The 143561-nt window shown below is 45.9% G+C and overlaps 3 protein-coding genes, 1 long non-coding RNA gene and 1 other non-coding gene across 5 annotated transcripts; 2 read left to right on the top strand and 3 right to left on the bottom strand.

The window, feature by feature from the left end:
* Positions 1-211: 211 nt before the first annotated feature.
* Positions 212-10180, top strand: KCNK18 (potassium two pore domain channel subfamily K member 18). Its single transcript, XM_036337368.1, has 3 exons — positions 212-431; positions 3246-3374; positions 9399-10180. The coding sequence occupies exons 1-3, from the start codon at positions 212-214 to the stop codon at positions 10178-10180; spliced, it is 1131 nt and encodes a 376-aa protein (XP_036193261.1).
* A 14580-nt stretch (positions 10181-24760) lies between these two features.
* Positions 24761-53185, top strand: SLC18A2 (solute carrier family 18 member A2). Its single transcript, XM_036335847.1, has 16 exons — positions 24761-24976; positions 25338-25471; positions 26866-27217; positions 35466-35524; positions 35778-35861; positions 36157-36249; positions 36930-37019; positions 37103-37146; positions 37216-37276; positions 39797-39892; positions 41855-41933; positions 42107-42158; positions 42808-42871; positions 45202-45321; positions 45455-45588; positions 50888-53185. Exons 2-16 carry the CDS (start codon positions 25351-25353, stop codon positions 50987-50989), a joined length of 1551 nt encoding a protein of 516 aa, XP_036191740.1. The 5' UTR covers positions 24761-24976; positions 25338-25350; the 3' UTR covers positions 50990-53185.
* A 1048-nt stretch (positions 53186-54233) lies between these two features.
* On the bottom strand, positions 54234-117423 carry PDZD8 (PDZ domain containing 8). Its single transcript, XM_036335846.1, has 5 exons — positions 116298-117423; positions 96887-97012; positions 88615-88717; positions 62480-62642; positions 54234-58884 (listed from the first exon to the last, which is right to left on the bottom strand). Exons 1-5 carry the CDS (start codon positions 117167-117169, stop codon positions 56687-56689), a joined length of 3462 nt encoding a protein of 1153 aa, XP_036191739.1. The 5' UTR covers positions 117170-117423; the 3' UTR covers positions 54234-56686.
* Positions 97156-113456, bottom strand: LOC118669706. The gene is made up of 4 exons (XR_004972100.1): positions 113009-113456; positions 102735-102831; positions 99903-100034; positions 97156-97240 (listed from the first exon to the last, which is right to left on the bottom strand). It is a non-coding gene; the product is annotated as an uncharacterized LOC118669706 (long non-coding RNA).
* A 10415-nt stretch (positions 117424-127838) lies between the features above and the next one.
* On the bottom strand, positions 127839-128003 carry LOC118670415. The gene has a single exon (XR_004972314.1). It is a non-coding gene; the product is annotated as a U1 spliceosomal RNA (small nuclear RNA).
* Between the last annotated feature and the right edge of the window lie 15558 nt (positions 128004-143561).

Below are 143561 nucleotides of genomic sequence, written 5' to 3'. Positions count from 1 at the left end.
TGGGGAGAAGCGCATGCACCATCCACTTAGCGCTGGAGCCTGGCCATTCCCGGGCACTGCCGCTCCTCCTCCTCCTCCTCCTCCTCCTCCTCCTCCTCCTCCTCCTCCTCCTCCTCCTCCTCCTCCTCCTTCTCCTCCTTCTCCTCTCGGCGGGGCCTGGGTGATCCTGCCTCTTCCTCCCGTACCTCCTGTCCTGTGAGCTCCTGGGAGGATGGAGGCTGCAGGGCCGCCCCAGGCCAGGAGGTGCTGCCAGGAGGCCCTGGAGAAACTCCTCCCTCGCCTCTGCTTTCTCTGCTCCCTGGTGACCTACGCGATGCTGGGCGCCCTGCTCTTCTCAGCCATTGAGGGTGGCCGGGACCTGGGGGCAGGTGACCCAGAGTTTGAGGATTTCTTGGAGCAGCTCTGTGGCCTCTTAAAATGCAACAGAACTGGTAGGTGGCTCACCAGGGCAGGGTGGGCCTTTTCTCTGTGGGTAGAGGGGCTGGGACCCTCTGCATGGAGCCTGGGTGACCTTAGGCCAGTGGCTTCCCTTTCTGAGCCTCAGTTTTCTCCTCTGTCAATAGGGAGAATAATGGCCTCTTAGGGTTGCCGTGAAGAATGTCAAAGAAGCACTGAGCACCCAGTACCTGCTCTGAAAAGACGCCCCCTTCCCGCTGCCTCAGCCCCAGCCCCACACAGGCCAGCAGGCTCTGGGGAGGGTGGGCTGCTAGAGATACGGTGAGGCTGGGCGGGGAGGTGACGAAGCCGGGGCTAGGAGTTCCTAGGCTGGTCCTCAGAAGGATGCCTGCCCCACCCATGATTCCATTTACAGGGATTAGAAGTCAAGGAACAATCCAAATTGGGCACCAGATAGAGAGCAGCCTGCCCCCTACTCTCCTGCTTTCTATTTCAAGCAGCCTTTTCTGTTGTTGGACTGAGGGGAGGAGGAGAGACTGTAGGAAGACCTTGGGGCCTGGTTCTAGTCCTCCTCGCCAGTCTCCCAGCTTGCTGTGTGGCCCCAGGCAGAGCCGCTGCCCTCTCTGGGTGTAGAGTGCTGGACAGAGGGGGGCCCACAATCCCAAGGACCCATGGGAAGCAGACGGGATGATAAACGAGATGGAAGGCACAAAGCGCTGTGTCTATGTCCTGATCGGGTTTCACTTGTATTTCGCCACTGGTTTCCACTGGAGGCCGGTCCTCTGGGCTGGGGCTGACTAGAGGTTGGTTGCAGGGGCAGGGTCTCCCCTCTGTGGAGGGGCCTCCCCACCCCTCCTCTCTGCACCTGTACCAGACAGACACGCACCTGCTCAGCCAACTGGGAGGTGACTTCTGCCAGCGCTGCTGCTGGGACATTGAGCCATCGCCGGCTCTGGACTGTCCACAAGGGCAGGGCTTTCCGCACCTGGCCACGACTGGCACCACCCAGGGGGCTTGTCTAAAATGCGCATGCCCAGCGCTTCCCCAAGCCAACTTAATCATGACCTCTGGGGCCGAGCTAGAATCTTATTTTTTTAAATATTTTTTATTGATTTTAGAGAGAGGAAGGGAAAGGGAGAGGGAGAGAGAAACAGCGATGAGAGAGAAACATTGACTGGCTGCCTCCTGCACTTCCCTACGGGGGATCGAGCCTGCAACCCAGGCATGTGCCCTGACCAGGAACTGAACCATGACCTCCTAGTTCATGGGCCGACACTCAAACACTAAGCCATACCAGCCGGGGGGAATCCAATGTTTAAGAAGTTTCCCAGGTGATTCTGATGCACGGAATGGTGTGGGAACACGGGGCTGGTCCAGACACATTTTGTACCGATTTTCAATGGAGGTTAAACTCCTCAGTACGGGCTAGCTAAGAGCAGACGCCATGCCAAAGGCTTTCCATGCAATAGCACACTCAGTCCTTACACCACCCCCATGAGGTGGGCATCAATTGTCCCCTTTCTCAGATGAAGCAACTGAGGCACTGGGAGGTAAGCGGCTTGCCCAAGGTCGCACACTAGGAAATGGGGCCGGGGATTCAGCCCCAGGCATTTGGGTTCCGGTGCCAGAGCTTCCCCCACGCCCCCATGTCCTGCTGCCTCCCTGCTGGGGAAACGGAGGCCGAGAAGCAGGCTTCCTGTCCGCAGCTATAGGAGCTGGTCAGGGTCAGAGCTGGGCCGGGAATGCAGGTGTCTGGACTCCCAGGCTGGTGCCCAGTCGAGTGAGTGTGACTTCCTGCTGTGGGCCAGGCTCTGTGACATACTCTTCCCACCACCCAGAGTCTGGCACGTGGCTTCTAGGGTCCCCCAAACCCACTGGCTGCCAGGCCAAAGGGACCTCTGAAAACCCCCCTGAAGAACCAGGGCTCCCCAACCTGCTTCAATATGTATATTGATTTCAGGGAGAGGGAGAGAGAGAGAAACATCAATGATGAGAGAGAATCATTGATCAGCCGCCTCCTGCACACCCCACACGGGGGATCGAGCCCACAACCTGGGCATGTGCCCTGACCAGGAATCGAACCGTGACCTCCTGTTTCATTGAGCCATGCCAGCCGGGCCCAAACCTGCTTCTGCCACGCATCCCAGACACCCTCGGGTGGCTGGTGCCCACAGATCCCAGTACAACCACCAAACTCCATCGGCTCAGTGACCTCCAGGAGGCAGTGCAGGTTGCGACCACAGCACAGCTTGCATTTCATAAAAGCCTTTTGCTTTCAATTTACAAGATCCCGTGACAGACAGAGCAGAAGTGTGTGTGCCCCTTTGCACGGTGGAAGACAGAGGCCTGGAGAACCCAGAAAGCCCTCCACGGCTGCACAGCATCCCGTGGCTGAGCTCGGGCGTGAGCCTGGGCTGCTCCCTGCAGGCACCCGAGCAGGACCTAACGGCAGAGACACTGACAAGCAGGGCCCCGAGAGCCAAGTGTTGGTGTTGATGGGGCCTCAAGGCTGGGTTGGAGGGGAGCAGCCAGCATGGCTCAGTGGTTGAGAGTCGACCTATGAACCAGGAGGTCACGGTTCGATTCGGGGCACATGCCCGGGTTGCAGGCTCGATCCCTGGTAGAGGGTCGTGCAGGAGGCATCTGATCAATGACTCTCTCATCATTGATGTTTCTATCTCCCTCTCCCTTCCTCTCTGAAGTCAATGAAAAAATATATATATTTTAAAATGACAGGGGCGGGGGAGGTGGGGCGCTACTGGTCCCTGGGGAAGACTCCCCTTCACCTCGGGGGTCCCTGTCTTGGAGGGCGGAGCTCTCTCCCTCACCCTGGCCCTCTCTTTCTCCAGGGATGGAAGACAGGAAGCTGGACCTCCGGCAGCTGCTGTCCAAGGTGAAGCCCCAGTGGTCCAGCAGGTCCGCAGACTGGTCCTTCCTGAGCTCGCTCTTCTTCTGTTGCTCGGTGATCAGCACCGTGGGTAAGTTCAAGGGCAAGGCTGGGCCTGGCAGAAAGGCCTGGGGAGAGGATGGGGCAGGGAGATGCTGAGGGCCCTTGGTGAGGATGCTGGGACGTTCAATTCATGTCGTGTGGAGGGCCTACCCTTTGCCAGGCCTCCTGCGCGCGGGCAGGCACTGGTCCCAGCTCAGGACACAGCAGGCCCTGCCACTGGCCCACAAGGTGCCTTCATGGGAATTAGAAAAGAGCGCCCTTTCTCAGGTGGGTGCAGCCCAGGTCTGTCCGCAGCTACAGGAATAATCAGGTCAGGGTCAGGGTCGGAGCTGGGTCTAGACGGGGCGTAGCCCCCAGTGAGCAAGGTGTTGGGCTGGGATCCAGCCCCTTCTCGCCCCGCAGTTGAGTGCCCTTGTCCCAAACACCATCGGCCCGGTAGTACCTGCCAGCCCAGCTCCTGGGCAGGACAGAGGAACTCGGGACAGCCCCGTGGTCAGCACAGGATGTGCTCAGGGCTTTGTGGGAGCGCCGACTTGGGGCAGCGGCCCCAGGCTTAAGGGAGGTCCAAGAGGCAGGACTGGAAGTTGCAGCTCCGGTGGCGCCTCCCAGTGGAGACACTCAGCACTGGGGCTCCCCGTGAGGGGCGGGGAGGGGAGGTGGGTTTCAGGATCACCAGCGCCCACAGCTGGTTTCTTCCAGAAGGCTGACATTGCCAGGGTGATGAGTGACAAGAACAGCGATACCCCTGAGCACCCAGCAGGGCCTCACATGCGTCATCCTATTGCATTCTCACGGCAACCCCATGAGGTAGATGCTGTTTCTGTCCCACTCGGCAGTGAGCTGGGAACACTTTGTGGGGACAACCGTTACGGGGAGCAGTGTCTACAAGGAAGATCCTGGTGATGAGCAAGGGGGCTGAGAGCATGGGGTTTAGTTTGTTTTTAGTGTGTGTGTGTTTTCTTCTCAAGAACTTCAGGGGATTGGTCTAACTGATCTTATCATTTCTAAGCCTGGGCACTACGGACAATATGACGGCTGGACCAGATGACTTTGCTGTGGGGGCTGCCCTGGGCACTGTGGGAAGTATAGCAGCGTCCCTGGCCCTTATCCGCCAGCAGCTCTTACCTCTACCTCTTCCTCCGCTGTACCCACCAGTTTCACCAACCAAAAGTGTCTCCAGGCTTTGACAAACGTCTTTGGGGGGCAAGACTGCCCCCCGTTGAGACCCACTGAGCTAATACAATGGTTACCAAGGTGCAGTCTCTGGACCAGTAAGTAGCACATGTATCACCCAAGAACATGTTAGAAATTCAAGGTAATTCTCGGGCCCATCCTAGACCTTCTGAGTCAGAAACTATGGCTGTGGGGCCCAGCAAAGTGTGTTTAACCAGTTCTCATGGCGATTCGGATGCGTGCTAACGTGGGGAGGCACTGACCTGACGCCAGCCCTGGCTATCACCTGGCCGTCTTCCACAAGCTCCGAGCCTGGACCCTGCCCCACGCCAATCAAGTCAGAATCTCTAGGGACGGGCCCAGGCGTCAGCCTTTCTCAGAGCCCTTGGGTGATTCTAACCGGACTCCGGGCTGGGAACCACTGATGTGATGGAAATGCATTAGCTTGGTTTAAATCCCCAGGAAGCGATGCTATCACCCACGATGTAAGTCAATTAGGACATCGGGCCGTCCAGCAATGACAACTGGAAGAGGATGTTGGGGAAAGTTCTGCACTACCCAGAATCGATAACGGTGTTTGAAGGCCCTGCTGGCATTGCCGCTGCCGGCCCTGGGTCTCTGGGTCACCTGCCATGCACCTGGCCTTGATGCTGGGAAAGGGACACCTGACAGGTGTGAGGCTGGCCAACCCCCCGCCATTGCCAATTGGGTCAGCCCCCTTGGGTTAGAAAGTTAAGTGGACGAGCTATTAAATACTCCCAGGCTAAGTGGAGGGGACTGATCCTAGTGGAACATATAAATGCATTAGAAGAAATGATCTGATTTTCCATTATGCAGCTCAGCGTCCGGTAATTGGGGCAGTCAATATAGGCCCTTCGTTGGGGCTGGGCGCTCTCTGAGACTTGTTTCTGTGGAGTATTTTCTATAACATGGCATATATTCTGGGTTATAAACATGTCCCACCCAAGGCAGCCACAGACTTTATTTACAAGGTGCGAAGCCCACCTTTGCCGAGGAGAGCAGGTTGGGTGTGTGTGGGGGGGGAGGGGGGTGGGTGAGATCTTAGGGAGAGGGGTACACACCCTTGTGGGCTGTAGGCTGTTTGACCCTGGCCAGGTCACCTGACTTCCCTGTTCCATGTCCATTAACTGTGGTAATAATGGTGGTTTTGTATTGCAAGGAATTTTGACTCCAAAAGGCACTTGACTCTATAAATCTTGTAAGAAATGAGCATTTTTTCCTTTTAAAGGGAAAAAAAATCTGACCCTGGGTCTCCATACTTGCGGATGGGGAATTTTAACTCCTCACTTTCCTCGGGGTGCCTGGGAACTGGGGGCTCTGTGCTGCCTGGAAAACAGAGGGGAGAGGCCTGTCGATGGGCCCCCAGGCTGCTGCTGGCGTCCTTCTGGGCTGATGGCTCTGTGGGTCCCATGACACCCAGGGCCTGGGCTCCTCTGGCCGGTAGCCATGGCTGGGCCTCTCTGAGCTCCTGCCCCCATAGGAGAGGCTCGGCTCCCTCCCCCACCCCCTTCCTCTCTCCTCCTCCCTGCTCAGGAGTCTCTCCCCGCCCTCCTCCATGGCCTCCTTTGCCCTGGCTGCATTGGTTTTAGCACCAGAAGTCCCATGTTCTGGGACACCCCTCAGTCCTGAGCAAACGGGGCAGTTGGCCATTCTACCCATGACCTACCTCTGTCGCCCGTCCTCCCTCTCCCTTAGACCCCACCCACCACGGTCTCCTCAGTGGTCCTGGGCTTTCACCAAGGCCTGGAGGGGAGGCTGTCCTGAGGCCACTTCTGCAACCCCTGTCCCTCAGGGGAGGGCGGGAGCTGCTGGAGTGGAGGCAGTGGGAACCCTCAGTACCCTCCCAGCAAGTCCTGCCACACGGAGCAAACCCGGGACCCGGTGGGAGGTGGAACCAATGCACTCCCCAGTCCCGAGCCCGGTACACACTCCTGGCCGCGTCCTGCTGGAATGGAGGAGAGCCAAGCTCCAGGCCAAGCTTTCCTCTCAACCAGGAGCCCCCATAGGGCGTGACCCCTGCCTGTTCCTTGTATATCCCCCAAGCTTGGGCACAAGAGCCTGGCATGTGGTAGGTGCTCCATAAATGTGGAATCCAGGCAGGGTGCCTTTGTTTTAATTGCTCACCCATCAGCCTGCTCTTTTAAAAAAAAAAATTATCATTGTGTTACATATGTCCCCTCTTTTCCCTCATTGACCCCCTCCAGCCGGCCCCAACCCCCAGCCCAGGCCACCACCCTATTGTCTGTGTCCATGGGTGATGCATATATGCATTCAAGGTCTTGGGTTGATCTCTTTCCATCCCCCCCCCCACCCTCCCCCGCCTTCCCTCCGAGATTCCCCACTCTGTTCCATGCTTCCAAGTCTCTGGATCCACTCTGTTCATCAGTTTATTTTGTTAATTAGATTCCACATATGAGTGAGGTCACGCAACAGCCTGCTCTTGTACATCCTGTCCTGGATCCCCACCTGGAATCCCATACCTGCTGAGTGGGGAATGGCATTCGATGCACAGCTGTCTCCTCCACTAAACCAGAAGCTCAGCGGGGTTCGGTTCCCTATTGACTCCGCTCGCTGTGTGCCCGGCGCCTGCCGTCAGCACTCCATGTGCACACACACTAGGAAGACACACACAGAGCGAATCGCCCTGCTATCACACGGAACCTCTGGAACCAGCTAGGGTGGCCCGGAATGCCCCGGAACAGGCACACACTGCTGAGACCCATCGTGGGCCACGGCCCTCCCCCAGGACCCTGGCGCAGTGGGCAACTGATCATTCCCACAGGGCAGAGCCTGGCCCAGAGCCGGCCACAGGAGCTGCGGCCCCGGAGGAGCTGGGGCTCAGCCAGCCTAGCAATTACCTTCACATTAATTTACATAATTGGGCTGGGTTTCCTGTATTAATCTTCCTTTAAGGCATCAAAAATTAAACACAGGCATTAAAGACGAAAGCGTTCCCTGTGTGTCGAGGTCACTGAGCTTGCCCATCCAGAAGGTCTGACTACCTGTGCTGTGAGGTTTGGCGGCTCCCTCTCCTGGCCTGCTGGGGGTGAGGGTGGGAGAAGGAGGGGGTCCCAGAGAGCATGGAGGCCTCAGCCCACCTGCCCCTTTGCTTGGAGAACCTGTTCTCACTGGTTGAAGGTTCCACCCCCTTGGTGCCCCTGACCCAGTGGAGACTGAGCCCTGGCAGCCCTGGGGTGTGACACCCACCTCCCCTCTCTCTCACACGCCACATTGCTTCCGGTCTCTGGCCACATTGCTTCCGGTCTCTGGCCTCCGTTTCCCCATCTGTGAATGGTGATAACAACGCCCACCTAGGAAGGTGGGCTGATGCCAGCCCAGTGGCTGCTCAGTAGGCAGCTACGTTAGCTCCTGGAGGTGAGGACGCCAGCCTTCTCCAGTCGCCCACTATGTGTCAGGCACTGGCCCCATGAAGTCCTGCCTGCTAGTTGATAGACAAAGCAGGGATAGTCGTCCTCATCCTATATAATAAAACCCTAATATGCAAATCGGCCGAACGGCGGAAAGACCAGTCACTATGATGCGCACTGACCATCACGGGGCAGATGCTCAATGCCTCAGAGCTGCCCCCTGGTGGTCAGTGCGATCCGAGTAGCCGGGCTCACAGCTGGCGAGCACAGAGGAGGTGGCAGGAGCCTCTCCTGCCTCCACTGCAGGCGGGGTGGGGGCGGGGGGGTGTGAGGAGCGAGGGGTCCCAGACTGCGAGAGGGTGCAGGCCGGGCTGAGGGACCCCCCTCCAGTGCACGAAATTTCGTGCACCGAGCCTCTAGTTTACAGATAAGAAACCTTAAAATGTGAGCAGGCAAGTCACTTTCTAGTAAATGGCAGAGCTGGGATTCGAACTGAGATTGGTAAGATTCTAGATCAGCGGTTCTCAACCTGTGGGTCGCAACCCTTTCACAGGGGTCGTCTAAGACCATCGGAAAACACATATATAATTACATATTGTTTTTGTGATGAATCACTATGCTTTAATTATGTTCAATTTGTAACAATGAAAATACATCCTGCATATCAGATATTTACATGACGATTCATAACAGTAGCAAAATTACAGTTATGAAGTAGCAACGAAAATAATTTTATGGTTGGGGGTCACCACAACATGAGGACCTGTATTAAAGGGTTGCGGCCTTAGGAAGGTTGAGAACCACTGCTCCAGATGCTGGGATCCTAACCGCTCCCCCATCATTTGTGAACATGTCTAGCGCACTAAACCACGGTGGCTCTGAGAGCAGCAATTGCATTTTATTCACTTTCCAACTTCCTACTGTCCTGAACGCTATGCACACTGCTGTACACATGGAAGGCACATAATAATCACCTAATACACAGACACAAACAAACCAAGAGGCCCAGACCTTCCAGCGAGGACAAGGGTGGCTCCTTAAAAACCCAGTGCCTGCCTTCATGGAGGAGGAAGGGGTGGTGGGTATGATTGCAAGGCCATCCACGCCCCCTTACCTGCGCTCTTCCTGTCCTTCCAGGTGAGCTGGTCCATCTCACGCAGATGCTCAGGAATGGCCAGGCAGGGTGAAAGGCGGTCAGCTCACTCCCAATCACGTGCTTGGCCCCTGCCAAGGACACTCCAGGTCAATCATCTGGACACGACCTGCTCTGTCTCCTAAAGAGAAGCTGGGTGTCACCCCTTATACCCCGCCCCCCCCCAAAGCAGGCCTAACGGTAGACAAGAGGATGAGTGTTTTAAGATGCATATTTGCAAACACATTGTGTCAAAGGTCACGCCAAGGAGGGGAAAGGGCAGAGGTCTCTTTAACGCCTTTTGGGGGGGGAAGGGGCAGGGGGGCCAGGTGACCAGCCCGGCTGTGTCCTCTTGCAGGTTACAGCCACGTCTACCCCGTCACCAGGCTCGGCAAGTACCTGGTCATGCTCTACGCGCTCTTCGGCATCCCCCTGATGGTCCTGGTGCTCACGGACACAGGCGACATCCTAGCAACCATCCTGTCCAGGTCCTACAATCGGTTCCAAGGGCTCCTCCCGCTCCGCCCTCCGCTCTCCAGATGGTGCTCCCGACTGCTCTGCCGGAGAAGGCCTGCCGCCAAGCCCATGGACCCAGCCATCCCCAGGATCATCATCAGTGCTCAGGAGCCCCCGGGCCCCAAACCCGGCATGTGTCCCTCCGCCCCCAGCAACAGCATGGAGCTGCTCGAGGGGCTCCTGGCGGGAGACACACAGAACACGCTGCAACCGCCCCCGCGGGCTGTGCCCAGGAGTAACTCCTGCCCCGAGCTGGTGTCGGGGAGACTCTCCTACTCCGTCATCAGCAACCTGGACGAGGTGGGCCGGCAGGTGGAGCGGCTGGACGTGCCCCTGCCCGTCATCGCCCTCCTGGTGTTCGCCTACATCTCCTGCGCAGCTGCCATCCTCCCCGCCTGGGAGCAGCACCTCGACTTCCAGGACGCCTTCTACTTCTGCTTCGTCACGCTGACCACCATCGGGTTTGGGGACACCGCCTTGGAACACCCCCACTTCTTCTTGTTTTTCTCCCTCTACATCATCGTCGGGATGGAGATCGTGTGCATCGCTTTTAAGCTGGTGCAGAACAGGCTGATTCGCATGTACAAACAGCTCATGCTGCTCTTCGCCAAAGGGAAGTGTTAGGACCCCGCTAAACCGGGAAGGCGCCCCCGTCCCCGATGTGGCACATGTGGGCCGAGCTGGGTTGCTTGCCTGGGCTTTTGGGGCTAGTGTAGTTAAAGCGTGGCCCTGCGGCCTGTCATCTGAGACCTTGGGGCCCTGATTTTAGCCTCCAGGCCCTGCAGAAAGGTGGCCAGTGCCCTATGTAACAGGACAGTAGACAAAAACGATCACCAGGCCCTAATGTCCAATTTATTTCCCTGTCTTCATTTTTTTTTTTTATTTTAGAGGCTGCTTATTCACGCTGGGGACAGTGAAATAAGAAAGGACTGGGGAAATGATCCCAGGCTGACCTGCTTTGGCTCACTAAGAAGTTAGAGAAATGGGGTCTGGGGTTTGCCCCAGATGAACTATATCACTGCCCATTGCTGCCCTGGTTGCAAGCCTCGCGGGGTCTCTTAGAGCTTAGGAGATGCATGTCTATGGGGGAAGGAGAGAGGGGGAAGGGGACAGGAAAGGCATGGGCATGCTCCCAAGAGGGAGTGTGTCCCCTGTCTCCCTTTTTTTTTTTAAAAAAAAACAAACAAACAAAACAACCATCACCATATGTAGATGAAACCAGCTAACAGAAGTCACCAGTTTTCTTGCACCATGAGGAAAAAATCGCCTTTGTTCTTGCACGTTGCACTGTGGGCTGAATTAAACCTTCCTGAGCCGCTCCCCGTGTGCCCTTGATGCAACAGAGCCCCTCTGAGCAGCCTCTTTTCTTACGTGACTGTGCGAATGCCGGCCAGACCAGCGGATTCCAGCCCGCGTAAAATACGCCCATCCGCTGAGAGGTGCTGTCGCCCATGTTCACAGGGGCCCGGGAGAGTTCCTGATTGTCAGGGTCTGTGCAGACCAGTGTTCTCACTCAGCGGGATGCGATTGGCATCTCCTGAATGAGTTGGCATGTGGAAGTGTTGATGCTTAAGCAAATGGCTGGGCACACAAGAGGTCTGGCACTCGTTGGCACTCACCCTGTGCCAATTCATGAATGAGCTGGTCTGTGGGGCAGATGCTGTAGGTGGCCCTCCCAGCTGCCCTGGCTCTCCGGCTCCCTTTGCATGAGGACTTTCTCTGGCCCCTAAAGCTGGGCATTCACAGGGCAGGTTAGAAGTGCCAAGGAGTCAGGGCTCTTGGGAGCAGCCATCAATCCATGACTGATGGCACCCAGCTTCTTGCCTCTCCCCTGGGGTAACCCTGGGTCATGTCCCTGAGTTCCCAGCTGCCTGGAGCCTCTGCTGCTCATGAGAACACCCTGTATTGGCCCCCTTCACCTCCCCATCTCATCTCCTCACTGCTCTGAGATCACCCCTAAATAACCCACATGCACACAGTCCTTGTCTCAGAGTCACTCCTGGGGACCCGGGCCCTGGGAGAGGATGTGACAGGTCAGGGTATAATGGTGTCTGGCAGCGAGGACCGCACTTCCCCGAGTGGCCACCAGGGGGAGCCGCCAGACCGCACGGACCCCGCGCTCCCGGCCAGCCGCTGGCCCGTCTGCTTTCAGTGCCTGGGGGGCTCCGCCACCAACCCTCTAGGAGCGGATATCTCCCGCCGTGGCCCTCTGAGAGGGGACACCTCCGACTTATGTCCTCACTGCGGTCCTAGAGGAGGGCTCCTCGGACCTCTGCTCCCACTGGGACATGGCGGGGCAGCCGCACCTGGGGCCCAAGTCCTCCGAGCAGCTTTCACCAGGGCGCTTCCTACTCTTATTCCTTGTCCTTCAAATCGCCTGCCCTGCCAAGCTAAGGCCGTGTGGCCACTGGAGTCCCAGCCACTGCACAGTGTCGCCCTTCACCCGGGTCCCTTCCTTCTCTGACCCACCGGCCTCCCGCTGGGGGTAGACCGGCTGAAGCTTGCAAGACACACCTAGAACCTTCTGCAGAGCACGGACGCCCTGTCCCACGGGGATGTGCTGCTGGAGGCTCTGGGAGTGGCGGTGGTGCTGGGCTTGGATGCTGTGTCTAAAGCTGCCTGGTGACTCTCACCTGGTTCTCAGGGGAGGCCAGGGACAGGCAGGCTCTCCCAGGAAGGGGTGGGGGTGCCCCCTGCTCCTGGGAGGGCTGTGGGGACAGACCTGGCTGGTGCCGGCCTTCGGGGCCCTGCTCTGCAGGTGACCCGGACAGTGGAGGCCTGCTTCTGGGCCTCTCAGGGAGGACAGGATTGGCCTGGGCAGCGCCCCCTGGCCCTGCTGACCTCGGGGTTCGGGTGCCCTGCCGGCTGCTTTGGTGGGTGGTGACTGGGGGGGACCTGGTCCCCCAGGGCCCTGGCGCCCGTGTGGGCTGCTGGGTGCACTGTCTGAGGGGGCCCCAGTGCCGACCGGGGCTGGCCGTGAGGCTCCGTGTGAAGGCCTCTGCCTGGGGGACAGGCCGCCTGGAGCCTTGGCAGGTTTCTCTGTCAGATGAGAGTCAAGAAGAGGGTACCTACCTCCACGCGTCCTGTGCGGGTCCCAGAGAGTGCTGCCCAGCGCCCGGCTCTGTGCGCGCTTTAAAGTCCTAGCGGTTCCAGGAGGGGATGAGGTGTCTCTCAGCTCCCCCTGGCACCCCTCCCGCCTGCAGGGGGCAGAAAGGGCGAGACCGGGAGGGAAGGCCTGGACGCCTGCAAGGAGCCCAGCTGATCTGGAGCGTCTCCATCACGGGGCCCAGGGAGCATGCGCAGTCCCCGCCCAGGTGGGGCACCTCCAGCAGCGGAGGCCCAGCGCACCTGGACTGGAGGTGGGAAGCATTCTTTCCAGTTCCCCCCTTTACTGCCCTGGGGACCCCTCCCCAGCCTGCAGTGGTCACCTCCTCTTGGTTTCCAAAGCAGCCCTTTGCCTGATGGGCTCGCGCGCGCTCTCTCTCTCTCTCTCTCTCTCTCTCTCTCTCTCTCTCTCCAGGGCTTCCACCTGCGGCCCATTGTTTCCTCCTGTCTCCACTCCCTCCCGTTGGTCTCACCCACTCAGGTGCAAATTAGCACGATGCCCAGGACTCCACACTTAAGACTGAGTCCTGGCTCCTCTGACTGACGTGTCCAAGACGAGCTCTGACCTTGACCCTGGTCTTGCTCCTCCCCTTGGCCCTGGTCCGTCCCCGCCCAGGTGGGGCGCCTTCGGCAGCAGCTGCCCAGCCTTCCAGTGGCTCAAGCCAGACGCCAGGGAGGCTGCTGACTGGGCTTTCATCTCCCTCCTGCTCTGACTCGAGAGGCACATGTGCGGCTTTTAAGAAGCCCCCAGTCTTGCCCTCCCTGTTTGGCTCAGTGGATAGAGCAACGGCCTGTGGACTGAAGGCTCCTGGGTTCGATTCTGGTCAAGGGCACATGCCCGGGTTGTGGGCTTGATCCCCAGAAGGAGGTGTGCAGGAGGCAGCCAATCAATGAGTCTCTCTCATCACTGATATTTCTCTCTCTCCCTCTCCTTTCCTCTCTGAAATCAATAAAAATATATTAAAAATAAAATAATAAAAGCTTATATTAAAGAAAAAGAACCCCCCCTCCCCCCGTCTTGAGTGTGCCTCCCAGAGATCCCATTTCTCTGGGTTCAGGTGGGGCCTGTCAAGTGCCAGGTGAGCCTGGTTGCTTATTCACTCATTTATTCAGCCACAAACCACGGGTCAGCGAGCACTGTGCTGTGTGCCGGGCACTGGAGGTACAGCCCTGAGGAGAGCACTTCTAATGCCCAGGCACATAGCAGATGCTCATGCCTGTTTGCTGGGCAAAGGTGATCCAGGTGACCCGGACCCCTCTCCCCTGACAGAGAACCAACGAGACAGTTGGGTGACAGGAGCCAGGCCAAGAGGGTCGTCCCTGCATCCAGCTCCCTGGAAAGCCAGGCACACGCCATGGCTGGCGGGGGGGGGGGGGGGGGGGGCTGTCCAGGGTCGGGAGGCCTGTGTGACTGGGCCGTTGCCATGGTGACCGATGTGCACCTGGTTAGTGGAGAACTTTGAAGTGGACTTGGCTGCAGGGCAACAAAGAGCACCTCCATCTCAGATGCAAATCATGGCTCTTTTCATCCTCAGCCCTCTCCTGCTCTGCTTTTGTTCCTGCCATTAGATCAGAGAATAGACCCTTCCCCAGGCTATAAATTCAAAACACAGGCAATTAAGGGGCCTCTCGGAGGGTCAAGCCCCGCTTCAGTCCCTTCAAAAAGCAATGGCATGTGTAGAAAAAGAGATGGCCGTGCAAAGGTGGTCAGCATCGCCTGCCTGTCGCTATCCAACAGAGGCCGTGGTGGGCAACAGTAGGCTTACAGCTGTGAGCACATGGAAGCGTCCATACGCTGCTGTGAGCACATGGCCTGCCCCTCTTTTTCCATATGAACAACTGTTGGCCTACTTTTGCCCACCCCCGTGTTTACTGAGGACCTACTACATGCGAGGACCCCGGGGAGTCAGACTGGCACGAGATGGTCTCCCAGAGCTTGTGATCAGGACTACCGCTCTGTGCCTCAGTTTCCACAGTGTACAAGAGGGCTGAAGTAGCCCTGGGGCTTCCATATGGTGCTTCCTGCAGCCCAGGCACAGATTCCAGTCACTTCCCCCCATTTCAACCCGAGTCGATTTGCTTTGCTCTGTTTTATATATTCTACGTTCCTATAACATTTTGTTTGAAGAAAAAAGTCCATAAGGAGAGAGAGAAGAACCATTGGCCAGGAATTCCCTAAGGCTTTTCCTGATGGAGTGCTATGTGATGTTGACCGCTAAGGAGACCAGATTCTCAGGGCTGTTGGGCCTCATGGAGACGGATGAGCAGAAGGCAAGTTGCATTAGGACGTACACCTGCCTGGAGGGCTGACACCTGCCTGGAGGGCTGGCACCTGCCTTCATTTTAAGTAAGGAAAGGAGCTCCGCTCAGCCAGTGTTGGAAAGGGAAAATCAGGTCGTTCCTCACCGGGTTCCCCATGGCATCGCCCTGAGCCATCTGCCCTTCCCAGACTGGATGCTCCAGGCCCTCGCTGCCCTGCCCTCGCCTTCCTCACGCAGCTTGGTCTGGGCAGCAGCCTTCAGGGCCTGCACCCCCTCAGAGTCCCCTGCCAACGCTGCCTCCACACACACACACACACACACACACACACACACACTCCCCCCATGACGACTCAGGGTCTGTCCTCCCTGCCCAGCTCGAAGGCGTGGCCTCTGAGTGGATTCAACATTTCTTGTTGAAGGAATGTTATCAGGTGAGGTGCTGGGGCTGTTGTTTTGGGGGCCCCGCCCCTCACTCCGTGCCTTTCTGTGGTTTTCTCCTGAAATCGGGGCGAGCCGGGTGGGCAGTGCCCTCTGTCTCCTCCCTTTCCTCCCTGGGAACCCTCCCCGCTTCCTCCTCCACAGGTGACCCAGTGACAGCAGGCTGACCACAGAGTCCACTCCAGTCTTTCCCGAAAGCCACTCGCACTGTCTGGGCGGGGAAGCGGGGAAGCGGGGAAGCGGGAAGTGCGGCTGGGATGGGCTTTGTTTATTTATTTATTTTTGTTTTTAATCCTCACCCGAGGATATCTTTCCATTGATTTTTAGGGAGAGTGGGAGAGAGAGAGGGAAAGACAGAGAGAAACATTGATGTGAGAGAAACTCATCGATTGGTTGCCTCCTACACACGCCCTGACCAGGGCCTGGGCCCGGGAGGAGCCTGCAACCAAGGTACATGCCCTTGGCCAGAATCGAACCCGGGACCCTTTGGTCCACAGGCCGACGCTCTATCCACTGAGCCAAACCGGCTGGGGCTGGGAAGGGTTTATTGACTGTCCCCGGTCTCGAGGAGGGGCAGGAAAGCTTCATGAACTCGGCAAAGCCAGGCGAGCTCACTTAGGGGCATTGTGCTGCCTGGGCCCACGCCAGGTTCAAGCCATAGTGTTGTCCCTGGGCTGCGTCCTCTCCTGTTCACCCCTTTAGGGTGCAGTGCCCTTCTCCCTCAAGGCCACGGTGGTGCAGAGAGAGGAGGGTGTGCACTGCAGGACGGCCTCCGTCAAAACACGCGGCCTTGGCGACATCACACACCGACCTTCCTCCAGGCCTGAAAGTGAAGCTTGTTGCAATCAACATGCATTACTTTTTACAGTAAAAACTTCTTAAGACGTTATTGGGATGGTTTGCCACAAAAGCACTTGGTTACAAAATTAAACCCACTGGGCAACAGCGTGCACAGCTCAGTGTGCAAAACTTGGTGCCAAGCTCTGGGGGAGGGGGTGACTCACAACATTTAATGACACCTGGCCCTGTCCCCCCGGGGTTCACGAAGAGAGCCATGTGGGCAGGGCTCCGATAGACGGCGGGCTGCGTGAGGCCCTGAGGCAGCCTTGGCGAGGCAGCATAGCCGACTGGGGAAGGGCCAGGGTTCACGCTGGCTTGGGTTTAAGTTCTTGGGTGGAGGGAGAGCAGTGTTGCTAATAATAGCTCCAACTGAGGGATGCCCCACTGTCCATCCACGGAATGAAAAGCAATTGTGTTAGGGCCACACAATGGAATACTATGCAGCAGTGAACACGGATGGACTTCAGGTACACATGCTGTGGCTGCATCTCACCAGAGATACTGTACGAAAGGAACCAGAGAGAGAAAGAACACCTACAGAATGATCGCACTTATACAAAGATTAAAAAAAGACAAACCTCAATTTTATTTTTAGGGAAACACCGTAGGTGGTAAAATTGTAAACAAGAGCAGGAGAAGATGATCAAGAGGTCGCTCGAGGGGGACGGGGGGGGGGGGTGACTATGACTATGACTGAGGGGGGCACCCAGTGGCCCCCCGGCTTCCAGCCGGGCTTCAGATCTTGTCCTGGGGGCGCAGGGGGGTCACACTGGGGCTCCCTGAACAGCTATTCTTTCTATTGCAGGCAAAGGTCTTGTGCCCTCGTCAGTATGGATGACATATCTCATAATAAAATAGGAGGAAGCAGCAATAGAGGCTGTGGCAAATAACACTTCAAAAACATGGAAGGGCATAACATTACACGTGGAAAGGAAAAGTCTTCACCCTCCTACTCTCCCCTCCCCCACCGACACCCACCCAGAGCTGATCCGCCCGCCTGCCTCTCGCACGTGCACTTGCACACGTATGTGTAGCCTTTTAAACAGAGGTGTTTGTTTTCTTAAATTGGATCGTTGCAGATAGGCTGTCCTGGGAGCTTTTGTTTCACGCAAGAAGAATACTTCTTGGGTCTTTTTCTATGGTAAACACGGTGCTATCTCATTGACCTAAGGCAGTGGTCGGCAAACTCATTAGTCAACAGAGCCAAATATCAACAGTACAACAATTGAAATTTCTTCTGAGAGCCACATTTTTTAAACTTAAACTATATAGGTAGGCACATTGCTATTAACTTAATTAGGGTACTCCTAAGGCTTAGGAAGAGCCACACTCAAGGGGCCAAAGAGCCGCATGTGGCTCGAGAGCCGCAGTTTGCCAATCACTGACCTAAGGGGTCCCTTGGCCTTTCACTGGAAGAGTGACCCCCACTTACTTTGGGAGGCCCCTGGGTGCAGACACTCGGGAGGGTTCCAGATTCTTCCTGTTGGGATTCTGAAGTCACACAAGAAACTCGACATACAAATGTCTTAACGGCTTTTCAAAAGACTGCTCATCCTTAAGTATTTTCTCTGCTGGGGGGTGGGGGGCGGGTTGGCGAATGCCTGGGGTTGTGGCCCCTGCATGCTGCCATATGAAAGGGATTCATTCTCTGCTCTCCTCAGAGGAATGTGGGTGGCAAAGTCGGGGACTTCACAAATAAGACCCAGAAAGTCCCCTGGTAGCAGCAGCTCAGGCCACCTGTGCGAAATGGCTGAGCCAGGATACTCCCCAAAGGATCCTAGAAAAGGGAGAGCTCTCGTGTGTGTGTGTGTGTGTGTGTGTGTGTGTGTGTGTGTGTGTGTGTCCCTGAGGCCCCCAAACACTGGCTCTGCGGAGACAACATCTCCCACAAGACAACAGTCAATAGAAATCCAATTGGACGTAATGACTGGCTTTCTCTCCCCCACTCAGGGATGGTGACAGTGATTTCTCAGATGCCTTTTAGTTACAGACAAGTTTCTGAACAAAATAATTAGGTTTGGGTCTTTGCAGCCTGCCCTATTGGGCTATCGATTATCCACTAACATCTCCCCCCGGCGGGTGTCTGGGTGTGCGGTTGGCATAGCAAGTGGGCAAGGACAGCTCGGAGCAGGGGTGGGAGCCTCCAGGGAGCTGCGTTCTGAGCCTGTGGTCCCTCCCAGAGCTCTCAGCTGCTGAGGACCACCTGTGGGCACCCAGCTGTCGGCACCCCCAGTGTCCACATCAGCGGTCCCTGAACCACCAAAGTCAGGAAGTGGAGTTCCAGTCCTCACTGCCCTGACCTCACACCTGTGTGACCGTGGGCAAGGCTCTGTCCCTCTCTGGGTCAACTCAATCAATGACCTCCAGGGCCCTGACCAGCACCGATGCTCTCCCCAGCTGTGCAATAGAAATATCACATGGCCACAGATGTGAGCCACATAGGAAATAATAAACTTTCTAGCAGCCATGTAAAAAAAAAAAAAAAAGTAGCCTGGCCAGTGCAGCTCACACCGAACCAGGAGGTCACGGTTTGATTCTCAGTCAGGGCACATGTCCGGTTGCAGGCTCGATCCCCACTGTGGGCCGTGCGGGAGGCAGCTGATCAATGATTCCCTCTCATCATTGATGTTTCTATCTCTCCTTCCCCCGCCCTTCCTCTCTGAAATCAATAAAAATATATTTGAAAAATTATTAACGGAATGTTTTACTGTTTTGTTTTACTGGTTTTAAGAAGCAAAAACAATGTGGCCAATGAAGGCAGAGGCAGTGGTGGAGGCTGGACTAGACACAGCCCACTGGGCCACCGTGAAGACAGTTGACATTCTCCGAAGGGCAAGGGCACTGTGGCGTTCTAGACCAGGCATGGCAGGAGCACACTGTGTCTTTGACTCTCTCCAGCTGGTGAGGAGGGTGGACGGTGGGAAGCCTGGGGGCCGTCGGGGTGCTGTTGCAATGGTCCAGGTGAGAGCGGACAATCAGAGCATAAAACGGATGCAACGCGCTCCTCACAGCTGCCCGGCTCCCCCTTCAATTACAGCCAATGTCCTCAGACAGGTTAGTGATTCTATTAGCCTGGCCAACCTGGAGACCTGCATTTTACTGATAATGTTGCATGAAGCCAGTTAATGCAGTGATTGAATTATTAAGTTAGAGAGTCTGTGACGTGATTTCATTGGCCCTCACAGCAAGGCATCCTTCAAGCAAATTGACACTTGCGTTGCCATTCCCTCTCAAAACCAGTACAGTGGATTTGGTTATGTTCTGTACGGAAAATGTTCCTGTACAGTATACAGAACTCAGAAGAGAATGAAAGTGAAATGCATAATTTTTCCCAATCGGAGCTCATTTGTGTGTGTGTATTAAACACACACAACAGTGAATAAAAACGCTCTTACTGACGGGGGCAGGTCCTGGCTGAGCCCTCCCGGGGGCACTTGAAAAGAAGATGAAGTCTGCTCATTTTCAGGGTAAACCAGTATCAATTAGGCCAGCATGGTGGATGGTATTGTTTGATCTTCCGGGTCTGCTTTCTTGTCTAGGTGTTCCATCAGTGGTTGAGAAAGGTGTTAAATTCCCCAATTTGGACCCTGAAATTGTCTTTTCCTCCCTTTCTCTTACACATTTTGAAGCTCCATCATTGGGCGCATATACATGATTATTATTATGTGTTCCTACTGGGTTGATCACTTTCATCCTTATGAAAACTTTTTGATATCTCTGTTTAACCTTTGTTTTTAAATCTACTTTACCTGGTACTCATACAGTCACTTCAGCCTTCTAATGCTTCCAGTTTGCATGGTATATGTTCCCCATCCATTTACTTTCAACCCACCTGTGTCCTTGTATTTAAAGAGTGTCTCTTGTAGGCAGCATAGAATCTGGACTATTTTTTTTTTTAATCCACCCAATTTGTTTTAATTGTGGTCTCCATGAATGCTTCATGGGTTTCACCTCTCCTTTATTTTTGTTTTCTCCTTGAACCCTCTGACTTTTTCTGCTCATCTGCTCCTCCTTTCTGGCCTTTTGAAATGATTTGAATACTTTCTAGAAATTTAATGTTACTTTTCCTGTTAGCTGTTGACCCATTCTTTCTTGTATTATTTTTACAGTGATGGCCTGAGAGATTACAACACCCGTCCCAAACATTTTTACACTCCAACGTATAGTTATAACAATACTAGAAGCCCAGCACGTGAAATCATGCGCCCCCCCCCCGCCCCCCATACAACCCCACGTGCAGGCCCGCCCACCCGTGCTGTTGGTCGCTGTGGCATTAGGGCCACAGACCTTTTATAATATAGATACCACTTCACACAGAATATAGAAATCTGGCCACTTTACAGACCCATCACCACCCTCATCCTTTAAGGTAGAGTTGTCAGAAGTAACACATCTACACGTGTCATAAATCCCTCAAGACACAGTGTTATCATGTTAAGTAGTTAAAGCTTTATAAAGAAAATAAAGGGGGAAAGGCCAAAACAAAACATAACAAGAAAAAAACCAAACAAAAACTCAAACCAAAACACAGACCCTCAAGTCTTTTGCCTTGTGCCAGACACGTACCTTTTCCGATGCTCACCCCTTTCTGAGGCTGGGTTTCCGCCTGCTCTCGCTTCCCCCCGGTCTGCCAGCCCCGAGGAGACTTGGCCCACGTGTGGCCTCTGCTCAGTCCTGAAAGGCTTCGCCATCCACAGCCCCTTGTGGGGGGAGCCTCAGGTGCAGAGAGTGGAGGTGATCACATGCCTCAGTTCTCAGCAATAAACCATTGCTTGGGTTATTTCCACTTTCCTGCCTTGTCCCACATCCCCTCTCCGATCCCACTCTGCCCCCTGAATACGGACCCTTGAGAAGAAGGAAGCCTCCGCAAGATGGCGCTTCTAAAGGACCAACATGGGTCTCAGTGGCAGAATGGGCTCCCCTCCCGCCTCTCCTGCTCAAGACTTTACCCTCCCCTCCTCCCCCCTTCTCCCTGGGAACCACCACCTGGCTGTCTGTGTCTGAGTTTCAGTTTTATACCCCACACTAGAGGCCCGGTGCACAAGATTCATGCACTCAGGCGGGGGACCCTCAGCCCGGCCTGTGCCCTCTCACAGTCCAGGGGCCCTCAGGGGATGTCCGACTGTCAGCTTAGGGGAGCGGGCCTAAGCCGGCAGTCAGACATGCTTAGCGCTGCCGTGGAGGCGGGAGAGGCTCCCAACACTGCTGCTGCACTCGCCAGCCGTGAGCCCAGCTCAGGGCTTCTGACTGAGCGGCGCCGTCCCTGTGGGAGTGCACTCCTGCATTGGGCATCTGCCCCCTGGTGGTCAGTGTGCATCACAGCAACCGGTCATTCCACCGTTTGGTCGATTTGCATATTAGCCTTTTAGTATATAGGATATGAGTGAAATCATGTGGTTCTTGGCTTTCTTTGACTTATTTTGCATAACACAATCTTCTCAAGGTCCATCCATGCTGTTGCAAATGACAGCATTTCCATTTCTCGTGTGACTGGATAGTAACCCATTGTGTACATGTGCCACACCTTCTTTATCCAGTTGGCTACTGAAGGGCACTCGGTTTCCACGCCTTGGCCACTGTGACTAAGGCTGCCATAAACATGGGGGTGCATATATCTTTGAGAATAAATGTTTTCAAATCTTTCAGGTAATTACCTAGAAGAGAGATTGCTGGGTCATATGGTAACTCTATTCTTAATTTTTTTTTTAATCCTCACCCAAGGATCTTTTTTCCATTGATTTTTAGAGAGAGTGGAAGGGAGGGGGAGAGACAGAGGGAGTAACATGGATATGAGAGAGACCCATGGATTGGTTGCCTCCTGCAAGTGCCCCTACTGGGGCCAGGGATCGAGTGTGCAACCAAGGTATGTGCCCTTGACTGGAATTGAACCCACGACCCTTCAGTACGAGGGCCAACGCTCTAACCCAGTGATGGCGAACCTATGACATGAGTGTCAGAGTTAACACGCGAACTCATTTTTTTGGTTGATTTTTCTTTGTTAAATGGCATGTAAATATATAAAATAAATATCAAAAATATAAACCTTTGTTTTACTATGGTTGCAAATATCAAAAAATTTCTATATGTGACACAGCACCAGAGTTAAGTTAGGGTTTTTCAAAATGCTGACACGCCGAGCTCAGAAGGTTTGCCATCACTGCCCTAACCACTGAGAAAACTGGCCAAGGCTCTATTCTTAATTTTTCGAATAGAAACGGCCACTTTTTCCATAGTGGCTGTACCAGTTTACATTCCCACCAGCAGTGAATGAGGGTTCCTTTTTCTCCACGACCTCTCCAAGACTTCCTATTATTTGTCTTGTTGATAATGGCCACTCTAACAGGTGTGCAGGGTATCTCGTTGTCCTTTTGATTTGCATTTCCATAACAGCTAGTGAAGTGGAGCATCTTTTCATATATCAGTTGGCCACTTGTATGTCTTCTGGGGAGAAGTGTCTGTTCAGGTCTTGTGCCCACTTTTAAAATGGATTGTTTGTGTTGCGTTGTATGAGTTCTTTATATATTTTGGATATTAACCCCCTGTCGGAGTAGTTGTTGCAAATATCTTCTCCCATTGGGTTGGTTGGAGGCATAGATATTTTTTAAAAATTCTTTTAGAGGGGTGTGAACAGAAACGTGTGAAACGCCGTTACAGACCACAGTGCTCCCGGGGAGGGGGCAGAGGTCAGAAGGAGGGGCACAGTGACAGGCCACCTTCCTCCAGCTGCTGGGCTGGAGCCGGGTGGCTACCAGGACCTGAACACACCCTGAGGACAGGGGTTTTGTCTGTTTGGCTGCTACTGTCTCCCCAGAATTGATAGTACCTGACACCTATTAAGCCCGCAACAAATATTTATTGAATGAATGAACGGTAGGCACTTTCTGAGCTCCCACTCTCTAAGGGGTGCCTGCGCATTCCCATGTAATCCTAGACACAGCACTGCAATAGGTCCAATCAGTAGCCCCATTTCAGAGATGGGGAAACTAAGGCATGGAGAGGATACACAACCTGCCCAAGGTCACTGATCAAGGAAGGAGCAGGCTGGGACCCGGGCATCCTGATCAGAGCCCTTAACCATGATGCCTCCATGGCCCCGGGATGTGGGGGCAGGGCCTGTGTCTTTGGGTTCTGAGGCTCCAGGCACTTGGGGGCCCTCCATGACTGATCCCCTTCATAGCCATCTTAACTCCCGCCATTTGCTCTGTCCTCCTAAGTGGTTTTCTGTCTCCCCTCCCTGTTTGATAGGTAAGTTGCACACATCCCGGGATGTCCCCACGTTGTTGACCTACTTACTTACCCAACCATCTTCCTCACACATAGGGGCGGCATGTCTGGAAGGAAGCCAGGAGGTGGAGAGGGGATCGCCGACGCGGGCTGAGCAGCCTGCAGCCCACCGCAGGCAGGCATGAATAAAACACGACTCCCCTGCTCAGAGGCCGGGAGGATGGCATTTATCCTAAGTGGCTTTCCAAGAACACAGCTCCTGTCCCCCGCCCCCTAGAAGGGCCTCCAAAGCTGCCGCTGGGTCAGGAGGGTGCTGGTTTCTCTCCTCTTTGTTAAATGGAGGGACCTTATCTCTTGGCCGTGCGCATGACAGCTCCAAACGGCCCCAAACAAGCATTCTTCCTGCCAACCATCCCTCTGTTTCCCTTTTCTTTTCTTGTTCACTTAAGCCTATTGGGGTACTATTGGTTACGTCACCCGTGTATCCTGTATCCCACTTGTGCTCACCGCCTCAGGTGTAGTCTCCACCCCTCACCTTGTGTTGGACCCCCCCTTACCCTCTTCCTCCCCACCCCCCCTTCCCCTCTGGTAACCGTTCTACTGGCTGAGTTGGGTTGTGCTGTGTGAGCTGTGGTTTGTTGCTTGTTCATTTGTCGCGTTCTGCTGTGTATCCCACATGAGTGATATCATCAGATGCTTGTCCTTTTCCCACTGACTGATTTCATTTAGCTGATACTCTCAAGACCCACCCATGTTGTCGCCAAGGGCACTATTCCATCGTATTTAATGACTGAGAGTAGCATCCGTTGTAAAAATGTGCCGCATCTTCTTTAACTAACCCTCCTGCTTCCCCATCACCAGCTTGAGGGGAGGCCTCAGGCTCCAGAAGAGGGAGGGCGGGAGGGGGGGCGTGCAGGTGGCTTCCCCAGGAAAGAAAGGCTGCCCCCGGCTCCCAACACCCTAAGCCTCCTTCCCTGGCTGTCGCCCAGGAGCCTCATGACCTCGGGGCCAATTTCAGGGACTGGCGAGGGGTGGGGCTGCGGGTGTGGGGGGGTAGGGGGATCCACAGCAGCTCCAGCCTCTCTCCTCCCTACTTGGGGCCAGATGAAGCCAAGACTCCTCACTTTGGCTCCGGACCCTCACGCCCCCTCTCACCGCCCCCCGCCCCACCCTCGCCCCTTGACCCCTCCCCTGACCTCTCCCCCTGGAGCCCCTGACTGTTCCCTCGCCGGCCCGGCCTCCCCGGCCCAGGTGCTGAGGACACGCGGCCACGTGCGGGCGGAGTCGGAGCTCCCGGCGCCGTAGACAGGCAACGTCGGCGGACGCGGCGGGGGCGGGCGGCGCGGGTCTGGGCGGGGTGGCGGCCCCTCCTGCACAGCGACCGTGGCCCCTCCTGCTCCGAGCCCCCCGCCCCCGTTCCGCGCCGGCCGCTCCTGACGTCACAGCCGGACCCGCTAAACCGGGCGGCGGCGGCGGCGGCGGGGCGCTAGGGTGCAGACTGCGACCCGGAGGCGCCCGGACGGACGGAGCGCACAGCGGCCGGAGACCCGAGGTAACGCCGGCCGCGCTCCCTGCCCACGGGGCTCGGTGCTGGGGCCGGGGGCGCGGGGAGGGGCGAGGGGCGACCAGGGATGGGGGAGCCTCCAAAGCGCCGCGCGGGGCTCCGGGCGGCCAGGGCGCAGGATGCACCGGGCGCGCTGGTAGAAGCAGGACCCTCGGGGCGGCGGAGAGCGGGCTAGCACCCCCGGGACCCAGGGGCGCCCGCGGGCGACATTAACCCGGAGCACAGGTGTGGCCGAGGGGTGCGCCGGGGACCCGCCCGCGCCGCCCTTTCCGCAGCCGGGGAAGTGTGAGCTTTGAGGGCGGGGGAACCCCCATCCGCCACGGCCCCTCACCTCGCCCCCTGCCCGCAGCCCAGCCCGAGCCATGGCCCTGAGCGACTTGGCGCTGGTCCGCCGGCTGCTGGACGGCCGTCACTCCCGGAAGCTCATCCTGTTCATCGTGTTCCTCGCGCTGCTCCTGGACAACATGCTGCTCACCGTCGTGGGTACGTGCGCCGCGCCCCTCCCCTCCCGCCTCCGCCCGACACCCCTTCCCTGGGCGCGCCACTCACCGAGCGTCCAGCTGGAGCTCTGCGCGGCCTGGGAAAGTTGGAGAACGCTCTCTGCAAAAACACAAACCCCAAGACGGCCACGCCGGGGCTGCTGCGAGCCGGCTTGTGGCTTCGTCTTCCTGGTGGTCAGGTCAAAAATGTGACGGCCGATGCCGCCCAGAGCTGTGTTTCCTCCTGATAGCGTCAGCCCCCCCTGCCTGCCCACTGTCACCGGGGGAAAAAGATTTCTTTGAAGGACTAGCAATTTTCAGAGCTCACAGGAAGGTTATAAGACGACTTATGCTCCCCGAAAAGGGGGGTTAATAATGTGATGGAACATCTAGGAACGAAGTAAACACCCCTCCCTGGAGAAGGGAAGTGGCAGTTCAGTCTCTTGTACCCTTGAATGACTCAGGATGGAAACAGTCCGAGACCATTTCAAGAGCAATTTGAAAAGTGTTCCTTTCAGCCTTTTTCCTAGAATGGGTTTTTAAAAAAACCAAATAACTTAAACCCAGCTCGCATAACTAGCCTCATTAACAGCAGAGTATTTGGCTTGCCTTTCCTTTACAGTAGCCACATTTTTAATGGGTCAAAGGAAGTAGTTTTTTTATTTCGACTCCCAGGGTGGGAGTGGCATCTCCCCTCTCCATTTGCAGGTTTTCAGAGCAGCAAGTAGTCAGGCCGTTCAGATGATCAGGTGAGGTGTGAGGTGTGAGGTGGGTCAGAGTTCAGCAGCCGGGGCCTCTTGTCTCCTTTGTGTTGAATGTTCTGTTGTCACACACTTGCCCAAAGCTGCTATTACAACAAAAGGCTTCCCTTTTCCTCTATTGAAAGTCTCAGAAATTCGTGTGTGTCCGGATAGGATGCACACTTGCCGGTTCCCACCCCAGAACTAGAGAGGAGAAGTGGGCCAGTTGCAGAATTTCCAAACGATGACTTCCTGCAGGTTTATTTTTTTTCTAAGACACACAATGCAATTTAGGTTTCTATTTCCTTGATTCATTCAATTAAAGGTCTTTCGAGCCTCTTTCTGAGAAGCCCTGGTTGTTGACCCTGGGTCAGCACGGACTCAACCTCAGCCCAGATTTTGCTTTCCCAAAGTATTCCTGGGGTGGAACCCTGTACCGAGAAACCCCAGGGCGGACACGGTTCTCTAGAACTAGACTCCTGGGGCGTCACTCTCTCTAGGGAGCTAAGCAATGTCAGTAGGGGAGGGGGCATTCCTGGGATATTCATACCACCTCTCTGTGTCTCGTTGATATTTGACGTGACCATCGCTCTTCTGGCATTTGTCCCAGGGAGGGTCTCAGTGCCGTCACCACCTTCCCGTTCTGTCTTGTCCCCAGTCCCCATCATCCCAAGTTACTTGTACAGCATCCAGCACGAGAAAAATGCAACTGAAGTCCCGACTGCCCGGCCAGCACCCACAGCCTCCCCCTCGGATGGCTTCCAGAGCATCTTTTCCTACTATGACAACTCCACCATGGCCACTGGGAACACCACCGGAGACCTCCAGGGGCGGCCGCTGCCCAAGGCCACCACGCAGCCCATGGTGACCAACTCATCCGCGGGCCCTTCCGACTGCCCCAGCGAGAATAAGGACCTCCTGAATGAAAACGTGCAGGTTGGCCTGTTGTTTGCCTCCAAAGCCACGGTCCAGCTGCTCACCAACCCGTTCGTAGGACTGTTGACCAACAGGTAGGCGATAGTATTTTGGCCAGAGAGTTTATTTTTATTTATATTGTTCCGAGCTCATTTCCCCCCTGGGATTCTGTTTCTCATTCATTTTTTAGCAGAATCTGGGAACCAGTAGAGGGTGAGCTTGGGGGGAAAACAATCCAATCCCTTCTCCTTTTTGATTCTGCCCATAGTTAATTACGATTTCCCATTCGTTCTGCCTTTCATGGCTGCCTCCGTTGCTTAAAAAGTAAGAAAATATGAAAACAGAATAGAGGCCCTCCCACCGTGGGAGGACTTGGATTCTTGTCTAAATGCCGATTTCATCGTCGGGTTCTCCGTGTCATGCAGTTTTCTCTTCTCTTCCACCCCTGGGCCTGTCGCCCCGCGTAGAAAGCCAGGTGTCCTTTAGAGCTGGCGAGGTGAAGCCTCCGGAGCTGGCCAGGTGGGGGACGCGGGGGAAGATGGGTCATTCTGCTGCTGAGACGGAAGTCCGGAGGTGGAGGTCGTGGGCAGTGTGACAGGTTCATCCCCTGCCTGTTCCTGAGCTACGCCCACGTGCACACAGGGAAGGCAACGGAGGCTGTTTTCTGCATCATTCAAACTGGCAAATAATGCCCCAAATCAACCCCAAACTCGGCTTGTGTAAACCTAGATCAGCGGTTCTCAACCTGTGGGTCGCGACCCCTTTGGCGGTCGAACGACCCTTTCCCAGGGGTCGCCTAAGACCATCCTGCATATCAGATATTTACATGACGGTTCATAACAGCAGCAACATTACAGTTATGAAGTAGCAACGAAAATAATTTTATGGTTGGGTCACCACATGAGGAACTGTATGTAAAGGGCCAGAAGGTTGAGAACCACTGACCTATGTGTTCTGGACTTTTCTGGGCCCCCATTGCTTTGAATCCTTGTTCCCATTTCCATTGTTGGTGACGCCCAGCAAGTCCCTGTTCAGAAGGGGATGCAGCTCTGGCTGGCCCCTGGAGGCTCAGGGCTTGCCGTCGAGGGGAGGGGCGTCCGCTGCAAGGAGGGGGAGCTGATTCAGTGTCAGTGGTGGTGGCAGGCTGCCATGTAAACAGTGCAGCCCCGAAGGCAGAAATGCAAGACATGGCCGAGGAGGAAGTGCCCAGAGTCCTATATGTGAAGCAGGTCTAGAAGCATGAACAGAGCCCAAGACTGGAGATGGGGGAGGCAGGGGGCTGTGAACTAGGGAGGGCTGAGCAGGGGGTTGGGGTGGGCCAGTCTATAGAAGACCCCAAGTGCTAGGTGGAGAAAGGGGTTTTTATTGGAAGCCATCAGAGGCTCCAAAGCCAAGTTGAAGAGTCAGCAGGGCAGCCGGCTTTGAGCAGGTGCCCCCAGCACCCAGTGTAGGCTGGGAACGGAGGTGCTGACACCTGCCCAGGCTCTGGCCTAGGGATGGGGGCAGCCCAGCAAGGCCCTTGTTTAAATATTATTAAGCATTTCAAGAGGGCAGCAGCAGGCATGAAACGAGGCCCGGGGCCCTTCTCAGGGTGGGGCTCTGCATGACGGGGCTGGGGCCAGCTCTGGGGCTGGGGTCCATGAGAGAGGAGAGCGGGTACGGAGATCTGCCTCCCCCAGCACCAGCTGCCCTCGGACACGGAGGGTGCAGCCACTGTGCCCATGGCGAGTTGGACAGAAGCACATTGTAAACGTTGGCCATTTGGTTTTCTGGATTGAGGAGTGCCATTGGGTCGATTGGAACAATCCTAAGCTAGGCCCAGCCAGCCAGTCTGTGTGAGGCTATGGTATGCAACCGCCACGTAAAATACGCCAAGCCAGTGAACTCTGCGATGTCGGCCTGCCACTGGCTGGGCCACGGGAGGGCTCCTGCTCCTTAGGAGGACACCGGGCAGGCCTCAGTAGTGCGGGGTTTTCTTTCTTCTTCCAAGACTAAGAGCCCTTCTTACATTGCATCTGGGGGCTCTGGCTGGGTGGCTCGGTTGGAGAGTCATCCCGGGCACCAGAGGATTGGGGGTTCAATTTCTGGTCAGGGTACGTGCCCATAGTTGCAGGTTTAATTCCCGGTCGGGGCATGTGCGGTAGACAGTCCATGTTTCTCTCCCTTCCTCTCTCTAGAAGCAATAGAAATATAACCTCGGGTGAGATTAAAAAAAAAAAATGCATCTGCTATAATTACAGAAAAGGGCTCAGGGTTTTGTATTCTGAGACGGCAAAGAGCTGAAATGCTCTGTGGGAAAATTGAGGACATTACTATAATGACGCCCTGTTATTACTCTGGGTGCGATTGTCACATACAGGGTCTTATTTCAACCCCGGGCTGAAGGGATGCGAGCATTCCAGGTTTCCAGATGCAAGTGGCAAATGAAGAGCGTTGGAAAAGCCCCTTCTTGTTTTGAATCCTTTGTTTATTCCATGAGGAAGAGGCCTGTTTACCAGCAGGGAGGCCTTGCCTCCATCATCACTATCCAAAGGCTTTGACTTGCAGCCCCCAACGCTGGGAAAAAAAAAAAAAAAAGAAGTCTTCAAGAGAAACCTATTTTTGTTTTGTGACCTGTGAAATGTAGTCTATTCTTAAGGTGAATAATCCACTTTGGAATTTATCTAGAGCAAAAATTTTAAACCGTTACTGGTTCCCCCAGCTACCAAGCAAATGTCAAAATAACCTTCATCTTTCAGCACATCCTTGTAATGTGGGACATACAAGTGCCCTTGAACATTGATGCCGGCGGAATAATTGAGGGAAGTCTGACCCTCCAAAAACGATCATGATTTGTGATTTTTCCCCCCAATATTTTCCAAGCTCCACAGACCCGAGTCTGGAGACTTGCAGCATTTCTGGGCACGCCACGGTTCTGCCCAGAGAAGCGATGAACACGTCCCATTTTCCTTTACAGAAGCTTCTCTTGTGAGCCATTGCACATCGTCCTTGGTGTAATTGGTGCCAATCACATCCTCAATTACCAACAAGCTGTGTGATTCGTTTCCAGTATTGTAAACAAGTGTGCTTAAAACTGCGTTTCACCGTCGGTGACTATGTTTATGATTGAAGGGGTGTTAGAAACACAGAGCATCAGAGCTGGGAGGGAGTTTAGCCGAGGCTTTGGGCCAGTGCTGGGACTTTACAGGCAAAGAGCTGGCCGTTCGGGGGGAGGAAGTGTTTGCCCAGGACTGGAGCAGGGCCCAGCCTCGCTGTGTGGGTGTCTCCCTCCTCTCGTTCCTTCCACCTGCTTACTGTTACACAGTGTGGAAGGTCAGCTGCTAAAAGTCAGTAATGCAGGTCAAACTAACTCTCTTGCGTCCACTTAGGCCAGTGATGGCGAACCGTTTGAGCTCCGCGTGTCAGCATTTTGAAAAACCCTAACTTAACTCTGGTGCCGTGTCACATAGAGAAATTTTTTGATCTTTGCAACCATAGTAAAACAAAGATTTATGTTTTTGATATTTATTTTATATATTTAAATGCCATTTAACAAAGAAAAACCAACCAAAAAAATGAGTTCGCGTGTCACCTCTGACACGCGTGTCATAGGTTCGCCATCACTGACTTAGGCTCTCTCTGGTGGTACCAGGCTGGACTAGTAAAGGCCCAAACAGTGAGTTGTTGGTGGTTCTTTGTAACCCAAGGGCAGGGAGTCCGGGGGGGAAATCAGCCTGGTTTTCTAGACACGGACCTACCTTCCGTCACCTCCTTGGCCCTAAAAAAAAGAAATAAAAAAAAAAAATCTCTATTTCCAGCCACTGATGTGAGCTGGCCTGGCTTCCTAGCACCTCTGTAGTGCTTCTCACGGGGGAAAAAGAGGCTGCCCGAACCCCCAAAGATATAGGGGGAGCTACCCAGAGACAGGTAGCTTGAAGCCACTCCTTCCCAAAGCAGGACCCACTGTGAAATGAGGCATCACACATGTCACAGCCGACCCCCCCCCCCCCCCCCCCCCAGTGACATCCAGGACCTCGTCTCCGTGGCCGTCATGCTGCCGTGTGAGTGGCTTTTGTGGGTAAATGATGCAAGAGGCAGGCTGCCTGCCTGGATATCTGATCAGATCGCACACCAAACCCTGCAAATAAAACAGGACCATGCCTGGAAGCATTGTGTGCCCTGTGGGTTCACTGGGAGCAGTTTCTCTAGGACTTACCCTTCTGATGCCATGTTTGTACTGAAACGTGACCAGGTCGGGAGCAGAGGACCTTGAGCGTGGCAAGTGTAGCGATCACATCCAGTAACGCGGTCTGAAGCCTGCAGGCACCTCGAGTCCCATCTTTGAGGCGCGTGTGACTTATTTTGTAATTCCAAGTTGTTTATTTCAGGATCGCCTTGTGTGTAAAAGGCGGGGAAAGGACTCATACTTAGCAACACCTGTTAGCATGCAGCCCGACGAGTGGATTTCAGACACGCACACACACATAAGAGCAATGCCCCGGGCAGGTGCCGATGTGAAAACACCTGTACGTGTCTCTGTCCACACATCAGACTCGGAACATGGCCGCGGGGTCCTCGCTCGATTGGCATAAGGATTGCCTAGTAGTTTCCTCTTTGGAACTGAAAGTTATTCCCAAAACGAACAGGGTGGCGAGGGAAAGGGTTAACTCCGGGCAGCTCCGGGGCCTCCCTCCTTAGCTTGTCATTGTCTCCCTGGTCTGCTTTTTATCAAGCCGGTGACAGTGGCTTAATTTATTTCCATAGTTACCTAGTACATTTGAAAGCCAGTTATTTCCCCCGCAGATCGTAGCTAGCATCTGACCAACAGGGAGGAAGCCGCAGGGCACAGAATCGCGACGCAATCTGCTGTGGTTCACCCCCACCCCCCACCCCCCAGCGGTCGGTCTGAAGTGGGCTTTGTAGGAATAAGCGGTGACCTTTTCAGCTGCTCAGGGATGGGGAAACAGCCGCCCGGACAGGGAGCGCCTGCCCCCGACGCTGTTGGGGTGGCGTGACAGGCCTTCCCGTCTGGAATCGGAAGCAGCTGGCCGTGGAACTGGCCATTTGTCAGGGACAGGAGGGCACCTCGGAGAGTAAGAGACCCATGGCTCCCGGGACCCCCTGTGCCCATCCGGGAGCTGAGAAAGACAGACCCCCGGGCTGAACCTGAGAATCTGGTTTCATTTACAGAACGATTGACAGTAAGCTTCCCAGAGGGGCCTGTCGATTTAAATTACTCTGTTTACGGATGTGCACTCCCCGAACCCCCTTTCAGGAGGGTGTTGGGACCACTGGAAAAGGAGACGTCACCTCTTGTCTCCCCTGGTGACAGTTTGTATCCTATGCGTCCTTGCTTTTGTCTCTTTCCACGCGAGGGTGGGGGGGACCGAGGTCTCCCAAGCCTGAGATGGGAACTTGCGTGGTCTCCATGGCAAAGGTAAACTAGTTAGTAGCTTGTCAGTGATGCAGTGGGGGGTACGGGGTTCTCCACCGGCCGTCGGGTGTGGTTAAACGTCTGCACCGCTGAGTGCTCTGCCCTTTTTTCTAGGGACTCAGTCTGTGACTTTCAGTCCTATTCCGACTGGATTAACTGCTCTCAGTGCTCTGTGGAGGATGGCCTGGGGCTGGGATGACTCAGCAGGGGTGATAATGGGAGATTTGGTTAAAGGTTTGCTGCATCAGGTCTGGCTGTGCTGGGCAAGACTCTAATTGAGAAGGCGTTGCATCGAGACAGGAGGCGACTCAGATGCTGATGACTAAGGGCAGCCAGCGAGGCTCTGTGGGGAAGGAGACGGAGCATGGGCGATCTGCCCATCACTCGGACCTGGGCCGTGGCTGCCTCTCCTTCTGCGGTGGGTGCTGAGGGGGCTAGAGGGTTGAGGGTGGACCCAGGAGTGTGTCTTGGCGCTGGGCTGCAGGGCAAGGCTGCCTGGCACTTTCCCCGGGGCAGCCCCGTCAGCAGCTTGGCCAGCGTTGAAAGTGTGGGGCACGCGTGTCCGGTAATGAGACCGAAGTAGCGAGAGCCCCCTGGTGTCCGAAGCACTTGGCTTGCGCTGCGACGGTGGGTGAGCCACCCCTTCTCTGAACCTCGCTTTCTCACCCAAGACGAGGGTTTGGACTGGCCGGCCATTTGGTTATCCCTACCTGCTTCATTAAGTCCCAAAGGGATTTTAAAAGCAGTAACTGTTTTTGTTTTAAAGAAAAACAGCACCTGTGGTGCAGAGCCGTCTGGTTTTAGGTGAAACTGTGGACCTTCTGTTCCACTCACCGCCCGTGAACTTGTGCTCCTGTGACCAGGGTCCCCGCCACAGCGCACACTAGCAGGACCCGGCCCACCTTAGATGCTGGAGCTGTGCTGGTGCCCTGAATTGGGGGCAGGTTACTTCAATTCGCTAAGCCTCAGTGTGGCCATCTGGAAAATGGGAAGAGAGCCAGCGACCTCATGGAACTGCGAAGACCATCACAGGGGGCACTGCCCGCTCTTTCCCCACGGGCGGTCTCAGGGACTGCCGGGGGCTCCTGGTGACCAGGAGCCGCCCCAGCTGCGTCCTGCCAGGTGAGCTGGGCCAGTGGCCGGGCTGCAGCCTGGGCGTAAGAATCACTGGCATGTCAACAGCTTTGCACACGTGTGGAAACGGTGTTCATTCCGGGGCAGCTGCGAGGATTGTCATACGTCTGTTCTTCCTCCAGAAGCACAGTAGATGCTGAGAAATATGAACGGCCTGGAGCACCACTCTCTGAGCCTCCGGCAAGTGTCTTCATTCAGGATCCTGAGCACAGAGCGGTCAGCTCCGGGCTGATGGAGACAAGAGAGGCCGCCACGTGATGGCCATCTGAACGGCGGTTCAGAGCCCGGTGTCTCCCCTGGCTCCCCGGGCTGGCCTTGAGCCCCGCTTTGTGAATTCCAAGCCCGTCTCAGGTCACAGTGGGGAATCTGCGTGGGCCTGTGAGAGGGAATCTGTCATGATTTGAGGATGCTCTTTGCTTTCTGGATGCACACAAAGCAGTTAAAAAAGAGAGAGAGAGAGAGAGAGAGAGGAGAGGAGAGAGAGAGAGAGAGAGAGAGAGAGAGAGAGAGAGAGAGAGAGAGAAGAGAGAGAGAGAGAACGGCCAGGAGCACTGTTGGAGAGGCGCGTTGGAAGCCTTTGGCTCCCTGAGGAGGTGGGAGAGTTTGCAGGGAAAGCCCTGGCTGGACGAAGTGGCCTGGATTGAAATTAGCCAGAGGACGTTTAACCAGTCACTCATTTGTGCCCGAGTTTCCTCACCTGTGGAATGGGCAGGTGGTCGCTGTCCTTGCCCCGTCCTTGAGCTGCGGGTGTAAGTGCTTGAGAACTGAGTGAGTGATAACGGTGACTTTTATTCAAGTCCAGAGTAGAAGAGCCCTTCTGGGCTGAGTGACTGGGACTCAGGACTTTCTGGCCTAGGATCCAGGGCTGGTGGGGGCGGGGAGGGGAGGAGGGGGGAGTTGAGGCCTGGAGATGCTCAGGGCTGCTCTGGGCTGACACAAACTCCGGAGAGCAAAGGCGCAGCCAGCGTCGCACCCCTTTTCAGGGCAGGGGGACCAGGAAGCTGCCTTCACCCTCATGCCCCATGCAAATGGCAGGAACCAAGGTGTCTGCTTAATCAGAAACAGAGAGAGGAAGGGCATGAGGGAGGCGCCCTGGTAGCAGCGTACACCCACATCTCATCAGATACCCGGTTCTGGGAGGCGGGTGATGGTGAGCTGCCTGGGAGGCTGGGGTGAGACTTGCTGGGCTAAGGGCAGGGCCAGGCGTCCAGCCGGGGGCGAGATACAGAAAGGCCAAGGTCTTTGGCAGAGCCCTGGAGGGGCCCTGCTCCTACGGAGCAGTTAGGATGTAGGGTTTGTGCACAGAAAACGAGGCCTGTCTTTCTAGGCCGGCCTCCCTGGGCTCAGAGTGAAGACGGATTTGAACGTCTTGCTGCCCGATGCCTCTTAGATGCAGTGCAGCCGTCTCGCTGGCCGATCGAATCCTGGAATCATTTGATTGCCATTGTGCCTTTGGTGAAGCTCTAGCAAAGACTGCAGTGAAAGAAATAATACTTTAAAAGTGGCGGGACCAGGGGCCGTATATTTGGGCTGTTCCCTCGGCTACTTGCCAATATTGTGTTAACATTTATTCCAGAGAAATGTCTGTTCGGACTGGGAGTCCATCAATGTATTCACACTCCGAGACAGTCAAACACAGAAAGGTCACGCAGGAAGCGCCAACTGTATGAATTTTTAGGAAAGTTGACCCAGCACTTATCCGCCGGATCCCAGAGGGTCGGCGGGAGAGACTCGGTGCGAAGCCTTAGGAAAACACAAAGCAGCCGCCAGATGCCCCTCGTGGTTTTGTTTTGCAGAGTCGGGTATCCAGTTCCAATGTTTGTGGGATTCTGCATCATGTTTATCTCCACCATTAGTAAGTGCCTCGTGTTTGCCTTTGGAGCGTGGGTCACGGGAAGGGTTCTGGTGGCCGTGAGCCCGGAGTTGAGAACACAGATCCCGGGCTGGGGCGGGGAGGTTGGTAAAAACGGCAGAAAGAAATCCATAGAGGGGGGGTCTTCATGGGCAGAAACAGTGTGGTTACTATGGAAACAAACCCTCGGACTGAGGGCCTCAGAAATGCCTGCTTGACCTGGTTGCCCTGACCCTCCGGGTCCTCCTCCCCGCAGTGTTCGCCTTCTCTAGGAGCTACGCCCTCCTGCTGATCGCCAGGTCGCTGCAGGGCATTGGCTCCTCCTGCTCTTCTGTGGCTGGTAGGTGTGGGTGAGCCTGAGTAAGTCCGTGCCCGGGGGTCTGCAGTCTGTCCCAGGGGCCACCAGCATTGCCCCATCGCCAGCCCCTCACCTCGCGAGCTGCATAATTCAGGGAATCGAGGTTTCGGGGGTGGTGACTGGCGTGGGCTTGTGGAGAGGGTCCCCACCTCCTCATTAGACCCTTCTTGGTCTTACGTTTTCATGAACCTGATGGGCTTGGGCCACTCCCAGGTCTGGGTTGGGGAGGGAAGGCGAGTCACGGATAATTCATTCAGCCGTTTCTTTTCCTGGGTAGGGATGGGCATGCTTGCCAGCGTGTACACAGATGACGAGGAGAGAGGCAACGCCATGGGGATTGCCCTGGGCGGCCTGGCCCTGGGGGTCTTAGGTAGGTAACGTCCACGTGGAGGCGCCCTGGCAGCCTGTCTGCGCTGGACAGCGACAGTCCTTCCTCCCTGAGTCCCTAACTGTCCCTTTTCGTTCCCTGCTTTCGGGGAGCCTTCCTGACAGGGGAGGCCCTGGGCTCCCCCTGCCTCTACCCCCAGACTTGCTGGGGAACTTTGGGAAACCAGCCCCAGACCTCCCGGGCCCAGACGTACAGGAGGCTTGACCAGGACGGTCTGCCAGGATCCTTCCTCTTTGCTCAGATGGCTCTGGGTTAATGCTGAGAGGACCTCCCCAACTCCAAGTCTGCCCCCACCCCATTGGCCTCCCAGACCAGGGGCAGTATCTTCCCTGCCAGAGATGGGGTCCCCTCCCTTTCCTCCGTTACATTCCCCCCTTCCCCTGAGCCCGCAGTCCCTGTCCTGGTGCTTAAGGGATGAAGTCCTCGCCGACCGGGATCTTGTTCCCCTCTGACCGTCAGTTTGGGATGACCCGTCGGGTCTCTTGCCCGTGTCCCAGATGTGGAACCGCTGGGAGGAAGTAGCCAGGGCACTTCACACCACCGCCAAGAGCTTTTAGAACAAAATGAGAGCGAAGCACAAGAAACCAACAGACGGTCCTTGTGGGGTCGGGCGGGGGCCTCGGCCCCGGGCCTGCGTGACTCGCTCTGTCTCCCCCTTGCAGTGGGCCCCCCCTTCGGGAGTGTGCTCTACGAGTTTGTGGGGAAGACGGCCCCGTTCCTGGTGCTGGCTGCCCTGGTGCTCCTGGATGGAGGTGAGTCCGCGCGCGGACCGTGGCCGTGGCCTGGCACATGTGCTGACCGGGTCTCAGCCATGCCTCTTGTGTTTCTCCCGCAGCTATTCAGCTCTGTGTGCTCCAGCCGTCCCGGGTGCAGCCAGAGGTGAGCCTCGGGGGGCGGAGAGCGCTGCGCCCGCCTCGTCCCCTCTTCTAACCCCCACTTTCTCCCCAGAGCCAGAAGGGGACGCCGCTGACCACGCTGCTGAAGGACCCCTACATCCTCATCGCCGCAGGTGGGGCTCCCCCCGGCCCCCCAGTCCTTCTCAGCCCAGGGGTGGGGGCGGATGGCGAGGACCAGTGTTCACCTAGCGGCTGGAAACGGGCTGTGCAAAGGCATAAGAGGCACAGGAGGGTCTACGTCACAGAAATGGTTTCCTTCCGTCATTCGTTTTGACTCTGGGCCAGCTGCAGGTGCTGCTTTTCATTTGGGGCAAAGGTGTCTGCATCTTGGAGATACCCCGCCCCACCCCCCCGAGTTTGTTTTGGGTCACGCTTGCTCTGTGTTGGTGGCAAAGGCCATTCCTGCTTGGCCTTGAACTTCCAGAAGGAGTCGGTGGCCTCACTGCAGGCGTCTTGGCTGGGGGTCTGACTCACCTTGACCCCTGTGACCGATACCAACAGCAGAGCCCCGAGGGCAGACCCAGCGGGCGTCCTGCCCAGCAGAGACCTGGGCGGGAGACTCCCTGTGGCCAAAGGATCTCGGGCCTTTGGGCTTGGCCTCGGTGGGCTCAGAGGAGCGCTCTCAGGGAGGGTCCTGGCAGCATTCATCCATGGGACTGTCCCCTCACACCATCCCAGGGACACAGGCCTGGGGCTGCCCGACGAGGGACCAGTCTCATGCTGCCTGGCCTGGATTTGGTGGTCAGCATGATGCTTGGGGTCAGGCCGGCCGGGGGAGGGGGGGGCCGCTCTGAAGTGTGGCTTCAGACCAGCCAGGGCTCTCTGCAGCCAGCGTTAGGTTAGTGTAAGCAGGAGCCCCGAGCACGAGGGGTGCGGTAGCCAGGTGAAGTGGGTGCGGGCCCTGCCCGCGGGTATTCAAATTCAGGCTTTTCCAAAACCTCAGGCTAGTTTTGTTGGAGCCTCTGTCTGCTGCAGGGTCTGGTCAGGGGGCGCCTGTGTGACCCTGGTGTAAGTCCCATCTGTTGTCCAAAGGGACGCGAACCTGGTGGGGTGACCTCTTCACGCAGGGGACGCGCTCTGCGTCCCTGACAAGCAGTTCGTAGCCAGATGCCTGTGGAGCCCTGGCTGGCCCAGGTGGGGTGAGATGTGTGGTGAGAGATGGGGACCCAGAGGTGACTCCCTGCACCTTGGGGCAGACACCTGGGCAGGCTGAGCAGCCTGGGCCCCTCCTGCCTCTGCCTCTCTCTGACCCTCACCGTCTGGTCCCTGTTCATGAAGGGAGGTACAGGATCCACCCAGCACCGAATGTCAGCCCACCAGCAGGTCCAGGCACCTCGACTGGGGGAGTTGGGGGCCGGTGGTGTCTCATTTGTCCCAGTGGATTTCACTGTAGAGAAGTGACTGATGACACAGAGAGGTCAGTACCATTGAGAGAAGATTTTATTACTCACGGTTCCCAAGAAAGGGGGTGTTCCATGTCACTTAGAGCCACGCGGGGAAGCACCGGGTGTGGTCGGGGCAGGAAGGGGTTGGGGCGGCATCTAGGCCAGAGCCTTCCTGGCATTTCCATGGGAAGTGCAAGGCAGGGCAGGATAAAAGCAGAGCCTTGGCTGGTCTAAATCATCCCGGCAGCCTTCAGGGCCCGGGGCTGTCCAGGTTGCCCTGAGTGGATTTAGGGGAGGGGGCTTATAGTTTGGGGTATCAGCTAGATGAGGGGTTCAGGGTGTGGGCTCTGGATAGCAGGGGAGATGCAAACAGTGCCAGCAGTCAGTGGCTCTATAATGAATGTAAGTGGAATAGACAAACACAGAATCTAAGAAAACAGAGCGGGGCGTCGGGGGGAGGATCTAGTCATTTCAGCATCGCTTCTGTCTCCGCCTGTAAATGTCACAGAGACAGAAGATCTTTCTTCCTTGTGTGAGCACCTTAATCACGATTGCACAATGTTCTTTTGGTCAAGATTTTAGCAAATTAGAGGTCCATTCCCCCCCCCCCCCCCCCTGCCCCCGGCACAGCACAGGGAGCTCTCAGGGACCAGTTCTGTGTGTCTTGGTCCAGATGGTTCTGTTCCCAAAGGGTTCTGGTTAGCAGAGTGACAATGGGGCATTTGCAAAGAGACCCTCAATGCGTAGTTGATTGAAAAGAAATCCCACAACAGCACCTCTGTGCGGAATGCCCTGGATGCGGGGGCGCCCCAGGGCTTCCTTAGAAAGCTCTGTGCTCATTGCACGGTGGAATGTGGGTGCAGGGGCCTCAGGCTGCCCGCATCTGTGTGCTGCCGTGTGACCTCACCGTCGTTACTCCATTAACGATTGGCGCTCCCTTTGTTAATAAGTCAGGAAAGTTAAACCAAATGATCTTGCAAGTTGCCTCCAGTTCCAAACTTCATGACTCTGGGAATCTAGTTGTAATAATAGTAATAATAATAATAATAATAATAATTAATAATAATAATACCAACCCTCTTCACTATCCCCTTGACCCATCATTTCTTTTCCTTACAAAAGTAGGGAAAGTTCTGGGTCTCCAGGCTGCTGGCGCTGGCTGTGGGCACGGGAGGTTTCGCTGTGTTTGGAGGTGGTGAAGGGACCCTCGGGCCTCAGACGCCCACTAACCCTCTTGCTCCCTTAAAGGGTCCATCTGCTTTGCAAACATGGCCATCGCCATGCTGGAGCCGGCCCTGCCCATCTGGATGATGGAGACCATGTGTTCCCCCAAGTGGCAGCTGGGTAAGGCCTGGGACGGGCTCCTCTGAGTCTAGGACTTCGTCCCCAGGGCGGGTCCATCACGTCCCCCTGCCGAGCAGCGGGGTTCCGGGGTGACCGAGTGGCTCTCTGTGTGGCGCTTCATGGGGTCAGTGCTCAGGGGAGTGGCTTTGCCAAAGATGAGGAGCCGCTCCTCATGCCTCATTGCCAGCCCCGCTGTGTTCCAAGATTTCCTTCCTCTCTGGTCCCCGTGGTAGTTGGGGCCCCAGGTGTTTCTGGAAGGTGGCCGTGGCTGGGAGTGTCCTGCACGGGCTTGGCAGCCGCTTGGGCTGAGAGGCTGTGCTGACGTTTTGACATCTTCCCTTAATTGACTCAGGACCCTAATTGAGTGCGGCAGGCCCTGTACAGGGCACTTAAGCTGCTCTGTCCTCTCCCTCCAGACACAGCCTGGGGCTGGCTTTATAGTCTTTACAGTCAGGCAGGGGCCCCGGGCCATCGGGCTAGATCGCAGGCCTCCTCGGTTCCTCAGGAGACCTGGTGGGGCGCAGCACCAAGCCAGACGGTCCCCTCCCCACTGGTGAGGTCACCCCTTCCTCGCTCAGAGAGAGACTTGGCTGTTGAAGAGAATCACTTGGCTACACCTGCTCTGCGCCATCTGCAGTGTGCTCTCCGCAGCGTGGGGCCCGCGTCTGCCGGAGCCTCGCAGGCCCCTCTGCGCCTTGGCGGGCGGGGCAGCCTGGGTGACAAGAGCGAGGACCCAGTGCCCAGCCCTTCCCCGAGCCCCGGTCACTCAGCCCGCCCTGCTTAGGGTCCTGAGGGGGCTCACAGGAAGCCAGTCTGCCCTGAGGCCTCCCCGATCATTTCTGGAGAAAGATTGGAGATTTGAAACCAAAGCAACTTTCACTAGGTGTGCGCAAGGCTCAGAGTCAAAGCTGGTAGCCCCGATTTCAAGAAGAAACACTGGCGTTGTGAACTCTAAGCGTTGGAAAAGCCATCTTTCCGAAAGAGACTTTCCTGTTGTCTTAATAGTGAAGAGGGACGAGAGAGAGCCGACGGGGACAGATCCCCCGCAGCCGAGCCTGGGCCGCCTTGGGCCAGCCTCCTGTTCACTGCCGAGGGCACGGGCCAGGCCACCACTGCCGCCAGCAGCTGGACATCAGCCTGGGTGTGCCCCGAGGTCACGAGGTCCCTCTCCTGGGAGAGCACTCAGCCTTGGACATGACAATTTCGGTCACCTATGACTTGGCCCCCAAATCGACCACATAGACATTTATCTTTTTGGCGTGGAAAGAAGTTCATAAAGCTAAGTGAAAAAAAGGGCATAGGACAGTAGTTACAGTCCCATTTTGGGGAGAAAAAACAAACAAAATCCCGTGTGCACACATTTATGATGAACAGGTAAACTTAGCATGTTTATGGTTCAAGGGCCCTGACCAGGGATCGAACCCGCTGCCTTGGCATATCGGGATGATGCTCTAACCAGCTGAGCTACCCAGCCAGGGCGAGTACACATAAACTTACAAGGGAAAATAACGGGGGTGGGGGGGGGGAGTTATCCCAGGGATGGGTTTTGGGGTGATTTTAACCTTTTCGGGGTCCTTACCCTAATGTTCCCTAATTGCCTCCATGCCTATTGTCTGTCTTCTGTCCTGTAAAACGGGGAAGGGGGTATGGGTGGCAGGTGCCCTGGCCTGACATTCCGGCGCCGCGGGTGTTGGTCCACGTGCAGAGCTCCCCGCCAGGCCGAGATGGAGGCGCCGATAGAGAAATGAATTTCGTGCCTGCAGTGTCTCCGCAGCTTTGTGGACGGACGAGCCGCGTGGGGTCCGGGCTGGCCCTGCAGCCGCCGGATATTAGCTGCCCCGGTGCCGGCCGCAGGGCTGCGTTTCACCGGCTCTCATCGCCCCCGCGGCGGCGGCGATGATTAGTTTTCCTAACATTCGGCCGCTATCAGTGCTGATAAGGTGTCCTTTTCATAATTTACAGGCGTTGCTTTCTTGCCGGCTAGTATCTCTTATCTCATTGGAACCAATATTTTTGGGATACTCGCGCACAAGATAGGGAGGTAAGCTGAAATGAAAACAACACTCCCTGTCTTCTAATAACGCTGTTCTTTAAAAAAAAAACTCTGTTTCTGTCTTGGCAGTGACAAGCAATTGTTGTGATTTCCATTGAAAATTTGGACTGGGGGACAAAAAGGAACAGCTACTGATGGTGGGTCGTTGTTGTTTTCCATAGGTGGCTTTGCGCCCTGCTGGGAATGGTAATTGTGGGGATCAGCGTTTTATGGGTGAGTAAAAGACAGCATCGAAAAAGTGGAGATGGTCAGTAAATAGGACTTTTGCTTTGGGCAAGAATCACCAAGAAATATTGTTTAGCAGTTTGAAGCTTGTTGATAAATGCGTTTTCTTACATCTTTCATTTTCTTCTAATTTTTTATTATCATCTTAGAAATTTTGGACAAGACTCTCCAAGGGATATATTTTCACTTAATGTCAGTTGGAAGTTATTATATCGATATATGTCACCCACCCCCACCCCCATCACCTTAAACATTACAATGTCTTCAGCACTTTGGGGTGACTACCCTGGAACACCAGCAAGATGCTTTTTTTCTAGAATAAAACATCATCTTCCTGTGGCCAGTATCCTACCCCAAATGGGTTTTTGGGTCCGTGTCAGAAAGGGAGTGTGGACCAGGCCGATCGTTCGCATTGGGAGCTGACTAGTGTTCATGGTGCTCGCAGAACCCGTTTCAGCTCCAGCTGGGAAGATTGGAGGGTCTGGTTCTGCCCAACACCCCCACCTCCCCCCGCCCCCCGTTTCCTTCGAAGGGAACACACATACCCGGCTGGAGACAACATATTTTGAAGACTTTCCAAGATGACTTCGAGTTGCATGTCACGTGATTTCAGTGTAACATTTACTTCCTCTTACAGATCCCTTTTGCAAAAAACATTTATGGACTCATAGCTCCCAACTTCGGAGTTGGTTTCGCAATTGGTAAGTCACACGAGCCTGGTGCCTCGACTTACAACGGTTGTTTTTCCTCATTGCTGAGAAAGGTTTCCTCTCATTTGGGCTGCCCCTAAACTTCCTAGAAGCTGGAGATGAGGCTGCGGGCAGCCAAGCCCCAGTGCAGCCTGTAGGTCGCCCACAGAAAAACGCCTGCTTCCCCCCACGCCCTAGTCCTTTGTTTCCTGAAAGCCAGTATTTTTAAGAAGCCTGGTGTTTGCAGAAGCCGACACGCCACTGGCGCACCTGGGCAAACCAGAGCGTCCCCCACGCAGGGCCCAGATCTGAGAACAGACCTTCTCAGGTGAGGCTGGGGGACCAGGCTTCACAGGTATTTTTTGCGGTTTGGTACAGAAAAGGTGGACAGGTGTGGTGGTGACCACCTGTGCCACAGGAATTTTCACGGGCAAACGAGACGAGTCTTTCTAACATGAACAATAAATTATACCTTAGGAAAATCCTGTTAATATTTTGGGTAAATAGTGCACATTTGTTTCTCCTTTAGAACCTGTAGCTCCCTCATGATGCAAGTAAATGCTGAGTCGGTCGCAGGGAAAGGCAGGCATTCATTCTTTGGTAGAAAGAGAGCGGAGCCTTGGCCGACCCCTCGGACCAGGCTAGGTCCCCTGAGCATATAGGTGTCCTCTCACGCGCCTTCGTAGCATCGGTCCCCATTGGAATTCATTTTCACCTCTTCGTTTAACATCCAACTCTTTTGTTCTCCCCTGCGCCCCCACCCTTTGCACATACTCGGTGATCCAGCAAGTACCATTGAATGAAGGAAATTTCCCTCATCTTCCTGCCCCTGGTCCTTGGGGAGGTGAGGGAATGAGTGGTCTGCTGGGGGAATTCACAGATGCTGTCTCCCTAGCCCAGTGATGGCAAACCTCTGACACGTGTATCAGAGTTAACACGCGAACTCATTTTTTGGGTTGATTTTTCTTTGTTAAATGGCACTTACGTATATAAAATAAATATCAAAAATATAAATCTTTGCCGAGACCGGTTTGGCTCAGTGGATAGAGCGTCAGCCTGTGGACTGGGAGGTCCCAGGTTCGATTCCGGTCAGGGGCATGTGCCTGGGTTGCGGGCACATCCCCAGTGGGGGATGTGCAGGAGGCAGCTGATCGATGTTTCTAGCTCTCTAGCTCTCTATCTCTCTCCCTTCCTCTCTGTAAAAAATCAATAAAATATATTTAAAAAAATAAATAAATCTTTGTTTTACTATGGTTGGAAAGATCAAAAAATTTCTATATGTGACACGGCACCAGCGTTAAGTTAGGGTTTTTCAAAATGCTGGCACGCCGAGCTCAAAAGGTTCGCCATCACTGCCCTAGTCAGTCATTGCCATCCCCACGGGAGCGGTGGGCAACCGATGTTCAGAGAGAGAAGGCATGATCTCACTCTCCCAGCCAGGGATTTGAACCCAGAACACGTGCTCTTTTTTCTTTTTAATATATTTTCATTTATTTCAGAGAGGAAGGGAGAGGGAGAGAGAGAAACATCAACGATGAGAGAACCATTGATCGGCTGCCTCCTGCACGCCCCCCACTGGGGATCAAGCCTGCAACCCGGGCGTGTGTCCAGACTGGGAATGGAACCGCGCCTCCTGGTTCATAGACTGAAGATCTACCCCTGGGGCACACCGGCTGGGCTGTACTCTTTCTTTATGCTTCCTGTCCCCGACTACGCAGGAGACCAGAAACTATGCTACTGGTCTTGGTGGTGGCAGTGTGTTTTTTGTTGTCCCCGCACCCCCACACCCCAGGAATGAGCAAACTTCTTTTGATTTTAGTTCCGTGAGTAGGGCCAGATGACCGCTCAGACTCCTTGCTCTGATTCCTTCTGACCCCCCTCACTGTGTGGGGCCAACGTGTGCACGGAGAGGAGCCTGGGGGAGGCATGTAGGCGTGTCTCCTCGTTGAGGGCAAGGGACGAGTGGACCAGAAACTAATGAACCAGGGAAACAGCAACAGGAAGCAGGCGGGGGTCCCCAGGGCCAGTGACCAGCAGCCCGGAATGCGGGAGAGTCACCAGAGGACTGAGTGCCCTCTGTCGGAGGACAGGCCGTCTGGACAGTGAGGACGAGGTGAGGCAAGGCAGGGGACAGGCACCTGGTGGCCTGGTCCCGGCCCCTGTCTCAGCTGCCTGCCATCGGTCTTCAGCCGATGTGTTGTCGGGAGTCTGTCTCAACACGTGCAGGCGGAGAAGCCAGAAGGGGAGGAGGCAGCAGAGATGTGAGGTTAGGACCGTCCTGACATCCGTCCCATCTTCAGTGTACAACCATTTTCTATAGACTGTGCTCCCTGGCCCCACAGGCATGGTGGACTCATCGATGATGCCCATCATGGGCTACCTGGTGGACCTGCGGCACGTGTCCGTCTACGGGAGTGTGTACGCCATCGCAGACGTGGCCTTCTGTATGGGATACGCATTAGGTAAGGTGTGGGCTGACACGACCACCTTTTATCTCGGCACGACAGCGCGCCTGCTGAGAACCACCTAAACCTTCGCGTCTTTCCGTGGGCACGGTGCCTGTGAGAGCTTTATCTAATTCTCTGTTTCCCGAAGGTCCTTCCGCTGGCGGGGCTATCGCGAAGGCAATTGGATTTCCGTGGCTCATGAGAATTATTGGAATAATTAATATTCTTTTTGCTCCTCTCTGCTTTTTTCTTCGAAGCCCACCTGCCAAGGAAGAAAAAATGGTGAGAAAATTTTAGGATGCGTTGAAGTGTTTCTTGATCATTGTAGCACGGTCTTTTGGATAGCGTTTCTTTTTCCTTTGGAGACGTTAGGTTTTATTTTTAATTTTTTAGTATACTTTTTATTGTTGATAGTGTTATAGATGTTTTTCATTTTCTTCCCCTTTACCCCCCTCCTCCCAGCCCCTGTCCTCCCCCCCCCCCCCCCCCGGTCTTCACCACCCTATTGCCCGAGTCAGTGGGCTATGCCTATAAGTATATAAGTTCTTTGATTTTTCTCTTGTTCCCCCATCTGCACATTGAGGTATGTTTCTTAATTCTAAAGTATGTTCCTGCTCCTTTTGGGGAGAACTCTCCAAACATACATGGTAAGAGTTCCTTTTTAGGTGATACCACATCGGACAAGCTACTTCTGTTACTATATCAAGCATTATGTTTATACATTTGTAGAGTAAAATTATTTTTGTCCGTAGATTAGCAGTCGGTAAGCTCTTTTGTCAATGAAATAAAAACATGGGATAATTCTCTGTTGCTTGAACATCTTGAAAATGTGGACATCAGCCCGGGCACGCCCTGCACTTACTCCTAAGATCAGCCGTTTCTGGGGCTGTTTTGCCTTTCTCCCAGCCCTTGCAGCTTTCAGCAATAGTGACTTGGTCCTCCCTGCCTAAGATTCCGGAGGTGGTTCTCATGTAGGTAACAGGCCCTTAGGGAAAAATATTGTATATGCACCGTTGGGCACACAAAAAACCTTGAAATTCATAATTTCATAACCAGAATCATGGCCATAGGCAAGAGAGAATATCAAGTGTTCCTCTTCTGCATATGTCCAGACCTCTCAATTCTAAGTGTGAATTTTGAAATGCATCAGCCATTTAAACCTTTCTGGTAAGCATCCACAGCTGGAGGTGGTGGGTGTTGCTGCTTTGTGAAACATCTCATGGTGATGGGTACCCCTCCAGCTAAAAGCAGAGGGCCTTAGGTTAGGGATGAATGGGAGAAAGCAGGCAGGGGAGGTGGCATTTGCGGTTCGTGAATGGATGCGCGGTTCGCTTGCGATGTTCTGCTGGGAGTGCAGCCCGAGTTCTTCCTGACGGTTGAGCTGAAATGGATGTGGATGCTTTGGCTCTTCATGAACTGCCCTTTGAAGATTTCCCCCAAACAGCGGATTTAAAGGCAGACGCAGACCCTGAAGTTAGGTGCCATGCAGCCTGTATTAGCTTGGGGCGTTTTTTGTTTTTTGTTTTTTTGCATTTATCAATCTGTTCAATATATTTGAAAACTATATCCAGCACTATTCCCTTTATTATGTAGACTTTAACTTGGTCATTTAAAAAATATTTTTGTTGACTTCAGAGAGGAAGGGAGAGGAAGAGAGAGATAGGAACATCAATGATAAGAGAGAATCATTGATCGGCTGCCTCTTGCATGCCCCGCACTGGAGATGGAGCCCACAACCGACTGTGACCTCCTGGTTCATCGGTCGGTGCCCATCCGCGGAGCCACACTGGCCTGGCTCACCCCATCACTTTGAATTACTCGTGACCCATTTGGCTCACAGAGGCATGGACGGTGCTGTGGAAATACGCTGACGGAGGCCCCCCTCTCTCCCTGCCTCTCCACAGCCCTTTACTGTGGGTCTCTCTGGGACTCCCCTGTTTTCCGGCCTGGTTGTGTAGATTCCCTTTCCATCTTTGTTTGACGGGCCCCAGCACAGTACCTTGCCCAAATCAGGCTCAGGAAATTCTCAGTGCAGCAAGAATTTGATTAAGGCTAATCACCGACAAATGCCTCTGTCGCCCCACAGACTTGGGAGAGAGATAAGGGCTGGCACGGGGCCCTGGAGCAGGACTGTCACCTCGTAGGGTTGTTGGGGGGGAAAGAATCTCAACAGGGCTCAGCCCATGTCTGGCACCCAGGAAGTGCTCAGTCATTCTCGCTCTTACCCAGACCTCTGACTTCGGCCCCTGTCCCATCCTCCCCCTCTTCCCTCTGTGAGAAGAGCTTCCTTTTGCTGTTCAGACCCCAGAACGCAGAAGGGGTTATCGTTCGTTGACAGCCTGATGGCTTATCTGGGGGCGGGAGGAAATGGTGAGGTCGGAGGACCAGCGGGGGTGCGGTGGGGGTGCTTGCCCAGCCAGCTGCTGCTCTGAGAGCCGCTGAATGAAGGCTGCCCCGAGGGCTGCTCCTCCTTCCACATTTCAGCCAAGGCTTTAGTTCATTGAAAAAGAAAAATGCTGCAGGAAATGGAAGAGACAGTCCTGAAAGGCAAAGCAACAAGAATTACAGGCTCCCAGAAGCCACTTTCGCTGTGAAATGTCAGAATCCTTCATCAGTGCCTTAGCAGGATGAACCGTTAAAAACAGGAGAAAAAGTGCATCTCGCTGCCCATCATCGATGCCAACATAAAAGGCATTGCATTGGATGCCACTTGACTGGCTGGCATGCTGGCAGCAGTGAGAGGCAGCCAGCAGTGCTGCCTGCTCACTGTGGAGACCCATATAGCTCCTAGGACCAGGGGGACCGAGGCAGGTCAGGTGGGCCGTGGCCGAGAAGGGATTGATGACCGCCCCTTTGAGTGTCAGCAGTCAGGACCCACAGTTACCAAATGCTGGGGGACGTGAGAGCGGGAATAAGAAATACAAACCGTAGCAAATAATTCGTTCATCAGGCCGCATTCTGCTGGCGTGCTTGGACTTCGGCTATTCTGCAGCGAACGGTCTCGTGCTGTCCGCACGGGTCCCACGTCGTGCAGCTCTGAGCCGGTTTGTGAGCACTTGAGTTTCTCTTCCATTTGGTTTACTGGATTTCCGTGGCGTTTGTTGTTGCTGCTGTGTGTTTGTTTTTAATGATCAGTGTTGAGTTGGCAATGCCGGTGAAGAGGAAAAAACTGTTAACTCAGTGCCGCAGCAAGATTAAGCAATAGCACACGATCCTTTGAAGAAGACTGGATTCCAGTTGTAAGACAATCAGCATGCAGCCCGTAGCTCTCAGAACACCCAATCGGGAACAGCCGCGTTCTGTGTGGATTTTTCTTTCCGGTTGAAGAATTAGCTTCAAAGACGGGGCATGTTTCTTGCATCCCATGGTTGCCCTGACAGGAAAGCAGGCGGTGTGAGGATTGGAGCTCTCTTTCCCCGAGTGGCTCTGGGTTCTCTGCACATCCACTCACCAAGTCCTTCCTGCTGTCTCCTCGATGCCGCGGGGTGGGCAAGGATGGGGCCACCAGAAGCTAAAAAGGCCGGGTATGTTCTGTGTTATACTCTACTTAAAGACGTGTCCCTGCCCGGCTGGGGTGGCTCCGTGGTTGAGCATCGTCCCATGTACCAAGAGGTCGCTGGCTCCATTCCAGGCCAGGGCTCATGCCCAGGTTGCAGGCTTGATTCTCAGTAGGGGCCATGCAGAAGGCAGATCGATGTTTCCTCCCATCAGTGTTTCTCTCTTACCCTCAAACTTCCTCTTTCGAAAATCAATTTTTAAAAAATTTTAAAAAAAGAGATGGCGCCCTAGCCAGTTTGGCTCAGTGGATGGAGTGTTGGTCTGTGAACCAAAGGGCCCTGGGCTCGATTCCGGTCAAGAGCACGGACCTCGGTTGCAGGCTTCTCCCCAGTCCGGGCCCTGGTCAGGGCTCCTGTGGGAGACAATCAACTGATGTGTTTCTCTCACATCGATGTTTCTCTCTGTCTTCCCTTCTCTTTTCCACTCTCCCTAAAAATAAATGGAAAAATATCCTCAGGTGAGGATTGAAAAAAGAAAAAAGAGGTGGTGGGCTTAAGATTTTGCAGGGGGGGAGGAGGGAGGTTAAGCCTTCTGTGCAACATGGACCATCCACAGGGGAGAATGGTCCTGGTGCACAGTGTCAATTACCTCAATTACTTATTTTTAGAAATTGAGCCCTTTATGAAATACATGATCAATTCACTTGGCAAGAAGCGGAATAAAAAGTGGGGCTAAGTTTGCAGCTGACGGTTGGAGCTGCCAGCCTAACGTAGAGGGCCAAGGAAGTCCTTATCTCAGCAGGTCACACAGGCAGACATTCTAGAATGCTTGGGAGAAAAGAAGTGCGGTAAGCACAGAGCGAAGTCCGAGAAGCTTATCAAACCTGAGGCATGCTAAGAGAGGCTGCAATGTTTTCATCCACATAAATGTGTCCATTGAGATTTTCAAACTGCACCAGAAGGGATTAGGAGACTAGTTCATGTGGAAGAAACCTCCGGAAGACATACCCTGAGGAGAGAATTCCTTTAGTTGACCCCGCGTCCCCTGCTGTCCTCGCACTCCCGATGGATGGCACCGTGGAGCTGCGTGTGAGGCGACTCAGGCTGGAGGCTGTCTGGACCCACATCGGCCCAGTTCCAGCTGTGCATCCCTGTCCGGTTCCTTAGCCTGTGCCACCACGCAGAGCTATCAGCCCACCACACGCGACACTTGTGAAGTTGAGGTATTTCACGGAACATGCTTCGCGAGGTCCTGGGTGATTTACACATCAGCTGTGTGATCAGACCGGGCTTGGTCTGTACATGTTCAGGAGGAATGATGACTCAAGTGCCGGTCAATTGAGGATCAGCGGACCGTTTCTCATGTTCACAAGAGAAATGTGTTTGTAAAAAATTCATACAGTTGAGCAGGAGTTGGGCAGCAGGAACTGGGGAGAGGTGGTCTGAAGTGGCGTTGATGGAAGATAAGGCCATGGGTTGTTTGTGCCTAGGGTGATCTAAGGGGCGGTAGCCATGGTCTTACAACACGGTAAGGGTGATCCGTGAAGACGTGGGAATCGGCACCCGATCCACAGACAGTGGAGACAGTCCAGTCCATCCACGCATGTTTCTAACACGAGAGCTGGCGTCCTCAGGAGAGAGCACGTCCTTACTTAGTGTTGGTGCGCGAAGTCTGCAAACAGGTTGGATTGGGTGACCTCCGGGGCCACCCCTCCCCCAGTTCCAAGATTCTAAGTACAACTCTTCCTAAACCTCACCTGCCTTTCGTCAGAGCTCACAGGTTCCCCCGAATCCACTTCACGGCCCTGCAGGTAGAATGAAAACACTGCAGAGACCCCTTCTGGTATATCCTCTTCCCTGAATGTTCACGAGTGTAGGACTCCAGGCTTTCTGGGCCAGGCAGCTGCAGTTGCACCAAATGACTGTTGAATAGTGGGTGGATCCATCCATCCATCCATCCATCCATCCATTCATCCATTCACACATCCACACACACACACTAGTAAATCTTAGAAACGGTTGGTTAAAACCATTTTATCTTTCTGAACAGGAAGCTAATATATCTGCCCTTTGCTCTCTTTTAGGCTATTCTCATGGATCACAACTACCCTGTTAAAACAAAAATGTACACTCAGAACAATGTCCAGTCGTATCCGCTAGGTGATGAAGAATCTGAAAGTGACTGAGACCCTCAGAAGTCATCAGAGCATTTCGTTGTGTGAAGCAGTATTCCCTGTGCAGTGACTCATTCAGAACCATCTTAGTCATCCCACACGTCCCTGGTGAAACAGTAGAACCAAAGGTTACCCTTTCTTTTCCGTGGGTATGGTCGATTGCCAGCAGCCTTATAAAGAAAAAGCAGCTTTTCTAGGGGTTTGTATAAAGTGTTGAAAACTTTATTTTATGTATTTGATTTTATTAAATATTATACAATATATTTTGACGAAATAGATATAGTGTAAATCTATAAATATTTGAATCCAAATCAGATATAACTTTTTAACTTACATTCACGAACACTTGGGCCAAAAAAAAGCACACCTTATATTTTTTCTGAATATTGGTAATGAGTGTTTAAAACTAAAGTACACATTATCTCCGAGACACTTCCGACAATAAGACACTAGAAGGAAGTCTGAACAATCAAGTAAGACAGCGTATGGTTACGTAGTGACGCCGAGTGTTGAGTTCTCCAGCTTGTAATTATCATCAATATATGTATGAGTTAAAAGCTAGTTATCTCGAACGCAGAGGACAAGAACTTGAGGCAGTTACCGTTTGGATTTATCTGTAAAACTTAGCTGGCACTAGTTATCTATATGTAACCACCTACCCGGAAACAGCTGGTTGTATGTAAATGATATGCTTACATGTCATGTGGTTGGCAGCAAACATTGAAGCCAATGAGGGGAAAAATAGCAAATGTTCTGAAAGCAGAGAAAAGCATCTAAAATGAACAGTTATGAACAACTAGATGCTTCCCTTTAAGATATATGATTATCTTACTGGATGAAGGAACATTGAGGGTAGATTACACAAGTCAAGGTTGTGTAAGCATGGCGAGACTTATCAACATCTAGTTCAAGGTTAGAAAATAAAGGTAAAAGGCTAATAGCTGCTATGACATGAACAAAAAAATCAGACTCTATCATCTTTGACCTGTTTGGAGATTATCCAAGTGTTTAATTTTGAGTTTTAACTTTTCTTTCCTAGACTTCTGAAAGTTGTTCACATCAATGTGAAAAGTTTTAAATGACGATGAGTGCAATTAGGTCTTGAATCATGTTAGGAAACCAGGTAAAAATAGGGTGGTCCGGACACCCCCCATTTCACAGGCAGGGAAAAAACCAAACATCTGAAAATGTCTTTGTATTACTGTGTCATCTAGTGCTGTGTGATGTAGTTTCTCTAAGCATGACATTGTCGTGCCTTCCCAACCTATACTGTGTTAGTGAACACTGTCAGTTTACACCAGGTTTTGTATGATATGACTGCAGTGGTGATCGTGTGGAATGCCTCAGCTACTACTGGTTAATTCTATAGTTCTGTCATTGTAAATGAAAATCACCTATGTCAATGTTTTTGTTAAGTTAGAAATTGTTTAACTTGGAAGAGGAGGAACTAAGGACTTTAAGAGGACTCTTCAACCTTTCAATTCTCTAGGAAAGTTAGCTGATGCTGACTTTCCATTTGCTTTACGAAGCTTTCCTGTGGGCCTCGGCAGGGTCTGCAGCCTGGCTGTCAGGTGCCGTGAATTGGAAGCACATAGCTTCCCACTCACCAATTCGCATGGGGCAGCTGATCGGGTGGCTTCTGGAAGGTGCTCCAGAGGCGCGTGCCCGTGGCTCTGAGGCAGGCCGTTCTCCACTCCCACTGGGGAGAACCTTCCAAAGGAGCGAGCTGCAAATCGGCCCTCTGGCGGGTTCGTGGTTCTCCCAGCCCCAGCACCGTATGTTATTCTACTTTATTTTTGCCTTTAAGATTCGTCTCTTCAAAATGACCGGGAAAGGCATGCCTGCTATTGATCCAGAGGGATGACATAAAAGATACATGGAGTTTTTTAGAACTGTTTTAGGAGCAAAAGATATCAGTTGTATCTAACAGGAAAAATGGGGAATTGTAGGGTCTTTTATGTGACTAATGTTCTGGGGTGAGCCAAGACTGAAAAGAGACTTTAAAAAAAATAATTACGTATGTCAGAACAAAGAACATACAGCCGAGTTTCTTTTTTGAGCAGAGGTGGTTTTATGTGTGTACCTGGCAAACAGATACAAAAACCTTAATGAGGTAGCAATGAATAGTCAATTCTTTCTTTTGACTGCCAAGTGTACCTGCCTAAGCCATGTTTTAGCTAGTTTACTTAATAAATCTTCTGAACACTACTGTGCCTACTTGTATTCCTTTATAAACCAGACATGATCCTTGGAATCAAATACATAAGGTATTGGCGGTTGATATTTAATTAAAAACTGTTCTCTGCTTGCAGGCATCAGGTAACTTCCTCTCCAGGTTAGTGAACCATACATTTTGGCTTTGAAAAGTGTTTTACATTGAAATATGTTAACTAGTCACATGTCAGTGCGGAAACATGCAGCAAGTTATCCTTGCATCTAGAAAGTTGTATTATTTTCCTGATTGCTGTGAACCAATATATTTGGTAAGAATAACTAACCTATGTGGCCGTTTGATACACGGGGCCTGTGGCCCCAAGTCCTGTAAAACTTACGGTGTGCGTGTGTATCTTTTAGGGGCAAGAGTCTAGTTTTAATCAGCTGTTTAGGGGATCCATGGCTTTAAAGGATTGAGGGACCACCCTATTTTTTAAAAGAAAGCTGTTATCTCAATTTAGAAATAAAGACAATACATTTTAAAAGTGATTTTAAATTTATCTACTTTTAGGGAACTTGATTTTATATTATCTTACTATTAATAAAAGCCACGTATTTTCAAATTGTCTGTCAAAAAATTCAGATTTACTTACATTTTGAACCTGACAGTACCCTCAAATATTAAGCTGTTTTCTTTTCTCAAAAGTCACAAGTGGCCACATAGTATTCAACTAGTTCTGATATTGAAGAATGTAGGTCTTGACATTAAGGAATGTAGATATTAATTCTGATTCCAAAACAGCGCTAAAACGTTGCTCAACTTGAGGGTCTAAATGTCTAGCCCAATCATTTAATACCAATGTAAAAAATACACTTTCACTACTCTAATTACTAATAGGGAGCAGAGGCAAATCCATAAGTAAAACCATAGTAAACCCAAAAGGTAATGCTTTTAGGCAGTTTTCAAAATAGCAGTTTTGTTTAGCACAAACGGACTGTTGAGCTTGTTTGTGTGGCCAGATTCTACCAGGCTGTAATTCCAGAGAGAGGCAGCAGTCACCTTTTCAGATGCCATCAAATGAAGATATTCTTTTTCCCGTGGTGGTTTTGCTTTCTTTATTATCTGTTAGCTATTGATCACATAGCATGGCAGCGACATTACATCAGGAACTTAATATAATACAACTGTTTTCATTGAGACCTTATACCTCACTCTCCCCTGGGCAATTTGGGGTGTTCCCGTTGCACGAGTGCAACTGTGATGCCCCTACTGCTCCTCCCACTATATATATATATATATATAATAAAATATTGCACTATGTTAAAGGTATTATTTTACAAATATCATGAGCAGCATTACTGAACTTTCCATAACTGTGGTTCTACAGAGTTAAGTATTTTAAAGCATGAGTAGATTTTTATGAAACCAAAGTTTTGCATTACTTCTACAGCCCTTTGGAATGCACCCATTTCAGCAGCATGCTTGGATGTCACCGAAACTTCTGTGGTACGACCCCTAGGCACCAGCCACTTGCAGACACTCCACCTCCCAGGTTATGGATGGTAAGTTATTTTTCATACATGGAAGTTGGTTATTATATTGGGCAGATTGTTTCAAGCATATGTTACAGATTAACATTTTAGCTTCCAGAGAATTTTGTGTATCAAGACTTCTATAGCAGTGTTCTTTTAAAATGCAAGCATGCTTAAATAAACAAAGCGGGGGGTATACACAGCTATATTTTTGTTATTAACTTGGCCAAGAAAGCATTTTCCCCTAATATTTCACTTAATAGCAGAAATGAGAATTGGCTATTGATTTTTAAAGAAGTAACTTTCCTTCCTTCAGTAATGTTTTTATAGCCCATATGCATCCTACCTGTTATTTGAATGGCTTTTTACCGTGCAGAGCACTTAGTTATGCTATTGTTTCCCTCACAATCCTGTGAGGTAGACTAAATCTAGTTTATTCCTACTTTGGAGCTGGAGAAACTGAGACACAGGGCTCTTTTGTGGCTTGCCGATGGTCATACAGTTCATTCATGGCCAATGGAAGAGCTTGATCTTAAACTCTCATATGGTGTCCTGGACTATAGATGTGGGCCAGAATCCATACTAAAATGCTTTTTTTCTGCCAGCCATACAAGCCATCCCATCTAGTTTTAAATTCATGTCAGTTTTACTACATATCTTCATAGTAGTTACCTACAAAAGGGAAAATTATGCATAGATGTATCTTTTTATAGGCAAATAAAAGGCCAAAACTTTTATGAAATACCAACAGGGGTCCTGCTAACGGTTTCCCTCAGCCATGTTTCCCTCAGATATCCACACGATGGACCAAGTATGAGAGTAGATCCTCCTTTTCAGAGAACTAGTCCCAATTTCTATGTATCTATACTGTCTATTTTTATTTAATTTTCTTTTTTTTTAAATGAAGATAATCTGAATTACAGAAGCATTCAGAATGATCACCATTCCTTTAAGCCTGCAGGATGTCAAAGGAGTAAATCTATTTTGCATGATTCTTCTCCTTCACAACATTGTCCTGCATAAAAAAAAAAAAAGTTTCTAAAAAACAGCCAAACCAGTTATCAACACGGTCATTTTAAGAACAGTCCTCTGAAACTTTAAATATCCTTGCACATGCTTTATTTCCTATGGGAGAACTGGAGATGAAAATTAATCATAAATGATTAGAACTTCCATTTAAAAGGAAAGCAACATTTTGAAAAATTATATTTCAAAAACCTAGTTGCTGTTTTTTAATAATCCTGTTCTCTCTCCACAAAATTCTTTACCAACTGCATTCTATATTTACTCTTTGTTACATTTTGTTTGCAGTGCAAGCTCTTCAAATCAATCACTATATTCTCACTCTACTTCAACTACACAAAAGCTTTAGAAAAAAATTTCACAGAGGCATTGGAAGCAAGCAATATATGTAAAGGGTTTTTTTTTTTTTTTTTTTTTTACTAAATCAGCATAACTGACTAAAGCCATAGTGTCTGCTTTCGTGTTACATTTGGCAAAAACAAAAAGCACCCCCCATGACCCCAAAATAATAAAAATCTCAAGTAGGATGACAAACTTCATAACACAAAGATTCAAAAACTGTTCCCTCAATGATTGCTGCTGTCAATTTGGGCATGCAACAATCTGTTACAACCGTGATAGAAATAAAAACATTACAAGAATCTGGACAGTATCCAATTTAACACTAATTCAAAAAAGAGAAAAATAGCACAATGAGACAACAAACATAAACATGAAAAGTCAGCTTACATAATTCCATAATTAGAAAAAGTTAAAAATAAATTAGTAAAAATAAATTCCAAGTATAAACCCAAAAAGCAGAGCTATAAATGCAATCTGAAACAACCAATTTAGTGAGCTGGTCATGTTTTCGCTGGAACCACCTTTTCATTCTTATTAACACAAGCAAGTAGCTGTGGAGAAGCAGGCCGAAGTGCATTATAAGGGGGTTTAAACATGGTTTTATCTGTGGTACTTTAGATACTTTTCCCCAATTGCTTGAAAGATTAGACGGGTCTGTTACACAGACTCAGATGGGCCGAATAAGTCATCTGAAATGCTGCTGAATGGCTGAGCGTCTATTAGTTGGGTTATTTCATTATCAAAGTCTTCTTCTGGGTCATCTGTGTACTTGCCTATTTTTTTGGGGTGCTGGTCTAAGGTCAGACTTTCTAAAGATTCGATATCTTCAATGCCTGCTCTGTAGTGGATCATAAGAAGTGTCAAAGCTTGTAGTCTTTCACCTGATTTACCTAAAGCAGCAGAAAGAAGAGATTTTTTCCTTGTATCGGTTGTCTCTTTTTCTTCTCTAACAAGGGAATTGTTATGTTCCAGCTCTTGATCAATTTCATTCTGCAGTTTATCCAGCATGAACTCGAGTTTCTGGATCCTCTCCTCTGTCGGCAAGCCCCTGTACAGATCACGGCCAATTTCTTTAACTGCAATGAAGACGCTGTCATCCAGACCACCCTCCTTCCTTACTAACTTTATTCCTGTGCTGTTTCCCCGTTTAGAAGGACTGTTTGGACCACACACCTCTGTGTCGCTGCCTTCGTTGTCTGACGTGTTGGGGGTGTGTTTTGGTGAAGGTTCTACTAGATCAGTTCCTGGTTCAGAGAGGCGAGTTTTAGAGACTTGACGCAGGTTCAACAGACGAGAGCTAGTATTGATGATGTGCCTCGTCAAGCCTGTGGTTCTAGTGACGGACTTGCTAACTTCAGCGTCAGTACGGGCAGACAGGCCCAGGAGGGCCTCCTGTCCTTCCAGCCTGAGGTTTTTCAGGGTCCGGTCTATCCGCCTCTCAGTCGCTCCACAGAGAGGAATCTCGGCGAGACACTTTTCCTGGCATTTCTTATGGCAAACATAAGCACAGATCATACACTGGGAAGCGGCTTTAGTCCAGACTTTTTTCTTGCAGTAATCGCACCACGTTGGGTTCTGGAACTGAGTGTCCTGGAAACTGTGTTTATTTTCTGTTAAGCCCATCTGTCCCACTAAGGGCTCCTCTTTCGGCAGGGCAGAAACCTCTTCGACCAAATGAAATTCTTTTTCTTTCTCCAAGTTAGTAACTAGGTGGTGGTCCACTTCTCCTTCTTTCAAATATTTGAAGTGAATAGTAATGTCACCAAAGCAAAATTTGTCATTGAATCCCTTTTGCATACTCAGATTGCGGAGTGCGGTTCTCGTGACCATGGCCTTGGGTGTTGGGGCTTCCAGTCTGAACTTGGAAAGGTACTCCATGTTTGATGTAGTGAGGCATCCTAAAGCCACCTCTTCAAGTTTCAGGCTCACATGCCCCAAACAGATGAGCCCCCCCAACTTGAAAGGATCCCTGCACCACAGGGCGAGGTTTAAGTACCGGTGGCAGGCTTCTATGTCGAAGAAGCAGGTGGCTCTGGCTCTTGTCCATTTCCCTAGCTTATTACGATAGTGAATTTCTGAAGACTCCCACGTTTGAGGGTCATCCGAACTGTCCTTCGGAGGGCAGGAACTTTCCGAGGGCAAGTCTTTCCCCACTTCCTGCTTCGCTGAAGACTGCTTAGATGCAGCTGCATCTTCCATGTGATCCACATTTTTCGCTTGCTTTTCAGCAGGTTTATCTGCAGGAGGAGGCGGCAGCGCCTTTTCTGGCTTTTCAAGAACATCTGGTTCCGCCTGACCTGGGGCATCTGCAGAAGGCAAAGGAGCTTTCACTTGCGGTCGTGGTGGCACGGGTGGTTTGAGAGTGGATCCCTGGGTGGGTTTTGACACTTGTGCTGGGTCTGTTGTCTCAGAAGGTTTTGGGGCTAAAGGTTTGTTTCCTTCTTTGGATGGGAGTTTGGGTGGTGGTGGGTGACTTCCTGTAGCTAATTTACGATTTAAAACTGGTGATATCGTTCCAAGGGGTCTAACAGAAGGTGTCGTTGGAGTACGTTTGGGACTAAGACTTGCCGACTGTGCCTCATCTTTGAACTCATTTTGTGCTCTGACATCACTTGCCAAGTCTTCAAATTCCAAATCCAGGTCTCTGCTTTCAGTGTCTACTGCCAACCCAGTGTCCTCTTCATAATGTGGTTGGCATGGGCCTGACAGAAAGTTTTCTTCCAATTGACTGAAATGATCCTGCAGCGCTGCACTGTGGTGGCCCTGGCCCACAGGCCTCTCATAGTACACCAGGACGCGGTCGCCGGCCTGCTTGATTAGCTTCAGCACCTGCAGTGTAGATGTGATTTTCACACCTGTTTTAAAATTTTGAAAGGGAAACACAAATTACTGCAATGAGAATTACCTAAATTGCTATATATAATTGCCATTAACTCATGATATTTAACGAAAAAGTAATAGGGAAACCTCCAAAATATATGATTGGCTTTTGGATGCATCTGTGTGCTAATTCTCAAACCCTGGATAGTCTAGAAATGTTTACTTATTCAAACCAAATGATGACACGAAAATCCTTAGAAGGGTGCCAAGCTGCTAACTCCCAATTGCTTCCCATTCCTTCCTACGTTTAAATGACACTATTTCTCAGTTTAAAGTGAGCAGAGTGACACCTAATAAGGATTTTATTAATGGTTAAACCAGACTTAGATGGGAAACTGATTTTATTGCAGGAAATCCCAAAATATACCAGGGATTACAAGCAATTGGGTCAAAGTAAGAGACTGATGTTTGAAATAAACTGCAAAATACTATATTATGAATAATGTACTCTTTTACAGATTCTTTTTAGTAGCTTTACCCATTAAACTAATCCTTTTCAGGACCAGAAAGAATAAGGCAGGCATAAGTTGCTTTACAGTTAAACAAGTTGGTTACTATCTGCACCTACATGGATAATACCTATCTTAAGTGTTCATTTTACTATTTTCTAATAGGTGCTACATTAACATAATTCAAAATTCAAAGGGTACAAAAGGTGTATACTGGAAAAGATCTCCCTTCGACCTCCATCTCCAGCAATACTCTTCCTTCCCCAAGGCAATCAGAGCCAGCAGCTTCTAGTATGTTCTTCCAGCTAGCCATCTTCTAGGTGTATCATTACAGGCTCCATTTGTTTCCTGCCCTTTCACTACCCTCCCCCAAACAGTACTTACCCAAGCTATCCCTTTCTGTGGGACTTAGAGAAAGGTGAGACAGGTCTTTGCTTTCCAAAGGTCTTAGGGCCATCCTAAATAAATCAAAGTAACATCAGCCCCATCTAATAACCTGACTGTAGAGTTCCTCAGCCTATATCCTCTCCTACTTCAGCTGCCCAGGAAGTAAGACCTTGCTTTAGACCTGGTCATCACTGGGAACTTGACCACAGCAAATATCTTTCACTTGGAAATTAATTTCTGGTCACAATCTCTTATTTCCCACCTGTGACAATTCTGTCTGCTCACTGAACTGTTTCAAGGTAATTTCCAGACCTAATCATTCCTCCTTCGCTCTCCTGGCCCAGATGGTTCTCCTGATAGCACTTGCTTTTCTCCTTGACCTCAGTCTCAAGATTTCAGTGATGTTCACATCAAGATTTTCTATTCTCTTGCCCTGGAAATTTCCTCTTCTACATCTACCTGTCTTTCTGATTCCCAGCTCTGTTAGCCCCGCCACCTCCCCTTTCTCCTGAGCTGACTACCTGATCCAGCCCCAAGTTATCGTCTCTGTCTTCAGCATAGTGTTCAGTGCTGCCTTAGCATTCTGTTGAATGGTCTCCAAACAACTGAGTTTCTAAAACACCAGCTTCAAACCTCCCCCAACCCCCTGAAGTCCACCCTTCCTGCTTTTTCTTCTGTGGATGACATCACCTAGTTTACTGAAAAGATCAACAAGAAGTCACCTTTTCTTCCTGCCAATCATTTTTACTATTAAGCTATCTCAGAGGAGGGAGTATTCCTTTCGTTGTACTCTGAATCCCACTCGCCCCCTAACCATCTCCTTCAGCCCTTTGCTCCATTAATTATCCTTGCTCATACTTTTATTCCCTTCCTCCTGCTTTAAAACCATTTTCATGACACTGTACTAACTGGGCTCAGATGATCCCTCCTCTGCTTTTTCTCCACCTAATCTGCCCCCTGTATGCAAACATTCCCATGGTTTTGTCTGTCATTAGTTTTCTCTGTCTTTTTGCTCTCTTCCTGGATTATATCCATTTCAGGAGTTTTAGCTATCGACTTTTCCTTGTTCCCTTTTGTCCTACATTCCCAACTACCTCTGGGTATCACCACCTTGATGTTTCTTTGACACTACAAAGTCAGTGTAGTTAAAAACCCTCTTTGACCTTCTCATGCTCCTGTCCTCACTACTATGTGAGAATCAATGTGCCACCCTCTGTTCACCTGACACAGATCCAGATAGTGGACTCCCTACTCATTTGTCAGTTTTTTTTTAAAATATATTTTATTGATTTTTTACAGAGAGGAAGGGAGAGAGATAGAGAGTTAGAAACATCGATGAGAGAGAAACATCGATCAGCTGCCTCCTGCACATCTCCTACTGGGGATGTGCCCGCAACCCAGGCACACGCCCCCGACCGGAATCGAACCTGGGACCTTTCAGTCCGCAGGCCGACGCTCTATCGACTGAGCCAAACCGGTTCCAGCCATTTGTCAGTTCTGTCAAAGTTCCAGTTCACTTGGTTAATCCTCACCTGAGGATATTTTTTTCCATTGATTTTTAGAGAAAGTGGAGGGGGCGGAAGGGGGGGAGAGAGAGAGAGAGAGAAGAGAGAGAGAAAGAAAGGAACATCCATGTGAGAGACACATTGATCAGTTACCTCCTGCACACGCCCGGACCCAGGCCAGAATGAGGTCTGCAACCCAGGTACATGCCCTTGACCAGGAATCAAACTTGGACCTTTGAGTACGAGGGCCAACACTCTAACTACCAAGCCAAACTGGCCAGGGTGGGATTCCTTTTCTTTTGGAATATTCCTAATATATGCAAATATAGAGGAAATAGTAAAATGAACTCCATTATTGAGTTTCAAATATAGCAACCATTTTGTTAATCTTCTTTCAACTGCCACCAATCCCATTACTAAATACTTAAAAAATTATTATAGAACCACATAAATGAATTATAGCTATAAAAAAATTAATGTATATCACACCTGCCCCTTATCTCAATAAATATATTTTTACAAATGGTAGATATATTTTTCCACTCAGCATACATTTATATTGCTTAGACTTATTTTTGATAATATTTACTACTTGTGTAATTAAAAACAAAAACCTTTCAAAAAAGTACATAAGAAAAAATTAATTTTACACCCTAGCCAGTGTATTCTAATGGTTAGAGCATCAGTCTGCGCACCAAAAGGTTGCAGGTTTGATTCCCAGTCAAGGGCATGTACCTGGGTTGTAGGTTTGATCCCCAGTTCAATTGGGGCATGTGTGGGAGGCAACCAATCTGTGTGTCTCTCTCACATCGATCGGCACCCCCACCCCCCCTTTTCTTTCCTTCTACTCTCTCTAAAAAATCATTGGAAAAAATGTCCTTGGGTGAGAATTTAAAAAAAAATAATAATTTTATCCTGTAGGCAAAATGAAAACGGTGTGTGAATATTAAAAAATGTATACTGAATTGTGGTTTTCAGATGGGAAAGAGTAACTGTTATGTCAAACAAGTAACAGCTGAGGTTTATTTTAGAGCTTTGTATCCTAAGTGTCATATGGCATGTGTGTTTTAAATTAAATTTTAAGGCTTTTTTCAGATTTTTATAATAAAGTTACTACTTTCTATGATAAAAGTAACGTGCTTATGAAAATAAAGGAGAGAGGAGAACTCCCATATCTACTCTCTGCTTTCTCTGTAAATGTAAACTATACTGCATATTAGCATAATTACCTCCAATAGCAATCAGTCGATCTCCTCGCTGAAGATCAGCAAGTGCAGCAGGTGAGTTTGGGGCCACAGTCTCAATGATGACGTGCCCGGCATACCCGTCAGTTGACTGGACAAGACGAAGAGTAAGTCCAACACTTTGTAAATTCCCCTTAATTAATTCAACCTTTGATAAAGAGAAAAAAATGAAGATATTTAATGGATTCATAGTAGAGAGTGAGAAAACATGAACACACTGAGAGCACTACGGCTGATGCTGACTTTTGTACCACAATGACTATTATAGACAAATAGAGGAGGAGGAAAATCTTTATTGTGACAGTACACACAACACAGATACATCTCAGAGGTGTACTGAATGAAATGAGTCAAACATAAAAGACGCTATACTCTAGGATTCAATTTGTAGTAAATTCTAGAAAAGCAAAATTAAAGTGACAGAAAGTAGATGAATACTTACCAAGGACAAGAGGTTGGGGGGCTGAATATTGAAGGCAAGTAGCACAAAGTTTTCAAGATGAAAGAAATACTCTATACCTTGATTGGGGTGAAGGTTATGTAACTGTATACAATTACCAAAATTCACCAATTGCACAGTTAGTGAACTTACTGTATTTAAATTATATCTTATTAAAGCTATTAAAAATAAAGCAACAAAACCTTGAATATGCCATTTTTTTGTCTTAAGATACATAAATATACAGGTCACTGTTAAGTCATTCAGATAGCCCTTAGTTTTCCAATATACTTAAACCCTCTACTCCAATGCCAGAGCAACCACCTTTAAACTTCGTTTGTTTTTAATTGTTGCAGGGATTAACTTTTTCCCTCTGGATAACGCATCAGTTCTGAATATATAAAATTTCAGAGTGTTTGTTGACTTCTTACCATAACAGATCAGGATGTCAGCCCATTCTCCTTCCCCCAATTATAGTAGAGTTACATCGCTGTTTTTAGTTGCTCAGTGTCTCTATAACTTTAATACCTATACATTCCTGTGTCTTATTTCATCAACTATAGACAATATCCCTCTTGATATTAGGACTTCTATCCTTCCCTTGTTACATCTTCTCTTTGTACACTTCTACCTTCTAAACTCTACCATCAAAGTTGATGGCTATTTTACTTATGTTCTAATTCTAATAAAGCCATCAAGGTAGGTGATTCTAAAGGCTAAAAATGACTAAATATTATTTATAGCTCATTTTCTGTCTTACATAGCCTTTTGTTTTTCTTGGAGATTTTGTTTTCTTTCAACAATATAGCTTTCACTTTAAATGCAAAATTTACATAAGTACTGCTTCTGCAGTTAGCTCTCAAATTCATCCATCCATTTGTTTGCATATTAAGCACCCAGTTGAAGGGAAGTTTTCCCCAACCCCACTCTACCAAAAAGAAGCCAGTTAATAAATGTACAAGGATCAGATTAGAGAAACTGCCCCGCCCCCAAAGTTAGAGGGACTGGTTTAGATTTTTTTAAAAAGGCAAAAAATCCAATGTAGTGTTTACATTTTGATGAGATCCTAGTTTAGGGGAAAAGCTACAAAAAACATTTGTGGGACATTGGGGGTGTTTTAATAGAAACTGAAAATTAGTGAAATTAGGGAAATTTTAATTTTGTTATGTGTGGTAACGATTATGTAAAAGTCCTATATTTAGAAGGTTCATACTGAAATATTTAGGGGTGACACGTAATTTCTACAATAATCCTTGCCTATGATTTTAGGCAAATGTTAACTTCTCTAAATGTGACTGGTAAAATGAGATACCCATATTAAATGTGGAGCTATGAAAAGGTTCAGTGTTTATTACTATTTAGTAAGACTAAGCACTAGTCAAAAATGGGGATGCAAAAGGAAATTTAAAAAGCAATGAATGAAAATATACAGCTAAAGAAATGAGGCAAACATGAAATAAACAAATTAAGGACATTAGAATACTTAAACTATCTTATGTCATTCAAGTATTAATTTACTTTATAGGATCAAGATTGGAGAGAAGCTAAAATAATTTTATGATTAAAAAACTATCTTATTAGAAAAGACAAAGATGGTGACTCATGTCAACATTTAGTTCAAACACACTAGAACAGCTGTGGGCAAACTACGGCCCGCGGGCCGGATCCGGCCAGTTTGAAATGAATAAAACTAAAAAAAAAAAAAAAAAAAAGACCGTACCCTTTTATGTAATGATGTTTACTTTGAATTTATATTAGTTCACACAAACACTCCATCCATGCTTTTGTTCCGGCCCTCCGGTCCAGTTTAAGAACCCATTGTGGCCCTCGAGTTAAAAAGTTTGCCCACCCCTGCACTAGAAGGATAATGAACTCAAACATGGTATTTACGTCCAAATAGTAGAGATGATACTGATATTGTTAAATATCTACTTTTTTCACAAAATTGTAAGTTTTCATCCCTTTAGAAAGTTTCTCCTGTGCAGTAGACTAAAGACATATCAAATGAAAGGAAAAAGAAGGGGCCATAAAAGGAGAAAAAACATTTTTTATGGACAAATAAAAGCATAGTAAAGAAAAGATGAACATGAAACAATACTGTCCTTTGGATTGCTGATCATGAAATCTTTAATAAAAGAGAGAGGAGGTGGGGGAGGGGAATGAAAGTGAAAACAAAATGTGGTAACAAATAGTGGTTATAGAGTATGGATGGGAGGCTTTCAGTTAATCCCAACAATCATCATGCAATAGCTTCCTTTTTCATAAGTCGATTGGATGTTTTTAGGTTCTACAGAAATCTGGGGGCTCCCCTGTTCCAAAAGATAAACAAGGATTAAGGAAAAGTTAACGTCTATAGAACTTTTCACTCCAAATCTTTTTGTTTCTGTTAGAGAATGAAGAAAACCTGGTTCCTCTGCGTCCCAAGGAAGGATAGAGATTTCTGCCGCAGAGGAGGTAATAAATGGGGTCACAACATCCCTCCCCTTTGAAACAACTATTGGGCGGCTATGTCCATGGAATTTGCCTGGAAGTTTTAGGCCAAGTCCTTCAAGTCCAGATCTATGGCTATTTAAGTTATATAAACTCCAGGGTCCTGAGGCTTCCCAGAGCACAAGGACCCTACTTTTGTCAAAGGGTTGGAAGCATCATGGCCTGTATCTAAATATTAGTTAGAATTGTTTCAAAGAATAAACTATATTCTAAGACTGAAGCACAATGTACCACAGGCATGTATGGATAACGAACGATGTAATGGGAATTCGGGGGAGTGAAGACTGCCTCTGGGTGAGTGGTCTGGAAAGGCTTCATCTAAAGGAGACACATATAGGTTATATCTTAAAGCATGAGAAGAATTTGAACAGATAATCTTGGAGTTGGGCAAAGTGTGGGATGGGTTAGGAGCAGCTGTCATTTGTAGGCCATGGTAACACTGTTAGAGCAAAGAGATGGAGACAAGAGTTCAGGGCACATTTGAAAGATAAAACCATCATGATGATACCAGTTGAAAGTTAATGGGGGAGAAAATTCCTATCAAGATTATGAGAGAACAGCACTTTCACCGAACATATCAGAATCATACATACTGATTAGCTAATAGATAAAAGTTCCCACAATGTTTTCTTGCAATAAATGTATAGAGTTTACAAACATCTATTAATATCTATTTGCAATAAACATGTTCCTTAAATTTGTATTTTGTGACATGACTGATATTTTATAAAAGACACTAGTGGCCCGCTGCATGGATTCATGCACATTGAAAGGAAATTAATTAGAAGAAATATTTTAATATTGCTATTCGCCCTTTCTCTATAATAGAAGTGTCAGAGATGAAAGAAAATTAGTAAAATGTATATGAAAATAATATATATTGATTAATAAACTATAACAAAGACATGATATAACAATAAAGACCTGATATAAAAACAACATTGATAAAAACAATGACTGATAAATTGATTAAACTTACTTTAATATCTCCCTGTATACCACATTAAGAGTAAAAACACTTTCAGAGCACTTGACCAATTTCCCTTGCAACAAAGTATTTACAACTTTAACGTCACACACTGTTCGAACTCGAGAGAGAAAGCAACATATAACTGACCATGTCCGAAAACGGGTTCAGGTAGGAATATTCCTACTCTGTGTAAAGTTTGTCCTTGTGATTTATTAATAGTCATCACAAATGCTGGCATCATGGGAAACTGTCTTCGAATTAATTTAAGTGGGAGGCTAGTGTCAGACAGGGACAAATACTGCGCATGTGCGAGTCAATGTTTATTTTTAAATTGTCAGTGCGCATCATATGTACTGGTTGGCCGGTTGGTCAGTCGGACATATGTCCAGTCGGTCACTTAGCCTTTTATATATATAGATGAAATTGATAATACTTATTTAACACTTACTATAAGCTTACTAAACCAGGCACTAATGTTTGCTAAGCTCTCCCCCTTTAATCTTCAGTAGGTTATAGTGGGAACAGCCTTGCTTATATAACACTAGAGGCCCAGTACACAACATTTGTGCACCTGGTGGGGGGGGCCCCCCTCAGTACTGCCTATGCCCTTTTGCAGTCTGGGAGCCCTCAGGGAATGTCTGACTGACAGCTTAGGCCCACTCCCCATCAGTTGGACATCCTTACCGCTGCTGCAGAGGTGGGCTGCTGTGCTCACCAGCCATCAGCCTGGCTTGTGGCTGAGCAGCACTCCCCCTGTGGGGGCACACTGACCATCAGGAGGCAGCTTCTGCATTGAGTGCCTGCCCCCTGGTGGTCAGTGCGTGTCATAGCGACTGGACATTCGCTGTTTGGTCAATTTGCTTATTACCCTTTTATTATATAGGACTAGAGGCCCAGTGCACAAAATTTGTGCACAGGTAGGGTGATCAAGGGGCCCTCACTGGCACCCACCTTGGCCAGCCTGGTGCTATCTGCTCGCTGCCCCCGTCCCTCATTGCTGCCGCCAGTCGCCTCCTTCTGCAGGGCAACCTGCAGGGCAATGGGGGGCCCCCCACTGGCACCTGCCTTGGCTGACCTGGGGCCTGTTCCTGAGTTGAGTGTCTGCCCCTGGTGGTCAGTGCACATCATAGCGACTGGTTCCACCAGTCATTCCGCAGTTCGATTTGCATATTAGGCTTTTATTATGTAAGATGGTTCTGCTCTGCCTCATGAGACGGTCCAGGGGCATACACCTGAGCCAAGCTGGTTAATCAGACTTCCTTCCCACATGGTGGGGATTTAGATTCAGAGATTCCTTAAATGGAATAGATACACGTAGCTGTAGGCATCTTCTTACAAACTGGGAAGTGGAGAAAGGCATCTGCAGATGAATAAAGCACATAAACAGCTAGGAGCAGAAAGGAAAGAGGCCTGACAGGGATTTGGTCTCTGGTTCCGGTTTGTTTCTAAGGATTGGCTGCACTCCTGCTAAAGGCTATGCAGAGCCTAATCCACACAACCTTGAACAGTGGCCCTGACACCACCCATGGTGCCCATGAAACTACCATGGTATCCTCAGAATAAATATCCCTTTTTTGCTTAAGCTAGTTTTAGTTGGTATCTGTTTCAAACAGGTTCTAGCTTACCAGGCACTGTGTTACAGACTGTTACATACAAAGTCTCATTAAACTCAAATTGCTGTATTTGTCAAACTAGAAAGCTACCAAAACATTATAAAGGTAAAATACACTATAAAGGATGTAAAGTATTTTCTCTGTGGCTTTGCCTGTGTCAACTGGCCTGAATTTTGTTGAAACCAAAAGGCAGCTTTCTATTGGAGTAAAAATACCATTTCTAGTATTTTTTTGATACAACATAAAGTTTATCAATTGTGAAGAATTTCTGACACATACTAAGCAGCAATTACAAGAGCCGAACCATGAGTCAATACACACAAGATTGCAGACCCTGCATTTAACTTTACCAATAACGTCAGTCACAGGTTAAAAACTTCTAGCTGTATATGCACATCTATCTTGTGGAGAGCAATTTAGTAAAAACACCAAGATCGCCTTTAAGAGCTCTCACACACTCTGACATCCCTTTCAGTCTTTCTTGGACCCAGGTGGGATACCTTATTTTCACCTGGGGAAAAAACAACATCGATTTTTCAATCCCTTCCTAACATGAACACAATTTTATACAACAGACAAAAAGAGGATGTATTCTAATAACATATCAATAGAACTCTTTTACAAACTATTCTCTCCTATACAAGCTTGTTACATTGAGCAAAAAAAAACCCAACAACACAACAAAAAGAACCATTAAGTAAAAGACCTGAAATTACTGTGTCCAGGTATACTTTTGAGCATTCTTTCATTAAATAAGTTTCTGAAAAAGACATTATGAGGACTATTTTGGTAGAGTAGTAGGGCAGGGAAGGGAGAAATAACACACTAATTTGAATACATATGTACCTGATGCCAGTATAAAACTGAACTTTTAACAGCAGGCTTTTAAATGCAGATAACCATTCCCAGTCTTCCTGGCCCATAATGTACATCAATATCTCTCCTATTAGAATTCTCTCTCTCTCTCTCTCTCTCTCTCTCTCTCTCTCTCTCTCTCTCTCTCTCTCTCTCTATATATATATATATATATATATGTATATAGATATATATATTTATAAAAAAAGATGCCCATAACCTTCAGACACATCGGTGTATTCTCTAACATCTATCCACAAACTGATAGCATAGCAACATTTTCAGAAAGATCAATGTTGACCTAAGAAACACACTTTAACGTAACCCATAGCAAAGCTACCGAGAGAGAAAAGTTATGGACAGAAATGCACTACTTGATCCACTCATTCAAACGCTTAAGGCACTGTGTGCTGGGTGTGGGAAGTAGAGCTGTGAACATCACAGATGAGCTTCCCTGGCTTCAGCAGGAAAGCTAGGCATGAACAAATAATTACGATAATACTTGTGTGATTGTATAGAGCAGAGAAGACATTCCTAAAAAACAAATTTAACACTGAAGGATGCGTACAAGAGCTAATACAGCTCTTTTCAGGTGGCCAGGACTGGATGACTTCAGGGCAGTGATGGCCTGGAATAACAGAAGAGCTTCCTATAGGAGTTTCCTTTTTTGAAAGCATGGTGACACCTTTTTGAAAAGAGCTGTGTTAGTGTAGTTTCTCTTCCCCGTTTAACCTTGTTATCCTGGGTCTTTGGTCAAAATAACCAAAACTCTACATGCTAAGTATTTCCAGGTGACTAAAAATCAACGTTTCTGATGGGCCACTGTACAGATCATCTTTACTTAGCTTGCTTTGGGACGTGGCAATTACATTCTGAATATTAAGAACCTAGGCAATTATGGTTAGTGCAGTTAAAGATTTATCCCCAAACTCTGAATTACAATGGAGAGATTAAGATTTCTAAAACTAGAACTTTTATATTAAACTAGAGGCCTGGTGCATGAAATTCGTGCATGGTGGGGTCCCTAGGCCTGGTTGGTGATCAGGGCCGATCGGGGCCTCCCAGCTGCCGGCCGGGGCCTCTCTTCCCCGGCAGCTGGCCAGGGCCTTCCTTCGTTCCGTGCTGCCCCCAGGTGGTCAGCACATGTCATAGTGAGCAACAGAACTGGTCTCCCAGTCAAATTCCCGTAGGAACACTTTGCATATTAGTCTTTTATATATAGAGATTTGTACATATTTAGGTCAAGATCAAACATAATAAAGCATGACATAAATTCTTTACATTGGCTAATGGATGGACATTAAATGCTAGAATAGTAAGTCTCATTTTTATGAAAACATTTAATAAGATTTAATTATATTTCAAATGTTAAAGTAAGCTTTATTTAAATGTGCTTATTTGACAGTTATTGACAAGTTAATTGGAATTCATTTATTATACTTTAATTTTGACAAATATTTTGAATATTTTAGAAATTAATTTGGAAAATATAAAAAATATTTACTTTTATAGTTTCAAAATTAACTTTAATTTACATTTTGAATGAAAATATACTCATTATACATATAAAGTATACATTAACATATTTTTACTAAAGTATGCATTGATTACAATCACATTTTATACCTTCCCTTTTAAATTATTGAAAATAAATGAAAACCGTATTTTATTTTCCAGTTACAAGAAAACCATAGCACTAAACATTTTTAAAAATTTTATCATTATGACAGAATATTGGTCAAGGTAGATGGCTATAACATACTTTATTTAACCACTAGAGGCCCGGTGCATGAATTTGTACACCAGTGGAGTCCCTCAGCCTGGCCTGTGGGATGGGGCCAAAACCAGCTCTTCGACATCCCCCGAGGGGTCCCGGATGCGAGAGGGTGCAGGCCAGGCTGAGGGACCCCACTGGTGCACAATCGGGGCCAGGAAGGGCTGTAAGAGGCTGGCCAGCAGGGAGGGGCCGTGGGAGGGCTCCAGGGCATGTCCGGGTCTCGCTCAGTCCTGATCGGCTGGACCCCAGCAGTAAGCTAACCTAACAGTCAGAGCGTCTGCCCCCTGGTGGTCAGTACACATCATAACAAGCGGTTGAGCAGCCTTAGCATATCATTAGCATATTATGCTTTCATTGGTTGAATGGATGACTGGACACTTAGCATATTAGGCTTTTATTACATAGGATAAGTTATCAAGCTGTTGCAAGGGGAACTTCTATGCACAACAAGCTCAGCACAGAATGTGTAAGAGATGTAATTTTCTGGCCATTTTATTGAACACCAGATATTGGATCAATGTAATTATGGTTACAGGGCACAAATTACTGCCAGGCTAGGGACCAACAGCTTACTGTCCATCTCAACTGGAAGCAGCAACAAGGCTATTGAAGATCCAGGGCCAGATTTCATATATTACAATCAATCACCTTTAAAAATTAGAACCAAAATTGATGATCTTACTAACTCCATTAGTGCCATGATAAACACTGACAAGGAGATGCATATGTCCTTGTTCATATTCATTTTCTCCCCTGCTCGACCTCCTCCTCTCTTCCTTTCTCTCTCCACAAACAAGCTTGAATATGAAATAACCTTTAGCTCAATTCTGAAGTGAAGGAGTTAGAATTCTAGTACTATTACTCGATTTCTGTGTACAAAGCACATTTTGGTAAGTTCTAATTCTGAGAGCATTTAAAATCTTGCTTCCTAGCAATGCCATCGGTTTGGCTAAAAAAAATAAAACTTTCAAAAAATATTTATAATTCTAAAATGTTAAAACAATTTCTAGGTTCTAGAATGAAAAAAGAAAACACTTATGAAAAGAAGGAAAAAACTGAGTCTCTGAAGGGTCACTCTGTATCAATCTAACCTACTTTTCATTACAAGCAGTTTTAACAGCGCAGAAGATGCAAACTGAAATATTTCATGGGACCTTCAACTGGTGGGTAACTAAGTACTGTTGCTTCCATAGATGCAGCTAAGTTCTTAATCATCTTCCATTTGGTCCGTCACTCTAACAGAAAAAAGGAAACACTGTATTTATTAGCTATCTTCTTGGAAACTGCCCCTTATCAGCAGAGGACTCAATTCGGATGTACATGGCTGTCCAGGTTCTCCCCCCTGCCCCACAGGAAGTATAACTCTTGAAACAGACATATGGTATCTCTTGGTCTAAAAATTACTATCAACTCCCACAGAACTTTTCAAAGACCTGCCATTAAAGTTTAATTCATAAAGGTTTAAGTCAGAACAGTTCTTAAACTCATAAGCCAGATAAATGAAAAAGAATCTGTTAGGTAAAGAGAAGTGCTGCTATAGGATACATTTTCATGCCCCTGTCCTAAATAATGGCAAAAATTGTATTTTTAAAAAAGAAATCTTTAAGGGACATATTTAAACAGTACACACTAAATATATCTTAAATTCTCTCACATGGATTTTACATGTAAACATTTTTTTTGCTAGCAGAATAATTCAATTTTCAGTAATCACCTCTTAGTGGATAGTTAAAAAAACAAAAACAAACAAAAATACTGAAATCAGCCCCTCCTCGGGAGTAGGGAAGATTCGAAATTCCATTTTAAAGAAAATCAGCAATGTCTGGGATGGCTTGTATTTAGTGCTGGGTTTGCATTCTGGCTCTAACGTTGGCTAGTTTTGTGTGGTTGCAGGCAAGTGATTTAGCCTCTGTGAGCCTTATTTGTGAAAGAGGATACTAATATCCCACCACACCAGGCTGTTGTCAGATTAAAGGAACTATGGGCCCAGCTGACGTGGCTCAGTGGGTGAGCACTGACCAATGAACCAAGATGTCGCTGGTTCAATTCCCAGTCAGAGCACATGCCCAGGTTGTGGGCTCAATCCCCAGTAGGGGGCATGCAGGAGGCAGCCAATCAGTGATGCTTCTATCTCTCTATCCTTCTTCCCTTGCTCTCTAAAATCAATAAAAACCTTTATGAAACTATGGGAATGAATATCTAACCAAATCCAGGCCCTTCCATGATCTCTCTTCAGGTGAGCTAGGAAGACTTCTTTCTGTGTGAAAACACAAACGAGGCCCCTCAATCTTCAAAACAGAATGCCAGCTTAGCCACCCGAGTGAGCACCTGGTCTCTAAAGCAACAGGGTGATAAATTAGGACTGCATCCTTTGGTCGCTTCATCTGAGAGATAATAAAGACATAGAAATATACTGAAAGGTCAAGTCCATTATACAAATATTGCTGACTTAAGAAGTCTAAAGAATAAAAACGATCCTCTGCCCAGGTTCAAAGGCTGTTAGGAAAGTAATCACATCCAAATGATTACCCTGCAATACACTTAGGTTTCTCCTTCTCTCTTTTTAAATCTGATTGAAGTCTCCACTAATGTTTTGATTTAAAACTAATTTAAATTTTATACAACCATTTCATGAAATATAAAGCTCTGAAAAGTATGCAAAGTCTGAGGTTGTTATGGAAACAACAGGGTCGAACACTCGCCCTTTTCAATTCCTTTGTCAAGTAGAAAGAGCTCTGATTCTGAATCACCAAGTCAGTCTTCAGTTTCATACATTATTATCACTGTACTTCTACAGGGTGATTTACATCTTACTAAGGAAGTGTGAGGGCCTTAGGGGCAGACTATTTACTTTCAAGATATAACTTTTTATAACTTTTTGTCTTGAAATAATTTCAAACTTACAGAAAGTTGCAAAAATAGTACAAAGGATTTCTTTTTATACTGAATCCAGATTTCCCAATTGTTAACAAATTGTTACATTTGCTTCTCTCTCTCTCTGCATTGTTTTCTGAACCATTTGAAAATAAGTTACAGACATGATGCCTCCTTACCCCTAAATATTTAAGTGTGTATTTCCTAAAAAGGGACATTTGCTTATATAATCACAGTACGATTATCAAAGTCAGAAAATTAACATTGATACAATACTATTACCTACTCTGAAGACTTATTCTAGCTGGAATTCAATTTAAAAATATATACACATTATTTTTTTGCAAAATCTTTGACCAAGGAATAACTTAGATCAGGGGCTGACAAACTATAGCCTATGGGCTGTTTTCATTTAAAAAATTTATTTATTTATTTAATCCTCACCCAAGGGTATGTTTTTACTGATTTGTAGAGCGTGAAGAAGGGAGAGAGAGAGAAAAAAAAACATGAATCGGTTGCCTCCAGTACATGCTCCAACTGAGGACCAAACCCACAGCCTAGGTGTGTGCCCTGACAGGGAATCGAGCCGCGATCTCTTGGTGTACAGGACAACACTCCAACTAACGGAGCCACCCCGCCAGGGCTGTGCGCTCTTTTTAAAGAAGTTTTATTGGAAAACACCCACACTCATTGTTTGTCTGTGGTTTCTGGCTACTTTAGAAGTTAAAACAGCTAGTTAAGTAATTGTGACAGTGACTGGCCCACAAAGTCTAAAATATTTAATATAACCTTACTAACTAATGTCACCCCAATAAATCAAAGTGTGCCAAACCACAACTAAAAAATAAATATGCATGAATATACATACACTGACATTACAGATTTCTTTACAACACATAAAAATTGCAAAAAGTCTAAATGTGCATCAATGAGTGATTGGTTAAATAAATTGTTATACACAATGGGATATAATGCAGACATAAAAACAATGACACATGTATATAGAGACAGAACATAAACATACCCTGTGAACAGTGTGCACGGCTAGATTTACAAAGTTCTTCTATAAAGTTAATAGTGGTTTCTCCGATTAGTGAGATTATGGTTGACTTTTGCAATTTTCTTTATAGCTTTCTGAAGTTTTCTTTAATTGGGCAAAAATATATAGCTCATGCCAATTTCCAAACATATATCACTTTTATCTTATAGAAATTACCATTTTGTTAGAATATGCAGGTTTCCTCAAATTTAACAAATGAAATAGCATCACAAAAATTAAATCTCTATTTCATGATACCTACTTCCTTATGCTCAACGGTTTCCTACTTAGACTTCTAACAATAGTCTCAGTGTTGCTCAATTTATGAAAGAGAATTCACACATCATTCATTTAGAAAACAAGCCATCTGTCCATACTCTAAGGTCACTTGATAATCTTTAAAGAAATATAATGAATTACCCAGAAGTAGTCTTATTTGCAATGATTAATAAAACCTTATCTCCTCCAATATAGAGCATACTGTTTATATAAAACAGCTTTCAAATATAACCACCTATTTGTTTAGTACAACCCAATATCAATGTAAATCAACATGCTTACAAATGGAAAACACAGCTGTCCCCAAACCTACTGTAAACTCTATTCATGTTCAATATTTATGTGGAGAAACACTCAACACCTCATGGAAAAAGATGATTTATAGGACATATGAATTACGTGTTGTTGCTGCTCTTTCCACTTGTCTGTTTGAAGATAAAAATTTCCTCCTAGTTTTACTTTGGCCTGTTCATTTTAAAGTTCCTTTAATTACTTCACATCCTATCCTATACTAGTGTAATAAAAGGCTAATATGCGAATGGACCGAACAACAGAACTGAACAACTGGTCACTATATGTGCGGACCACCAGGGGGTGCGTGCAGAAAATGGTGGGCATCGGCAGCAGAGCACAGAACATGGTGGGCCTTGGCCGCAGCGGGATGGTGGAGCAGGTGAGTGGGGGTGCCAAACCAAGGTGGGGTGCCAGTTGCTGTCTTTGGGATGAGCTTCTGGTGGTTACTGAAAATTCTTTGCTCCCATGCGCCATGGTCTTGCTGCTGGCGCCAGCCCCAATCACCCCTAAGGGCTTCTCTACCTCCCCCTGCTCCTCAGGGGTGATTGGGGCAGCAGCCACCGCTTGCACCTGCTGATGGTGCCGGCCCCGCTCACACCTTCAGGCAGCACTGGAGCTGCCATTCACACCTGCTGCTGGTGCCCAGTGCCGGTCCAGAATGCTCGGCGCCATCAGCGGGTGCAAGTGATGGCTGCCAGCCCCAATTGCCCCTGAAGGCTTCTCCACCTACTCCTGCTCCTGGGGGTCGACGCGGGCAGCAGCTGCTGCTCGCACCCACTGTTGGCGCCGGCCCTAATCGCTCCGTGCCATCAGCGCGTGGGAGCAGTGGCAACAGGAGTGGGACTGCTGGCAGACAGGGGGCCAGGGGCCGAGACAGGAGGGGCCAAGACCCACCCTTGCCCACCACAGCCTCGCGGCTCACAGTTCCTTTCAAGGTGCATGAATTCGTGCACTGGGCCCCTAGTTTATAATAAAATGCAAAGGTGAGTACTAGAGATCTCAGTTTAGTGCCAGAAGCTGGTCCATTCTTGCTGCTTGACACAGTCGCTGCAGGGAAGAAACATCTGCACAGCATATGTTCCAACGGACCTGGCATATATGACATACTGTTCTTAATATGTTTGCTCCCCTTCTTAGAGCTATGTGTCCTAACCAGGGCCACCCGAGAAAGATTGTTTCCCCAGGTGGGGATGTTTCCCTGGATTTAGGGATTAACAGGACTAAGGAAGGGAATAAATCAGTAAAACCCCCTAGTGTTACAGAAAAACTGTGTACTACTAATGAAGAACTTAGACTAAGACTGTAGACAATAAATCTGGGACTTGCTAGGCCCACATCCCCAGGGGTCTACCCACCAGAGAAAGTACCAAAGCCTATGCCCCTGAAAACCCGCCAACGTAGGGCAGTCCCAAGGAAGACCACCAGCAAGGCTAAAAGGACATAACCTTTACTTGGGCCATAGAATAGGAAAATCTCCTTCTGTTACTTCCTTGTAGCTGAACAGTAGAGCACTAGAGTAGTGACCTTGGAATGGAGCTAACAAACTAGCCCTAACCTTTGGAATGGAATGGATAGGATTAAAATCAACAGAGCTAGATAGAGATAAGATTTTTAGCAAAGGTCAGATAAGAAACTATAAACATAAAACAAGGAACTGTAGAAGGTCAAAGGAGGACCCAAAACATACCATGATATAGAGGCATGCTTATAGAATCAAGTAGTATAAATACAGCAGTAACAGGACAATAAAAAAGAACCCAACTATGCTGATGATCTGAACTCTGTCTCCGTGTCCTTCATTCTTCGCTGACGCGGTCCTCACCTTTGGGAACCCCTGGACCGCTGGGGCTGGACCCCGGCAGTTTAGTAACATGAACTGCTTCCTAAATGTTCCAAATCTATGTTATTAATTACAAATAACTACATTTTTTCTATGCTATGACATTAACACTCTTTATTCCTAAGAAGTTCTCAATTTACCTTAAACTTTTCTGAAGTTTAAATGTTTGTTCACACTTCATACTCAGCTGAAATGGACAACAGCTAGTTAATCTCTATCCTTCTTATAAAAGCCCTTAATAAACTTGCTGATATTCTTAAAAATCACTATTGGGACTTCTTGTCTTTATAAAAACAAACAAACAAAAAACCTCACACTGTCCCATGATTGAGGACACTATTCCATTCCTGTCCTCTTCACCTTATTGCAGGAAGGACTTAAAAGGAAGCAGGGGATTTATAGAATACATAAAACATCAAATAGCACTAAAAACACACGAGTGTGGCATTTAGGTCAAGCTCAATAATAAGCTACTATGCGCCAGATACTGTGCTGTTTTATAGAATTTAACCTTTATACTGTTACTATTATCTCTACTTTAGAGATTATGAAATAACTTGTTCATAGGCACAGAACTAGTAGGAGAACCTGTATTTGAACCTACCATTCGTGGAGATGACATAGTAATTAAGAACACCAGCTCTAGAGTCACACTGCTTGGGTTTGCAGGCTGTCTTTACGACCTGCTAGCTGGGTGATTGGGGTAAATTACTTTCTTTGTGTCTCAGTTTCCTCCTATATAAAATGGAGCGGATAATGGGAGTTGTTGTGTCTGTTTTCATGGGGCTGCCATAAGAATTAAATGGTTAATGCATATAAAGTCTTAAAATCATGACTGGCACAGAGAAACTGCTGTCTTGTTGCTCCTAACTTCCACTGGCCTGAAGACATGTGAGCAGGAGTTGTATACTACTGCATGATCTCTAATAACACCTCTCTAACATTTTCCTAAATTGCTTATTTCCTAGTTCTGCATCCTGCATCTGAGTGTATGACTCAGAAAATGAGCTATTTGGCTAAGTGGGTTTCTGTGGGAAGGTGCTGCTGCGCCTTGAATAAGATGTTTTAGTTCATGACAAAGAATGGACTGAGTAAATCAGTTTTTCTTGCATCACAGAATACTAGAGGGTCCTAAGAAACAGAATCCAAAATAATATTTAGAATCTTACTACTTCATTGTAAAACCTTCTGTTTCTTTTTGTTGTTGTTAATCCTCACCTGAGGATATTTTTCCATTGATTAGAGAGAGTGGAAAGGATGAGGGAGAGACAGGGAAAGAGAAACATCCATGTGAGAGAGCCGCCAACAACTGGTTGCCTCCTGCACACTCCCTGATCAGGGCTGGGGATCAAGTCTGCAACCAAAGTATGGGCCCTCGACTGGAATCAAACCCAGGAACCTTCCGTCCATGTGCTGACGCTCTATCCACTGAGGCAAACCAGCTAGGGCACCATCGGTTTCTTTTTATTTTATCTCAAAAAAGATCTAAAAATAGAGCATATACCCCCAATAAAATGTTCAACTTACTAGATGTTAAAACTTCATATTAACAGCACTGAAAATATATTTTTTAAAAACCAGTAGAACAAGGCAGCACATGAAAAAATTCCATCTCTGGACTGATCTCTGATAATCACTAAGTCTCTAACCCAGCATATCTAGAATGAGACTATTCTTCCTCCCTCTTCATGGCTCCACTCTTTCTGACTTCTTCTCTCACTCTCCAAGCCCCCTACACATTCCAGTTGTATCGAATTTGCATGGATTCTATTTTCCATTTTCATGGCCAACAATCTGGTTTGGACTCCCACTTCCCCTCACCTCTACTATTTCAAGTCTTTCCCTTGTCAAATCATTCTTGACTTTACCCATCTGCTACTAGATTGGGCAAACGTATTACTTACTAGGGGGCCAGTACACAAATTCGTGCACCTTGAAAGGAACTGTGGGCCGTGAGACTACGGTGGGCAGGGGGGCAGGTCTCAGCCCATCCTCCACACCCCCGCCCGGCCCCCTGACCCCTGTCTGCTGGCAGCACCACTCCAGCCACTGCCACTCCCATATGCTGACGGCACAGGTCCTGCTTGCACCCGCTGACAGCGTGGAGCTATTGGGGCCAGCGCCCAGCAGCGGGTGCAAGTGGTGGCTGCTGCCCCGATCGCCCCTCAAGAGCAGGGGGAAGTGGAGAAGCCCTCAGGGGTGATCAGGGCGGCAGCTGCCGCTCGCATCCACTGATGGTGCTGAACGATCAGGCCGGTGCCAGCAGCAGGTGCAAGCATGGGGCAGGACTGCGGCGTGCAGGAACAAAGAATTTTCAGTACCCACCAGAGGCCTGCCCCAATGACAGCAACTGGCATCCCGCCTTGGTCTGGTGCCCCCACTCACCTGCTCCACCATTTTGCTGCGGCCACCGACACCCGCCATGTTCCGCGCGCATCCCCCGTGGTCAGCGCACGTCATAGCGACCAATTGTTAGATTGTTCCACTGTTTGGTCTATTTGCATATTAGGGTTTTATATATATAGATTCCCTACTATATGTTGGGTCCTGACATTTTAATACACAGAATCTCATTTATTCCTTATACAACCATATGAAGCATTTTAGTCCCATTTTATAGAAGAATGAAGTACTGTACTTGTGGATGAGATGGGTTTGGGGACTTTAACTAAGTTCATGCTGCCAAGAAGTAATCTAGCTAAGGCTCAAAGTTCAGAGCCACGTCTGTCTAAAGATAGATTATGAAGAGGTCACTTTCATTTCAAAAGCCTCCATTATTTCTACTATCTTGAAGTAATAGTCAAACTTCTTAGCCTAGTATTTAGGTACTTCTATAACATGGTCCTTTCTTGTTTTGCATAGTCTTCCTACACTATGGTATTCTTTAATCAACATGGACAACTCACTGTATCATAAACATACTCAAATATTTTCCCTCTTTTTTTGGGTTACACCATGCCCCCCACCTTCCTACCATCTCAAAATCATACATGTACTGTGAAGGCCTGGCTCCTTAACATATTCTTTCCTGATTTTCCCAAAAGAATGCTATCCCTTTCCCCTCCCCACCCTCACTGGAACCTCAGACTATTGTAGTCTTAAACACTCTTAGAGCACTCATATGCTAACAGTAACATTGAAACTCACTGTACTCTTGATATTTTTTCCTCACTGCTTATCTCCCTTGAAGGAAAGGACCATATCACATTGCCTTATATCTCACAATAAGTTTCTTCCTTCTTATACTCAGTGCCTTACTGGTTTAATATAGAGAGTTGATGTTTCTGTATTTTAACCTAAGCTCCTACTCTTCACACAGTATTTGAAAATCATACTAAATACACTTAGAAAATATGAGACAGAAAACTGCATTCCTCATTTTTTACCAAGACAAACTTTAAGAGTAGAAATACTGAATAGGATTTACTACTAAAGCTCAAAAGCATTTAGTTTAAGAAGCCAAATTATAGAACATTACATGTGGTCAAAATTTATTAGGTCCCTACTGTATTTGCAAATATTATCAAAGTGAACTAAACCAGAGTTTTCATAAAAACTGACATTTTCAAAAAAGCTTTATTTGCTTTAATCTTTCTCTTCCTTTGATAAGATTAAGACTGTAAATGGCAAATGGTTAAATAGAAGCACCAGAATGCTATCTGCAAGGCATCTGGCCTTAGACAAACATGCCAAATGCCAACTCGGAAGCATCTCGCCTAATGTATTTATAAATTTCTGTGTCTCAGATGTTCTTACTTGAAATCAAAGTTCTTTAGGGAGCTCTTTTAGACTCTTTGTATGTACATTCAACAATTCGTAGATAGATATGGACAGCTATTCGGTAAGACTTCTAAAACTCTCCAAAGCTAAAAGGGAAGTAAAATTTTAGATCTCATAGTTATTTTATTTAGGCTACATTAAACTACACACATACATAATTCATCAATTGTGATCAGCATCATAATACTGTACCACATTTATAAACTAAAATCCTCACTCTAAAAACCAGGTTTAAAAACATTTTTTAGATCTGCCCATCCTCCCACCCACCCATCCACCAACCCATCCATAAAAATAAATAAATAAATAAATAAAAAAGCTTTTTAACAAAGGGAATATTGAGTAAATTTCATTCTGTGGACTTCCTCAACCTAAACATTTTTATTTGGTTAAAACATTTATCAGAAATAGCTGTCAGGGAGAAAGCAGACAGCAATGTGACTAAGCCTCACTGAAACTTGAATGTCTGAAAGAAAAAGGACTGAGGGTAAATGGAGCTCATGGCCTGATAATCAGCTTCAGTTTTCCCAGAAACATTCATTCAATACACACTAAATGCCAAGTGCTGTGAGCCAAAACAGCCATGGTATATGCTGTAAAGGAAGATATTGGTGGAAGTAACACTGATCACACTGTCATACAATTATAAATGTGAATTCCCAACTTGGTAAGTATTATCAAAGAGTTTTATGCTCACTAGGGAAAACTTTCCCAGAAGAATGATGATGGTTGGTGCATCAGTTAAGATCTGATGAAACAGAAACACTGAAGCATTGGAAACAGAGGGACTCAAAAACAGGGAAATGGCTAGTCAGTGAGAGAAAGAACTGAGAACCAAATAGGGGACAGTGAAGCAACTCAGATACTAACAACAGTCAGAAGTCACACCCAACCTTGAGCTGGAAGGACAGAGGGAGGATGTATATCAGTAGAGGCCAGGGCTGAAGCATCAGGAAGAAGCTGGAGCGTGGTGGGCCTGTCCTGTGAGAAGCATGGAGCCATGGAGGAGAACAGTGGCTGCCAGACTTGTTGTCCAAGATGGAGGAGAAAAGGAAGAATACCCTGGTTCCTAGTCCTCTCCCCTTTCTCACCAAAGCTTCATGGAGGCCAAACCCAGCCGAAAGTCCGCTGACAGTGAAGCCCTGGAAATATAGCCGGTAGAGGTAAGCCTTCTCCTAACATAGTGCAGGGGAAGGGCCCAAAAATGTTTGAGGGAAACAAGCTAAGGCCTGGCACAAGCAGAGGTCTGAAGAATGGGGGTAGGGAAAGGTATGCTTGGGGAGAAATGTGTTGGGGGAAGGAGGCCCATGCACAAAGGCTATGCAATGGACAGAGTATGGCATGTATGAAGGAGAGAAAGATGGCCAGCCCAGCTAATGCAGAATGCAGGGTAGGCGTAGGGCTGGCGAGATAGGGACCAGGCCAGAGGTGGCTTTGTAGGTCACATCAAAGAATCTGTCCTTATTCTAGGACAGGGGTGGGCAAACTTTTTGACTCGAGGGCCACAATGGGTTCTTAAACTGGACCAGAGGGCCGGAACAAAAGCATGGATGGAGTGTTTGTGTGAACTAATATAAATTCAAAGTAAACATCATTACATAAAAGGGTACGGTCTTTTTTTTTTTTTAGTTTTATTCATTTCAAACAGGCCGGATCCGGCCAGCGGGCCGTAGTTTGCCCACGGCTGTTCTAGGAGCTACTGAAACCATTGAGATTTAAGGAGGCAGTTTATAGAATCAGATTTGTATTTCAAAACAATCATTTATCCTTCTCCCACCTCCCAAGACATTCACATAACAACTACAACATGCCAGAAATTCTACTAGGTACAGGACACACATATAAAAAGAATATAGTATATCTGTGCCTCTGTAAGGTCTACCAGCAAGTACGTAGTGTGCAGTATTATTAAAGACCTTTTAAGTATCCTTCTTTTAGCATTTATCATCTGATTATCATGAGGAAATGTGAAATTTATCTTTACAGACTTAACTCCTTGCTCAGTAAATTTGTTGATCATCCTACTGTTTTACTTTTTGCATTTATATGCTTCCATTAATCATTTACCCACCTTTGTCTTTTCAGCTGAAGATCACTAATTTTTTCCCATCCATTTATCTTTATATGGCTATCTCACTTCCAAGGTAATTTTAGTGCTTTTTCCCCACCTGATTCAACTGTTACAAATTTCCTGCATTATAGAAACCTGAAATGCACAAATAACTCTCTCTGAGAAGAATTTCATGGTTTTTAAATAAGTATATTCATTTTATGACAACTACTCTGATGAAAAATGGAATCACTCAGGATATTACACCTGGTCAAGTTTATTGTTTTCCCAAATTCTAAAGACAGATCTGTCAGGTGATTTGGAAAGCTTTGCTATGGATCTTCATCAAAAGCTTTCTGAAAGCTGAAAATGCATTTACTATTTTCATTTCTTCTACACGCTTGTTTAGCATCTTCATATTAGACAGGAATGATTTCCCTATATTATATATTATCCAAACTGATTACCTTCCGCCTGCCATTTTTTCCTCTTTTCAGCTGCCCTAACCTTTGCTCTGGAGGTAGAGAGAGACTCACTGGGCTCTATAAGGCAGACTACCTCTGAATCAAGCTCAGTCTTGGGCAACTGACCATATCATAAGCTAATCTTATGATGAAGGCCCTTCTATTTAAATCCTATTTCCCCTAGTTTCAGAGCTCTCCTTGACTCTGTTCTAAAATGATTCCACTTTCTCCACTCCCAAACTGTCTCCTAATTATCAGAATACCATTCATAGCCCAGTTTTTGTTAGGAGCAGGAGGATTTAATGGAACAAGTATAGATTCTACAAGCAGAAGACTATGGCTCTTTGTATATGGCAAAAATATGTCATACTCTAGGCATCATCTCCTCAAATAGCTCTTTAATTGTAAGAGTGTGTTAAAAAAATTGAAGGAAGCCTGATATAAACTATTTCTCCTTCAGAATCAGATCCTTTCAAAAATGAGGGAAGCAAGAGTGGAGAGAAAGAAAGGTGCTGCCAGAGTCTAACAAAAAGATAAAATCCAGCCCTAGCTGGTTTGGCTCAGTGGAAAGAGCATAGACCATCGGACAGAAGGGTCCTGTGTTCGATTCCAGTCAAGGGCATATGCCTGGGGTTACTGTAGGGGATGTGCAAGAGGCGGCTGATCAATGGTTCTCTCTCATCATTCATGTTTCTATCTCTCTCTCCCTCTCCCTTACTCTCTGAAATCAATAAAAATATATTTTTAAAAAACATAAAGTCTAGAATCTAGGAGATGAATTCTTCTGACTTCATAATTTTGGGTACAGCTGACCCTATTTAAAACCCTTAGCAGGGAACTCTTTCCCCTACCCCACGTGGGAGTCTGTACTTGTTCTTCAATAAATTTCCACCTTTGCTATAAAAAATTAAAAAATTAAGCCCTTAGCAGTTGCCATTTCAAATTGCCAATCGGAAGTTGCCAACTGATACCCTATAACCCTCTGAAAGGAATATACTCATTCTAATTAAGAGTTCCAAATTACCATTTAGAAATTCTCCCCAATTGTTAGCTGACTGTCCTTCAGGGATTTATTACTTCTTATTTTTCAGGCAGGTCTGATAATATCATGACATCTAATGCCTTTCACCACAATTCCCTCTGGTACCTGAATATTAAGCTACACAAACCTGAAGTGCTTCTGCTTCTATTTATACTGAACACATGCCGGTTTCAGCATCTCTTCTGCCCATCCACTGTGTACTATATCCCAAGAACCCAAAAGATATTTCTCTAATTCTGTCTCCATTTCAGAACAAGAAGAAGTCCATATTCTTCCTTCTTCTTTGATAGTAACATATTTATGCCAATGTACTGACTTAAGAGTTATTTGGATTTTTAACATTCTGTCTCTAATCACAGGAGGAAAGACTAGTCTCTTATAAAGGACAATTGCTTTCAAATGTCTGAGTGCAAAGGGAGTAGGCTCAGTATAAAATGAACATTAAAAAGCTTGTTTTTAAACTTAAAACTCATTTCATCGTTTTATTTAAAATGGAGAACAAGGGAAAGAGCTAGACAGAACAGCTGGGTGCCAGCTGGTCCCAAGGCCTTTCCTGCTACCTCAGAACTCCCAGATTCAGAGGAAAGTAACACTCAGGATCTATTTAAAACTGTGTGTCTATGTGATATTTATATGATCTGTTTGTCTTAGCATTCACACAGTAATGATTATGTATCCTTTAATATGTCAGATTAATTTACTGTGAATTTTATTTGATAAGCACTATGAATTTTATTTGATAGGCACCATAAATTCTAGAGATATATAGTTGTCTATAGAGTTTCCAACTGAAATATTAATCATTGCCTGAAATGAACATTTTTAAAAATCTGAACCTGAAATTTATTCATTAGTGAAAGGGAAGCAAATTATCATCACCAAACCTGCATATTGCTATAGAATGAAAATAAACTTGCCTTGTCTCTTTTGGTGAAGGTGAGCACATTTTTAGTATTGACTTTGTCACCTCTTGCAAGATAATTCTCTAATGTTTGTTTAAGCCTAATATCTAATTTATTTGCACCTCAGCTATCACATTTAATGGGATTCTCATGAGGAATCTTTGCTTATTATTTTTAAAGAATAAACACAAGTACCTCATTTATCCTATGAACTCTTTTATTTTGCAAGTGAAATAAGCAAGGCAGTGACCAAGTGTCTGATTTTGCCCCAAACTTGCCTTGGGTTTCTAATAAGGTAGAAAGTAGGATTTATGCAAGCTATTTGTTAAATTATTCTTTTCAATATTCCCTGATACTCAATTTAAGAAAAAAAATCCCCTTACAAACAAAAATTCATCAAACAGATTTAAATTTTTTCTTGTGGTATGACAGACTGTGGACTGACCACCTAAAATGTATTCATAACCCTTTTCTCTTAACTTCTTTTTCTACAAAGGCTGAAAAACAAAAGCGAGTCCCCATACTTCCTTGCTGGTAGTGGAGACCATATGACTTAGTTCTAACCAATGAGATATAAGTCAAAATCCCTGGGTGGAGCTTCCAGTAAAGAATTTTAAAAGGACAAAACCTGACTGATATGTGCCTCTGGCATGCCTTCTATCTCATCCTTTTTCTTGAAAGGTGGATATTTAGGGGTGCACCGGATAGTTTGCAACCATGAGAATAAAACCCCCATGCTAAGGATGATGAAGGAGGAAGCCAGTAAGAGCCAGCTCCTTGATTATATACTAACTAAGAGCTTATCACACAAGACAAGTAAGTCTCTTTTTTGCTTAAGCCACATTCATTAGATTTGCTAATACTTCCAGCTAATGCATTACAACTGCTCCATCTCCACCCCCAACATTTGTGCAAGTACTACAAAACTAAAGCTTGCCATCTGTTATTGATCTTCCCTATTAATGGCATGATAAAGTACATTATAATGCTTTAAAAACTAAAAGATATACTTAAAATATGAAAGAAATTAAGTTTCTTTCATTCTGTACACTAAAATTAGTGACTGAGTAAATTTTAACATTTAAAAAAACTAATTTAAACCCAAAATTGTATATATAAAGATAGCTTCCAAAAGCATTGAATACTTTAGCATACTTATTTTTAATGATACATTTTCCATCCAAATTTATAATATATTCCAAATTTTCAAATCCTATCCAACAATGTTTTATGTAGTCTTGAAGAGCACTCTAATTCTCCTCCCTGGTTATTAAATTCAGACATATGTAATTTAATGCCTGAAGACACTTAACTGTTGTTGACATTTTCGACACCAGATGTAATTAGTAACCTAGAAATTATTTTTCCAAAACTAGCTATGACATGTGCTAAGATCTAAAATTATGACTCAAGATTAATGTCTTACTAATTTTTGTTATAAAATATTAAAGCTGTCTAATCTGATATAAGGGAAACTGAAAATGCCAATAGCAATGGCAAGTTATGACTATTTCATACCCAGACAAAACAATAATGCTTTTTCATGTATTTATATATTTCAGAACAAACTGTAAATCTGGTTATTTTATCCCTCTGGGGAGCTGCTTCAAATTGACTGAGATGTAACTTAAAGTTAAGGCATGCACAACCACCAAAAAGGAGGAGAATTTTCCTAAAAACCACTATTTTGACCATGTCATTTTCATGTTCAAAATATTCAATAGCTCCCAAATACTTTTATAAATTCAAACTCTGTGGGTCAGCCCATCCTCTTTCCAGCTTTACTTCCCTCTACATTCCCACCCTGATCAAAATTACTCTACTTATTCCAAAATAATTTCACACTGCTCAATGTTATATAAGGGTATACACAACAGTTATTACATGGAGACACTGGAAACAATTTAAAAGTCAAGGATACAGCTACAAAAATACCACATAACCTTCAAAAGTCAATATGCTTAGGGGCCTATTTAAAAAAAGAGTTGTGACTATTTTAAAAAATGCTATGAAGAATAATATATTATTCTAGAAATACCAAAAAGCACATTACTACTACTATTAAACAACTATGTAAACATACTTTAAAAGTACCTATCCACCAATATACTGAAGACATAATAGAGAAATAGTTTTCCTAAATATTGGCTATACTGCTACCAAGAGCTCAATGTGATAGAAACAGCTAAATAAGTTATTAAATACATCTTTAAAGAATACAACTATAATTTATTTCTACAAAAACCTTTTGATGTGTTAAATAGATCCAATATTTAAAAAGACTAGAAGTTAGTGTTAAATAGATCTAATATTTAAAAAGACAGAGAAGTTTGAGAAGTCCAAGAAGCATTCTGGAGTTTTATTATTACCAAATGCATAATATTTCAATATATGCTTAGTATATGAAATAACTATTCTTAAAAATCAAGAAAGACTACATGTTCTTTTATGGCATAAATTTTTTTGCAACCTCAGACATAAAATCCTGGGATTTTATTTCCAATGCACAACTTCACGGGCTTAATATAGCAATTCTGTAGACAACATTTTGATAAATGCTCTAAATCTTTAATAAACTACTAGATTTATGCAAATTCCAAGAAATGTATCATAATTCCTATTAAAACTTCTATGGGAAACATTCAGAAATACCAACTCAAATTTGGAAAAAAATTAGTGACAATTTTTATTTATTTAAGAACTCAAAGAACCCAACAAGTCCAATTAAAACATGTTGAGTACAAAGCAATTTTTTGTTTTTTTTTTTTAATTCCAGCACTTAAAATATTTTAAAAGCCTATTTTTCCCCCAAAGTTTTACAATTTAGGTGACAATCTCTTTTGAGATATCAAAAAAGAAACCAGAACATCAAGTCCTTCACCCACCAAAAGTATATCCCAAATCTATTCTTTCCATTTCCTCAGCTACCACCTCCTGAATGCCTTCCCCTGAATGCCTCCTGATCTCTACTAGGTTTACTCTCGTCCTCCTACAATCCTTTCTGTATACAGGGAGAACATGTTTTTTTTTTTACAAAATGTATACAAGATCTTGTTACTCCCTATCTTAAAACTATCCCACCACAAAGAATAAAATCCAAAATCCTTGCCATGCTCTAAGTATGACTCCACCTCACTTATGGCTAGACTAGCCTTCTTTCTGTTACTCAAACACACCTGCCCTCACTTCTTCTGTACAGAAGGAAAATTAGGTTAGATATCTTATGCAAGCAAGCAATCTGAATACTATAGTTTTATGGGATCCATTTCATTACTGATGTTTTATTATAAAAAGATGAATAAAAGCTGTTCATAATTATTTGCACATGACCAAAAATAACTAAGAATATAGAAATATTAATAAAAGCATGCTTATAGAATACAAACTTTAAAACAATGCAAATCAATTTTACCGTCTTAATAGAACTCCTTTGTTTTTCTTCCCAAACACCACTGCTCAACTCAAGTGTGCAATGAATATTTGCCTCTCTGTCATAGGATCCAAAAATGAGTAACCTGCAGTATAAAAATAAAACAAGATTATTGTACCAGTTATGTACATTAAAAATTTTCTTTCAAATCATTATACCAAGAAGTAATAAATTACTGTTACTATTATAATTTTGGTAACAGAAAAACTTAAATCAAATACTTGGTATACCCTCTAGTGGAAAAGTGAAGTAAAGCTAAAGTTAGGTGAAATTCTAGGACAAGTTGTTTTTCAGCGGCTAAATCAAACAGAAAGTAATTTCTATTAATGAGATATAGTACAAAAAGTTGCTTGTGAACACAAATACACACACACTTCCATCTACTAATGTGACTGAATTTCTTTAAGCCCATTTCTTCATTTGAACAATTCAGGGGAAATACAGTATGTAGTTCTTAAAGCCGTTGTAAGAGTAAAAGAAAACAAGGCATTTAGCATAATGCCTAACAAATACTAAGTACTCAATAAATGTTTTTTATTTCTATTATCTTGAAAACAATTATCAAGGAATAACAGCATCACCTAATTTTACTGCTTAATATTCAGATTTTAAAAGGAAATTGCAGGTCCAATCTTGAGATCATTAGGCAGTTTTTATTATTGGAGGATAAAATGTTACCTACATGGTCCAACAACTTCTACATTATCTATCTTCTAAATCAGAACCTAAGTCTGCCAATATGTTTTAGTAGTAAGCTTGAGAACAACTTTAGCTGTTAATCAACATCTTGATTACCACTCCAAACTTTACCTCTACATGAATATCATGGGGGTAGGAGTAAGATAATGAAAGAAAAATGGATAAAACACATCAGAGCAATATGAGAAAACTGTTTCCTAAGGTTGAGACCTCAAGCAAATCATGTTTATGCCTCACAAACTGGCTTCATGAGCTAAAAAGCCTGAACAAAATCATGGCAAAAAGAAATCCATAAATTTAAATAAATTTTAATCTTAAAAGGAAATTTAAACAGTACTCAACAACCTACTGCCAAAAACATAAGGAGATTCAGAATTATAAAATACTAAGTTTAAGAAAATGAGAATTTTCATTTACCAAAGCTTTGCTGCCACCATCTGTTCAAAAGAGCAAAGTACCTAAGTAAGGGCCTTGACTACTGTGCAGAGAAGTCTAGCAGTTTCCAAATTCCCAATAGATATTAAATCTTCAGGATTCAGGAACAAGAAAAAACAATTCTTGGATTGTGCAATAGTTCTTTGGATTAGACAATGGTTTCTAAATATAGGACTAAAAAATAGATAAATGGGACATCCTGAAATTAATATTGTTGTGCTTCAAAGGATACCACCAACCCACAAAATGACAGAAAATCCTGTGGATCTGTGTCCTTGTTCAGGACCTTAAGCCTCAACAGGAATTTATAGCAATGCATTATGAGGACCATCAAGCTAGATCTGGAAAGGCAATTTTTTGTTGCTTTTTTTAAATTCCAGCACTTAAAATATTTTAAAAGCCTATTTTCCCCCCAAAGTTTTACAATTTAGGTGACAATCTCTTTTGAGATATCAAAAAAGAAACCAGAACATTAAGTCCTTCACACACCAAAAGTATATCCCAAATCTATTCTTTCTATTTCCTGAATATGTAGTAACTCCTCTGAGTTAAAAGAGGTCAGTGGCTGCCTGATTGGGATGTAATCTCTGCATAAAAAATTGAGGTGCTCTAAATGAGAGGGAATCTATTGCCAAGCCCCGCAGATACTGCTCCCATCAGAGAAAAAAAATTCCTCCGGAACCTCATATCCTTCCATTTTTAAATAGGAAACTGAGCTCCATCATAATTTTATGAGACCAACATCATATACGTGGTCCATTGTTGACCAAAATGTCCCTCTGCAGCATATGACTGTACAGTACTTGACCATACACCCTCAATCTTGTGTAGTGCAGAGGAGACTGCAAATAAACCCTGAATTTCTTTTAGTAAGTATGTTTCTGTACTTGTAATAAAGCAATTCTGCAACTATTTGAGATGTTATTATAGAACTGAGCAAATGAGTATAAGTGATGTTATTGGAGCTAGGGTTCAGAGGATATAAAAATATGGGAGGAAGAAGAATGAACCAAGGCAAGGAACAACTCTAGGATAAACTAGAATTGGAAATATTGGGTGAGCTTATGATTTCTAAATTGTGTATGTGTATGCATATATGTATAAGTGTCTATACATATATGTATTTCATAACTCTGTCCGCTGAAGGGACCTCTGAGTATATGAAGTAGCAGTGAACAACCCAACATCCAGATCTTGATTTTTAATATCATTCTCTATTAAAAGGAACCAGGGCTCTTTGGTAAAATAGCTGATTCTAGGACTATGGCAAAGATACAAAATAAACCTGGAACAGCTTGTTATACCAGAAAGTAATGAAGAGCTAAAAAAAAAGAAAAAAAAAAAAAGACAGGCTCATGTCACAAGCATACAGAGCCAAGTTTGAAGGGGTACCTAGTGGCCAAATCAAGAACAGTTCACAACAAAATAATTAAGAATAGTAAAGAATTATAATCATTGAAAAATACAGGAATCTATGAGTCTGTGCCGATAATAGATTAATTGGGGAATAAGGTAAGGATCTTGGTAATAGAGTAGAATGTCAACTGCTGTAGTTTTCTGTATTTGTGTTACCATTACACATTTTTTTTAAAGTGATGTATTTTTGGAACCCAGTAAAACAGGCATTCCAAAAGCTGCTGAGAAAATACAGGCTTTAGAATAGTGCAAGTGTGATTCACTGAAGAAATGACCTTAATTAGAATCTTCTATCTATAATTAGGACAGATTGTATCCTAAATATACCACTTTTGAGTACAGAACTCTCACACCACAAAACCGTATAGGCTTTGCTTTCACTGACTATAATCTTTGTTTTAAAAATATAACTGGTTGATAAAACCAGCCAAAGAAAAACAAGAAAAGAAAATGTATTCATTACTTCATTCAATGTCTTTTACAGAAAGATTATATGACAAATCCCTCCTAGAATTTGGGGCCAAATTTTTTTCTCCTAAAGAACATGCACAGTTTATCAGAGAATGAGGGCTAAGTTATCCATTAAGTTTACTCTGCTGCCAGAAAACTGATCTTCTATTCCCTGTATGGTTGTTTTTAATTTATCTTTTCTACTTAATTGCACATGGGCATTGTTTTCTTTGCAAAATACTTCAAACCCTTTAAGACTATAAATTACAAATTTAAAAACAGTTTTTAACAATATGATTGAACATTAATGTGCAATAATTAAATCTTCTAATAGAAAAACTACAAATACATAAATTGAGGTCATTGGAAACTTTAAAAATCAACTTTAGTTCAATGCAAAAAAATGCAGTTAGAACCAATTTTTATAAACAAAATTGTGTTTCCACCCCCAAACTTGTAATTGGGATGTTCAAAACTCTACTTCAGATAATTAAAAAAGAACATCTCTTTACAGTCTGAGACCCTTATAAGTTAATAAAATTCAAATTCCAGTTCTCACAACCAATTAGGCAAAAAGAACAGGTCTGTCTAAAGATCTGTTTTCCTCTTGGTAAACACTATAATGATTACATTAAGGTATAATAATAGAAGCTACAGGTACTGAAGGCCTTCTATATAGTAGCCACTGTGGTTTATTTACCTATTCTGAGCACAATTACTGACAAGGTAGTAACCTTGCCCATTTTACAGATGTGAAACTTGTCTAAGAATATCTAACAGTAAGGATACACAGCTAGGATGTAAAGACAGCACTTTCTAATTCAAAAGTTGGTATTATTTCCACTTCATGTTGCCTCCTAAAGCATAAAGTTTCCAGTTGTACAATAACTCTAATCCTATCTAATAAAAGAGAAACATGGTAATTGGCGTACGACTGCTACCCTTCCCATTGGCTAATCAGGGCAATATGCAAATTAACTGCCAGCCAAGATGGCGGCCGGCAGCCAGGAAGCTTGAAACTACCATGAGGCTTGCTTGCTTCAGTGACGGAGGACTCCAACGTTCCCCACCTGCTGCTGCAGGCCTCTGAGCTGCAACTCTAAGCAACTATGTAACAGATATAGAAGCTAAACAAAACCCCAGAAACCAGCTTTAGTCCGCCGCGCTTCAGCCAGAAGGATCGCAACATTGTAAGCAAAGGCCAGAAACCTATTTTCAGCAGCGGAGGCCTAAGAGCTGGAGCCAAGCCTCAAAGCTAAAGCTGGCCCAGAATAAAAAAAGAAAAAAAGAAAAAAAGGAGCGGTTGGGAGCTCCAGTCACCCCCAGTCTGAAAACAGCCCTCAGCCCCAGACTGGCCAGGCACCCCAGTGGGAACCCCCACCCTGAAGGGTGTGTGACCAGCTGCAAACAGCCATCATCCCCTCACCCAGGCTGGCCAGGCACCTCAGTGGGGACCCCCACCCTGAAGGATGTGTGACTAGCTGCAAACAGCCATCATCCCCTCACCCAGGCTGGCCAGGCACCCCAGTGGGGACCCCCACCCTGATCCAGGACACCCTTCAGGGCAAACTAGCCGGCACCCACCCGTGCACCAGGCCTCTACCCTATATAGTAAAAGGGTAATATGCCTCCCAGCACCGGGATCAGCAGAGCCGTGAGGCCTCAAGGCACCGGGATCAGCGTGACAGGGGGCAGCGCCCAAACCCCCTGATTACCCTGCGGCTCTGTGTGTGACAGGGGGCGGAGCCACAACCTCCCTATTCACACTGCTCTGTTCGTGACAGGGGAAGGCGCCCCAACCCCCTGATCAGCCCTGTTCTGTGCCTGATATGGGGGAGCTCCCCAACCCCCTGATCGCCCTGTGGCTCTGTGTGTGACAGGGTGCGGCGCCCCAACCCCCGCCCCTCCCCACGGGCCCTGCTCTGTGTGTGACGGGGTAGAGCCATAACCTCCCCATTGGCCCTGCCCTAAGTGTGAAAGTGGCGGCACCCCAACCCCCTGATTGGCCCTGCTCTGTGGGTGATAGAGGGCGGTGCCCCAACCCCCTGATGGGCCCTGCTCTGTGCGTGACAGGGGGCAGCGCCCCAACCCCCTGATTGGCCCTGCTCTATGAGTGACAGGGGGTGGCGCCGCAACCTCCCCATCGACCCTGCCTTGAGTGTGACAGGGGACGGTGCCCCAACCCCCAACTGGCCCTACCCTGAGCGTGACTGACAGTGGCATCGCAACCTCCCGATCTGCCCTGCTCTGTGCATGACAGGGGGCGGCGCTTCAACTCCCCAATCGGCCCTGCTCTGAGCCCGACCAGGGGCTGCACCTAGGGTTGGGCCTGCCCTCTGCCACCCGGGAGCAGGCCTAAGCCAGCAGGTCGTTATCTCCCGAGGGGTCCCAGACTGCGAGAGGGCACAGGCTGGGCTGAGGGACCCCCTCTCCCCCCCCCAGTGCACAAAATTTTGTGCACCGGGCCTCTAGTATTTTCAATAAACAAGTTTGTTTTCTATGAATACTTCTAATTTTTTTCCTCACTGGCTAAGTTCACTCTCAAAGCTTTACAACAGGCAAGTTTGATGAATGAACAAATAAATAAGTAAATCTCCTTCAAGGCTATCTTTGCAGATTTGGGGATGAGTGGATGAGTAGGTAGATAGGAATTGACAATAGTATAGTCAAGAAATTTTGTGCAAAGCTGCCCTTCAAATGGTTAGAAGTTGCTATGATTATTTTGGAAAAGGTAATCCATTTAGTATAATTCTGATGCCTGTGGATCAGTAAAAAAATTCATTGGGGGAAAAAAAGAAAGCATCACTTCAAAATTTCCTTAGACACAGACCACTTGAAAAATGTCCTAAATATTAACATAACATAATTATATACTTATTTTTTTCTTTTTATTCAATTTATTGGGGTGATAATTATATATTTAATACTTTGGCTTACCATAATATATTAGCTTAGCTACTTCAAATTCAGACTTGTGTAGAACCATGTTTTATTACATATGTCATTTTACTGTACACTGAAGTTCCTTTTTACAAAATTTACAGATTTAGTCTTTCTTTGATAAAAGAATTCCTTTCAACCAGCTTTCTGACATAGGGTGCACAATAATGAGTCACTCTAAGACAAACAAAAAATATTTATCATATTATTATTAAGGTATTCAAAATTAACCTATTTATTAGCAAGGACATAAATATATTAGGTACAAAAATATAACCTCTGTATCCAAGCACTTGTTTTTATTATGAGTTGGAAATAAAAATAGAAGTGATAAGTACCAAACAAGTGGTACAAGCAAGTGTCACAGAAATGTAGCAAAAGGACAGTATGCTTGTACTTGGAACGGTTAGGAGACACATTAAAGATGTAGCTTTTGAGGTGAACCAAGAAAGGCTGGTTTCAACGAGCAGAAAATGGGGTAGGGCCTTCAGTAGAGAAACAGTGGGGTGTACACACAAGGGCCTTGGTACTTTAAAATATCTAAGGCAGGGAATGGTGAACTGTGGTTGTCTATGGGCCAAATACAGCTTACTGCTTATTTTTGTATGGCCTGTGGGCTACCAGTGGTTTTTACATTTTTAAATGCTTGGGGGGAGGGTGGAAGGGAGAGTTATTTCATGCCACATAAAAATTATGAAAGTCATATATATATTCATAATTATACATAAATATATATAATTTTATGAAGACACAACCATGCCACACCCATTTGTTAACCTATTGCCTATTTCTGACTGCTTTCACACTACAAGGCTGAGTTGAGTAGTTACAACAGAAACCATGTAAATCACAAAGCCTAAAATATTTACAATCTGGCCCTTTAGAGAAAGTTTGCCATCCTCTTGCCTTACGAAGACCTGTGTGGCTGAAGTGAAGAACTGTGAGTGAGGGGCTGAGCAAAGAAGTTAGAAAGGTCAGAGGGGTATTTAGGCCCTGGCAAGGATTTGAGTCTGTATTCTAGAGTAATGGGGGGAGGCTTTAAAGAATATTAAGAGAGTGACAATTAGACTTGCATTTTGAAAATATCATTCTGGTTGTTATATTGATAACCACTGTTAGGAAATAAGTGTGGACAAAAGGGGCTCTGCAATAAATCTAACTGAAAGTAACCTCACAGGTGATCTAATCATAAATTCCTAACTGGGCAGGTCATCGTGGATAGCTAAGCCTTAGACCTATGAAAAGGTTTATCTTTGCCTTAAGCAAGCTCTGTCCATTGTTCTTGTGCATTTAGTTTAACACACCTTTGAAATGCCAGAGTAACCCTTTTTTTTTAGACCCCTCAGAAGCATAACCACCCTAAAGGGAGCACATAATCTTGTTAATTATTCTTGTCCTCTCCCACCTTCATATAATTTTCCTTACATTCCCTCCTTCATTTCAAATGTACAAAAGACTGCAAAACTGTCATTCTCCGGAGCATCTGAGATCTTGCTTCTGGCATGTCATTAGTTTGGCTCAAATAAACACTTATAAAAATTCTCTACAGGTTTGGATGTTCTTATGTCAACATAAGTAAGAAGGCTAGTGTAGTAAGCAATTCAAGAAACATATGAACACAGCTTAGACCAGGGGTGGGCAAACTTTTTGACTCGAGGGCCACAATGGGTTCTTAAACTGGACCAGAGGGCCGGAACAAAAGCATGGATGGAGTGTTTGTGTGAACTAATATAAATTCAAAGTAAACATCATTACATAAAAGGGTACGGTCTTTTTGTTTTGTTTTTTTTTAGTTTTATTCATTTCAAACGGGCCGGATCCGGCCCACGGGGCCGTAGTTTGCCCACGGCTGGCTTAGACTATGGGGCTGGTACAATAAAATAAGGAGGCTGGACCAGATCCTTTCAGAAAGCTCTAAAATTCTAAGCATCACAGGGGTTTCCAAGTCTGATTTCTCACTTCCAGAGTATTTTCAATTATCACAAACAATTCTCAAAACTGTTACGCTATGAACACCTATAGATATAAGTCAGGTATGCCAACAGAGTATCATGCATCTAAAAAGTTTGGGAATCAGTAAAGAATAAATGCCCCCCCCCCATTAGAATGTGTGTGTGTGTGTGTATATGTATATGTATATGTTTTTTTTTTTTTCAAAGTGGAAAGGACTACTGTTTTAAAATTTACGATGAATTAATTTACAGATAATACAATATAAATCCACACAGAGGGAGAATAAACACAAATACTGCCTAAGCACATTTTACTGTACTTTCTTTCCCATAATGTAGGAATGACAAAACAAAGGCCATACCTGCTGCATTCTAACAATGTAACTTTAAGACGGCCTTCAGTAAGTGCCCATTGTTGTATATGGATATGATCTTCTTCATCTTCTTCAAATCCTTGCAAGGTTTGGAATGGAAAAAATGGCTTAAACCTGAAAAAATAAAGATAAGTCTAAATTTTTGAGTAATACACACCACAGTTTAAAGCATAATAACAAAGCCTACTTGTAGGAAAACAACACAAAACAAAACAAAATACCAAACACTGGCCAACAAAACCAGTGCTTACTACATGCCTCCAAACTGGCAGCAAATGTTGCCTTCTCTGCGGCACCAGACCTCCTGGCTCTTTGGCATGCCCTCATTGACAAGGCAGGACACTGAGAACAAAGAAAGAGAAAATCTAGAGTCTCTAGGTCCCAGCACAGCTGGTTTCTAGTGAGGCTTCGCACCTTAGCTTGTAGACAGGCATTTTCTTGCAGTATCCTCACATGACTTTTTTTTCTGTACACACAATTCCTGGTTTATTGCCTCTTCTTTTAAGGAAACCAGTCCTATTGAATTAGGATTCCATCCTTATGATCTCATTTGAACTTAATTACCTTCTTAAAGGCCCTTTGAAATATAGTTACATTAAGGGTTAGGGCTTCAAGATAGGAATTTTGGAGGATACAATTCAGTCCACAATAGAACTCAAATGTAACTCCAGAGCCTGGTCTACAGTCCCTGAGGCTGATTTGATTACCATCCTGTTTTCTGCTGGAACATATACTCTAAACCCAATCTGAAGGTCCCTGACAAGAACCAAGGTTTCACAATCCTACTCTTAGATATATCCAATAGAAATGTGCACAAATGTTCAACCTTAGTACACCATAAGTGTCTGTAGACACAAGCGGGATGGTTGCCATTTTGGACGCGTGGCAGGTTCACCAAAAGATTTGTGCAAGGATATTTATAATAGCACTAATCCAACAGTCCACCAACAATAGAGGAATAAACTGAGGTCAGTCACAGAGTGAAATACTCTATAGCAAATATAATAAGCACTCCACATATATATACAATGGATTAATAAACTACATCCACACAGTACACATGGATTAATTTCATAAATACACTATTAAGCTAAAGAAGCTAATGAGTGCATATGGTATGACTCAATTTATATGAAGTTCAAAAAGAAACAAAAAAACAAAACCAAAACAAAACCCAAAAGAAATGGTGTAGAAGTCAGGATAGTAGTTACTCTTAGGCAGAGCAGTGTCGAGGTAGTGAGTAGGTGGCATATGAGGGACTTCCTGGTTGCTGGTAACATTCTATTGCTTGTTCTGAATGCTGCTCTGTTCACTTTGTAAAAATTAATTGAACTGAATTTTTATGATTAGTATACTTCAGTAAAATTTTAAAAGAAAAAACATTTAATTAAAAAATGTGAATTACTTCAGTAACATTTAAAAAATATAGTGTTAAATTACACACAAGAGTAGCTAAGCCATCTACTCATATGTGGCTCTGAGAGAAGCTTTTTTAAAGATCTAAAATAAGCTTTTGCTCTGACTAAGATGTGTCTTCAAAACTGCTCTATGAGCACCCTGAACACATGGCAGCAGAAAAACTGTTTGCAAACACTATGATCTTTAGAGAAAAAGGGTTTACTACAAACCCAATATAAAAACATTCTGAGGTCTAAATCCTTTCTTGACTTCAACATGGGCTTGTGTGTCCTTGGCAAAGTACTAAGACTGTTAGGATTTTTAGCTCAATAAAAGAGAAAACTTTCTAATAATTAGAGCTAATAAAAAAACGAACACAGTTAGCTCATTGCCTTGCATGCCTTCTATCTCTGGAAATATTCAGGCAGAGGTTGTCAAGGAGGGAAGGTGCTGTGAAAATAACACATTTAGAATCTTATAGATTACTAGAGGCATGGTGCACAGAATTTGTGAACTGGTGGGGGGCGTGGCCTATGGGGATCAGCCTGCTCATCCTGGTCAACCGAGTGGCTGTGGACCTGCCCTCTGAGAATCTGCTCCCTGGTCCAGCATCTTCCGTGGAGCCGGAGCACTTGCCTCTCCATGGGACCCGGTCAGGGCCAGGCCCAGGGACAATAACACTGAGAGGCGGCGGAGTAGGCCTCAGTCCCACGAGGCCTACAGGCAGCCAAGAACCTGCCTCCCAGCCTCCGGGGTCAGCTCTGAGAGCCCAGCAGCAGCGCTGCGCAGCCTGCAGGTATCCACAGGAGGAGGCAGGGAGCGAGAAGGAGGTGGCGACGATCGCAGCCCGGGTTCCTGCCCGTTGGCCTGGGGTTTGCAGTGGGAGCAGCCGCTCATCCCGGTTAGCTGAGCGGTGCTCCCACTGTGGTAGCTCACTGACCACCAGGGGGAAGCTCCTGTGTTTAGCGTCTGCCTCCTGGTGGTCACTGCGTGTCATAGAGACTGGTGGACCGGTCATTCTGCCGTTCAGTCGTTGGGCTTTTATTATATAGGACAAGAGGCCCAATGCACAAAATTCGTGCAAGAGTAGGCCTTCCTTCCCTTGGCTGCAAGCACTGGCTTCCCTCTGGCACCCGGGACCCAGGCTTCCCTCGCAGCCTGGGCTTGGACCAGAAGGGCATCTGGTCTAATTAGCATATTATGCTTTTATTATTATAGATAGGATAGTCCCAATTCCTAGAGATTTGTTTCAAAATAATCAGGAGAGGAGATTGCAGGGAGATATAGATGATCCAAAGTGGCCACAAGTTAATTATCTGGTTATGGATAACGGGGTTTTGAACTATTCTCTTAATTTCTGATTAAGTTTAAAATTTTCCATAATGAAGAAGTAGAAGGTTTGTACTCTATACTAAAACAACCTGGGTTTTCTCTTATTTCTCTTCTAGTTTCCTTAGCAACATCATTTGATCTTACTGCTTTTGTAAGTTTCATGTATTAATGCTTAAAGTAAATTAAATACTTTTTCTTCAAACTTTGTTCCTCCTCTCCTGTTTTATCTTATTGGCACCACTAATTTCATAGATACTTGGAAACCTGAAGTTACCTTTTACAACCAATGAGTCCCATCCACCTCCATTCCCCTCCGTAATATTTCTAAAATGTCTCTTCTGCTGTTCTTCTGTGTTTCCCATTGGCCTGGTTCAGGTTTTCATGATTAGTTAGAATGTTGTAACTTCTGAAATTACATTTCCTTTTCTTAAAAAGAATATTTTTAAAATAAAAAACAAACATTTTCTTTCTCTTAATAAAAAGCTACCAAACATGACTTACCACATCTCTAAGATTTATAAGCAAACCACATCTATATTAGAGAGTTCACAGATGTAAAGCACTTAGTAAAGATCCTGGCATGTAATGGGACACACAAATCCTGGTTTTCTTCTTTCTCCATGCTCACCTTTTGGCATACTGGCTTCCTCGCTGAAGCTCTACAGATATCGCACAATACCCTATATTCTGTCCCTTTGCTATTTCTTCCACCTACACTGTACTTCCATCCTATCTCCCTGTGCCTAAAGCTAAACTGTCTTTTAACAGCCAGCTCAAACGTCATTTAACAACTTCAGCAACTACGCTTACTTAGGAACAGGGAGACCAAAGTTAGGCACTCAGAGACACAGTCCTATTTCAGGAATACAAACAACACTACATCTTGCCTAAGGAAGAATGTAGAACAGGCAGCTATAAACAGGGAATTGGGAGTTCTGTGTGGTTTTTGCCTTTCAGTCTCACATAAGAAACTAGCACACATAATTGTGCTCCAAATTCTCCTAAACCAAATATATAAACCGAATCAATCAGGTGATCAAAATGTTTCTTCATTTATTGTTCTCTAGAGGCATCTCAGTATTCCTTTAAATAATGAGTTCCCCTGCTGCATTTAAATATAATTACAAAACCTCAATCAGCCATAATTTTATCATGCACATTATTATGTAAAGTACAGTACACTAATACAAAACTAGATGTAAGCTATAAAAAAAAACAAAGTATCAGTGGTTCAAAATACTCTTAATTTCCTATATGTATTGGTAAACCATGAGTCTAAATTTCAAATGTTCAATTTTACTTAGACAATTCAATTGATATTACATTAAAAAGGCAATTAATACACCAAGCTCCTCCATGCTTTCTAAGGTTAGTACTGTCATATTATTTCTCCTAAGAGACTGCCTGCTAACCACTCTGATTCCGTAACTAGCCCTACATGGTAAGCTCTTTTCACTGTTCAAGTTCTATTTCAGTCACCCCTCTTTGTAAACTGTTCCCCCTTCTCTACCATCTGGTAATTGCTCCCTCTGTGTTCTAAAAGCACTTCATACACATTTCTATTATGCCACCAATCACCCTGTTTACATTCCTGTCTCTCTCTAGCTCTCCCAGACCACTCCTTCCTCCCAACTAAATTGTGAAATGCAGGAGGAAAGAAACACATGATAGGTACTGAACGGTGGTTAACAGCAGACTCTGAAACTAAACAGCTGAGCTTGGAATCCCATTCTGCTGCTTCCCAGCAATATGACCTCAAATATATTCTGACTTTAAGCCTCAGTTTCCTTATATACAAAAGGAGGATACTAATTACACCTCTACCTCACAGTGCTGTGATCAGAATTACATGAAATAATAAAAAGCTCGTAGCATCCTTCACTTCTCAGTTTCTTCCTGACAAGGCAATTTAAAGAAGTGTTAAGCACACACATTTTAGAGTCAGTACTTGGTTTTGAATTTTGGTTCTAACACTTACTAGCTTTGAGACCCTGGGCAAGCTATTTGGACTTTGAAAGCTTCAGTTTATTCATCTGTAGAAGGTAGTTATTATAAGGACTAGAGACCCGGTGCACCAAATTCATGCAGGGGGGCGGGGAACCTCAACCCAGATGCACCCTCTCCCAATCTGGGACCCCACAGGGTATGTCTGCCAGTTTAGGCCTGATTCCACATGTCTGCCAGTTTAGGCCCTGCGGGATAGGGCCTAAACCAATGGTCAAACATCCCTCTCGCAATCCAGGACTGCTGGCTCCTAACTGCTTGCCTGCCTGGCTGCCTGACTGCCCCTAACCATTCTGCATGCCTGCCTGATCGCCCCTAACCACTTGCCTGCCTGCCTGATCACCCCTAACTGCTCGCCTTCCAGCCTGATCGCCCCTAACCGCCTCTGCCTCGGCCCCTGCCACCACGTCATCCAGAATGACGTCTGGAAGGTCATTTGGCTGTCCGGTCTAATTAGCATATTATGGTTTTATTATTATAGATTAGATGAGAAAGTTCATATAAGCATTTGGTACAGTGGGCTGCTCTAGAAATATTTCCTATCACACTTTCCATTTATCTATTTTAAGGCTGGTCTCCTAGAGACATGTTAGGCAGCAAATGCCTTCCCTTCCACAAAGAATTGTTTCAGAACTCAGCATTCACCATGTATGATGCTCAAGGTTATAGCTGTCTGTCTTCCTCAGATTTCAGATTCCACATGGGCATAATTTCAGTCCCCATACTAGTTAATTTTTTTTTTAATATATATTTTATTGATTTTTTTACAGAGAGGAAGGGAGAGAGATAGAGAGTTAGAAACATCGATGAGAGAGAATCATCGATCAGCTGCCTCCTGCACATCTCCTATTGGGGATATGCCCGCAACCCAGGTACATGCCCTTGACCGGAATCGAACCTGGGACCTCTCAGTCCGCAGGCCGACGCTCTATCCACTGAGCCAAACCGGTTTCGGCAATTTTTTAAAATTGTGTTCTTTGTGAGGATATGAAATTAACAATAGGCAATATGCCTCCCTGCCCTAATTATCACCTTAGTACCTGAGCCATTAAGCTTTATAACTAAGGATTACATTAAACTGAATATTAAGAAACTGACTTACAGAAACCAATGGAGAATTGTTCTATTTACGGAATTCCTTGGTGTGCACTATGCTGACAAAGTCCATACTTGGGAGAATGATTTTAATTTCTGTACTCCTAAGGAGAAAAAAGTATTCCACAATAGTTATTAAACTAAGAACAAGGATAGCAAATACTGCTACAAAAAACCTCACCCCAACTCTCTCATATATCCTCTAATTAATAAGAAATGTCCACTTTTAACTCCTAATTCTGCATAGAATAATCAATATCTAAAATGCTTCACAATTTTCTGAAGTGGTTTTACATAAACGCTGAACAAAAGAGTGATAATAGGGCTGCAGGTCCTCATAACAGAACTTAATAGCTGGTGACTCAAAGGTGAGTCAATGTTAACTGATAGCCTGTGCTCTAGAGATAAAGTATCAAATGAGTTGCTTAGGGAACCAAAGTAATTCTCTTGACCATATCTGATAAATCTCATATCTCTTTATTTTCAGCATGACCCAATCACATGAGGGCCTCTGACCATAGCCTATGATCAATTAAATTAAAATTCTCAGTTTTCACAAAATTAAAAAAAAAATAGAGGGGAGGGGGGACAGAACCATGAAAACTGTTTTCAAATCCAAATTCCTTCTATTCCTCTTTACCAGCTCCTCCAACACATGCCTTTAAATAAGTGAATATAAAAATTGCCACTTTATACAGTTCTGTAAATTACATACTTTCATACCCCCGATTCTCATGACTCATAACAATGTACAGACTTATTTTATATATGAAGAAACTAAGAGGAAGTTGAAGTGGCTTTCCATGATCACATAGTAAGTGGTACAGTCAAACTGCACTGAAATACGCAACCTTGTGCTCCTTACAACACCAAGGTATACAAGCAATACTATAAATCAACTGAAAATTCTGTATCTAATATTTATGAAAGCTGACTTGGCAAGTGAGGCAACAGGAGCACCTCTTTTACATATAGTAAAAATAAGTAAATTTCAAGTTAGACCAGTTCTCAAATATTTTGTTCACAGAATCCCTATACATTTTTAGAAAGTAGTAAGGACTCCAAAGAGCCATTGTTTATTTGGGTTATTATCACTAGAGGCCCCGTACATGAAATTCATGAACTTGGGGGGGGGGAGGGGGAGGAAGTCCCTCAGCCTGGCCTGCACCCTCTGGAGGCGGGGAGGGAAGGAGTCCCTTAGCCCAGCCTGCGCCCTCTCACAGTCCAGGAACCCTTGGGGGGCGGGGGGGGCCACGTTTGACTGACAGGGGGAGCGGGCCTAAGCAAGCAGTCGGATATCCTTAGTACTGCAGCAGAGGCAGGAGAAGCTCCCACCACCGCCACTGCGCTTGCCAGCCGTGAGCCTGACTTCTGGCTGAGTGGCACTCCCCCTGTGGGAGCACACTGACCACCAGGGGGCAGCTCCTGCATTGAGCGTCTGCCCCCTGGTGGTCAGTGCGTGTCATAACAACTGGTCAAATGGTTGGACACTTAGCATATTAGGCTTTTATATATAGAAATATTTACCACATTAGAAATTTTAAATGATAGCACTTTTAAACATAATAACAACACAAGCTCACATCCCATTAGCCACCAGGATGATAATATAAGTACACATCATGTAACTCCTGGAAAACCCCAACGTACACTTGTGAGAGAATAAAAAGGTAAATAATATTTTTGTATAATTATGAGAATAGTTTTGACTTGGTAGACACCCAAGCCCAAGGGTCTTGGAGATCCAACAGAATCCCCAAGCCACACTTTTGGAAACCATTGATGTACCAAGTCTTAGCTATGGCAATTCTTAAATTCAAAGTTGTAACCTATTAATCTTACTTTAAGTATATCATTTATTCCCTCTCAGCACTAATTTTCTTTAGAACAGTGCCCAGTGACAAAGACGATATCAAACATTTACTCAGTAAATGGAATCTCTTCTGAAGTCTAGTGGATGGAGGAAGAGAAAACATCTTAAGACAAAAGTATTACCTCCCTACTATGGTAAAGACAATGAACAATAAAGTATATAATACAGAGGACTGGTCTTCTAAAGCCAGTTAAATGTACCAAATGGACAAGAACTCCATTCTAGGTATTAGGTAAGGAACAGCAAAAGATCTGAACAAGAGAAATGAGAAAAAGTTAATACTTTAACTGTCCAACTTTCTCCTCTAGCCAAATAAAAGTAACAAAGCACCTTCTTAAGTTAAATGATTTTTAATTTTATTTGTACTAGTATCTCTGCTTCTCTTAGTTTTTAATTACCTAAAGTCAAACTTATTAAACGAAAATATTTTAAAGATGATTTGTACCTGCATATTTGCAAAAAATTCCTGCATTTGACCTATGCAAAAGTAAAAAAGAAGTGAATAACACTACCTTACATTTACATAATTATTTTCTCTAAGAACTTTAACAGCTTTAGATTTTTACTCAGTCTCAAAAATAGTAAGTTGCACAATTTGTCCAAGGATACACTAAATCAACAAATCAATAGTAATTCCAGGAATAAAGCTGAAGTTCCTCATGATATAATCCTATTGTTTCAGGGCAAGAGACTGAATTACTTTCAAGAGAAGCCTTAAGAGCATAGAGTATCCCCAAGGCTCCAACAATTATTATCATAGAGTCTGTTGACTGACAGGAATCTTGGGATAACTGAGTCCAAATTCTAACTCTATAGTACTAAAAATTTCAAATATTTTGAGTAATTTATCTAAATATTTTAAGTACGCAATTTACTAAAAAATGGCCCATAATTTAGACACATAATTTGGCTACAAACATATTTTAAATTCTTCCATGTCAAGAGTTTGCAATTCTAGTCCTGATTAAAATCTAAAGCTAAATACTGAGAACTGATAACCTTTTCAAATATTAAAATAAACCAGACATCACCTGTCCTAAATTTTACAAAAAATATTATATTTAATGGTGAGGGCAAAATAAGATTTTCAATGCATTATAAAAATACAATGAAATTAACTATAATAGAATAACTCTTACTTTAACCTCAGCAAGTTTCACAGAACTAAAAGCTTTGAATTATTTACTTGTTTAAATGACTAAGAGCTAGCAAGACTGTGTAGTCAGCAACCACAATCATCCCTAGTAATGAGTATGTGTATAATCTGGCATTCAGGAACAACTGATTACTGTGTGCAAATTGGCATGTAACACAAACAGCAGATACGCTATTTTGTAGATATTGATATCTGTATGAAATAGTTGTATCTAAGAATAATACAGTTGCTTTTCAAAATATATTCTTGTAGCCAGCTACTAAACAGAAATTATATCTCCTTGTTATTGCTATTTAAGGTTTTACAGAAAAAAAAAAAATAGTAGTCACTTATACAAATTATATAGGTAGAATATAGAGTTGATCCTAAAAGAAATACCAATTTGTAAATATACTTAGGTCACATATACCTGCTCTAAATGGCATATACCTTACCAACAAACCAAGTACACCTAACAGGTACCTAATAAAAAATAATAAACCCAACGAAAACACTTTTTTTCTGTGCTAATCACAGCATTTTTATTTTTAAGTACATACCATCAAGAACTAATTATGCTGGGAAGAGGGAAATTATCTAGCTCTTTTAGCAATAGAATGCAAATCAAAGCACAGACATTTCAGTACTCCATCCACCATATCATCAGCTTCATTCTCCATACAATTCATGAAGAAATCGTGGGCATAAATACCCAATGTCCATGATTAGATAAAAAAGAAATACATTCCGCTGATTACATAAAAATTGGTAATCATGCACCAGACCAGTGAAAATAAGTTTTATTGCTATTCTATACTAGTCCAAGGAAAGTATTACCTACAGTTTATCGATACTGACCTTTCCTAGGGATGTGGAATTTAAAATCAAGGCTCCTGGAGTGTCAGAGAAGGTTGCAAACACATTCATGTTTTGTTTTTGCTTGTGTGTGGAAATGAGAGGAGGGGAGAAGGCCTTCATAGGTGCCGCACAGACCTTGAAGTCAGCATTGTCAACCATGGGAGTCTTCAATCAGCATGTGTGTGTGCACGTGTGTAGGGGGAGGACACTCCTCTTCAGTACTCATTTTACAATGAGAACTGTATTACATACCATCAACCTGTCTTTATGACAACCATAAACCATTAAAAGGTTAAATAAGCCCAGCCAGTGTGGCTCAGTGGTTGAGCATCCAACCCTGAACTAAGAGATCTCAGGTTTGATTCCTGATCAGGACACATGCCTGGGTTTCGGGCTTCCTCCTTAGTGGGGGCTGTGTAGGAGGCAGCCAATCGATGTTTCTATCTCTCTCCCTCTGCCTTCCTCTCTCTCTAAAATCAATAAAAACATATTTTTAAAAAATAGGTTAAATAAGATATGTTTCATATATTTTATTTAAGAAATTTAAAGAATATGAGTATTCTTTAGATAGCCTGAACTCAAAGTCCCAGTACTTCAGTTATGTGGCTGAATTCACTTTGTGAAAATTTATCAAGTGTACACTTGGGATTCGGGCAGTTTCTGTATATACACACACAAACACACATGCAAATGCATATATATTATAGACCAATAAAAAGCTTGGGGGGGAGGGGGACTGAACATAAAGTACTAATATGTTTTATAGTTGAAAGGTGACAATTTAGGCAGGGACCTGAAAAGTGATGGGGTGAGCTCCTTGGCTATCTGCGGGAAAACATTCCTGAAGAAGGACTAGCAAAGGCCTTGTGATGGGTGCATACTTGGAATGTGAGAACAGCCAAGGAGGCCAGAATAGACTGAGAGGAAGAGTATAGAAGACAACATCAGAGAAAGAGAGACTACAATGGCCAGGAATGGAGTAAAGCAGTGAATGAATCAGACCCATACATATTGCTGGAGAAATGTCCATGTTATACTTACAGACCCATTTTGGAGGGTCACATTTATATTATGTTCCCCCATTTTATTATTAAGGAGAAAGGGAGGAGGAGATGGTGAGAGTGGGATAGAGGGAGAGGCACCTCCTATATATATAAGAAGCTTGTGTATATACGTGTTTCAGAGTAGAGTTAAGTGTACACCTCAGACTTAGCATTTTCAGGGGGATAAAAGTAAAAAGGGGAGGACTACATTTTTAACTTCTTTATGCTCCTAAATACTATTATAAAATTTGCAAAAACCTAACCAAAAATAAATAAAACTAAAAAATCTGAAAAGAAAAAACCTAGTATCTACACAAAGATATAGGTAGAAAAATGTTTATGGTATCATTATTTATATTAATGAGAAACTGAAAAACAATCAACAAGAAATTGGTTAACTTATGGTATTTCTGATCAATGTAATTCTAAGTACCTATTAAAACAAATGAAGTAGGTATATTTAGAAAACCCAAGATATAGTTTTTAAAAAAGCAAGATATATATATATGCAAATGAGGTCAGGACTCCCTAAAGGTCATGACCAGCTCAGTAGGAAGGGCCGGGTGCAACCCGAGCCTGAGAAAACACGCAGGTGTGGCCTGGAGCCTGAGAGATCAACACAGAGGGGTGCCTGCTCTGAGCCTCCGCAGTGTGGCTGGGGGCAGGCCCCCAGCAGGTGGACGTGGACAGACAGACACACAGACACACAGACACACACACACACACACACACACACACACACACACGGCGCCTGCTCTGAGCCTCCATGGAGCAGGTGGGGGCAGGCCCCCAGTGGACACACACATGCGCAGGGCACTTGCTCTGAGCCTCCTAAGCCATCAGTAGAACATCCTCTGAGGGTTCCCGGACTGTGAGTGGGGGCAGGCTGGGCTGAGGGACCCCTCCCGCCCCCCCCCCCGCCCTGCACAAATTTCATGCACCGGGCCTCTAGTACTAACATAAAAAGCAAGGTACCAACTATGATTCTGTTCTTAATAAATTTAATAAATTAGAATACATTTAGAAAAAACATGGATGCACAGTCTCTAAATTTAAGTTTCCTTTAAAGACATTACAAGAGAGTTTTCACTTTAATATTTCATATTTTCTAACTGAATTTTTTCAATGAGCTTATCACTCATTGAAAGGGAAACATTTGTAATACATTACCTAGGCTAATGTCTAACATCTATCTAGTAAAGTGTCTGAAATATCTCTAGAAAACTGTCTGGCAAATGTAGCATAATCAATAAATATGTATATTCAATTAGGTACTAAAGGAAAGATACATTTATTCAGTAGGTTTCATATATGAGACATTTATTACACCCTTTTAGATAGATATTTCCATTTTATTTCCATGGACACTTAGACTAAGGGAAGATAAGGCCTTAATAGTGCTGAAATCAGGTACACATTACTCCAAAGCTCTATTACCAGAATAGACAACTTAAGTACTTCTCTATAGCCTTAACCCAAAAGAATGAAGTTGTTCTCTAGTACTGGCAGTCTCTACTTGGCACCTGCAGTTCTATTTATCTGAAGGTAAATAAGTAGCACACCTCATTCTTCCCTGGTACAAATACAATAAGTATGTGGTTTTATGCCAGTCTTAGCAATGTGGCAAGAGAGATTTAAAAACTACTCTGTAAAACTTCTGCCAATGACCAGGTAGTTACTTTATGACTTTCCAATGAAATGTGATGTGCTCTGATGCCATGCCAAAGTTGTTAGTTCCTGACTCTAGCAAAGAACAAAGGAATGTTTTAACAGCACTGGTTTCCTGGTGACATTGTTCTGAGAAAATGAAGAATGTGATGGGAAGAAATGTAGGGTATTTAACTTCTAAACAAGGTATTTAGTGGTAGAAACTCCTACCAAACAACTGATTCACTATGTCTCAGCATGCAATAGGGAATCTTAATGGGGGAGTGGGCGTGACAGGTCACGCTTTTTGGGGCAGAGAGGTTTTAGAGCTTCACAGATAAGAAAAACCTAAAGGAGTTCATCACCACCAAACCAGTATTATATGAAATGCTGAAAGGTATCCTTTAAGAAGAGGAAGAAGAAGAAAAAGGTAAAGATACAAATTATGAACAATAAATACACATCTATCAACAAGTGAATCTGAAAATCAAGTGAATAATCTGATGAACAGAATGAACTGGTGATTATAATAGAATCAGGGGCATAGAAAGGGAGTGGACTGGCTATTCTTGGGGGGGAAAGGGGTGAGGGGGATGCGGGAAGAGACTGGACAAAAATCGTGCATCTATGGATGAGGACAGTGGGTGGGGAGTGAGGGAGGAGGGTGGGGTGGGAACTGGGTGGAGGGGAGTTATGGGGGGAAAAAAGAGGAACAAATGTAATAATCTGAACAATAAAGATTTAATTAATAAAAAAAAAAGAAATGCCTGAGCTACACAAATCCTGTATACATTCTATAAAGACCAGCAAAATTATGAAGAGCCTAGTTTTTAGTTTAGCATGTTAGCGTTAGTTAGATGTATGACAACAAAGTTGAATCCTTCTGTCTCTGTTTACTACTCAACCTGGAGTCTAAGAACCCTAGACAGATTTTGAGGGGACTATAAATTTCATGAAATTAAATGAAAACTTCATTATGCATTTTCCTGCAGAGTATCCAGTTTTCATTAGCTTTTCAAAAAGAAAGAACTCTCAAAAAAAGGTTTAAGAGTACCTTTCATTATATATGCATATGTGCTCCTTTTTTGGTAGGCATTTAAGCACAGTTTTTGTTTTAGGGTTTTATTAAAGAGTTTAGAGCAAGGGTTAGCAAACCTTTTATAAAGGGCCAGATATTTTAGAATCTGTGGATCCATATGGTCTGTCTCATATTCTTCTTCTCTTTTAAACAACTTTAAATGTAAAAGTTTAAAAATGTAAAAATAATTCTTAACTCGTGGTCCTAACACCAGCTTGTGTGCAAACTCCTATTTCTGCAGAAATAAGACAGCATGGGCTTTGGGAGTCTAGATCTTTTTTTTTTTTTTTTTTTTTTTTTGAGACTTTCAGAAAGTCACTTACCTCTTATAGGCCTCAAGTTTCCACATTTGTAAAAATAACCAACCTCTCCTGCACAGTAGTTTTAACTATTAAGATAATAAGTGCATGGAGCTGCCCACACCATATCGGGCATATAGTTAGAAACTGATTTTATTATCTTTGCCTCTGCCTTATACAGACTAGAGACCCGGTGCATGACATTCGTGCACTGAGGGGCGGGGGGTCCCCTCAGCCCAGCCTGCACCCTCTCACAATCCGGGACCCTTGGGGGATGTCTGCCAGTAGGCAGACATCCCTCTTGCAGTCTGGGACCCCTTGCTACTTACCACCAGCCTGCAACGGAGGCTGTGCTCACCAGCCATGAGCCCGGTTTCTGGCTAAGCAGTGTTCCCCCTGTCGGAGTGCACTGACCACCAGGGGGCAGCTCCTGCATCGAGCGTCTGCCCCCTGGTGGCCAGTGCACATCATAGCAACCGGTCCTTCCACCATTCAGTCGATCTGCATATTAGCCTTTTATTATATAGGATGATTAGTAATATTTGTTAGTCAATATTAAGTGTTTGACCAGGCATGTTCCTCCAATACCACTGACTTTATAATAATCTCCTTTGTCTATTTTCAGGAACAAACGGGAGCTTTTTTGGAAAGCCAACAGACCTGTATATTGCTGATTAGAAACTAACAGTCTCCTCATAATTATTCTCCCTTCAATGTGTAAATCAAATTTCTAAAGCAAAGATTTAGTTGATCAATTCATTATTTCCCATCTAAATGTTTTAAATGCCTAAATCACAATAATTCAAACCAGCTTTAAGAAAACCCAACCTGCAAGAAGTAAAACCAGCAATAAAAATTTATTGGATTATATTTAGGCACCAAGGAACCTAAGGTCACAAAATATTATACCACACATAGTAAGCAGGTGGTTTGCCTTAGCAGAGATACTGATCCTGCTCTTCTTGTTTCTCATATATCTGAAGGTCTTAAATATATCCAAATGCCATTTTAATGAGCTTTAATTGTTTGTTTTCCCCAGAAAGACTAACCATATTGAAAGCATGAACTGTGTTATAACCATTTTTATCACCTTCACCATACCCACCCCAACACTAGGCACTGGTAGTCTTCAGGAAGTAGCTAATGAAAATAAATGACTTTTAAAAACAACTTCAGACTGGCTGGTGTTGCTCAGTGGTTGAACTTCAACCTATGAACCAGGAGGTCACGGTTCGATTCCTGGTCAGGGCATATGCCCAAGTTTCAGGCTCGATCCCCAGTAGAGATGTGCAGAAAGCAGCTGATCAATGTTTCTCTTTCATTGATGTTTCTATCTCTCTATCTCTCTCTCTACCTCTCTCTAAAATTCAATAAAAATATATTTAAAAATAAATAAGTAAATAAAAATGCTCAATGCAAGTTCCTTCAAAAATATAATGTTTAAAGAGGAGTAAAAATTATAACTGATTATCAACAGTAATGCTCTCCATTTAGTAAGAGTCTCAAGTTTATATGAAGATAGGCCAGGCAAGTACCATAGTAAGCAGGTGGGAACTATAAACTACTAGAGGCCCAGTGCACAAAAATTTGTGCACTCGGGGGGGGGGGGGGGTCCCTCAGCCCAGCCTGTGCCCTCTCGCAGTCTGGGACCCCTCAGGGGATGTCCAGTTGCTGGCCTAAGCTGGCAGTTAGACATCCCTCTGGCAGCCCGGGAGCCCTTAGGGGATGTCCACTTGCCAGCAGAGAGCAGGCCTAAGCTGCAGTCGGACATCTTTAGTGCTGCTGGGGAGGCGGGAGAGGCTCCCGCTACCACCGTTGTGCTGGCAGCCATCAGCCTGGCTTGTGGCTGAACAGAGCTCCCCCTATGGGAGCGCACTGACCACCAGGGGGCAGCTCCTGCATTGAACATCTGCCCCTTGGTGGTCAGTGTGTGTCATAGTGACCAGTCATTACCAGTGGTTATGTTGTTATGATCAATTTGCATATTACCCTTTTATTATATAGGATGTTTAAAGCTTCCTGCAGCTATTAGCCTCCATCTCTCCATCCTGTTATTGCTATGAGGAATGCAGTCCTGGTGCCACAAGATCTTCCAATTTTTCATAAGAGAAGCCAGAAATTCAAATCAGGAAAAACTTCCATTTTCAAATGTTGGCAATTAAGAAACAAACAAACAATAAAACACTGTACAGTGCAGGCCAAATAAAATGTATCTGCAAACTGAATTTGGCCTTACAGTATGTAACCAGTGGTAGCTACACAGCAAGAATACTCTAAGACCAGAAGCCTCAGAAAGAAGTTCAATATCTGCATCCCAGAATTAAATACCCTAGGACTATTATACTCACATTTCATGTTGAAGACAGATTCTCCATGTAGTCTTTCTCTCTTGAAGACTAAATTTTGGGGTTAATTTTGTAAAACGGCCACTACTTTAACTTACTATTTTAAAGTACACATTTTTAGGAAAAAAATCAAAATAATTAGTATTGCGGTGGCTGAATTTAGAGTTATATTAGTAAAATTAGAATTATAATATGTAGAAATGTATACATATTAAAACTCATTTAAAAAAATATAATGTTTTACAAACTGTGTTAATTGGGTAAAATGAAGTGTCAATCAGCTGGGTCCTTAGCACCAGTTGAGCTCCTTTGCATCTTTAGATGAGATATCAGGAACTGGCCATCCTGATGGGCCACCTTTCCTTTAACAACATGAAAATGGAAAAACAAACAGAGGGAAGCAGTGACAACAATGTTAATTGGCAAGTTATTTCTGTTACATAATATATAATAACAGTGCCAAAGGATTCTAAGACTCAGTACAATTTTCTTTACTGTTTTACCTCTACTAAGTAGATTAGGTGGTTAAAAAGGATAAACTAGCAAGACCTTCTATTTGGAAACAAAATCTGCTGGATTAAAAAAGAAATGCTATATGGGGCAGTGCCCAAAGATGTAATCCCTTGTGAACAAGGTGGGAGAGTTTAAGATAAAGGCAGCCTGGTTTGATCAGAGCTGGATTTCACCACTTGATAGCAGTGTGACTTTAAGCAAGTTATTTAACTACTCTGAGCACTATTCCCTCATCTATAAAAAAGAATAAACACTAGATACTTTAATTCTCATTATGAAAATTGTTATACATCTTAAATATGTTTTAATTCATTCTCTTAGCTGAAACTTGAATCCATCCACAACACCAGTTTAAAAACTTCTGGTAGAACAGCTACACAGACAAGAGATCTCAACATTCCTCAAAACAGTCCTTTTTATCCTCACACTTCTATATTTTTCTCTTACTAAACTAAAATCAATTTCCTTGTGACTTCAACCCCATCAATCAGACTGTAGTTTAAATCTTACTAAGTATAGCTAATTCAAGCTCCACAAAGGTTGAGGCTGTTTAGTATTGAAGCCCCCGCACCTAGAACAATAAGCACATAGTAGGTGTACAATAATAGTTACAGGTTGAGTAATACATTCTGTGTAGTAATTACTGATTGATCTTTGAAATGCCTTCTAATACAAAGAACACAAATGTGTACATTTCTGGAGGTGATCATTTAATGTTTAAGGTTTAAAAGTTGAAATATATATATAACCAAATGCATGCTGTTTTTTAAAAATCCTTCAGATAAAGTAAATGAAAGCAATTTAGCTGTATTTCAAATGGTGAGGCTACTCAATGATAGATGATAAAGTTCCTTCAAAGTAATAGACCTACTATTAATGGCTTCATAACTCCTACTCATAATTTCCTTCAGATTTAACTGAATTCTAAGTTTTAAAAAAACCCTATTCTGCAAATAACCCCCAAATAATAAGTCAAATACTGACTATTCTGCAAATAACCCCCAAATAATAAGTCAAATTTTTTATTACCTGAGTTGCCCAGAAAATATCAGCATCAATATTATGATAGAATATCAAAATCTGCAAAGTTTTCTCATGACTTTCTTAGCCTCACACTACTATAAACCTCTCACTACTTAAACACTAGAACTCATTTATAATTTAGTCACTTATGTTCCAGAGCTTAAAGCAGGTTCCATAAACCATGTTCAACTTCACAGAACAAGAAATCAAACACGGTGAACAACCAGTTCACTATCCTCTGCAAACCTATGGAAATATTTCCATAATGTAGTAAACTTCTGCTACCTGACCGTTTTAGTTTTAAGCTGTTACTCTGGGCTATTAGCCTGAAACAAGTCATAATTAGTAAGGGAAATCTGCCACATACACAAGTCAATAACCCATCCTAAACCCAAACAAAATATTTCTGAATTAACTGGGCCACTGATGGCTTGAGACTGATAGAAAATTAGTGATCTACATTGAAATAGGCAACTTCCACTAACAGCACTAGGTAGGGCAAATACCAGATGACATAATCTATAATAAAAGGGTAATATGCTAATTAGACCGGACAGGTGGAGGACCTTCCGCTGTCATTCCGTATGTCCTGGATGAAGCCCCCACAGTGGGGGCGGATGCAGAGGCTGTTAGGGTCGATGAGGCAGGTGAGTGGGTTAGGAACCAGTGGTCAGGATTGTGAGAGGGTGCAGGCCAGGCTGAGGGGCCCTCTCCTTTTCCCCCTCCCCTTGTGCACAAATTTCGTGCACGGGGCCTCTAGTTTTATGATAAAGGACAAAACCCAAAAAAGTCAAACATTTTAATGAACACAAAATTAAAGGACAGAAAGTGAAATTAAATATTCAGCCATTTTTTAGAAGAAACAGCCATGCATGACACTTTATACTCCAACAACAACAATCCTTTCCAGACCAAAGTGTGGCCCTACAAAACTTCCTTTTCCTTTCCACTTCTCCCTAGAGCATTAAAAACCAAAACAAAAAGCCCCAAACACCAAATACACAAAAACAAACCTTGTACATTAACCAACACAGTATACTACATAAAATTAAGCCACCAGACACAGGGGAGCTTTAAAAGTTAGAAATCACTACCTAGCACGAAAATACTACCTGCGGGTGAGTCAGGTCCTGTGAGAGGAACTCACAGCCACAGGGTGACACACGCGGGGCAGAGCGTGGGTCTGTGCGACAGAACCGACCCCCAAAGGGCAGGTAACATTCAGACAACATGCACGGAGAACGACAATACGTATCCCAACTCGCTTTCCTGGACAAGCCACTACCCTCTGCCCTGAAAGCTGTCACTGCAAGAGGCCTGCCAGTGGCAAACATAACAGTCCGGGGCACCAGCACATCCTTCCTGCCCGCACTTTGTGGCCAGGAACAATTTCTCAACGTGGCCGAGGCGATGCTGCAAAGTGGCCTTAACGCAGCAACCACATAGATAGTTTCTCAACAGCCCCAGGGCCAACTCCTGGGGACGAGGGCGGCCTGACTTCCCTTCCACCCTCCATATGCTGCCTCCGCCCACCGACAGCACCGTGCGCGCCCGAGGACACGCAGAGGGGTTCCTAGCCCACAGTAGTGCCTTTCCAGGAAAGGGCGTGCGCCGATGGCCTTGATCTAGGGCTCTGCCCAGGGCTGGGGAGACCCCTGGACCAGCCGGAGCTGGGGAGAAGCCCTGGCCCTTCCCGCTCCCTGCAGGCAGCCCCAGCCCGGGCCCCCGCAGCGAGGCCCCCGCCCCCGCCCCTCACCTGATCTTGTAACTCGGGAGCGTGTGCTTGCGCTTGATGACTTTCTTGAGCTGGTTGACGATGATGGAGGTGAGCTGGGGCATGGGCCGCCCTTCAAACTGGGAGCGCACCTCGAAGTCGATCAGCGGGTCCTCCACGAAGGAGAAGAACCAGTGGGTGAACGGCACGCGGGTGAGGACGAAGCGCAGCCTCCCCACCACCCGGGACAGCTTGACGAACAGGTAGGCGGACTTGCCGAAGACCAAGTCCACGTCGATGGCCAGGTGGAAACCCCCGTGGTACTCCACCTCCGCCTCGAAGGCCAGCTCCTCCGGGGAGGCGGCGGGCAGCGCCTCGCCCTCGGGGCCGTCGGGCTCGCCGGCGGCCGAGGGCACCACGGGCCGCAGGAGGCGGATGGTCTTGATGAAGGGCACGGTCTCGCCCAGGAACACGTCCCGCAGGCTCAGCCCCTCCAGCAGGCGCCCGGCCGTCTTGGTCTGCAGCAGCTCCTCGAACTCCACCTTGATCTTCTTGGTGACCCAGCGGCGGGCCAGCGCGGTGTCCCGCAGCTCCCGGAACAGGAACAGGATGGTGGCGTTGAGGAAGTAGCAGGTTTCCCGCGTCGGTGGGGCAGGGGTCTCCGGGGTCGGGGTCGGGGTCGCGCCGGCCTCGGGGGGCGCGCCCGAGGGCTCCTCAGCCCCGCCGCCGCCATAAAGGTACTCCCGCAGGGCCAGGCCCGGCACCGGCCTGATGTAGCGGAAGCCGTCGCGCGCGCGGGCGGCCTCGTCCGGCGGCGGCTCGGGCTGCTTGCGGTAGAGCAGCAGGAACTGCGTGAGGAGCGTGAGGAAGGAGCCCAGCACGGCCGACGCCAGGATCATGAGCAGCAGCCCCATCCCGCCACCGCCTCCGCCCGGACGCCCCGGGCCACCGCTCCCGCGCCCACAGCGCGGCTTTCTTCACGCCGCCGCCCCCGCTGCCTCCATCTTGAGGACATCGGGCGGCGGGGTCGGGACGAGCTGCTCCCTGGGCCTCGTCCGGCGGCTCCTGCGGGCGCCGCGCGATGCCCGAGGCTGCAGCCGCCCGCGGCTCCTCAGACGCTCCCGAAGGCGGCTGCTTCAGCGGCGGCGGCGGCGGCCGCAGGGGGCGGGAGGGGGCGGGACGGCGCGTCCCTTCAGCCCTCGCTCATTGGACGAACGTCACGTGACGTCAGTCGCGTGCGCGCTCCCGGCGGCGTCGCCTGGCAGCCGGCGCCCGGGCGCGCGTGCGCGGGTCCCTCTCCGCCGGCGGAGCGCTCTTCCAGCCCCGCCCCCCGCCCCAACGTTCCATTCCCCCGCGGTCCACGTGGCTGTCACTTCGGAAGCTACTGTCGAAACCGGAGAGGTTAGCCGGGGCCAACCGGTTGGAGGGTAAGGAAGCCCGGCGGAGATGGCGTGGCGCGTGTTTGAGCCCGGTCATCCCGTTATCTTCTGGTGCGCCCATCCCCCGTCGTTGGCCGCGGTCCCTGTGGGTTACCTCTGCTGCAGGGTGGCTCTTCCACTCGCGCCCCTGAGCTGTAGGATGGCGGCGGCTTTCCCCGCGGGACAGTGCTACCCACAGAGGCTCAGAACTGGCCATTCGGGGACTTCCTAAGCCCAGGACTGCCTGCCTCGGAGACCGCTGTCGCTGTCCAACCATCCCATCTGCAGACTCTCTGCGTCCACGGGGGGAGGGTCCTGGGAAGGAGGGACCGAGAAAAACAATGTTAAGACTCACCACCCAAGTAGATATTCAAGATTTAAATGAGAAGGAACTGAAAGAGCTGGGGCAGGAGAGGTGAGTGAGATGAATTTGTCAGACGATTGGAAGATGGATCATGGCTCCCTCCCTGTCAAGCTCTTGCAGTGGGTGAAGCGCCCTGTGTATTAATTACCTCCTTGAGTCCATCCGCGAGGCAGTTGTTTGCCCCCAACCATTTTACAAAATGCAAACAGTGCCGCACAGAGGCAAAGACAGTTGCCTGGGGTGACACAGCGGAGTCTGGTTTGTCTAATACTAGACCCCAAGCCCTTGGTCACTTCTCTGTGTCATGATACCGAGGTTGCTAGAGTTGGAAGGGGGCTTATTGGTTCTCTGATGCACAGGAAGGGGAAGTTGGGGTGAGGTGGGGGGCCAGGAAAGACTTCCGGGAATTTTGCCCAGCGGAGCACCTTGACCAAAGCCATAGAGGTAATGAAGCCAGGTTGCCCAGCAACCTTGTTATTCCTTATGCCGTCTGCCTGTTTGGTTGTTACATCACGGATGCGTCTGCGGCTCCAATCACGTGGACATAAAAACACTTCTACCTCTAGTCCTACAAGGGTCAGATGTTACATAACCTCAAAGTCATACCGGTTGTGGCTGGCCCTGAGGAGCCAGGGCAGGTCTCTCACTAGCTCTCCAAGAGTTTGAAGCCAGCGTTTGTTTAGACTCTGGGTTATTCTAGAACAGAAACAGTTTGGCCACATTCTGACCCAACTGGAGCAGGTGCAGAACTTTGGAACCAGGCCCATCTTATCTTCCTCATGCCCAGGTGTAAGACCAGATGGCTCGTTTACTGCAAAAATGTAAGACAGGTGTCTGCTGAGGAGCTAGGCTCAACCCCCACATTCCACATCCTGAGAAAGTCCAAGGCCCTACTGGGACTTCTGGGAGCTTGAGGCACCTTCTGTCCTCGTGGTCACCTATGGCTCCTGGCCTCTGCTTCGGGGCCGCTGCCTCCGTTCTCCACTGTTTCAACGCAACTCCTCGGTTTCCACCAAAAACCTACTTTATAAAACCTATGCACCATTGTAGAAAATGTCACAGAAGCTGGAGATGGCGTGGAGCAAAAGAATTATTCCTCATGCTGCTGAGATACATCAGCCTCAAGCTGTATATTGACCTGTCCTACATCTTAAAATGGTTTTCCACCACCTCCTCACCCACAAGGGGGAGGTTGTTCATGGGAGGGGGTCCTCAGTTTCGTACTCCACCAGGCTCCTCCCTCTCCTTTCCTCCTCCCACCTCTTTCTTACTCCTCAGATTGATTACCTCTGGGAATCTCAAATCTTTGAAATCCATTATAGAGGCAGTTGATTCCCCAGCAAACCTTGTCTCCTAAGGGCTGCACTCCACATCCATGAAGGAGCTCAGAACACCTTTTAGGAAGATAAAAATATTTTTCCCTTGTGTTAAAAATGGCAGCATTAATTGAACACTTACAATAATAGCAGTGATATTTATAGAGAATTGACTGTGTGCCAGGCACAGTGTTAAGCATTTTATATGGTGTATCCCCATTTAAAAATCAGAATGTCAGTGAGTGATGACTGTCCCACCATCCCACCGCGGCCTGGGTTAGCCGCTCCAGCCCCCGCCGGCTGACCCCATCACAGGCCACCTGGGCAGTCCATTCCATGGTTTCAACCTGCACATGTCCGCCAGCTTTGGAGCTTTGCTGCTTTTGCCTTTCACTAGGTCATCAGCTAATCCAGGGTTTCTTAACCTCAGCACTGTTGCCATTTGGAGCTGGAAATTCCTTTTTGTAGGGGCTAGCTTGTGTGTTGCAGGAAGTGATGCTGTGTTAATAGAAGCTCAGTTGTTTTTCATGGCATTCCCTGGAAGAATATCAATTCAGCAGCCCCCCTTTTTTTTCTTTAATATTAATGCTGGTTCATAGAAACTCCAGAGTCTGAGAACTTTGGCCCCAGCTCTGAAAAGCCATGATTCTGCATAGGTATTTGAAGGAAGAAGGTTCTTAGCTTTCATGCTGACCTTTTGATGAGGTTTAAATGACATCACTGAAATTAAGCTGCCCCAGCAGCCTTCATGGGAAGTATCCATTTCAAGCTAAAGGCTGCTGAATACTGGAAGATGTAAGATAAGCATTCGCACCAACTAGAGAGGCATAGATCACTTCTGCTACTAAACTCTGGATCTTTCAATCCAAAGCATGTAAATATGGAGAGTTTGGAAGTAGGATGAATGGAAACCAACTTGACAAAAATGTACTTATTTATTCCTATAGAAAATGATGCAAATATAACAAACTATGGTGAAAAGCAGAGAAGTTAAGGACGATTGCCTAAAAAACGATACATTAAACCATTTTGTGAACTGTCAGAATTCGAATTCAACCGTTTTTTGAGCATCCAGCATGTGCCAGGTTCTGGGGATACTGAATGATTAGGACAGAATCCCTGTCTTTGGGGCTGCCGGTCCAGGAGGGTGCAGACACATACCTGCATAACTGATGTTAAGAGTGTATTGTGCCTGGCGACAGTGTGGTTCAGTAGCTGAGTGTCTATCTATGAACCAGAAGGTCAGTTTGATCCCTGGTCAGGGCACATGCCTGGGTCGTGGGCTTGATCCCCAGGGTGGGTCCTGAAGTGCAGGATGTAGCCAATCAATCATTTTCTCTCATCACTGATGTTTCTCTCTCTCCCTTCCTCTCTGAAGTCAATAAAATTATACATATCTTTTAAAAAGAGTGTATTGCTGCAAAATTTGCAGCTGGTGATCTCTCAGAAACCTGGGAGAGGTCTCTCTCTCTCTCTCTCTCTCTCTCTCTCTCTCTCTCTCTCTTTCTCTTTCTCCTTCTCTTTCTGTCTCCCTGCCTCTCCTTTCCTCCTTCCCTCTCATTCCTCTGGACCCAACTCCACGAAGAATCTTGTCTCTACATCTCTTTGCAAGTCTGTTCCATTTTCCTCCATAAGGCTCTTGGTTCCCACTTCCTCATAGTCTCAGCATGCAGTCAGCTTTGGAAGGCACCAGCTCTAGACCCAAATCTCGAGGGTCTTGTGTTTCTGGTGCCTACTGTGAGCTGCTATTTCAACTTCCAGTGCTGGAGAAGAAACCTTATCCTGTCATTTTTCCCCTCTGGTCTTGCCTCTTCTGGGCTGCTAGTGGGTGGAGCAATTTCTCCAGTGATGGGGAGATGATTGAGAATGAGCATAGATGAGCAATTTCTAGGTCAATAGGGGATGAAGGGTTAATTCTGGCTGGGGAAGGTGGGAAGTTTCTTGGAGCAAATGGAATTTGCATTGGCCTCTGATAATTAGAAGGGCCTTTTAATCAGAAGGAGGCCAAAGCTCAGAAGTCGGAAATCCAACAGAGGTTAGGGAAACTGACACCAGGGTGGCTGGAGGGTGGTTTGAATAGGGTCATTGCAGGAGGAAAAGAGATAAGAGAGTAAAGTTGGATTGAGCCAAATTATGTAGGGTTTGAATGTCAGGGCAAATTTGGCTTCTATTTTGCAGTCTTTGTAAAGTCATCAAAGGTTTTTAAGCAAGAGCATGACTTTTAACTCTTTTCCTTTGACCGTCCAAGTCACACTGTTGCTAGAGTGCTCTTTCTCCAGTGCCAATCTGAACTTGGCACTTCGTGGCTAAAAATTCTTCAATGACTCCCCACAGCTGTATTAATAATAATGGCTATCATACATCAAGAGCCTAGTCAATGGGAAGCAGTGTGCTCGGCGTTTCAGAAGCACTTACATTCTCACAATTGCCTTTTGGGGTAAGTGGCACCATCTCCATTTTAGAGATGAGGAAACAGACACATAATCAGATAAATAAGCTGATAAAGGTCACTACCTTTGAAGAGATTTGAAGAAGTGCTGTCTGACCCCGAAGCCTCTCACTTTAGGGCAATGTTATCTTAGGATACAGTCCAAACTCATTAGCATGGCAGACCTTGCTCTTTGTGATGCTCTAGGCCAGTGGTCAGCAAACTGCGGCTCGCGAGCCACATGCGGCTCTTTGGCCCCTTGAGTGTGGCCACGAAGTTTCAATCGCACTGTACATGCGCGCCCACATGTGGTATTTTGTGGAAGAGCCACACTCAAGGGGCCGCAGTTTGCCTACCACTGCTCTAGGCTTTGCTTATAATTCAGCCTCCCGCCACCTTCTGTGAGAAATGCTCACCTGTCCGAATTCAAATAAGGGACTCAGAGACAGAATATATGGCCAAAGTGAGACTTTTAATACATTCTTGAGAGCAAGTGACCGTCTGGTTGCACGGGCACACAGGCAGTAGTGGCCACACCCTATTTATTCAGCCCCTCCTCCAGTTCCTCATTGGCTAAGTATTATGGGGTCACCTGTTTCCTGATAGTCACCTAGGTCTTATTGTCTCCCATTGGGCCATTAAAAAAAAAAAAAAAAAAAAAAGGGCTGAGGCCTTTTCTAGTTGTCTCCACCTCCCCCTGTCGCCTTGGGTGTTTCCACCATGATACTGGCTCATGTCCAAGGTTCTTTGTTCTTATATCCTCTTCTCTCCTCTCTACATTCTGTTGGCCCTGGGGAAATTCAGTAACTGTTTCCATTAAAAGTTGACTATGCTGGAGATGGATCACAGAGGCCTATTTCCTATACCATCAAAGTACATTTGGAATTTCACTGCTTTTTACCCACATTCACCATCCTGGTTCAAGCACCATCTTGGACCTGGATTACTGGAGTAGTCTCTTAACTGGCCTCTCGGCTTCTGTCCCTACCACCCCGATGTCTGTTCAAACACAGAAGCCAAAGTGACCAAGTTAAAGCACAAGTTTGATCATGTCATTCATCTGCTCAGAAACACCAGTGGCTCCTGTGATGGGTGAAATAATGCTCCCTCAACCCCAAAGATGTCCACATCCTAATCCCTGTGAGAATTCCCCATGACAGAGGGGAGTTAATGTTGCAGACAGTTTGCTAATTAAAGGTTGCTAATCAGCTGACCTTAAAATAGGGCAATTACTCTGGATTACCCTGTTGTGCCCAATGTAATTACAAGAGTCCTTAAAAGTGGAAGAGGGAGGCAGACGGGAAGATCAGAACGACATGATGGGAGAAAGACTCAACCCAGGGCTGCTGGCTTTGAAGATGGAAGGGGGCTAGGAGCAAGAGATGTGGGCAGCCAGAGGCTGGAGGCAGCAAAGAAATGGCCTGAGAGCCCCCAGAAAGGAACGCAGCCCTGCCAACACCTCGATTTCAGTCCAGTGAGATCTGCTGGAGGTTGGGCTTTTGAACTTCGGAACTGTAAGAATTAAATTTGTGTTGTTTAAGACTCAAGGTGTGTGGTAAGTGGTTATAGCAGCCAGAAGAAATGAATCTAGTTCCCACTCTCAAGCAAGGTAAAAGCCAAATGACCTGGCCCCTGTCACCTCTGGGGTCTCACCTGCCACCTTCTACCTTATTTACTCCTCAGCCACACTGGCCTCTTGCTGCAGCCACCCAGCTCTGTAGAACGAATGCATGATTTTGAAACTTCATTATCCGGAAGAAAGAGAGGAGCGGTGATTTGTGGATGATCCCCAACAAGGGCTTGAAGCCAGGGCTCTTGCCAAGCTACCACTAGGTTATTATTGCCATTATACTTAGCTTTCAATTCAGCTTCCTTCCCAGAAAGCCTTGTGATTAAATCTCCCCTGGCCACCTGGCAACGTGTTTAAATTCCTTTCCAACGAGGGAATCTTTATGTTGACCGTAATATTCTTTGCCAGAAGAGTAGTTCATTTCTTTCTGTGTGAAATTTAATGACAGAAACCATTCTTTAAAAGACGGAGGGAGAAATTTCCAGAGCATTGGATTGTGTCCTGACCGAGACAGGCAAATTCCTTAGAAGACAAGCCCGGCTTTCCTTCAGCCAAGGAGACTTAGTGTGTGGATTTCTATTTATACCCTGGGACGGGGAGTGAGCTACACGGAAACCTGGCCACATTTCTAAGTATTGTTGGCAATGTCAACCTGAGTGCAAACAGCCCTCCTCTTTTGCTGACCTGGCATTTCTATTTCCAAACAGGAAGGTCTGATTCGTTAGCTTTCGGCCACTCAGTGGAGGGCTCCTGCTGGACATTTGTGCCGAGTCACTTCGGAGCTAGCTGACCAGCCTCCCTGTGTCCAGCCCATAGGTGTTGCAGGCTGTTCCAGGACTGATCTCTGATTCAGTCAGATCTCTCATGAGAGCAGCGGTGGCTTTCCCTCACAGCTTGTGGGGACCAGCCTGGCAAATATAGCAGCCCTATCCTGTTGTCTGCATTTTATGTCATGTTATGTTACGTTATGTTATGTCATGTTATGTTATGTTATGTTATGTTTGTTATTTATTTATTTGGTCTCCCCTTCTAGGTTGTGCTCTCAGGGTTTTCATTCCCAGGCCCTACCCCCTGGCCTTAAGGATAGGCATGTGATCCATGTCTGGCCAGTTTATAGTACCCAATCCCTTCTGACACTGATTGTTCTAGAGAGGGTGGTCATGGGACTCAAGCAGGGCCCATCAGAATCCAATCCCGAGGAGAAGACACAGACATTGGAAGTAGATTCTCTCCTTCTGCTGGGGGTGGCCAACCTCGGCAGAATGTGATTCTGGGGTTAGTTGCCCAGTGGAAAATGTTTGTGCGGGAAGCTAAGCAGAGTCAAGTAAAGGTGAAAAGTGAATGGAGAGATGGTTCTTGAGATGGCGAGTCCCTAGGTTCAAGTGGGGTAGGCTCTGTTTTCTGTTGTTGTTCTTGCCTTCTCTGAGCTTCCCCCGCTGCCCTTCCCCGTGATATGAACCAGTACATTCCCTTCCTGCTGTATAGAAGGCTTAGATTCTATTTCTGTCACTTGCTCCCAAAGGAGTCTGACTAATACAAGGGGCTTAGGTAGGAAGAAACTGGTAGGGCCCCCTGCCACGGGCAAGAAAGAGACTTAGAACCCATTCCTGCAGAAATTAATGCCAGTTTCCTCAAAGGAGTCTTTGGAGGGCCTGGCTCTCCAAAGTAATGTAAGTATTTATTTGGCCTCTGAGCGTTCCTCATGAAAATTAGATCCCATTATTTCCTATCCGCTTTCCTTTTAAAACATTTTGATGGCTTCCCACGGTTGTGAAGATAAAGGGCATGATCCTTGACCTCCATGGTTTGGGTCAGAGGTCTGCAGATTTTTCCTTTAAGGGGCAGAGAGTAAATATTTTAGGCTTCGTGGGCCATAAGGTCTATGTCTTAACTCTTCAACTGTGCCATTGTAGCCAAATGCAGCCATCAGCATAAGTAAATAAATGAGGGTGGCTATGCTCCAATAAAACTTTATGAAAATAGGCAGTGGGCCATAATTTGGGCACTTCCTTATCTGGAAGGTCTGGAACCTTGCCCTCCATTCATATATCCAGCCTCACTGGCCTCCAGTCAGAGCCTTCATGCTCAAACCCACAGGCTCCCTTCCTTCACAGGGCACTCAGCCTGTCATATCCTCCTGAACCTGTGTATTCTTAACCACTGTTACCACCCAGATCACTGCTCAGATGTTGTTTTCTCAGGGAATCGTCCTTGGTACCCTGAGACTGGGCCAGACTCACCTGGTATGCTTTCCTAGTGTGCTCCACCTCTCCTCCACGTTTTGTGTCATCGTCGTAATTTTCAGTATTTCCTGTTGACTTGCTGTCTGTCTCTCCATTAGATAATAATTTCCATAGGTACAAGGCCCTGTCTGCTTTGTTCAGTACCTAGCATTGTGCTTAGTGTGTTGTCGTGGCATGATATATATTTATTAAAAGAGAAGGGGGAAGGGAGGGAGCGGAGGAGAGAGATGGAAAGCAGAAAGGAGGAACCAGTCCTCTAAATCTGCCTGTTAAATGACTGGGCATTCAAGAGCAAAAAGATCAATGGATTTTTTTCTTAGGTGCCCATTGTTGACATCAGTAGAATGTGTAGACTTAGTGACACCGGCAGTCCTTGTCCATTCAGACATTTGGTAGCCTTTGGTGCTTGCGGCTCTTCCCTGGAGGTGACATTGGATCTCAAGCTTGACTGTGCAGTTGGGGACTTTTTTTTTGCAGCCCTTTCTCCCAGCATCCTGACCCTCCACATTGCCTTCTGTGTGTCCAAGTTCTCTGTTAGGGATGCCAAGCAAGGTCAACTCTCCCAGAGTGCCCTTTCCTAAAGGTACGCAGACCTCCTGGGGCAGGTCCCAGCTCCAGGACATCATGGTTATATGACCTTGAGCAAGCCACCTAAACTCCTCAAACCTCAGTTTCCTCTCTGTAAAGTGAAGGTAATAAATTACCTATGGCCCGGGTTATTGAGAGGATTTAATGAGGTTCATATGTAGAAGTTACTTCATTTAAAGTCTGACATACTTAGTGTCAATAAGTTAACTATTAATAGCTAAATTTTAGAAAAAGAATCATCTGATTATCTAATTGAAGCAATTGGGCCCATCCTTAAAATATGTAGGGGTCCAGGCTAGAGTACAAATGGTCTAAATGTTTAAAAATTATAAATCTGTTAAATTGAATTTGTCCTCTCCGTCTATAATGACAAATATGGCTTCATAATGGCAAAACTATTTTAAAAATTGGAAAACTATAGTTTTAAATGACTGAAAGTTGGCAAAATATCAAAGACAACTGACCTTAATTATTATTATACTAGAGGCCCAGTGCACGAATTAGTGCACCAGTGGGGTCCCTTGGCCTGGGATCGGGCCGAAACCGGCTCTCCAACATCCCCCTAAGGGTCCCAGATTGTGAGAGGGCACAGGCCAGGCCAAGGGACCCCACTGGTGCACAATCGAGGGACACAGGAGGTTGGCCAGTTGGGAAGGGACCACGGGAGGGCTCCAGGGTGTGTCCGGCCATTCTCGCTCAGTCCTGATTGGCTGGACCCCAGCAGCAAGCTAACCTACTGGTCAGAGCATCTGCCCCTTGGTGGTCAGTGCATGTCATAGCGAGCATTGAATGGCCTTAGCATATCATTAGGATATTATGCTTTGATTGGTTGAATGGCTGACCGGCCGACCGGACACTTAGCATATTAGGCTTTTATTATATAGGATGTGTGCTGTTGATGGCCCAGAAAGATTTGGATGAGGATAACATAAGGCATATTTTATGATTTATATATCCAGTATAACTTATTTTTTTGCTTTCATTCCAGAAAAAATTCACTAATTATTTCATTATAATTAAAATATACACATAATTTATGTGCCATTGACAATAGGATCTAAAGGATTAAAATTAACATGTCATTATATTCACAGAGTATCAGATTTGAATATATTTCCATCAAAAATGTAAATGAAAATAAATGTTAAAAATAAGAATTGAATTGAATATTTTAGAAGAAATTTTATTTTTAAAGCATGAAAAAAATCTTAATAATGAATAAAATGTTATAAATAAAATTGTTTAAATAAAGCTGCAGCCCAGCTGGCATGACTCAGTGGTTGAGTAACCTAGGAACCAGAAGGTCAAGGTTCAATTCCTGGTTGGGGCACATTCCCAGATTGTGGGTTTGATCCCAGCAGGGGTTATGCAGGAGACAGCCAATCAATGATTCTCTCTCATCATTGATGTTTCTATCTCTCTCTGTCTCTCTCTCTCTCCCCCTTCATCTCTGAAATCAATAAAAATATATTTAAAAAAATAAAGCTACAGTTTTTATTTGACATTTCAAAAATAGAATTAACTCTAAATATTTTTACAAAAATAAAACTATTCACAATTCCAGCATTCATTCTTTTAACTCAGTTGCCAATATACCAGTAAATCATGTTACCCTAGATTTACAAATATATTTGAGTAATATGAATTTTTTTTTTTTAGGGGAAAGCACAAGTGCAGTCTCCCACTACCACAAATTATGCAGTCGAGTTTCCTGCATTTGTGGAAATCGCAGGGGTTAGCACTCCAGGATTACAATGGGGTGAGCCTCCCCCTGGGAAAAAGACCTTGGTGATCCTGGTATCTCCCCTACCAGGTAAGGAAGATTTGTTTAATATTATAACATGTTTCTCAACTGCCCACATGCACTTTTTTGTGTGGTTATGTTAATTCATCATGACTTTAGAAACTACAAATGGAACACAAATGAAAGGAAGAAAAAGATGCTCAGCGTTGGCAGGAAGAGCACTACTACACAAAAATCTGTGTAATTCATGCTGTCTGAGAGGAAGGAATCGACAAGTTAATTAATCTGCCTTTTCTGTTGCTACAGGCTCCTACCACTTCAATCCCCTGTGCCCTCTGGAACAATGTCTAGCTCAGATGTTGGCAGCAGCAACCCACAAACCTTCACAGCACTGGGACCCAGGAGCCTTGGTTTTGAGGACAAAAGGTAAAATGTGGAAAAGTTTTCCCTGGGGCCTGAGAGGTGGTGGTCCCAAGAATGGATGTTTAGTTTAGGATTAGGGGTAGTGATGTGTCCGTTCTGAACATCAGGTCCCCAGTGACAGAAAAGCATACATGTGTTACTTAATGTGTGTGTGCATGCGTGAGAGAGAGAGAGAGAGAGAGAGAGAGAGAGAGAGAGAGAGAGAGAATGAATGTGGGGTCCTCTAGGACAGGGACCTCTTTTCTCTGCCCAGGTCTTAGAACAGTATGAAAAGGAATTGCCTGGATGGTTGACTGATAGGTCTTTTGGGGCATTTGCATTGTAACAAAGACTTCTATGTAAGCTCAAAGAATTCCTGGGATGAATGGGGCCTTAGAAGGCAATTTTGAGCCAAGGAGATGTACACTGCCTCTTGCCCTCACTGTTCCTTACTGCCCACTACCCATCAGAAGAATGGGGTTCTACAGCTAAGCATACTCATTCTGACTCTGCATCTGTGTTGTCTGCTTTAGCTAAGCACCAGTAGAGCCACAACTTAGTAACAGAATACATTTAGAAAGCAAATCTTTTAATTCCTTTTTTTCCTGATTGATAGCAGAGTTTCAGGGAAGTACTTTGACAAGTAATTTAATAATAAACACAGCAAAATAAAACAGAACTAATGAAAGAAGGTAAGATACTGATGTGCAGAAAATCTCAACACTGTCTTTTTTTTGTAATCAGGAAAAAATTACCAAGATGTATTACTCATAAGTGCCTACTAAAAGCCTTTTTAAAATAAAGGTACTATAAATGGGCATCCTACGACTGAAATAAGCCCTCAAGTAAAAATGAAGGTAAGCATAGAAATGGAGGCACAGAGATGCTAAGCAGTTGGCACAAGGTCACACAACTACTGAGTGGCAGGGACAGTATTCCAAGTGAGGTTCATCTGTGCCCAGATTCTGACCAGGTGACACCATGACATACAGTATATAATACACTAGCTCTTTGTTCCTTCTACCTCACAACCAGAGGAACTAAAGAATCAACATTAGCAGACATTCAGAAGGACCCTGGCTGAGCATCTTTCTTCTGCTTACTCTTCAGGTTCCCCCAAAAGACAAAGAAGTCTTATTAACACTGCAAATAGCTAATAAGCATGAGTTCAAGTGTTAGGTTAGGTTATAAGATGTTGTAAAGCAACACTTTCTGACTACCCTTTCCTATTGGGTAAAAATCTGACCACTGAATTTTGAAGTACTTGTTTCCTCTAATTACAAAATATTGACTTACTTAGCTTACTTTAAAACGTTATGAGGTTAGTACTACAAGTTGGAAAAGTGCCAATAGGGCCTTGAGTACAGTTAACCCTTGAATAGCCTGAGTCCACTTATATGTAGATTGTTTTCAATAATTATGTTAGTACTGTAAATGTATTTTTTCTTTACGATTTTCTTAATAACATTTTCTTTTCTCTAACTTACTTTATTGTAAGAATACAGTATATAATACATATAATATTCAAAATATGTTAATTGACTATGTTATTGGTTAGGCTTCTGGTCAACAGTAGGCTATTAGTAGTTAAGTTTTTATTATTAATTTTTAAGAGTTCTTTATATTTCTGGATTCAAGTCCATTCTCAGATGTATGATTTGTAAATATTTACTCTCATTCTGTGAATTGTCTTTTCACTATCTTGATAGTGTCCTTTGAAGTACAAAGTTTTAAAATTTTGGTGAAGTCACATTTATCTAGTTTTTCTTTGCTTGCTTATGTTTTTGGTATCATATCTTAGAAACCATTGCCTAATCCAAGGTCATACCTATGTTTTTTAGTTCTTACATTTAGATCTAATCCATCTTTTTAAAAATATTTTTATTGATTTCAGACAGAGGAAGGGAGAGAGAGATTGAAACATCAGTGATGAGAGAGAATCATCTATTGGCCGCCTCTTGCACAACCCCCACCGGGGATCAAGCCTACAACCCAGGCATGTGCCCTTACCGGAGTCGAACCTGGGACCCCTCAGTCCACAGGCCGACGCTCCATCCATTGAGCCAAACCGGACAAGGCAGGTCTAATCCAACTTGAATTAATTTTGTATATGGTATAAGGTAGGGGTCTAACTTCATACATTTTCATGTAGATATCTAGTTGTCCCAGACCATTTGGTGAAAAGATTATTCTTTCCCTTATTGAATTGTCTTGTACCCTTTTCAAAAATCAATTGACCATAAATGTGAGAGTTTATGTCTGGACTCTCAATTCAAGACCTCGGAGCCTTTGCATAGGCAGTTCTTTTATAATAAAGTTCCCTTGCCTTCTTACCAGACTGCCCCTTTATTCTTACAGGACTCTCTATCCTCTCTTCCAGGCATTGTGACACCCCTTCCTTAGACCTCATTGTTCTTAGCACATACTTTTATCCTTGACTCTGTCACTCCAGAGGGTGTTTAAATTTGCTAATATGCCTGTCATTCCAACTAGACTGTGCTTCTTGAATGCAGGGACAATAACTCCTTATCACTCCAGGACCAGGAATTCAAAGTGTGTTGAATGAATGATTTGAATTCACTTGGTATATGTAAACTATGGGTAGAAGAGTGACTAGAATTTTATGACCATTAACCCTGGAAAGCACATCTATGGGTATGTTTTTCATACAAACTGAAGAGGAGCTTTGACAATTATTGGATTCATTGAAAGTTTTTGACTTATTAAGAGCCTTGTCAGGCTTTATACATACATATTTAAAAGAAATCCATTTGAGGGCCTGAATGCATCGGTCAAATAAGCCAGTGGTTGTCAAAACCTCTCTTTCCTTGGAACTCTATAGAAATTGACCTAGATGTTCATCCAACCTCTAGCAAATTCTGTTCTCATTTCTGCTAACGCTACTTTCCCTCAAACCACACTTGGGCTCATTACATCCTCTGATACCTTTGAAGATGTTCATGGGTTTCGGATGTTTTTATCCTCACTGTCTTACTTCCTGGCTCAGGTCAAAATGTCTTTCGACTGAAGACAATTCAAGAGCTGGCGAAGAACATTTATTCTCCCCTATTTAGACCACATACATTTTTATAGTCATTCTCATCTGAGCAAGAGTAATTAAGACTCTAGACTGAGAAGTGTACGGTCCTTTCCACAAAATTGCTTAGCTAGGCAGACCTTTCTTCTTCCATGTTCTTCAGTTACCTCCAAGATCTCTGGGATTGGGGTTGGGGGTGGATCCCTTTCCTAAAGAATAGGAGCCAAATGGTCTTGGGCCAAGGACAGGTTCCCAACACAGCACTTACTACTCCATTCATGTATTCTAATAAACAAACTGACACATACCTCCAATGTAATGTGGAGGTTAGGAATCTTCTACTTTGAAACGGTTCCACATGTCTCAGCTGTGCCAAGGACCTTTCAAAGGACTTCATAATACTTTTAACCACAAAGCCGCTACAAATGGCTTTGCCTTTGCATTAGAGTTCAGAGGTCACACGTAAACCTTGAATAAATTGCACTTAGTTTGTGAAATCAATAATTCTCTTATTACTCTCTACTTGAGTCCTAAACTTTTTTATTAAAACATTTCTAAGTGCTCATTCTAATGTCAAAACAGCAAAATTTCAGAAGACACTTTAGAGCCACAATCTATCAGAAGCAACAAAAATGAACAACAAAGGTCCACTTAGGAAAAACTGAGTTGAAGAGAAGGGGGAGGGGGTTAAGCTCAAGCCCTTCCTCCCATGGAGTTTCTGTCACATAGAAATATAAAGAGACTTACCACTCCCAACGTTTTTTTTAAGTCAAATAATTTTGGGAAACAATGGGCTAACCTCTGATAAGCAAAGTCATTCCTTACTGCAGACCAGGGAGCCTCTAATATGCTCATGGGTGCATTACGATTCTCAAGGGAGAACATTGTGTAATTTTCTCTAAAGGCATTTGACCATGGAACATTTTTGTTCCAGGTCATCTCTTCTCAAGGTTAGTGTTCCATGGAACACACTTTGGGAAGTGCTGGCTGACAACTTCTATAAGAGTCTAACTCCTGGGTTTGCACATAAATTTACACTCCTTTATTTATATCTGAAAACCCTCCTCTTAAGGAACAATCATGTCTCAAGAGGAGAAATGTTTATATGGTTTAGGGCATCTGTGGTTTAATTCAGGGAAGTGTTTTCATGCTACTTGGCCAGAGCTAAGCCATGTCCTCCAATATTGTTTTTCAGTAATAAACGTGATTATTTTCATTTCCATCTGTTGGAATCCTGTGTCTCTCAATTTGTTTAAAACTCAGCAGAATTTTTTTACTGGACTCATTAAAACCTCAACAAGACCCATTAAGCTGAGGTTCCTCCAGACACATTTTGAAAACCACTGCTTAGGTTAATGGGGAGTAGGTGGGCATCACAGAGTTGAAAGCAAAGGAACAACAAGATCAAATCAAGAGCTGATGGAGGCAGGGATACCTGACTGAGTCAGGAAAAAGATACTGGGGACCTGATCCGGGGCAATGATGGTTAGAGAGGAAGTCATGGAGGGGACAGATTGGTAGGCAGGACTTGATGGCTGATGGCTCTGGGGCAGAGGGGAGCACCTGACCTGGGTGACTGTGAATAGAGCTACATGAAGAAGAATAAAGGGGAAGGTCAATTGTGATCTTTATTTGAGCTGTGTGTCCTCAACTCTCACAGTTAGAGGAGGGAAAAGATAGCATTGGTAATAGAGAGAAGAGGGAAATTATGAGACTAGAGTGAAGCTTTCCTAGGGTTGGGGTAGAAAAGCATTAAGAAGGAACATGTGTTCAGAGAAGTCTTCACTTTGAAGCTTACCCTTGGAGGTTGCCTCACTTCCTGTCCAGGCCCGCAATTTGGGAGGTGACATTAGCAGCTTCTCAAGCAAGAAAAAAACTTTCTTTTATTTATTTATTTTTATTTTTAAAAAATTTATCTTTATTGTTGAAAGTATTACAGATGTCCTCCCACCAAGGAAGTACTTTCTCATTTTCAGTTTACAACTACCATTCTTCCAGACACAGGTGTCTGCCTGCATCAGTGTTTCCTTGGGTTCCTATGAGTAGATCTGTAGGGGCTGATCCCCGTTGGCCCTGATAAGCAGGAACAACTGGGACTTTATCCCACTTACTTTACCAGGTTTTGTCCATGGGAAGCCCTGGCTACTGTGATCACTTTCCACTAATTTCTGCACCATCTTTCTCATGGAGGAAATTAAACGAGATAACAACTGTGAAGCACCAAATGCAGTGCTTGGCACATAGTAGGTACTGCTCATGCTAGTACCTTTCTTCTGATATTCACAGCCCTCAAATGTGCCAGGTTGTCACAAAGGTCATCCTAGTGGTGACCAACGTGGGTGTGACTCCTGGGGATAATAATTCTGGCCTCAAAAGATTGTTGTGAAGGTTCAATGTGATTTGCCTTGTAAAGAGCCAAGTACAGTGCCTGATTCCTAGCAAGTGTCAATACACCATAGTAGCCGCATAGCTGTATTATCTTGAATACAAATTCAGAGGAGACGAGGGAAGACAGCGCCTTCTAACGTGATAGACCAGGCTTGAATCCAGCCCAGAATATTAAAAAACAAAATGCCACAAACACTTTCCCCACAAATGCAAGTTGCTTTATTTACTTATCTCTTAGAATCTGTAAATAGTTTGTGTTGTGGGCTGTGCATCAGCTAGTCACCCCTACTTTGTAAGGAATATTTGGTAAACTTGTTTTAGAGTTCAGTGTATATGCAAGGTATAGTGAGTTGAATGGTGGCCCCCAAAGTCCTAGCCCCAAGTACTTATAAAAAGTGACCTCATTTGGGAAAAAGGTCTTTGCAGATGTAATTAAGTTAATGATATTGAGACGATACCTGAATTCACCAGATAGGCCCTAAATCCAATGATCAGTGTCTTTAGAAGAGAAGAAGACACAGGAAGAGAGAAGAAGGTCATGTGAAGATGGAGGCGGAGATTGGAGTGAAGCAGCCACAAGTCAAGGAAAGCCAGGAGTCGCCAGAAACTGGAGGAAGCAAAGATTCTCCCCCACAGCCTTGGTGGGAGCACAGCCCTGCCGGCACCTCCAGACTTCTGGTTTCTAGAAGGGAGAGGGAATAAATTTCTGTCGTTCTAAGAAACCCAGTTTGTGGGAATTTGTTACAGGAGTCAGAGTAAACTAATACATCTGGAACAGAAATGTACTCAAACTAACTTTGCCAACAAGAGATAGAAAGGGCATTTTCTGGAAGGACACGAGGGGACTTCATGGGTTCTAAGGACAGGAAACTCAGGCTGGCCTCATAAGGGACAAGGACCAGGCCTAGAAAGTTGGGAATAAGATGGCCCTCTCCTTTGTGGACACTTGATCTTCTCCCTCTTGTCCTTCTTCTGTCTCTGTCTGCAGGATGGCTCTCTGTGGCTCTTCATGCATGTGGCAACCTGACCTGTCTTGGCATCGCATTTCAAGTGCCTAACAGACCAGCACATGGCTCTGGGGCCTGATTCCAAATTCCAGGGACAGAGAATCCCTCAGCCTTGGTAGAATCAACTCTTGCCCAGGGTGAGACCTGGTGTCTGGGGGTGAGGAGGCTTCTGGCAGATATCCTTGAAGGTCTCTACTTTAATGCAAAGACAGTTTGAAGATCAGACAATATCCATCCAGTCACCAACCTGGCAGGTCGGGGAGAGTCTGACCTTCTTTCCAAACTTACTCCCTGCATTAGACACCGTCCTTAGCCTTCTGCCCTCTGTCTCCTCAAACTCCTCTCGGGCAGGACCGCATCATATTTCTGAGGGAGGAAAGCAGTTGAAAAGCCATCCATTAGATTCTCTTCCTGTTCTAAACGTGAAGCTCATCGACTGGCACAAAAACATTATTGATTTTTGTCTTTTATAAAAATCTTCTGAAACAACAAATTTGCGCTATTCTTGGAAAAATATTTGGCCTTTTTTGCACTTAGATCTTAATTTGTAAAAATACCTGTTTATTTATTTTCATGTTGCCTTGGAAGGGCTCCTGTAGGCCAGGCAGTCCAGGAGATGCTTGGAGCTTGAAGGAGGGCCTTTGCCTGTCATGCCTTTGATCAGCAAAGCAAAGCCTCAAAGCAAACAGAAATCCAAGCCAGGCAGGGAGGGCTATGTGGTAGAACAAGAGAAACGGGTTCTGGGGAGAGTTCTATTCCTTGAACTTTATTCTATCATCTAGGAGAATTTGTTGAATGCATACTAAGTGCTGGGCATTGGCCTAGAGCTAGGATTACTGAGGGCAATAAACTGGACACTGTGGGTCCGGCATGGAGGCTATGGCCGTGGGACCGGCAGGCAGAAATAAAAGAAAATGATGCAAAATGAATGCATGACTGCAAGCGGTAACAAAGGTCATAGAGGAAAAGGTACCTGGCATAGTAAGAGTGAATAAGTCAATAATTAGCCCAGTGGGTCAGGGAAGGCTTCTCTGGGGAAGGCAGATTTCCCTGAGATCGGAAGGGGGAGTAGGTGTTTAATTAGATGAAGCTGACAGGAGTGGGGAGGCAAAGGGAATATTGCATATAGATAGCTATTCATTATGCCATCCAGGTAGAAACCCATAAAATGCAAATTAGAGACATATGCACTTGCAGGCCCACAGCCTGGGGGAAGGATGAGATGCCAGGCAGTTCTGCTCTGCTTTTTTGCTCTCTGCAGATCCTGGAAGCTGCACAAGGTTTCCCCCCAGGTCTCTGGCCCCAGGCCAGTCTCCCTGTAAGAGGCTGTAAGAAGAGGCTCCCGGAAGGCCCAGCCTTGTTGAGTGCCCTCAGTCCTCTCTGCGTCAGTGTCATCTAGATTCGAGGGTTTCAAGGAGCTCAGTCTAAAGGAGCCCGGGCAGACAGAAAATGATAGATTTTGTCAGAAAGAGAATTAATTATGAAAAGAGGAGCTCTTTGGTTTTCTTTTCTCTTGTCTCTGAACAGAGAAGATGGGAATCTTGGGGCACAGGGAGATGCCCCTCTGAGATTTTCCCACTTGAGATGTGCCTATGTGAGGTCTGCTAGTCCTCTGGAGAAGGCCACCTGGAAGAGTAAGTTTCATACCCCAGGAGCAGGAATCAACGTGGGAGAAAGTACAGGCCATAAGTAGAGGGTACTTAGCTTCTCCCCAGGACACTTTCCTGGCCGTTCCTGATGGCCCTCTCCTTCCTGGGTGTCCCAGGAGCCGGGGTGCCCCTCTAGCTCCTGGTCCGCTTTATAACGCTTTGCCGACATGTCTGGCTTCCCAGCTGGTTGCTGGGCTACTCAATGGGCTGTATCTTTTCCTGCTTTTGTTGTGTGCCTAACACCTGGTATTCACACGATAAGCATTCAATACAGATTCGTTAAAGGACTAAATACATGGGTCTTATTAATTTATACTCAGCTTTAGTCCCAGACATTTTGAGGCTGAATCATGGTGCTTAGAAGTAGATGAATGGGATGAGATGAAGGGTATTATTCACACTGCCTTGTACATTAGTAGGTGCTCCATTGTGACTGACGGAGTGGGTGCTTATAAATATCTCCATGTTAATGCTCTGGCATTTATATCGAGCACAATTTATTTGTTAATGGCATCGATCTTGTAACAAAGCAGCACTTTGGAGCAGCATTCACACATCCCTAAGCGAGTTACTCTGGTGAGGCAGAGATCTTGCCATCACCATTCTCTATGTACACAAGACTCTGTGCTTCTGCCCTTTGATTAAAGATAGGACATAGGTATTTTTCTGTTTTGACTGTTGTTGTTATTTTGTCCTATGCCTGACCTTCGTAGGTCAGGACATCTAGTTTTCCTAGTGAGTGTGTGTGTGTGTGTGTGTGTGTGTGTGTGTGTGTGTGTTCAGGAAACAAAGGCTGACGGTCATTCAGCAAAGGCAGTTGAGGTTCCTGTATCTCCTCCTTGCATAATGACTCTTGCCAGTTACATGAGCATGGGAGGGGTGGCGGCTTGCCAGCATGGTGTGTGCCTTTGGATAAACAAACATCAATATTTATCAGAGCTGCTCCGGTGTGCTTCCTTGGCTGCTGGAACAGGGAGACCTCCCTGTGCTTGTATATAGTTTTCTCTGTATGAGATAAACATTTGGGGCCATTAAGAGGGTGGAGGGAATGTTTGTACTCTGCTCCCGAGTTACCTAGGCTAATTTACCACATTAGGAGGCCTCATAACTCATTAATAATATACAAATACAAACCAAGGGAAGAAATTGCCTTGTTAATTGACTTTTGTGATACAAATCTAAGACTCACTGGCTTTAAACATTACCGAGTAGCTGTGCGTGTACCTCACACTTCAGAGAAAGCAAAAAGCCACTCAATGAAAGCACTTGAAATCATTGACTTTGGAAACAGACACTCACCTCCACTGGTTCTCCCTAGGAATTTGGAGGGAGAGGAGACAAGGAAAGGAGACAAAGAGATGGAGAGAGATCCAGCCATCCTAGAATGCAGTCAGGTGTACTGCCAGTGAGGGCTAGGCGATGCCGGGCCATGCTGGATTGTGCTGGGCTGTGTAGGGTGTTGCCAGGCTCCCTACCCCAGCCCAGATGGCAGCCAAGCTTGATTAGAAACAGTATCGCTAGGCTTAGCTGAGTGGTCCAATCAGGAGCAGAGTTCATTGGTCTAACGAAATCTTTCCTGCTGACATCCCTAGGCGAGGCTGCTGTCTCTTGTGCTCTGTGATCATTGCCTATGAAGAAGACATGGAATTTTTGTCAGTTCATTAATAATGATCTGGGAGGTAGTAAAGTCGAATGATGAGGTTTCACAGGCCAGCCTTGATGGTCAAATGGATCTTAGATTTAAATCCTCTCTCTCCCTGTAACTGCCAGTCACCCACTCCTACCTGTCTGCAGCTGGAATTTCAAGCTCATAAATGTGACTTAGGCATTAGCAACCTCATCATTTCCTTTGAGTCGGCAGTGGGGTTACCTGGATGACAACCTGGCTCCTCCTTAAAGAAGCCACACACCCATGGCGTGGGAGCCATGTGGATTTCACTGCAGATTTCATTAGGGAGGCAGAGGGGAGACTGCTTGCATGCCCCGCTGCACACAGCCTTAATCCTCCTGCTTGAGTTGCCTGTTCTCCCCAAGGTGGTCCTGAATTCCTGGATTGCTTTGCCTCTGGGAGTTTTCCTCTGTGACCTCGCCCTTTGGAGTTTTCCAATTTCTCCCTTTCTTGCCTTTCTTGACTTAAAAAAAATATTAGAAAGAATATGAGATCTGTTGTTTGAAGCTTGAGATTCATTTTTCTAGTCTGCAAAATGGAAATGATAATAATTCCTACCTCATAAGGAGAATTAAATAATTGTGAACCCTAAAGCAACATTTTTCCAACACAACCTATGAAATCAGTTTAATGGGTTGCTAGCAGCATTTAAAAAATGAAGTAGGATAAATAGAAAATACCAGAGGGCATCACTTATAGTAGGGGTAAGTTTTATTTTGTGAATCTTTTCGTTCAGCTTTATATATGTACTAGAGGCCCGATGCACAAAATTTGTGCAAGAGTAGGCCTTCCTTCCCCTGGCTGCTGGCACCGGCTTCCCTCTGGCACCCGTTACCTGGGCCTCCCTCGCAGCTCCAGCTTTGTCTGGAAGGACATTCAGTCTAATTAGCATATTACCCTTTTATTATTAGAGATTTGCACCACTGTAAAATGAATTTTTTACTATAAGCTATGCTAAAAAATGTTTGAAGTATTTGTCATTAAATTCACTTTCAGCCTTGAGTTAGAGCTCTCTGGGACTTAAGGAGCCACATAACCCTGTTATTGAAAGATCAGAGACCTCCAATCTAGCCCCCAGCCAGGAAGCTGTGATGTCACACAAAAGGCACATTCTGGCAACCCAGGGACTAAATTCTGTTCATAAATATTTTTGTTAGGCTCACATAGCATTTATTAAAAAAAAAATCTGACTTACTGTAATTTGGAAATCAGGAGATAGGACATAAAAATCTAGATTTTCACTTTCTTTGGCAATTTGGGAGATTTGGCTATACCAAATCTTTCCTGCAGTCTCGATCTCACCTGTGTCTTCATTTGTCTCCTGCCTGGGCTCAGGAAGCACTAACAGGTACTCCTTGACCTGGAGTCCTTCCCTCTTAAGGCTCAATATTTGGTTTAGAGAATCACAAAGCTGGAGGTCCAAACCCTCATTTGTAGTAGGAGGATAGACGCTGAGGCGGTGTCTCACCACGGTCAAAGGGATCATTCGTGGTGCGGATGGGAAAAGCAACCGGTTTCCATCCTCCTGGGTCAGCGCTCCTGTTCAGTCTCATAAAAATGGAGACGTTCTTAAGAGATGTGCTTGACTCACCTCCAAGGTCATCAGCCCTCACCTTTTCCCTTTGTGCAGGCCAAGGCAAATGTTGTAAAAGTGCAGTTAGATCCAGAGTGGCTCCTGCCTGTCTTACACGGTATTTACAGATCTCTGTCTTTGCCCTCCGTGACTTTTCCTCGTGGCCTTCTGTGGTTACGGCTGCTTTGAGCGTAGCATCTGCCGGTGGAAGACATCCAGGCAAAGTGATGCACCCGAGTGGGCATTTGGAAAGGACATGCACCCCCAATGTTGTCTGGCTGTCTGCTTCACCCTGTTGTAGTTGGAGGACAGAGAAGACCAGCTTGGAGTGCATTTTTTGTCCAGTGAGGTCACAGGCAATGCCAGCATCAGCAGGCTGACGTGTGTGTAACTCCCTGATCCCGCGCGAGAGAGGGTGCAGGGTGGCCCAGATGGGACCGTTTTTAGAAGGAGAAGCCACCCCGTGCCAGGCACAGGGCCAGGAACTTGACAGATATTTTGGTAGTTTTAATTTTTTTTAAATTTGTTTTGTGTTATAAAAATAGTTAAACCTATACAAAACTACAAAGAATAATGTATAAACCTCTATACATCTGTCACACAGAGTCGATGTTTGTCAAGATTTTACTACGTATGCTTCCTAATCCTCCTTTTAACTTTTACTTTGACATATAATTTACATACAGTAAAATGCAGATATCTGAAGTGTACATTTTGATGAGTTTTTTAAACCTTTATTATTTTGAAATAATTCCATGTTTACAGGAGTCGCAAAAATAATACAAAAAAATCCATATACTCTTCAGTGAGATTCACCAAATATTAACAAAACACTACATTTGTTTTATTATGCATTACACACATACACACATTAATATTATTTTTCCGAACCAGCCTTAGGCTGATGACTTTTGCCAAATATTTATGCCCATGTAATCATCACTCAGATCAAGTTATAGAACATTCCACATCCCAGAAAGTTCCCTGGTGCCCTTTTCCACTCCTCATTTTTTATTTCTTTTCATTCATTTAATTTCCTTACAGTTTTCATTCTCAGTTTTAGTCTTGCTCGTTCTTGAACCTGATGCAAATGAAATAATCCCACTTTATTTCTGCTTGTTGTTTTGTTGATCCTCACCCAAGGATATTTTCTCCATTGATTTTCAGAGAGAGAGAGAGAGAGAAACATTGATGTGAGAGAGCCTCATCAATTGGTTGCCTTCCACATGTGCCTCGACCAGGGTGGGGATTGAACCTGCAACCCAGGTACATGTCCTTGACCAAGAATCAACCCATGACCCTCGGTGTGTGGGCTGATGCTCTAACCACGGAGCAATGCCAGCCAGGGCTCTGCTTAATTATTTTCAAGCAAACCTCAGCTCTCAGGCTATACATCTCTACGTACTTTTTAAGTATCTCTACAAGTCATGGGCATTTCTTCCTTACATAATCACTGGGCCAATGGGATTCTGTAAAATGTCTTCATAACAAACTACTCAGATTACCTCCGTTTTCCAGGTGAGCACTCAGCCTCCAGGAGGCACAAGCGCTCGCCCCAGGTCACCCAGCAAGCAGCTGGTGAGAAGGCAGTCTTCCTTCCAGGCCCGCACTTCTGAGTCTCTGCTCGTGGCCCCAGTGCAGGGTCCCAGTAGAGCTGTGTGTTGTCTGTTAGGGAACAGGAAAGCATGACAACCGTGTGGCCCCTTTCTTTCCGTTTCTCTCAGCTGGGCCCCCACAGCACATGACAGTCCCAAAATGCACTCCAGGGACCCTGGGAGCACCCCGGCCCCCACACATACTCATCCGCACCCGCACCCGCACATTTAACCACGGCTGCCTGCTGCCTCTGGCTGCCTCTCTGGGAGGACAGAAGGAAGGAAGCAGCCCCAGTGGCTGCTGGACAGACCGGATCTAGGCCTCCCAAAGGTGCTGAGATGAGTTCAAGAATCAAAGTGCCAACAAGACACATGCCTTTGAAATTTTAGGCCCTATTTGCAAATGAGTTCTAAAAATACACAAACCCACATTTATTAAAAAGAACACAAAGACCCAAAAAAACTAAACCCACAGCAATCTGTTCTTCCAGAAGACAATTAGGTAGAAACAAATCTAAAAAAGCACCCCCATCCCCACCCCAGAAGCCGAGCACAGAACTTAACAGGAACATATAACTTACCGGAAGCCTGAATCAGCTGCTGATAATCATGATTTTATCCAGTCTCGTAAACTGTAGGGTCCACGTCGCAACTAGATAAGTCAAACCCTTAAATGTATTCACAAATCAAACCTTAACACTCTTTCCAGAGGATATATTTGTTTGGCAAAAATACCCTTATTGCTAGTTTCTAAAACAAAGCTGGATAGAGCTATTTAAAGGGAAGTGGATATTCCGCAAAAATGTATTTCCCAGGAACTTAGAAATGAAATCCTCCCCACTGCCCCGCCATCAGCTTCTCTGCTCTCCACATGGTGGGCCAGTCGAATACAAGACTTTGAAGCTGTGCTTCCTTTTCAGGCAGAGAGATCAAAAGAAGGGCCTCATGGACTTGGTGATGGGGGCCTGGGGGACCGAGGGGGGACGGGGATGGTTGAGGCTCCAGCATCTCTCCTTCCCTCCCTTCTAATACACTGTCTGGCTCCTTTGTAACCTGCTTCATGCACTAAACCTCTGCATAAGATTGCCTTGGAAAACCACTGGTCTCATCCATCTTTTTCCTTCTAAGAAAGTCCACACGAGGGTGTGAAATTCCCTGGATTGTCAGTACCCTGCAGTCCTAGTCTGATGCTCATGGACTTGTCACTACGGTGATGTTTCCCCCCTCCCTCACTGCCCCCAATGACTTATTGGTATCCGAGAGGGACAGTGTGATTTATTATGGGAACCAGCAATACAAGGAGGCTTGAGAGATCTTTAAAAGTTCTTTATCTCCTCCCTTTCCTCCTCCTTCTTGTCATTATCATTATTATCAAGATACATGCTCATTGAAAAATTAGTAAAACAAAAAAGTAGGACAAAGACACAAAAAAACCCTTCATCATCTATTGCTTAGAGACCAGAAGGTGTATTTTTGTCTTAAACATTTAAAAATGCCCTAGATCATACAGTATCCACTTTGCACCCTGCTTTTTTCACTGGTATTTTTCAGTGCGAGTATTTCCTGCTGACTATATAATATTCCACTACCGCGATGCCCCAAGATTCCATACAAGGGGGGTGGGGGGGCATTTTCCTTTCAAAGAAAACTGCTTAAAATGTTTCCTGACCTTTCCCTGAGGAACTCACTTCTATGACATGAACCAAGGAATGTGTCATCTTGCACACCGCCCGTATTCATGCACTCAGCCATGAAGAAGCCCAGCGAAGCCGCGTTGGTATGACTCAGTAGTTGAGCATCGAACTATGAACCAGGAGGTCAGGGTTCAATTTCCGGTCAGGACACATGTTGGGTTGTGGGCTCGATCTCCAGTGTGGGGCGTGCAGGAGGCAGCTGATCAGTGATTTTCACTTGTCATTGATGGTTCTATCTCTCGTTCCCTCTCCCTTCCTCTCTGAAATCAATAAAAATATATATATTTTTTTAAAGAAGAAGCCCAGGGAAGAATGGACTTATAAAGACTATTCCTGCGGAGCTGGCGAGTGCGGGGCCGAGGCCTGTTACCCAGGAAAATGCTCTCAAGTGCTCTGCCGTTCGTGGAGCGGGAGTACCGTGGCTTCTCAGTAATAAATCACTTCCTTGGAGCAGTTTCAGGAGCACTTGCTGCCCTCTCATCTCATTAATCATACCCGTGCTTCAGGCTCTCAAAGCCTTTCCAAACCTTTATGGTTCCCACCGAAGGACCCAGAAAAAGGCCCCCTCTCCCCCCTGCGTCCCCAGAAGCCGCGCTGGAACATACAGCACTATAGGATGCA

Source organism: Myotis myotis, unplaced genomic scaffold (assembly GCF_014108235.1).
Source record: "Myotis myotis isolate mMyoMyo1 unplaced genomic scaffold, mMyoMyo1.p scaffold_m19_p_15, whole genome shotgun sequence".
Lineage (NCBI taxonomy): Eukaryota > Metazoa > Chordata > Mammalia > Chiroptera > Vespertilionidae > Myotis > Myotis myotis.
The sequence above is the reverse complement of the archived record's forward strand: the minus strand, read 5'-3'. Positions and strand labels throughout refer to the sequence as shown.

Excerpts from the sequence above, each read along its gene's own strand:
- SLC18A2 (XM_036335847.1), top strand. The coding sequence starts at position 25,351 with ATGGCCCTGAGCGACTTGGCGCTGGTCCGCCGGCTGCTGGACGGCCGT. Across the intron at positions 27,218-35,465 it reads GTAGGACTGTTGACCAACAG|AGTCGGGTATCCAGTTCCAA; the intron begins GTAGGCGATAGT and ends TTTGTTTTGCAG. Across the intron at positions 35,525-35,777 it reads CATGTTTATCTCCACCATTA|TGTTCGCCTTCTCTAGGAGC; the intron begins GTAAGTGCCTCG and ends TCCTCCCCGCAG.
- KCNK18 (XM_036337368.1), top strand. The coding sequence starts at position 212 with ATGGAGGCTGCAGGGCCGCCCCAGGCCAGGAGGTGCTGCCAGGAGGCC. Across the intron at positions 432-3,245 it reads CTTAAAATGCAACAGAACTG|GGATGGAAGACAGGAAGCTG; the intron begins GTAGGTGGCTCA and ends CTCTTTCTCCAG. Across the intron at positions 3,375-9,398 it reads CTCGGTGATCAGCACCGTGG|GTTACAGCCACGTCTACCCC; the intron begins GTAAGTTCAAGG and ends GTCCTCTTGCAG.
- PDZD8 (XM_036335846.1), bottom strand. The coding sequence starts at position 117,169 with ATGGGGCTGCTGCTCATGATCCTGGCGTCGGCCGTGCTGGGCTCCTTC. Across the intron at positions 97,013-116,297 it reads CTCCCGAGTTACAAGATCAG|GTTTAAGCCATTTTTTCCAT; the intron begins GTGAGGGGCGGG and ends TTATTTTTTCAG. Across the intron at positions 88,718-96,886 it reads ACATTGTTAGAATGCAGCAG|GTTACTCATTTTTGGATCCT; the intron begins GTATGGCCTTTG and ends TTTATACTGCAG.